Here is a 144179-nt window from a genome sequence, read left to right on the forward strand (position 1 = left end):
TGGTCTCAAGTGAGGGTTGCGGAAGGAGAGGATCTCCAACCAGCACCTCATCCCATCCCTCACTTCGTCATCCGGAATGGCCTGCTCTATTGTGCCGCCCAGCGGAGGGGGGAGGAGAAGCTTCTGCTCGTAGTGCCCCGCAGCAAGATAGGAACGGTGATGGAACTGGCACACGCTCACCCGATGGCGGGTCATCTTGGGGCCCAGAACACCATCCAGCGGATCCGGGACCGTTTCCATTGGCCGGGCCTGGACGCCGATGTGAAACGGTTCTGCCAAGCCTGCCCGATCTGCCAGAGGACCTCACCACACACACCTCCCCCCAGCCCGCTGATTCCATTACCCATCATCGAGGTGCCCTTCGAGCGCATCGGGATGGATCTCGTTGGGCCGCTGCCGAAGTCCGCCCGGGGGCATGAACACATCCTGGTCATCGTCGACTATGCCACCCGCTACCCCGAAGCTATCCCTCTCCGCAAAGCCACCGCAAAGGCCATCGCCCAGGAGCTCTTCCTCCTATGTAGCCGGGTCGGCATACCGACAGAGATACTGACCGACCAAGGGACGCCCTTCATGTCCCGGCTAATGGCTGACCTCTGTCGACTCATGAAAGTGAAACAACTCCGGACGTCCGTCTACCACCCCCAGACCGACGGCCTCGTCGAGAGGTTTAATCAAACCTTGAAGCAGATGTTGCGACGGGTGGCGGCCGAGGACCGACGAGACTGGGACCAGCTGATACCTTACGTCCTCTTCGGCATCCGGGAGGTCCCCCAGGCATCCACGGGCTTCACCCCGTTCGAGCTTCTGTTTGGCCGCCAACCCCGAGGGCTTCTCGACGTGGCTAAAGAGGCCTGGGAGCAACAACCAGTCAACCTCAGGACGACGGTTGAACACGTCCGCCAGATGCGGGAGCGAGTCGACAGGGTCATGCCACTAGTCCGGGAGCACCTGACCAAGGCCCAGCAAGCCCAGCAGCGCCACTTCGATCGGGCCGCCCAACCACGGGAGTTCCAGCCAGGAGACCACGTAATGGTCCTGGTCCCCACCTCAGCCTGTAAATTCCTGGCAAGATGGCAAGGCCCGTACACGGTACTGGAGAGAGTAGGGCCCGTCACCTACAGGGTCAGACAACCTGGACGGCGTCGACCCGAACAATTATACCACGTCAACCTCTTGAAACGCTGGGTGGGGACCGGACCCCAACTTGCGGCCCTCACCGCCTCTACTCCCGTGGTTGTAGATGTCAATCCACACCTCTCCGCGGCCCAGAAGGCGGAGCTGCAACACCTAGTCGGTCAGTTCTCCGATGTGTTCTCCCCCCGGCCCGGAAGGACCAAGGTCGTCGAGCACGATGTGAGGACACCACCTGGAGTCATCGTCCGGCAGCGGCCCTATCGAGTCCCGGAGGCTCGGCGACACGCCATCGAGGAGGAGGTGCAGGAGATGTTGAGGTTAGGTGTGATCGAACCATCTCGGAGTCCCTGGTCAAGCCCCATCGTCATGGTCCCGAAGCCCGACGGCACCCTCCGGTTTTGCAACGACTTCCGCCGCCTAAATGAGGTCTCCGAGTTCGACGGCTACCCCATGCCCCGTGTGGATGAGCTGCTCGACCGCCTGGGAAGGGCCCGGTTCATCTCTACACTAGACCTCACGAAAGGATATTGGCAGGTCCCCCTGGCTAAGGAAGCCAAAGCAAAAACCGCCTTCTCTACCCCCAGTGGCCACTGGCAATACCGGGTCCTTCCCTTCGGCCTACACGGGGCCCCTGCCACCTTCCAGCGCATGATGGACATCCTGCTGCGGCCCCATATGTCCTACGCCGCAGCCTATCTGGACGATGTGGTAGTCCACTCGGAGACCTGGGGAGAGCATTTAGAGCGGCTCCGGAGGGTGCTGTTGGAGCTGCGCCGGGCGGGACTAACCGCCAACCCCCGCAAGTGTCACCTAGCGCTGTCAGAAGCCAAGTACCTGGGTTTCCAGGTCGGTCGCGGCCTCATTAGGCCGCAGGAGAAGAAAGTGGAGGCCATCCTGTCCGCACCGAAGCCCTCAACGAAAACCCAGGTACGAGCCTTTTTGGGGCTGGCGGGATATTACCGGTGTTTCATACCTAACTTCTCCTCCTTAGCATCTCCCCTGACAGACCTGACCAGGAAGGGGCAGCCCGAGAAGATTCCCTGGAGCCCGGAGGCGGAGAAGGCGTTCCAGCAGGTGAAGATGGCCCTCACCTCCGAACCAGTCCTGCACGCCCCCGACTTCAGCTGCCCCTTCCTGCTGCAGACGGACGCATCAGACACCGGGTTGGGAGCCGTCCTCTCCCAGGTCCACGACGGTGAGGAACACCCGGTGATCTACATCAGCCGAAAGCTGTCCCCCGCTGAGACGCGGTACGCGGCCGTCGAGAAGGAGGCGTTGGCCATCAAGTGGGCAGTCCTGGAGCTGCGGTATTACCTCCTCGGCCGCCGGTTCACCCTCCTCACGGATCACGCCCCATTACAGTGGATGGCACGGGCTAAGGACACAAATGCCAGGGTGACCCGGTGGTTCCTAGCGCTCCAGGACTTCCACTTCACCATACAACATCGGGCGGGGACGTTCAACGCCAACGCCGACGGCCTTTCCAGGATGTGGGCAGCTTTCGCAGGTCTGTCAGGCTCCACTCCCCACCCCTACCCTCTCTCCCCATTCTCCCGCAGACACAGGACGACGCTTAGGGGGGGGGAGTGTGACAAGTGTCCCGAGTCCTCATCAGCGTCGCCCTGGCAACCGACACGCCGCACCTGTCCCCGCTCATCAGCCACTGAGCAAGCCCAGCTGCGGCTCATCAAGCGGGCTATAAAGATGCGGCAGAGGAGGAAGAAGGAGGGCAACGTCTCCATGCCAGGAAGTGACTCTTTGTTCTTTTCCCCGCAGAAAGCAGCCCTTAAGCCGCAGCCCCGTCGAACCACGGTGACACCGGCACAGCACAGGCACGCGCACAAGAGGGATACAAGGACCCGGACACGAAGACCCGCACTTTCGACACTTCCTCACTGGCACTCTCAATAAAATCCACCCTTCGGGGATATTTTTCACTCACTCGCTCGTCGTGTGCTTCTTTGTCTCGTGACAATATATATATATATATATATATATATATATATATATATATATATATATATATATATTAAGGGTGTAACAGTACGCAAATATCACGGTTCGGTACGTACATCGGTTTTAAAGTCACGGTTCGGTTCATTTTCGGTCCAGTAAGGGAAAGAAATGCTAACATTAAACTGCAGGTTTAATGTTTATTACTATAAACTTTTTTTTAACAATTTGTTTACACTTTTTTAAATACTTTTTAATAAAAAATATATAAAATATAAAAAGAAAAAAAAATACTGCTGCAAAGTTCTCCACTAAATAAAATACTCTCAGTCTCAAACCAATATCATATAATAAAATATAATGAAAAATATAAATAAATAACTACGATTACAGTGCAGCATTACCAATCACAGCTTGTAGGCCTGCTCATATTTAAAATATATATATATAACTTTTCCAAAGTGTAAAGTGCAGCATCAACAGTTTCAGTTTTTAGACCTGCTCAGATTTCGTTATTGCGTTGGACCATTCAGAATTAAGAGCAATGGTCTGTTTAAATGCCGACGGGAGCTGCGTTTGAATTACAATCGTTTTTTTTTCCTAGTTGTAGTGATGTTCACACTCGTGTGATGCCTTTTGAAAACCTTAGGCCGGTGACACACTGGAATATTGCACCTGTCAAACAGTCTATTTTGCCGTCAATACTGTTGACGGTGTCCTTTATCAGTAGGCTTTTTATTTATGCTCAACATGAAGTATAGATATTGTTGTCATGAAGACAAGATCCTGTCGGCAGCCTCCCTCTATGTCACCTACAGTAGCAGCAGCGCGCCAGTGCCGCGTCAGGCACAGTTCTGGTGTGTTAAGACACAGAAAATGCGAAGCAGCCGTCACACAACTGACACGCAGCAGAAACGCCACGCTCACGTCACGCAGCCAGTGTGTCACTGGCCTTAGAGTCAGCTGCAGGGCGGGATTTGCGCTGAACGCGGAAACTTCCGCCACTTAATATGTTTGTTTGGAAACACGAAAATGTACATATGTTCCGGGAGTGAAAGTTGTGACATTTGCCAAGTATGATAACCCATACTCAGAATTGGTGCTCTGCATTTAACCCATCCAAGTGCACACACACAGCAGTGAGAAGTGAACACACTTCCAGAGCAGTAGGCAGCTATATATCCAGCACCCGGGGAGCAACTGGGGGTTCAGTGCCTTGTTCAAGAGTACTTCAGACATGGGTATTGAGGGTAGAAGAGAGGACTGTTCATTGCCTCCCCCATCTACAACTCCTGCCTGCACCAAGACTCAAACCTGCAACCTTCGGGTTACAGAGTCCAACTCTCTAACCATTAGGCCACAGCTGCCCCCATTGTAAAACTAAGTACAAACAGCGATAGTTTCTATTTACGCTATGTTGTTAAACTAAGTACAAATAGCGATAATTTCTATTTACACTATGTACAAATAGCAGTATTTTCTGCTATTTATACTAATTATTGCAAATAGTATTGGAGAGGTTACTTATTGGAGAAATGAGGTGTCTAAGTCACAACATCTAGTTACTGGGGTGCCTCAGGGCTCTGTTCTTGGACCACTTCTCTTCTCTGTCTACATGACATCATTAGGTTCTGTCATTCAGAAACATTACTTTTAATATCACTGCTATGCTGATGACACTCAACTCTCTACAGTACCTCTAATTCCATCCTGATGATCCAACGATACTTGGTCGCATATCAGCATGTCAACAGACATTACCTTCAAATCACCTTGCTAAAACTGTCCGGTCCTGCAAATTTGCTTTATACGTTAGGAAGATCAGGCCCTTTCTTACGGAACATGCACACACAAAATCACTGTCATTGACTTTTTTATTAAATGTTCGTGTACAAAAGGCTAAGATTTAATGACGCTGGTGCCCTCTGCTGGACATTTAATTTGTTAAACTTTAGGATATACATATTGTTTCTGAATCACCTGACTATCATTCTTGTAATTTCATTGGTTTAGATCAGCGCTAAATCTCACGGCAGTTTTGTAGAGATCTCCGTGCTGATCGGGTCCGATTTGTAGTTCTTTTTGTTCATACTGTGTGTGTACATCTTAAAAGTAAGTACTTATATACTTTTTCATGTATATATTGGTAGATTTAGTTGCTGCTATGCTATATTGCTATTCTAAAAGTTTGTTTATTCCTCTGAGGTAATCAATGCCCACATAAGCTTGATCGCACATTCATATCAGCATAAAAAGTGCTAAATTAGACTTTAAATGTTACTTCTTGAATATTATGTAATGTAATATTATGTGAGTCTATTTGAAATGAATATGTGCATAAACCTGAGGTAAATGTACAGCTGCTGGACTTGTATAAATATGTCCTTATCTTTATGCTATTGAATTACTTTATTTTGTTCAGTATTGTTTCTACCTCATTGTATCTACTGTATATTCATTATTGTTATTATTATTCATTTATAGAACCACACCCATACTGATGTATGAAGCAAAAGAAAAAGTAAAGAAACTTTATTGTGGACATGGACCAAGTGATTTATTGTTCTGTCTGAACAATCTGTAGCGGTTGTCACCTAGTATAAGATCCGCACCTAAACAACTTTCATACAAAATTTGGTCCTTCGAGCCGTATTAAGCAGCTACTACAGCATCACCATGTCCAGAATAGAAAGACAGGCTACCTCAGATTTACCAGCAGTTCGACCACGTCGACAAGTCATCCCTCCAAGATACTTAGATGACTTCTATGTTGATTACACAATGCCATGTCAGCTACTTCATTCTGATGAACAGCCTGCAAATGGTGCAACTGGACCTGAACCAGGTAAAAAGCCTGCCTTTAAAGAGTTCCCATGTACTGAAAGCGGACCAGAACCAACGAAAAGTATGAGCACTGGATCAAATGAAAGAAGCTCATTTGTGGAGACATATCAGGGTTTGCCGCAGTCACTGCCACAGCCAAAGCCCGTACTCGGACTTCTCCAAGGCGAATAATTGATGCAGATCATAAAGTTCTCTCCTCAAGTCCATATACAGCAGCCACTGAGGACAGGCCAGTTCTGTTTAGAGATCAAGACGATCTTCCTCAGCCCATGAGGGCACTGCCTGTAGAACCACGAAGAGAGCCCTTGCATTCTCATTCAGTCAGTCACAAAGAGATTGATTAACTCACTGACAGCTTAGGAGAACTGAGGCTACCAGACTCTGCAAATCTGCTAACTTCAAGTCATCCTTTCTCTCCTTATGAACCAGCTCAAGCCCAGCACAAGTTAGCTAATCAGGAAGATGCTACATATCCTCATCTTGGTATTAGGCATGTAGACAGACAAAGTGGTTATTACAACATAGACCACAGAGGCCATAACTATCTGTCCACTGACCAAAGAGAGCACAGCCAATCTCCCTCAGCTGTTCAGTTTATGCCTCATGACTACAGCCAAGAGACAGCAGCTACTTATGGGACTTATAAAGATCATAGTCTGAACAGCAGACCTGTCAGCTATTTCCCTTCCACCGAACCACGTGGTTATCAGCAACCTCATCATGGTTATTCAGTTACAAGTCCAGTCTACCAAGATCAGAGACTTATGTCAAGAGAAACATTAGCTCACCATGCACGCTATGAGAGACACTCAGACTGCTATGGTCGATCAGCTGCTACTCCTGCAGACAAATCAAGATTCTTGACCCCACAACAGTACGCAGATTATGCTCAGTCTGAAACATATCATCCATACCACCCAGTGCGTCCTCCTTCTCCAACATATCCTCATGTAGAGCCCACCTACAGAGGTCCCATTCCCACCATTCCTAATTTTAGCAGTGAGGATCCCAGAGAGTTTGCACAACTCAAAATTGACTGGAGAATTTGCTACCTGTTGAGGCTACAGAACGTTTTAAGTACCAAATACTCGTTGATCATCTGAAACAGGAGAATGCTTTGCTCATTGCAGACTCATATGTCAACAGCAGGTACCCATAGACCAACACTATGAGGTCTCTAACTGCACTTTATGGTCAACCACATCAACTCGCAGTACAAAGAATTGAAGAATTGATGGATGCCCAAAAATCAGGAGTGGCGACATTAAATCCTTTAAAATGTTTGCCCTCAAAGTGCGTGCATTAGTTGGAATGCTGGACCAACTTGGAGCTAAAGGATGGACAGAACTCAAATGTGGGTCTCATGTTTCACGTCTTCTTGCCAAACTGCCTCATGATCTTAAAGCAAATTTCAGAAAGTTTGTTAATCCCATTCAAATCCCAGTTCCAACACTGCTAGAATTTAGCGACTGGCTTGAATACAAGATCAGAATACAAGAGGATGAGACACAGTATGCTAGTAATGTAAGCAGAGTCTACTCTCAGCCACAAAGAGACCAGCAAAGGAACTTCAAACCAGTTCAATGATTTGCTACTGTCTTACATTGTGGCAAGCAGAGTAAACTGGCAAGTGCTACAGCAGTCAAGAAGGAGAAACCAACGAAGTACTGCCCCTTTTGCAACACTGTGCAGCATTACTTCAACCAGTGCGCTAATTTCAAACTGCTAAATCAAGATCAAGTGGAATCCTGGCTGAAGTCAAATCAGAAGTGCTTTAAGTGTGGCCGTGATCACCAGATCTCACAATGTAATCTTAAAGCCAAATGCAAAAAATGTGGAAAGAGACATTTAGAAATACTGCATGACTTCAATGCCAAAGTTAAACATGAAACACAAGCTTCAGCAGAAAACAGTTGTCTTGTGAACTCAGAAGTAGAGACTTTGTATCTGGACAGACCAACTGCAAACAGTAAAGTTCTTTTGAAGGTCAGCCGAGTGATCTTGAGAAATGGTGAGAAGGAACTTGACACATACGCCATACTGGATGACGGTTCAGAGAGGACGATGTTACTGCATGAAGCAGCACAGCAACTTGATCTTCAAGGACTACCTGAAGATATAGCCCTCCGTACTGTGTGACAAGACATACGGATCGTTCATGGGGCGGCTGTTGCATTCTCAGTAGCCTCTGTATTTCAGCCAAACAAATCCTTTACCATTGAAAGAGCTTTCACAGCCAAAGAACTGAACCTTGCAAAACATACTTACCCTGTTAAGTTGCTGCAAAAGAAATACAGACATCTACGAGGTCTGCCTATTCCCCAACTGCAGCAGGCTCAACCACTCTTACTCATTGGCTCAGATTACCCACATTTAATCACAGCCACAGAGCCAGTACGTCTCGGACCTCCTGGTGGTCCTGCCGCTGTGAAAACCAGACTTGGGTTGACTCTGCAGGGCCCCTCAAAATTCCTTTCCAGTCAGCTCTCACCACAGCAGTGTTTATTAACCTTTATTAACTTTGTCATCAGAAGCTGAACTGTTCAACAATGTACAGAAATTGTGGCAAATGGACACACTTCCGTACAGGAGTGAGAAATTGATCACAAGATCAAGGCAAGACACAGAAGCAGTGCAAATTCTGGAGGAGAAAACAATCAGGCTGGCAGTCAGAGCCATTCAAAGGTATGCAACACCCCTCCTCTGGAAAAGAAATGTTCCACCTTTACAATCAGCTAAAGAAGCAGTAACAGCCCACTTAAGGAACACAGAAAAACGCCTTTTGCAGAACACAGATCTTGCATCAGTGTACATTAATGAAGTGCAAAAACTTGAAAATGCTGGTTACATCTCGAAACTGACACCAGAGGAGGCAGAGAAAAGCCATCAAACATGGTACATACCACATCACATTGTTCAACACAATGAAAAACACCGAATTGCCTTCAACTGCTCATTTAGGCACAAGGGAACAAGCTTAAATGACCACCTCCTGCCTGGCCCTACACTAGGACCAACCCTCTTAGGAGTCCTTCTGCACTTCAGAGAAAATGCTGTCGCTATCAGCAGCGATATAAAAGGAATGTTCCACCAGGTGGGTCTGCTGAATGAGGACAAACCCTTTCTCCGTTTCCTTTGGAGAAACTTGGAACAGGGAAGAGCGCCCACTGTTTATGAGTGGCAGGTATTGCCTTTTGGAACAGTCTGTAGCCCCTGTTGTGCAACATTTGCTTTGCAGAAACATGTGTATGACCACAGCAAACCAGACGAGGATGTGCATGCTTCAGTAGAGCACAACTTTTATGTTGACAACTGGCTGCAAAGTTTTCCATCAGCTGATGAAGCACAGACTTTTGTAACCAAGATGCATAAACTCCTTTCAGAGGGTGGCTTTGAATTGAGACAGTATGCAACCAACACTCCATCAGTAATCGCTAATTTCCCGGATGAGCTGAAATCTGCAAACAGTCACCTTTGGTTCACTCAAAGTGGAGCAGACCCACAGGAAATGACTCTGGGCCTACGCTGGCAGTGCTCTTTGGATGTTCTTGGTTACAGATACAAAAAACAGGAAAATTCTCCACCAACATTGAGGAACATCTACAAAACCCTTGCAAGCCAATATGACCCATTAGGCTTTTTCATTCCATTCACAACAAGATCCAAAATTATCATTCAACGTTTGTGGGACAAGAAAGACTTCAGGCCTGGTTGACCTGGCAAAGTGAGCTGTCACAACTACCACACGTCACATTCCCAAGATGTTACACCAAACCAAATACTGATCTGTCAGTTAGCAGTCACACTCTTCATGTATTCTGTGATGCATCTGAACGTGCTTACGGATCCGTTGCATATATCAGTACAAGTGATAAACATGGCGAAACTCAGGTTTCATTTGTTGCTGCAAGATCCAGAGTAGCACCAAAACGACAACAATCTATACCCCGACTCGAACTCTGTGCTGCCCTGACTGGCGCTCAGCTGGCTGTCACTCTGAGAAAAGAACTGACCATCAAAATTGATCGAGAATTATACTGGACTGACTCCACAACTGTATTGACTTGGCTTCAGTCGGACTCATGCAACTACAAGGTGTTTGTCGGAACGCGGGTGGCTGAGATACAGGATCTTACAGACCCAAAAGCCTGGTGCTATATCAATTCAGAGCTGAATCCAGCTGACGACATTACCAGAGGCCTCACTCTCTCTAAACTTACAACACAAAGCCGCTGGAATCAAGGTCCACAGTTCTTAACTCAGCCAGTTAGTATTTGGCCCAAACAGCCACTTGAGGCTGTAGGTGATGATATTCAAGAACACCACAGTTCTACTTTCTGTGGAGCGCTATCCTCCAGCCAAACTGATATTCCAGATATCTCTCAATACAATTCACTTCAAGATCTGATTAAGGCTACTGCTATTTACCTTCATGGGGCGGCAGACGAAAGTGAACTCTCTGCTGATGACTACACACAAGCTGAACAGGAACTTCTGAGACGTGCTCAAAGTGAAAGCTTCCCAGAAGAAACAGCCCAATTTCAGTTAGGTAAACCTATATCTCACTCTAGTCATCTTCTTACTCTAGCCCCAGAATATGATCACAAAGCCAGATTAGTCAGAGTAGGTGGACGCCTCCGCATATGTAAGCACTTGGATGCAACACTCTCCACCCCATTGTCTTAGATCCTGCTCACCCTCTTGTAAAGCTTCTGATACAACATTACGACAACCTCCTGTCTCATTCAGGACCCGAGCGTGTGTTCGCAGAACTGAGACGGAAATATTGGATCATAAGAGGCAGAGAGGCAGTTAAAAAACACCAACGCAGCTGCTTTGAATGTAAGAAATGGCGAGGGGAAGCCAGAAATCCCCATGATGGCAGATCTTCCCCAGTCTAATCTTAGACTGTTTTGTCCAGCTTTCTATTCGACAGGTGTTGATTGTTTTGGTCCATTCCAGGTTAAGTTCGGACGCAGATGTGAAAAACGTTGGGGAATACTGTACAAGTGCCTTACTACCAAAGCTGTTCATATTGAACTTCTATCGAGCATTGACACAGACTCCTTTCTTATGTCGTTAAGAAGGTTCATAGCTCACAGAGGGAAACCATATGAAGTGCTTTCTGACCATGGTACAAACTTCAAGGGAGGTAGCACAGAACTCCAGAATGCCTTCAGTAGACTTCACCCAGCCTTGAAAGAACATCTGGCTTCTCAGCAGATCCATTTCCGTCTAAACCCACCAAATGCACCGCATTTTGGAGGATCATGGGAGAGAGAGGTTAGGTCTATCAAGACTGCACTGCGCACCTCCCTTGGTTCTCAATCCATGCCAGAGGAAGTACTAATCACTGTACTTGTGGAAGTGGAGGGCATATTAAACTCCAGGCCGTTGGGATATGTTTCCTCAGATATAGCAGATATAGACCCTGTGACACCTAATTCCTTCCTTATGGGACGTCCAACCTCTGCATTACCACAAGTTGTCTATCCGGAATCAGAAATGCTCAGTCGTAGGAGATGGCGTCACAGCCAGATTCTAATTGAAAACTTCTGGAAATGTTTCATACGGCATTACCTCCCAGACATGCAACGAAGACAAAAATGGCAAAGAGAATCAGAAAACCTTCAAGCTGGTGAAGTCGTGATGATTGTGGATCAACAAGCACCAAGAGCCCTGTGGCAAATAGGTACAGTAGCCAAAGTCATTCCTGGACAAGATGGACGAGTTCGCACAGCTGTAGTGAATGTCAAAGACAAAACTTACACAAGACCTGTGGCTCGTCTGATTAAACTGCCCTACCTGATGACACCAACAAAGATTAATGAGCCTTTTCTTCATTTACAAATTCGTTAAACAAATTTGGGGGCGGCTGTACAAAAGGCTAAGATTTAATGATGCTGGTGCCCTCTGCTGGACATTTAATTTGATACACTTTAGGATATACATATTGTTTCTGAATCACCTGACTATCATTCTTGTAATTTCATTGGTTTAGATCGGCGCTAAATCTCACGGCAGTTTTGTAGAGATCTCCGTGCTGATCGGGTCCGATTTGTAGTTTTTGTTCATACTGTGTGCGTACATCTTAAAAGTAATTACTTATATAATCTTTCATGTATATATTGGTAGATTTAGTTGCTGCTATGTAATATTGCTATTCTAAAAGTTTGTTTATTCCTCTGAGGTAATCAATGCCCACATAAGCTTGATCGCACATTCATATCAGCATAAAAAGTGCTGAATTAGACTTTAAATGTTACTTCTTGAATATTATGTAATGTAATATTATGTGAGTCTATTTGAAGTGAATATGTGCATAAACCTGAGGTAAATGTACAGCTGCTGGACTTGTATAAATATGTCCTTATCTTTATGCTATTGAATTACTTTATTTTGTTCAGTATTGTTTCTACCTCATTGTATCTACTGTATATTCATTATTGTTATTATTATTCATTTATAGAACCACACCCATACTGATGTATGAAGCAAAAGAAAAAGTAAAGAACTTTATTGTGGACATGGACCAAGTGATTTATTGTTCTGCCTGAACAACCTGTAGCGGTTGTCACCTAGTATAAGATCCGCACCTAAACAACTTTCATACAGTTTCCTCCTGGTGGAATAGCCTGCCCAACTCAATCTGAGTCATTAGCCATCTTCAATTAATGAGTAAAAACACATCTGTTCCATCTTTATTTGACCCTCTAACTCTAGTGCTTTCTTTTCTATTTTAATTCTACTTTATTTATTTTATTTTTTTATTTTAAAAAAACTAGCTTTCTATTTTGTTCATTCTATCTTCTTGTGTGTTTATACAGTATACAGTAGAAGTTAGTTCTGATTGCTTCTATTGTCCTCATTTGTTGCTTTGGATAAAAGCGTATATAAATAGTGGCAAATAACTGCACCTCAGTATTGTAGTAGCTGCAATAGTATTATTGCATTAAACAGTATGAAATAATAACATGCAATTTATCATTTTTATTAATATTATTAATGGATGCTGCCATATTGGGATAATAAAACCCTCCCTACATCCACCCAAACCCTACTCGATACTTTTTATTATTATTATTATTATTATTTCCTTATTTTTCAGGAAAATAAATGCATTTTCAATGTGATAAGAGATGTGAAAAAAGAAAAGAACAAATTTGCCTATAGGCGGATTCGAACTCGGGTAAATTGCGTCATAAGAAACACATTAAGCGCTTCATCATCTATGCTACTGTAGCCATCGATTGCTGGCCATCTTTTGTAATGTTGTCCAGTCCAATCACACGTTGGTGGGTGGAGTTAATACTAATTGCCTCTGCCAACAAATAGACACTATTAAAATATATTTCTTTAAAGCTGAGCAATAGGAGTCAATCCAGTGAGCCATGTAACATATTTATATAATGTTTCATCTTTTATACATTGCCTCTGTAGAGTTTGTAGAGTTAGTGATGAGGTCTTGTAAAGCATCGTGATGTGTGTGGGTTGGTGGGTGGGTAGAAAGGGGCTGGGGACACATAAACACATCACACAAAAACATCCACACATACATTTTCATGTGTTAAGGGAATATAATGTGCTTCAAGACACTGATCTTCTGTTCCAGTGTGGAAATGCATAGGGAGAACACCAGAAATCACAAGATATCGTGAACTGCTTTCCACGAACAGCTCACATCAAAAGAAAAATCCATCATTTACACAATATCATGGTGCTGGAAAAAAAATGCTATTTTGTGATTTTAAATTACACAACATTGAAAAAAAAAAGTTTTTATTTACTTTTGCTTTTGTTTTATTTAAATTATTAAAAGTTTTTGATAAGGAAACTTTCCACAATTTTGGTGCTTTGTGGATTGCAATACATTTCAGTAGATGCATTTAAAGCTTTACATTTATTTTTATTTATCTAAAAGTTTTTAAATCATAAACATAAGTTATTTGACTTAGAAGGTTATTATTCTATATTTAATTTATATATTAAATGTCCTTTTTCAAATTAAGCAGTAAATCCTATCATCAGACCTTCCTCTGGCAGTCCATTGTTGCTAAGCAACTAAATGGAAACGTACAGTAGAAATAGGACAGTTTGAGATTATAACACAGACCGGAAAAGCACACATACTGCAGGTGATGGATATGACAGAAAAAAAAAAACTATTTACTCGCTGCATCATTACCAAGCACACTCAATGTTTCACTCCTTTTAAAACTCATATTTCTTATGGTATGAGAAGGATGCTTCAGTAAATTATGTCCACACTTCACAAAAATCTCCAAATGCAAACAACCATGTTTATAAAGACCTCCTTGCCTCTCTATAACCCATGTGTCATCGCGGTTTAGTTGTCATGCCAACAAGTAATGAAATGCAAATGGCTTAGACCACTGCAGTTTTGTTCTGCATTTTATATAATAGCAATCATGAGACTGATAAGTAGCTTATCAGTGCTGCAGATTCCTGAGTGGCATAATGGTACTCAGAATAAATTAATTAATTTATTAGCAGTCCTCATTCTTCGGCCATGAGATGATTTTTGACAGCAGTGAATTGGTTATGTCTTTGCAGTCATCAAACAGTCCCTAAGAGAGAAACATGACATGTACTGCTGGTTAATGAGGTCTATAAAGGTGATGGCTGCAGGGTTGCCAGGCTTTCAGAACAAAACCTGCCCATTTTGCTACTCAAACCTATCCTGGACCATGAAAATAGAGACTCCAGCCACCACAGTCCCAATGTTTACCGGGAGCCAGAGCGCCTGACATCTTGGCAAATTTAAAAGTGCTGACTAATGCTGAACGTAAATACAGTAAGCTTGTTATTGTCATGTATTCACACCGGCGCTAATGATTTTCGACTTCTCCAGTCGGACATCGACCATCAGCTAGCCACCTCACGTCACAGAGGTCAGTTGATTCTCAGCACATAGAGACTCTTTCACGTAGATATCACACCATAGAGACTGTGTCTGTTCCCCGAACTAGAAAATACAAAAAACGTCCAAACCAATTTAAGAGTAACAATTTAATTGAGGTTCAACAAATAAAAAAACAGATGCAATACAGATAAACAAATGATAAAGCTTGGCTTATTAAATATCAGGTCCCTTTCTACAAAAGCACTTTTTGTAAATAATATGATCACTGATCATAATCTAGATGTGCTCTGTTAAGGGCTGCTTCTCAAAACTAGTCCAATCGTGTTTCCAGGAGGTTCCTTAATAAAAATTGCTTCCCAGGTTAAGTTTTTGTCAGGGTTGCCTTGGTAAAATTTGCATTTTAGGGGCTAAATATCACGTTATTATATTATATATATAAATATATTATATATATATATATATATATATATATATATATATATATATATATATATATATATATATACAGTATAAATAACCCGTAGTCTGCGGGTTGTTTTTCATGTCCGCAGTTTGAAGCAACCCCAATACCAATAACGCGATATTTAGCGCCCAAAATGCAAATTTAACCAAGAAAACCCTTCCAAAAAACTTATACTTTAACCCAGGGGAAGCAATTTTTATCAGGGAACCTCCTGGAAACGCACTTGGGCTAGTTTTGGACTAGTTTTGAGAAGCAACTGGACAGGATTTGTTGTGAAAACCTGGCAACCCTAAAGAGAGCAGCCCGGAAAATGAAGAGCAGCTGGAGGAAAACAAGACTAGAGGTATTTCGTATCGCTTGGTGGGAAAGTAACCTATCCTACAGAAAAGCATTAAAAACTGCTAGATCTGATTACTTTTCGTCTCTTTTAGAAGAAAACAAACATAACCCCAGGTATTTATTCATTACAGTGGCTAAATTAATGAAAAATAAAGCATCAACAAGTGTTGACATTGCCCAACATCACAGCAGTAATGACTTTATGAACTACTTTACTTCTAAAATCGATACTATTAGAGATAAAATTGTAACCTCATTGTCATTATTAATTCCTCATTGTCATTGGGATATGTACCCAAAACCTTCAAACTGGCTGTTATTAAGCCTCTCATCAAAAAAAACACAGCTTTACCCAAAAGAACTAGTTAATTATAGACCAATCTCGAATCTCCCTTTCCAGTCCAAGATACTAGAAAACGTAGTATCCTCACAATAATATTCCTTCTTAGAGAAAAATGGTATCTGTGAGGATTTCCAGTCAGGATTTAGACTGTATCATAGTACTGAGACTGCTCTCCTTAGAGTTACAAATGATCTGCTCTTATCATCTGATCGTGGGTGTATCTCTCTATAAGTTTTATTGGATCTTAGTGCTGCGTTTGACACAATTGACCACAACATTCTTTTGCATAGACTTGAACACTTTGTTGGCATCAGTGGATGTGCATTAGCATGGTTTAAATCGTACTTATATGACCGCCATCAGTTCGTAGCAGTGAATGAAGAGGTATCATATCGATCACAAGTGCAGTATGGAGTACCTCAAGGCTCAGTACTAGGGCCATTGCTCTTCACACTTTACATGTTACCCTTGGGAGATATCATCAGGAAACACAGTGTTAGCTTTTACTGTTATGCTGATGATACTCAGCTCTATATTTCTTTGTGGCCTGGCGAAACATACCAAATTGAAAAACTAATGGAATGCATAGTCTATATAAAAAAACTGGATGGTGAGTAATTTTCTTACTGCTAAATTCTGAAAAAAACAGAGGTGTTAATTATAGGACCTAAAAACTCTGCATGTAATAACCTAGAACACTGTCTAAGACTTGATGCCTGCTCTGTCAATTCTTTGTCATCTGTTATGAACCTAGGTGTGCTATTTGATAGAAATCTTTCCTTAGAAAGCCACGTTTCTAGCATTTGTAAAACTGCATTTTTTCCATCTCAAAATATATCTAAATTACTGCCTATGCTCTCAATGTCAAATGCAGAAATGTTAATCCATGCATTTAAAACCTCAAGGTTAGATTATTGTAATGCTTTATTGGGTGGTTGTTCTGCACAGTTGGTAAAAAAAACTCCAGGTTGCCCAAAATGCAGCTGCCAGAGTTCTTACTAGAACCAGGAAGTATGACCATATTAGACCTGTTCTGTCCACACTGCACTGGCTCCCTATTAAACACTGTGTAGATTTTAAAATCTTGCTTATTACTTATAAAGCCCTTAATGGTTTAGCACCTAAGTACTTGAATGAGTAGACTGCTTTAAAAGTAGACTGCTTTAAACCGGAAACATAATAGTCAATACTTAACAGGAGGGGCTTTCTGGTGGTGAGGATGAGGAGCTAAAGGCTCAGATGGGACCAAATCTACCCACTTATGAATACTAACTGTTGTGTATTGGCTTCTGTGCCTATCTTTTGGACATTAAGCTTTGAGGATACCTCAGGAGCAACCAAAAAATGCTTCTCCCATGACACCAAGCAAACATCAGTGAACTTAGCAGTGCCAAAGTCAACTGTGTTGTTGCTTAACATCACCTGAGTCTGGGGCAAAAAGTGGCATTTGAACAAACAAAAAGATCACAGCCAATGGCCAACTAGCACACACTGTCCTTATGTGTTTGCGTGAGAGGAGATGACTTTCTACAGCAGCAGGTGGCAGTGTACTGCAGCATTAGCATTTAATGCTCAACAAATAGATAAAATAGAAATAGAATAGAGAGTGCTAGAGTTAGAGGGTCAGGTTACCCTATTTAAAATGTAATATTGTAACTATTGCAATTACTTTACTAAAGTAACTGATTATATTTAATCACTTTTTGATTAGGCCTACTTTTCTACATTTCTAATAATTTTTTTTTTTTCAAACATGTAAAGCAGCAGGGTTAACCTTACAGTAGATCTCCACATTAATTACTGTCAGACTTTCAAAATCACTCATCACTTCAATCAAGAGTATAATTATTTCATTTTAAAGCAGAGCCAACATAGAATCAGACTTTAACACCGCCTTTTACTTTGAGACCGTTTTGAGGTTAAATACAGATTTAAAAACATAACAAGGTATAGTTTAATAGCAATGATTTTGAAATCAAATCTTTGCATAGCTATTAACAGGAAACACTGGAATCTACAATGCTTCCGTAGAAACAGTTAATCTTAAAAAATAAAATAAAAAGCAAATACACAAACCCCAATAGGAAACAAAACAGTTATAGTGTAAAGTATCCTGACAGTGTAAAGTATCCAACAGTTAGTGAAATACTGGAAACAATTCAATCAAATGTGTATGTGTTTACAAATATTCAGATATAGCCACCCTTTGTAAGCATTTACATTTTTATAATTGAATTACACAATCGGACTACACTGGTCAGACTCGGTAATGTGTGCAGCAGTTGAACAAGTATTGCAGGAGACTCAGTGTATTTAGTAGACTACTGTATTCTCTAGCCTAGGTTTGGGGAGTAATACACGTTAGATAACCTTTTTAACCGAGCCAAATGACTGAGTCAGAATAAGAACCGGTTCTCTGCGCCTAAGCCTATTAAAAAAAAAAAGAGAGACCTGGTGAAGTGATTTATTGTGGTTAGATGGGGAATCCCTGCAGTGTGTGTGAGACTGACAGTGGATCAGGACTGTAAACCCACAGTCAGCTCAGAAGAAGAGTATTATTCACATGGAGCAAAAGATTTGTCCAGGAGAGATTCATTTCAGTGCGTGATGGGGAATGGGCTCTGCTCCGAGAAAGCAGGTTCTCCCAGGTAACATTATATTCACTTTATCGGCTTTATGTTTCTAAGAAACCAGAGGTACCGGCAAGGACAATAACACTTCCAAGCCATTAATATGAATATGAATATAAATATGACTATGAACTAAATTTCGTCTAGACTACTGTGAAATGTAGTCAGACTGTCTCTCTGTCGTGCTGTGTCGGATTAATTAGGTTAATCTATTATGTTTCTCTTCTGACGTAAACTTCCCTGTAATCCAATTGAAAGAAGAGTGCGCTTCAGTGTTATTAGAGAAAACAATTTCTGTCCAACTATTAATATTTTTGTATCCAAAATAAAAGTTTTTGTTTACATACTATATGTGTGTATACTGTTTACATTTATTATGTATATGTAAGTACATACACATACAAACAGTATATATTTCAAAATATTTACATGTATATGTGGCGAGTGGGGCGGGGCCGAGAGGCGTGGGAACGAGGAGTGAGGCCAGGTGTAGTGATTGGGGATGAGCTACACCTGAGCCCCACCCCTCGTTCCCACGCCTCTCGGCCCCGCCCCACTCGCCACAGTATATATTTATTTTCATATAATGTATATTATATATAAATATATTTAAAATAACAACTTAAATTATTTTTCTTAAATATATACATGTATGTGTGTGGATTTATATATACATAATAAATATACACATATTATGCGACCAATTTTTTTTTTTTTTTTGGATGTGATTAATCGTTTGGCAACACTTATATATACTGTATATATGTATAAATATATATATATATATATATATATATATATATATATATATATATATATATATATATATATATATATATATATATATATATATATATATTATTGAGAGAGAGAGACAGAATTAATAATAATAATAGGGAGAGAGAGCGAGAGAGAGAATTAAATATATGTATACTAATATTATTGTATAATTATTATATGCTATAAAAATATTTTACATGTATGCCATACTGTTATTTACATGTTTTTTTGTTGTTGTTTTTTTACATTTCAACAGTAGTGGAGCCGTCTCTTAGCACTGATTCATCTTCATCATCAACACCACCTTCATCGTGTAATAACTCTGCTGTGCCGCTGATCATCATAACAGCTCCGTCTCGAGAAAACCTCTTAGAGATGCCCACGGGTCTGAAGATAGCAGATGCGAATAAAGAGCAGCGGCCCATGGGAGGTCCGGTGTTTGTTGGTCGGGGCCGTTTTGTCACGGGCTCAGCCTGATTTACACAGGTATGAAATAAAAATGTTATTAATGTAGTCATGGGGGTAAATGTTACAGAGTTAAACTTAAAACTTTTTTTTTTTTTTTTTTACATCACTAGCTATGTAAAAATAACAAGTAGACTACCACATGACAGGACAACGCTGTTTGTACAAACCCGATAACATGTCAAATGTTGAAAGTGAGACATTTTGAAATGTCATGCCAAATATTGGCTCATTTTGGATTTCATTAGAGCTACACATTCCAAAAAAGTTTGGACAGGTAGCAATAAGAGGCCGGAAAAGTTAAATGTACATATAAGGAACAGCTTGAGAACCATTTTGCAACTTATTAGGTCGATTGGCAACATGATTGGGTATAAAAAGAGCCTCTCAGAGTGGCAGTGTCTCTCAGAAGTCAAGATGGGCAGAGGATCACCAATTCCCCCAATGCTTTGGAGAAAAATAAGTGGAAAAAGTGGAAAATGGTTCTGTGGTCAGACTAATCAAAATGTTAAGTTCTTTTTGGAAAACTGGGACGCCAAGTCATCCGGACTAAAGAGGACAAGGACAACCCAAGTTGTTATCAACGCTCAGTTCAGAAGCCTGCATCTCTGATGGTATGGGGTCACATGAGTGTGTGGCATGGGCAGCTTACACATCTGGAAAGACACTATCAATGTTGAAAGGTATATCCAAGTTCTAGAACAACATATGCTCCCATCCAGACGTCGTCTCTTTCAGGGAAATATGGCAATGGGACAATGGCAGACCACATACTGCATCAATTTCAACATCATGGTTGCGTAAAAGAAGGATCCGGGTAGAAAACATTTGGCCCATCATAAAGAGGAAGATGCAACAAAGAAGACCTAAGACAGTTGGGCAACTAGAGGCCTGTATTAGACAAGAATGGGACAACATTCCTATTCCTAAACTTGAGCAACTTGTCTCCTCAGTCCCCAGAACGTTTGCAGACTGTTATAAAAAGAAGAGTGGATGCCACACAGTGGTAAACATGGCTTTGTCTAAACTTTTTGAGATGTGTAATTTAAAATCAACTTATTTTTTCCTTAAAATTATAAATTGTCTCAGTTTAAACATTTGATATGCCATCTATGTTGTATTCTGAATAAAATATTGAAATTTGAAACTTCCACATCATTGCATTATGTTTTTATTCACAATTTGTAAAGTGTCCCAACTTTCTTGGAATTGGGTTTATATTATAAATAAGCATATAAATAATTATTTAAAACACATCTGCTATGCTCCACCCGTTTTATACTCTTTAACTATTAATCTAGTATTTAAATAATAAAAGGACACAATGAACTGGATCGGAGAGGGAACGTATGGAATCATTTGTGAGTCTCATAGAATAACGGATAATGGTCAAATACATTACATATTTATTCAGATATCATGTGTCATTATATCAATAATCTGTCATCCACAAATACCATTATTATTAAACAGTTGTGCTGCCTTGACAACCCACTGAAAAAAAAAAAAAAACTATTGACACCATCACAGAATTTGTAATGGATTTACTAGTTATAATGGCACTTGTATTGGTTTTAATAGAAACTGTAATAGACTCTGAAAGTGAAATTGACATTCAATTGACTCTGTGGGTTACTACTGGTAATTGGTTGCCTGTTATTTGTAGCTTGTTATAGCCACTGAATCATAATGGAAAAGCATTAGAAAATACAGAAAAGCATTTTTAAATGGTTTTAATGGTTAAAAGTTGATGGTTTGTAATGGTGTTTGTAGTGGAAACCATTCAAAATTTCTTCAATGGTTTCTATTGTTTTTTTTTTGTTTGTTTGTTTTTTTGGAAGGGATTTCTTGATTAATTTCTTGATTTGTTATTTACAGACCAAGCATGTGATACAAGGACAAATTAAATTGTTGCCCTGAAGAATGTGCGAAAGTTGGACAGTTGGATCTTAAAATGGAAAATGTTTGACGCTCTTTTCCACCAGTGGGAGTTGCTATTCACTGACAAGTTTGCTTTCTTCATGTCCGCTAAAAATGAAGTTGCATCCGTCTGTCTAAATAGGGAAAAGAAGAAACTGAGGTTTACAAGCACAGCTCTTACTAGCTGGTCTCCATTACACACACAAACTTCAGTGGTTCTTATATGTACTCAAGTAGTTCAGGTTTATTTGTATAGCAGCTTTTGACAATAACACAGCTTCAAAGAAGCTTTACAGAGTGGATTACTACTTGATATATCTCATTACTGTAATATAAAATAACACATTTCTAGGAATGAGATTAGAGGTTTAAGTATTTTTATCAGGGAGCTGCAGTAGTCTTATAATCCCTCAGCGAGCAGGCCAGAGGTGACTGTTGCAAGAAATGAAAAACTGTACACTATATTGTTCAGGTTGTAAAAATTAAACTGTCTGGGTTTACAGATTAGGTAGACATTGGTAGAGTTTGGGAATGGTATCAGTTTACCTTCACATGGTTAAAAGAGGTGTGCAGAAAAGTAATCATTTAGCTACAGCAGTCACGTGGCACAGGTTGTGATTGTAGACCTCAACATTGAGTGAGGGAAGTGAAACTGACCAAGCGTGCTATCAACAAGCCGGAATGTTGCAGCTGTAGTGATTATGATGGATTAATTCATGATAGAGGATTGCATAAATACGGCAAAGAGAGGCCATTCAAGGCTTTTAAGTTATTTCTTAAAGATTGATACCCAATCTGAGAGATAGCCAGTGAAGAGAAAATAAAATTACATTATATTTTAGCACCTCATGTGATTCCAAGTTTCTTGATAATCTTCCTCGGGAGAAGAAAATAAAATAAAAAAGCTGAGGACCTAATACTGATCCTTGTGGCACTCCATACTTAACCTGTGCTTGGTCGACAATTCTTCGTTAGCTAAAACATGCTGCTAGTGATCAGATAGGTAGGCTCTGTGCCAGCATAATTCTCAAGACAAAATGTTGTGGTCTATGTGTTAAAGGCAGTAGGCTACTAAAAGGGAGATGCAGCTTTGGTCAGATGATAAGAGCAAGTAATTTGCAGAAAAGTGCAGTCACTGTCCTGAAGGCCTGAATCCTGCCTAAAAGGCTTCACTGAAACTGTTTTGCTGCAAAGATAAACAGTTAAGTGTCACTCCACTATTTTTCCTAGTATTTTCAGTTAAATTTGAATATTTTATATTATATATATTCTCCAGGATCAAGCTCTGTTGGTAAAGGCTTTGTTCACTGCCGACTGGAAACTCTTTGGGGTTGGAAAGTGATTAGTTAATAACAATGAGAAGAGGGTTTAATATGCAAGTGTAAATGAATACATAGCCAGTCAGGATTAAAGGCAAGATTTTAAATATATTATATAAACTATAATGATTTGGAATAATGAACACAAGTCATATGGGTTTCTTTTATGGTGTTTTTGTTGGAGCTTGACAATCCCAGATAATATAACCAACTGAGTATCTGTATAAACAGAAACCTTGAATGCTATTTATTTTGTGTATCTGTTTAGGGATACCAATCAGCAGTCTGAGGGAAATTAACTTATTGCTCAGATTGAGACACGCAGTCGCCATTCTCTTATGTCATAAATCAGAATAGATTGTTATTCTGTTATTGGTTGGTAAAGACACTGAGAAAAAAAAAAAAAGAAAAAAAAGAAGAAGAAAAAAAAAAGAAAAGAACATGCTGTGTTTTAGTTCTGCAGTAAATTCAGTATTTTTCCAACACTTTGGTATGTGTCTTTGGTATCAGCACCTGCGTCATGCATTTAAAGTGAGATCAGTACTGCCTCATTTCCTGTCCGTCATTTCATTGAAAATATACTTGAACTCCCCCTACATAATTTTTCAGATCAACAACAAATTGTGGTTTGACTATCTTCAGACTATTTTTGTAAAAACATTTTGATAGGTTAAACTGTTTATATATAATGCATTTAATTAAATGTCAATGATATATTACTATTATTTGTGTTACTTTTAATATTATTATTTTCTTTTTTTTCTGTGTTTTTCCACAGGTGAAGTGTATAGTTCTTCAGCTGCTTAAAGGTCTGGAATATTTACATCACAACTTCATTCTTAACAGGTTTGAGTGTGTTCTTTCAGGCTTGTTCTGTTCATTAAAACGTTTCCATGTCTTCAACTTGCACAAAAGGGTCATTCCTTGTCAACTCAACCAAAGGGTCCCAGGCTCAAATTTTAGATTTGACAAATGTTTTTACAGAAGAAAGATAGACCTGTATAGTGATGAAATCTAAAATATTAAATACGATGGATGTATATTTACGGTGTAATCCACAATTTTTTAGAGTGGGCTCAAAAAAACATTAATGATAATGTTACTTTTACTCAGATATTAATTAGTAGGTCTGTATAGACATTTTGTATTTTTTTGTTTTTGCAATATGTGCCAGTGGTGACCATTCAAAAATAGAGAAACTTTTCATGTTTTCTGTCCATAGTTTGTTATACCTGTAATTCTAGAAATATTAAAGATATTGCATTATGATTTTATATTTTATCTCTAAATAAACTTTTTTTTGGAGTCATAATTTTCAAGGCCCTGCATCCATCAGTCCCAGGATCTCAATGAAGCTCTGTGTCTAGATTGTTGAATATTACATACTTTCAGTGGCTGAAAAAAGCAAATGTTGTTTACTGTGTTTACTGCTGATGCTTATTGTATTTACATTGGTATGTCTGAAGAATAAGTGTCACACACATTTCTAGCTTTCTTCAGAAAACGTATTAGCAAAATCAAAAATATGAGTCAGGGGAATTTTTTAAATGTGGTAGATTTGACAGAATGACCCAAACTAATTTTTCTTCTCATGTTTATGAGACCAATAATTAAATATAAATAATGTTGAACTTCTGATAATTAGATTTCTTAATTCTCATATTGATATTTATCAAAGAAATCAATAATTATCCTTTCATAATTTAAAACATAGGTGATTATTATGAAATCATGCAAATAGTAAGTATTTGCAGGGAAAATGTGATTTAATAAATAATTGCACAATGTGACAAAATTGAATTCTTTTGAAATCAGGCTTCATTTTCTAATATTTCTTTCTTGATTTTGGATTAAAACATGATTTATACATGTCCCTGATCGTTTTCTAAGATTCACCCACCTGTTCTGAATAAGAAACACAATAATCTGTTGTGTGTGGACGTCTGTCTGGTGGTTTTTCCACAGCTGACTTCGGTCTGGTGTGTTTACGGTATCCCGTCACAGCCCATGACTCCTCCAGTAGTCACACTGTGGTAAGCAGATGAACTTCATGCTGATTAGCCTCTCTATCATCCTGCTAATCCTTCAAATCCCTCTTTCCATCACTGACAATGTTTTCTTCACAGGTATCGAGCTCCAGAGCTCCTCCTAGGGACCAAGACGCAGACCACTGCCCTGGACATGCGGTGAGAACTGGACAAACAGCGCTAGAATAAAGTCTGCAATCAGACTGACTTTTTAGATGTTACTCAAGACAGAGAGGGAAGGGAGAGACCTAAGACATACACTACCTGTCAAAAGATTTACGACAGTAAAACTTGTAATGTTATTTTAAAGAATCTCTTCTGTTCACTAAAATCAGTAATATTGTGAAATGTTTACTATTTAAATAACTGCTAATTTAATTTTTTCCTGTGATTTCATGGATTATTTGTCACACTTCATCAAACTAATTGCATACAAATTGCAGTTTTTAAATGATCATTTCATTTCTTAAGGGAAGGAAATTTTTCCAAACCTACCTGAACCTACTTTAAAAACCAATTGGCCCCTCCTGTTAAATCATTAAAGAGCTGTGATTAACCACATTATTTTAGAAAGCAGAGTTTAATTTCACTAGCCACTCGCAGACCTGAATACTGTTGGACCTGTCTCGATGGAAGCATGAATCCTGCTCTCTATCAGGACATCCTGAAGAAGAATGGACAGCTGTCAGTTTGTGACCTCAAGCTCAACCGCACTTGGGTTATGCAGCAGGATAGTGATCCTAAACACACCAACAAGTCCACCTCTGAATGACTGGAAAACAAAAGTAAAAGTCCCGACTTAAATCCAATTGAGATGTGGTGGCATGACCTTAAATAGTCCATTCATGCCGGAAAACCTTCCAATGTGTCTAAATTAAAACAAATCTGCAAAGAAGAGTGGGCCAATATTCCTCTACAGCGATGTGAAAGACTCATTGCCAAACGCTTGATTGTAGTTGATTCTGCAAAGGGTGGCACAACCAGTTATTAGATTTATGGGGCAATTACTTTTTCATGTAGTGCCAGGCAGGTTTGGACAGCTTTTTTTTACCTTAATAAATTAAACAAAAATATCTTTGTGTAATATTAAAATTAGTTTCATCTTAATCTGTTAAAAAAATAAAACTGGAAGGGGCAAAAACTTCTTCATGACACTGTATACATACTGTATATACACACAACATCCGGAAAGTATTCACAGCGCTTCACTTTTCCACGTTTTATGTTACAGCTCTATTCCAAAATGGATTCAATTAAACATGTTCCTCAAAATTTTTAAATCAATACATAATGACAATGTCAAGTCAAGTCAAGTCACCTTTATTTATCTAGCACTTTAAACAAAATACATTGCGTCAAAGCAACTGAACAACATTCATTATGAAAACAGTGTGTCAGTAATGCAAAATGATAGTTAAAGGCAGTTCATCATTGAATTCAGTTATGTCATCCCTGTTCAGTTAAATAGTGTCTGTGCATTTATTTGCAATCAAGTCAACGATATCGCTGTAGATGAAGTGTCCCCAACCAAAGTCCTTTCAGGCAAGCCGTGCCACATCTTGGCCACGCCTCTGGGCAGCTATTTCAGAATAATAAGACCAGCTCCTTTTTAAATGAATGTGCAGAGAGTCAGAACTGCACTTTCACAGGCCACCGGGACATAGAAACAGCATGTATAGAAACAGCAGTGAAATATTATAAAAATCGCTGAAAAAATTTGATGACTTTGCCCCAAAATAAGGTTTAAAACGCCTTTTTCCCCACAGGTTATACCTTTACTACACATGCACAAGGGTTCCTCAACTGTGCGCATACGTCAGTGGAACCAGACGATAGGCTTAAATATTTCCCGACTTGACTGTTAAAAGCAGATGATTGGCTTTCCAGCGAGAGGGGCAGGACATGTGCACACAACCGCCATATTTGCCGTTACGGGTTTTCCTTATATATATGTATTGAGGATTGAGGAATTGACATGTCTCTTATAAACTGTCTCTGCCCCAACTAAGCAAGCCAGAGGCGACAGCGGCAAGGAACCGAAACTCCATCGGTGACAGAATGGAGAAAAAAACCTTGGGAGAAACCAGGCTCAGTTGGGGGCCAGTTCTCCTCTGACCAGACGAAACCAGTAGTTCAATTCCAGACTGCAGCAAAGTCAGATTGTGCAGAAGAATCATCTGTTTCCTGTGGTCTTGTCCTGGTGGTCCTCTGAGACAAGGTCTTTACAGGGGATCTGTATCTGGTCCTCTAGTTCTCCTGGTCTCCGCTGTCTTTCAGGGCAGTAGAGGTCCTTTCTAGGTGCTGATCCACCATCTGGTCTGGATACGTACTGGATCCGGGTGACTGCAGTGACCCTCTGATCTGGACACAGACTGGATCTGGTGGCCACGGTGACCTCGGAACAAGAGAGAAGCAGACAAATATTAGCGTAGATGCCATTCTTCTAATGATGTAGAAGGTACATGTTATCTGAAGTGTTTCCGGTTCCAGTTTACCTAATTAATGCAGCCTAAAAATCCTTTAACGAATTTGGATATTAAAAGCATATTAGTATGTTATGTGTATGCCAGGTTAAAAAGATGGGTCTTTAATCTAGATTTAAACTGCAAGAGTGTGTCTGCCTCCCGAACAATGTTAGGTAGGTTATTCCAGAGTTTAGGCGCCAAACAGGAAAAGTATCTGCCGCCTGCAGTTGATTTTGATATTCTAGGTATTATCAAATTGCCTGAGTTTTGAGAACGTAGCGGACGTAGAGGATTATAATGTAAAAGGAGCTCATTCAAATACTGAGGTGCTAAACCATTCAGGGCTTTATAAGTAATAAGCGAAATTTTTATTTGTTTGATAGGCAGCCAGTGCAGTGTTGACAATGTGAAAGAAGTTTGTTTGAAATCTTTGCAAATTTATTAAAAGTAAAATAATAATAATAATAATAATAATAATAAATAAATAAATAAATCACATGTAAATAAGTATTCACATCCTTTGCAATGACAGTCAAAACTGTGCTAGTGTGCATCTTTTTTACACTGATCATCCTTGAGCAGTTTCTCCAGCATGACTGGAGTCCACCTGTGGTACATTCAGTGGATTGGACATGATTAGGAAAGGCACACATCTGTAAATATAAGGTCCCACAGTTAGCAGTCCATGTCAGAGCACAAGCCAAGCCATGAAGTCCAAGGAGCTGTCTGTAGACCTCCGAGACAGGATTGTATCGAGGCACTGATCTGGGGAAGAGTGCAGAAAAACATTACTTCATTGAAGGCTCACGGAAGCATGTAGTCCCTGTTACCTTCAACGGAAGAAGTTTGAAACATCCAGCTCCATTATCATATATACAGATGGGAGAAACCTACAGAAGGACAAACATCACTGCAACCCTCCACTGATTAGGGTTGTTAAAAAAATAAAAATTTAGAATATACATCGAATTTAAAATATAAATCCACATTCAAATTTGATGTGTGCATCAAGCAGCTTTATCAGTGGCACACAAGATGCGATGACGATGCAAGTGTCATTGCATTTTAAGTCTTTTATTTTTACCTATCCATGTTGAACCCACTGAATGCAGCGCTGCTAAGTTATTTATTCTTTTTTGCATCAAATCTGAAACCAAGCTGTTCACACAGAATGCATATTTATCGCTTTTTCTAGAGGGACATCTATCGCACGAGAGCGGCATGTTCAGAAAGCCATGTCAAATTCTTGCCTTGAGACTTTATGGTGGTTTTCCCCATCCCAATGCATATCATGTTTTTAAATGGAAAAAAAAGTACTCTTTGTGATTGGTTTTCGGTCATTTGTATTAAACTATGTGTACACGATGCTGTTTTGTTTCTAATTATTTAAGCAACTGAATTATATATGGTTTATAAAACATTATTTTAAACACTATGCACTTTTTTCAAAGTGTGTTATTGTATTTCTTTGCAGAAACGTGCATTAGTAATTTGCTCTATGCGTCCTCTTGTGGCCTCGGGAGACAAGGGGCTGTTTTTCAGCGGCAGGGACTGAGGGACTCGTCAGAGTACAAGAAAAGCTCAATGCACCCAAATATTCAGATAGCCGTAATGAAAAGCATTAAGAGCATTCAGAAGCTGAGACTGGTTCACCTTCCATCAGGACAGTGACCCTAACTAGTGGTCAAAAGGGCTTATAGACCACTCTGTGAATGTCCTTGAGAGGCCCAGCCAGAGCCTGGGATTGAACAGTCAAATGTTTCTGGAGAAACCTGAAAATGTGCGTCTACCCCCATCAACCCTGACAGAGCTTGAGAGGCGAAGAATGACAGATAATTGTTAAATGATGATGATCAAAGCGTGTCGCATCATACCAAAAAGCTTGAGGCTGTAAATGGTGTCAAAGGTGTATCAACAAAGTATACATTTGTAAAAAATTTACGTTGTCATTGTGGGATATTGTTTGTAGAATTTTGAGGAAAACAATGAATGTAAATTCCTTTTGGAATAAGGCTGCAACGTAACAAAATGTGAATTGCTGTGAATACTTTATGGATGAGTGACATATCAAAGTTAGCAGAGGTTGAACTACAAAGAATCGAGTGTCTGTTGGTTTAAAGTCTGAAGTTGTAGATCCTCTGTAATGTTGTCTGTCTTTTGTTACGCATCAGTTTAGAGAGACATTGATATCACAGAAACATCTGTAGCAGAGTCCAGTGGTGTGTTGAGTTCTTCATGAACCTGTCTGTTCTCCTCATGCAGGGCTGTTGGCTGCATCTTTGCTGCGCTTCTTGCCCATAAACCTCTTCTGCCTGGAGCCTCAGGGATCCAGCAGGTGGATATGATCGTCCAGCTGTTGGGAACACCGAATGAGAGCATCTGGCCATTAATGATAACGTGTGTCTAACAGAGCCACAGCGAAAGATTGTTTAGATAGCTCCTACTTCAGGGAGAAGCCCTTGCGTAAGTGCTTCCTAGTTTTACACATTTCTCTATATCAGATGCTGTCTCAGGCCGAGTTTCTGACCGTGGCTCCCATGATTCACTCTGCAGCTTGTGAACCAGAGCTGATGCCCATGTTTCCTCACCACAGAAACAAACCAGGAGCTTCTGGGACAGAAAACCAAATGTCCTGCTGCCTGTTATTCTCCATTCTTATACTCGTAAGATATTGTACAAATCAAAGTTCAGTCTGACAGAGATGAGATACAGTGTAAATAATACAAACAAATCCTAGTCAGCGGAGCTATGAGCAGATGCTGCTGCTTGTTTTGTACAAATATATAAAAATAAAAAAAAGAGTCATTTATATAAAACATGTCACCTTTGATGTGTTGATTGTGGGCTTGATCTGCTTCATATTCTTGTTGATCTGTGAATCAGCCAGATTACTTGAAATATTAATGAGCTGTTGGCAGTTGTTTTCTGTCTTTGTCCAACAGAGAAGGTAATCAGAAGTTAAGCTCCTCCGGTTATAGATTTGATATTTACAGATATGATAAATGTGGTATTCAAGGACGTCAGGAAAATATGAGGCTCGTAACATTTCTGTGTTATTTGTGGGTTAAAGGGTCTTCATAGGAATGAGCTTGAAAAGCTGTCTGCTCTCCGGACTCTATTCTCAGATTAATGTAGTCCTCCTCTGAATGAGAAATGAGTAAATTAGTTTTCCTCGGCAGGGAACAGCTGATGACTGCTTTCAGACCCCTCCAAAAACATTCAGCTAAAGAAACAATGTCAATAAGATATTGAGCTGGGTCCTGTACCATGATGGTAGCTGAACAAATTCAGAGTTACAGGATTAGTTTTGAGTTGACAAAACCAAACCTCTCCAATCCGGCTTTGTTGGTACCATGATGCTGTTCATCAACTTTATTTGTCAACTCAGGCTTTGATCCTGAGTTTGTGGAGCGCGTGCACATGAATGTGTGACATCCCTGGTGAACAGCCAATCACGAGCCACGCAACACAAAGCAAGTTTGATTTACTTCTCGTGAGAGACCCAGCGAGATTCAAGACTAAAGGTTAAAGGTTTTGCTAAAGGTTAAGAGATTGAAGAACATGACACATTTAAATGTCATATGAAAAATGAAGGAGGACTAATAAAACAAATGATCTTGCTGCATCAGTGTAGTCACAAGTGGAACTCGTTAACTTAGTTTATACATTTGAAAATATATAGTGATAGAGACTTGAACATGTAAGTTCAGATTTGAATTTTTTAAAATAGTTCAATCTTTTGATACTACAGCTTATTTATATTACATGATCTGTATACATTAATATTTATTTAAAATAATTTATAATAACTTTTAAACTAAAATTGCTTGTGTGTAAGAGATAAATAATAATATGTATCACAATAATTATATAAATCATAAAATGACTCAGTTATTATCATTAAAGCCAGATAATTTTTGGCTATAAGTGAATTTTTTTAGTATAAGTGACCTTTAATTTGGAGCAAGATAAACTGGAGTGACTTTGTGTCAGACATGTGTCACTTCTCTCACATCTGATTGGTTCACCTTCAGTCTGAGATCTTGAATTCAGAACATAACCTGCCCTGGAGCAGGTTAGCCGTGCAGCGTAAGATACCATGGCAATGAACACCGATTAAAGCCAAGCTACTTTCATAGTAGCTAAAACCCAGGGTTGGCGGAGACTAAGCTGAAACATAGCTGGCTAGCCACCTAATCCAGCTTCATGGTACAGGCCCCTGGTATTGTGAGGCACACAAGATTCATATCTGGATAGGTACATAGTGTTTAATTCTTGCACATTTTCTGCACAGCATTATGCATTCAACTTCTCAAATGAATAGTCTGCTTTTTTCTGGAAACATACACAGCATGTTCATAGAAAATGATCCTTTGCTGTAATGTTACAGAGCTACTGTCAGAAGGCAGGTTTCTCCATTTTAAGCAGCGTGGATAGACTGAAGTAAATACACACAAACAATGCACAAACTTGTTTTTTTTTATCAGATCAGGTTAATGTTATCCTTCAAGATGAATGACAGCTGTAACACACTTCTGCTTGATCAGCTGATGGTGAGTCTGTCAGATACACTGCCAGGTCACATTTCAGCCCGGACTCTGAAAATACTGTAAAACATTACTGTCGGAATAGATGTAAAACAGACTTGGTTTCTGTTTAATTGTGAGGTTTAACGTGACCCGGCCGTGTCTTTGAGAGATTCACCCAGACAATGTTTAGACAGTAAAGTGCTGTAATAGTAAGCTGGACACAGAACATACTGATGAAGCTCAAACAGGTCGGCACTCAAAACCATCCAAAAACAGAATAAATTAACATAAATACCCATCGGCGAGAGCTGTAATGTTGGTAGACGGTTCAGAATAAAGGGCAGACGGACAAAATCTTTATAAAATGAATACTTCAACAAACTTGATTACGTAAACACCACTTCACAGCAAGCTCCATGCTCGGTCCCATCTGCTGACTGTGAGGGGTGTAGTGTTGGGCGGTTAGGTTCGTTTAGAGCTCAGAGTCCTGCCGTGGTGTGTTTAGCCCTCCTGTCCAAAATCCTCTGTGAACTTCTTCACCTTCAGCAGGTCTTCAGTGTTGACTGTGGGGCGTGTGGTCGCCAGAGAGCGCAGCATGTCAGACTTACACACACACACACACACACACACACGCAAATGCAATTTATAATCAAATGTAATACATGAATAAATCTCATTTATTTCTGTGATGTGCAGCTGTATTTTCAGCATCATTACTGCAGTCTTCAGTGTCACATGATCTTCAGAAATCATTCTAATACATTATTATTATTATTGATGCTCAGTTATTGTCAGTGTTAAAAAATAGTATTTGCTGCTTCACTTTTTTTGTGGAAGACATGATGCATTTGATTTCAGGATTCTTTGATAAATAGAAATTTCAATAGCACAACATTTAACTGAAATTAAAAAGAGGTGTTAGTTTTCTAACATTTGTCTTTCATTGATTCGTTCTAATTCATCTTCTTCATCTTTTAAATGTTCCTTTCTAAAATGTCCTACTGCATACAAACACTCAGAAAGATTCACACAGAGATCGGTCATGAGTCAGATTCACACACAGCATTTAAACACTGGGTTCACAAAAATCATTTCCTGTTTAGGAAAGTTTTTCAACATTGCATCAGCTACTGATGAACATGTTCATTTGTATTAGTATTATCATTTTTTGTCATCTGATCTCAATAATATTTGAGTCATCTCAAGATCTGCTTTCTTTCTTTTCTTTAGTTAGGTTTGAAATAAGTTAGAAGTGCTTTTGTTTCTTTCTCTTGGGTTGATATGTATTGGTTTTTTGTTAGTTACTTTTTCTGAGTTGTAAATATTTGTACATATGGCTTGTCTCTTTAATGATTTATGTTCTTATAAATATATTTTGGTAGTTACATGGATTATTTTCACTTTGTACAATAAATCACATTTGTTGGCAGTTTCTCTGCATCGTCTCTTTCTGCCTCCATCAGTTTTACAGATTTCTCCTTTTACCCCCAGACCATCTTAAGAGGGTCGTAACAGACACATGCGCACATTCATGGTCGTCTTTTGGTTGTGGTCACATGACATGCAGGTTAACAAATAAAGAACAATTCTGTATGTGGTTTATTTGAATTCGATTTAAAATAACTCCAAAAGCAGAATACCCTAACCCTAAAGTTTTCATTTAACATTTTTCTGATTGAATCAATTATTAGCTTAAACTTACAACCCCCCTGCAGTTTGGGAAACCTTGATGTTTAATGTTTAGTGCAAACAGAATATATTTTCTTTATTTTGGTACAAAATAATTTGGTACAAGATGACCCTATTTAAATCAATGTGAAGAACCAGACAGGACAAAAGTAATCTAAAAGTAGCCTGAATATATTACCCAATGAGTAATTTAATGGATTATGTTACTAATTACAATTTCTGTCATGTTAATTGGAATCAGTAACAGATTACAATTTCTAATTACCAAGCTCTATATTTTTTAAATAGAAAACAGTTGTTTTATTTTAATGAGAACATTTTAATCTAGGCATCATGCGGTAAACAAATTAAAAGTGCATTCGCTGACTGTCTGATTTATATTGTCAGGTTGTTTTTATCAGCAGGCCAATAAACAATAAGACATGTTTATTCATTTTTGAAAAACATTCATAATCAGAGCAAGTTAAGTGAATATCGATGAGCAGAACTAGGTATTTTATTTTCTCAGTGGTTATATACTGTACGTGTAACCAGCAGATGATGCCAAGCAGACCAGACTGTGTAGTGATAGTCAAACTGACAGAGAGACGGTCAGGATCTCACCATGCACACGATGGGCTCCAGCAGCTTGTCCCCAGGGACATCCATCCAGGTCATCTCTATGGCTTCAGGGTCACCGGGGGAGCACGGGGTCAGGAGGTCATCCACCATCACAGAGCTGTTACTGCGAGACGGGCCTCGCACCTGACCAGCCGAGAGCACAACACACATTCAACTCTCTGTTCTAGATCTGTGACGACTGAAGGGGTCATATGATGCCAATTAAAGTCTTCCCAGAGTTACACGCTGTTACAGTCAAATGGTTTGTTCCTGAATGATTCGGTTTAAGCTCAATGACTCACTCATTAACAGGCACTTGTTGCCACCTACTGGTGGTTTTAATTTCACATTTTGACTATTTCTTTCATGTCTTAAATGATTACAAATATCAGTATTCAATATTTTATGTTAAAAGCAAAACATTATTTATGCATCTGTAACTTCTGAGATACATTAAACTGTGTGTAAATACATCTAAATATCACTTCAGATGCAGATTAAAGACATGCTTTCTTTTGTTGGAATTAAAGACACTAAGTACAGATAAAGTGCGTTGTTTTCTTTTATTCATTTATTTATTATTTTATTGTTTATAAATTTATTATTTATTAATTTATATTTATTTGCTCCTTTTTGTTTTTAATTTAATTGTACTTGTATTATTTATTTATTTTAATTCATACTTAAGTACAATAAATATCACATACTTTAAGACTTTTACTCAAGTAATATTCTAAACGGTGACTTCTACTAAAGTCATTTTCTGGCAAGTTATCTGTACTTTTACTTGAGTATGACTTTCAGGTACTTGATGCACCACTCTACATAAGATCGTAAAGTCAAAAAGACTAAAGTCTCAAACAGAAAGAGATATTCGGTGTCACTTTATTTTACAGTCCTGTTCCTCATGTACATACTATGTATTTATTATAGAAATTACAATAACTATGTAATAACTAGGTACTAACCCTGAACCTACCCCTAAACCTCACCCTACCCCACGTAGTTACCTTGTATTACCAGAACTTTCTTAGATAAATACACTGTAAGTACACAATAAGTACATGTTAGTACACGTACTGTAAAATAAAGTGCAACCAGATATTCTTTATAAAAGTTAAGACTCGTCCACACTTTCCTGAAACGTCATTGTGTGGGAAGATTTGCATAACAACGCTCAAATGTTTAAGACATATTAATAAACATTATTTATGCTTATTAGACGCTGTGTGTTTCCAAATATGGTAAAGGGCATAACATTTCAGTCACACGCTTGAGGTATTCGGCCAATCACAACGCACTGGATAGCTGGCCAATCAGAGCACACCTCGCTTTTCAGAGAGATGAGCTTTGTAAAGATTGACGCGTCTCAGAAAGACAGAGCTTAGAGAAGAAACAATAGTGTACAGTATGTGGAAAATAATGTGGTTTTAAAACCTTAAACAACATAAACCAAATAATCTTATTTTAAGCATTATACTATTATACTATAAATATTGTAAAAAGTAGATCCAGACATAAGTCATGTTAAGGCTCAGTTTCCTCCGGTACCTTTTTGAAGTGTGTAGCGGACTGCACTTTCCTCACAGGCTGCATGAGAGCGTCTCGCACGATGATGCTGATATCGGCTCCGGAGTATCCGTCTGTCTTGTGGGCCAGCTGACGCAGGTCTGCCTCGCTCAGGCTGTGAGGCGTGTTTCCCAGGTGTAAGCGAAACATGGCCGCTCTGGCCGGCTCCTCGGGGAGCGGGATGTAGATGCGCTTCTCAAACCTGCACGGCCAGCAGGAGGACTCCACAGATTACAGACTGGAGCTGAAACATGAGCACTTCTCTACTCTGAAAGCGTTTATCAGACTGACCTTCTGCGAATAGCAGCGTCGAGCACCCAAGGAATGTTAGTAGCACCGAGCACTAATACCCCATCGTTGTTATTCCCAACACCTGCGGAAGAGAGACGCCCACAGACCATCAGAAAGAAGAGCTTGTGAGGAAACCCTGCATCGCTCTGTATGGGGGTCCATTCATTTCTGATCACACTTCGTTTTCAGGTGTGCTACACACGTTACATGTGTTTACTATTATAATAACAATAAATGATTATTTATTACATGCAAGTAACCCTACTACTGACCACATAGGAAGTACATGTAGTTAAATAATATTACTCATATATTAATCTTAAATGTATTACACTGTAACCAGGACGCCTTAAAATGAAGTATAACCTTTGTTACGGCGTAATTATACATTTAAGAACTGAGTAATATTAATTAAATACATGTACTTACTCCTACAGTTAGTGATTGGTTTAGAGTTGATTAAATTATGCATAATTTACTGTTATTACTACAGTAAGTGCATGTGTAGCAAGGACACTGTAAAATAATGTTTCCTAATTTTTTTATCTTTTAAAATGTACTTAAAATGTTAATGTTTCGGTCTTTTTAACCATTTTCTTGTTGTAAATGAATGACTTCTAATGACATCAAGTGTTTCCCTTAAATGTATATAATAATTTAGGTTTTCAGACATATTTTATTAGGCAGAGAATTTCTTTTAACACTTTACAATAATGTGTTAACTAACATTAACTACCAATGAACAAGAAATGTGTTAAAGTATTGGTTGCACTTTATTTTACAGTACGTGTACTAACATGTACTTATAGTGTACTTGCAGTGTATTTATTTAAGAAAGTTCTGGTAATACAAGGTAACTACATGGGGTAGGGTGAGGTTTAGGGGTAGGTTCAGGGTTAGTACCTAGTTATTACATAGTTATTGTAATTACAATAATAAGTACATAGTACATGTACATGAGGAACAGGACTGTAAAATAAAGTGCTACCAAAGTATTTATGAAGTTACAGTAAATACATTTCTACATTTTTCCCATTAGACAACCCTAATCTAAGCGTTTTGACTTCAAACTGAATTGTAATGTAAATAAGTTAAGGCTCATGTGTGAAAGGAGAGATAAGCATCATGTATTGAGCAGGATGTGGTTTATCAGAAAGTGTTTCTCACCCTGCATCTGGACCAGGAACTCGGTCTTGATCCTGCGGGCGGCTTCGCTCTCGTTCTCGTTTCTGGATCCACACAGAGAGTCCACCTCGTCTATGAAGATGATGGAGGGCTTGTGCTGGCGAGCCAGATCGAACAGATTCTTCACCAGTCTGAGGACAGTTCAAACACAACCCATCACCTCATGCAGACTGACAGCCACACAGTGAGCACACACTCACTTCTCACTCTCGCCCAGCCACTTCGACACCAGGTCTGAGGACGACACGGAGAAGAAGGTGGAGTTATTGGCCTCGGTGGCCACAGCTTTGGCCAGATAAGACTTTCCTGTGCCGGGGGGCCCGAACAGAAGGATGCCCCTCCATGGAGTCCGCTTGCCTGCATCACAGCACAAACACACACTGCAGTCTCTCAAAGTGTATATCACTAAAATAAAGAGCTAAACATGTGGACATCAAGGGCGATATTTGTACATATTCTTTTAATAAATAACAGATTACTACAAATCTCTCGGTCATCATTTGGTATAAGAACGTGCACTTCCATTCAAAAGCTCGGGGTCAAGGAGATTTGTTCTGTTTCTGACAGGAAAGAAGTGTCTTATTTCATTTTCAATGTAATTTAATAAACAACTTCTTTAAAAGCAATTTATTGCTGTGATCGAAGCTGAATTTTCAGGATCATTACTCAGTGTCACATGATCCTTCAGAAATCATTTTAATATACATGTAATAATTATTATATTATATCACATCAGGATTTGTCAATGAATAGAATAAAAAAAGCATTTATTTATTTACTTAAATACAGTGTTTATTTATGTATCTGTGTATATGTATGCATGTATATACATTTTTTTAATACTGCCACTTAATTAACTTTAATTTCTTTCAAGTAAAAAAAAAAAAAACTTACTGACCCCAATCTTTTGAACAATAGTGTGTTAACTAGGGATGTTGCTGAATATCTTATATATATATATATATATATATATATATATATATATATATATATATATATATATATATAAATATGATTCTAATGACTAATATAATTAATATTTGGCAGATAACACAAGCTAGGGGATAGCAAAACATGAATCATATCTGACTAACATTAATCTCTAGTAAGTGTGAGCTGACGGAGTATGAATGGTGATAATGGACCTCAGACTGACCTGTGAACAGGTGAGGGAATTTGATGGGCAGAATGACCGCCTCTTTCAGGGCTTCTTTTGCCCCCTCCAGTCCGGCCACATCACTCCACCTCACATTGGGCTTCTCCATCACAATCGCCCCTGAAATCATCAACCAACACCTCCTCAGCACGACCGACAGCAGCTGGGTAATCCCTCGCTTTAACACAGTGAAGCACTGAAGACACAGACTCACCCATCAGATGCTCCTGGAGCTTCTTTTTTTCAGGATTTTCTCCCTCACTATCACTGTCACTCCTGCACACACACACACACACACACACACACACACACACACACACACAGTTTATCTCTGTGAGCCATCAACACCCCACAGCAGAACAGACACGAGCTGATAGAGTACTTGTCATTGCTCTGTGCTTCCTTCACTGGTTTCTTGCCCTGTTTGTCCTTGTTCTTCAGGTAGTCCTTGAGTTTCTCGGCTCTGTCCAGATACTGCACACACTTCCCACGGATGCTTTCCTTCGCCTTGTCACTGTGCGCTTCATCTGAGAAACCAAAGGATCAAAGGTGTGTCTTCAAATCTGTCATAATATTTATTTTTTACATCTACACGACTTACATGTAATACTGTAAAGCTACTTTGACACAATCGGTATTTTTAAAAGCGCTATATAAATAAGTAAAGGTGAAAAACTTTCATAAAACAAATAAATCCCCATAAACACATAGTTTATGACTTTTGGATAAAGTCTGCAGTGGATTTCAATGCAAAGCCAGTTCTTCTGAAAAACACTTATTTTTCAAATCTCTTGTTATTTGCTATTCAACACTGCAAGGCCTCGGTGACATCAGCCAAAAAAAAAAAAAAAAAATGAAAAATTCAAAAGACAAACTTTTTGTCCAATGAACTTTGTAGAATAAGAATTTCAGAAAGTAAACAGGGTTCATTTTGAGCTCATTTGGAGCAGAGGAAGTCCACTCACATTTGATGGCGTGCAGGAAGTACTCCACAGCGTGCTGGTAGAGTCTCAGCGCCTCCTCGTAGTTCTTGGCCTTGTCCTCCTCTGTGGCTTTAGTGACCAGCTCAATCGCTTTCTGAACATGACAGTTACTCTATGAACTGACAGACTACTATAGGGTTTAATAAGTGCTCATTCCATGTCAACTCAACATAGAGGTCTGTGGATCAATATTATTTAGAAAATCTATTATTATTATTTAATTTTTTTTATGTGTCAAATTTTCCATGAAGAGTGTTTAAAATGACATTGTCCAGCTAATATTTCAAGCAAAAGTCAAGATCTAAAAAGACCTCTGGAAAGGTTGCAGCTTCATTCTGTAAAGAAATATTGTAAGTTTATTAAAATAAAATTGTTGTGTCTACAGCCCACAAACAAACAATCATTTTTTGAATATATTGTTATATTATCTTTTTGGTTATTGAATGCCCTGAATAGCTGTGATATGTAAAGAGGCATAAGTCATTAAATATAAACTGGTTGAAAACCATATGGTATCGGTGTTGATCTTTTCCAAAAACACAACGGTCTACAGGTGTAGCTCAATAAATTAGGATGTCGAGGAAGAGTTCATGTCAGTAACTCAACTCAAACTGTGAAACTCGTGTATTAAATAAATCCAATGCACACAGACTGAAGTAGTTCAAGTCTTTGGTACTTTTAATTGTGATGATTTTGGCTCACATTTAACAAAAACCCACCAATTCACTATCTCAACTAATTAGAATATTACCAATAAACCAATAAAAAAAAAATAAAAAAAACATTTAGTGAATTGTTGGTACTTAGTAGGGGCTCTTTTTGCTTTAATTACTGCCTCAATTCAGCGTGACGTTGTCTGTGGTTCAGTAAATCTCGACACGTCTGTGTGTTGTGGCTCTTGATGTCTTGACCCCAGCCTTAGTCCATTCCTTGTGAAGTTCACTCAATTTCTTGAATTGATTTTGCTTGACAATCCTCATAAGACTGCAATTCTCTTGATTGGTTGTGCATCTTTTTCTTCCACACTTTTTCCTTCCATTCAATTTTCTGTTAACATGCTTGGATACAGCACTCTGTGAACAGCCAGCTTCTTTGTCAATGAATGTTTGTGGCTTACCCTCCTTGTAAAGGTGTCAATGATTGTCTTCTGGACAACTGTCAGATCAGTCTTCCCCATGATTGTGTAGCCTACTGAACCAAACTGAGAGACCATTTTAAAGGCTCAGGAAACCTTTGCAGGTGTTATGAGTTAATTAGCTGATTGGTGTGTGACCATATTCTGATTTGTTGAGATAGTGAATCGATGGGTTTTTGTTAAATGAGAGCCAAAATCATCACAATTAAAAGAATCAAAACTTTTACTACTTCAGTCTGTGTGCACTGAATTTATTTAATACACGAGTTTCACAATTTTTAGTTGAATTAATGAAATAAATGAACTTTTCCTCTACATGAATTTATTGAGAAACACCTGTAGAGTACACATTTTATTGAAATTAGAGATGTACATCGAACAAAAATGTACAAATCTTACATTTTTAGAGTTCAAAAAGATGTTAAAGCCCATGTAAGGGTATTCATTTTAAGGATGAAAAGGTGTTTTGATTGAGGGAAACAAGATAAATTGCTAGTTTAAATATTATTTGTTTATCAGATGTTCCTCTTTGGATGCCAAAAGAAAATGGTGCAATTGAATTTTTTTTTTTTTTCTGTAGCTACACAGACAGGCTCATCTGCCATTAGGGAACGTATCCTTAATGCTATAAATTAAATACTTATTTAAGAATTTCACTTATTGCCTTGGAAATAAATGCATCTTGAAAACAACAACAATAATAATAATAATAATAAATGTTTAATGGGTGCTGAAGGTCTTATGCTTAATAAAACAGGTAAAAAAAAAATATTTTTAACCCCCTGGAGAAAAGAATGAATTACTCAGTAAACACTGCTCAATATGTGTCAGGTCCAAAATATTTGGCTCAACTTAAATTGTATTATCTTTGTATATTCAAATTATTATTAAACTTAGTCACGGTCTGTCAGACTCCTGCCAAAAGCTTAGCTACGGATATATAGTGAATTCCAAATAAATATAATTTAACTTATTTTTATTCAGCAACTGTGTGTACATTTGATTCACTGTCATGAAATTGTAGCCTGCCAGATAAACAGGCCTGCAAGTAACAAATAAATCCACAGCAGCTTTTTTAAAAATGACACGACATAACACATTTCGACTGACGTCTCTGAGAAATTGTCGTTTAGTCCTGATATCTTCTCTCAAATGAACATGAAACTGAAGTGAGGTTTGTTTACATGGATGCTTGTCAAAGACAGACCTCTCTACTGATTTCTATCAGGTTTATAATGATAAACAAACGCATTTGACGAGTGTGAATTCTGAACGATGAGTCATTACAGTTAATTTGTTTAGTTAGTGTCTAGTTATAACATGGTTAAATAAGGATAATGCGCTAAAGCTAATGTAAACTCACCTGCAGTGTTGACGTTGTCATTTCATCTCACGCTCGAGCAGTTTCACTGCAGTGCTCTATTAATAGTTTTTACAATAAACTCAAATTGTATGTTAAAAACAAGAACAACAAAATAAATAAATTTAAGGGAGGTTGATGTAATGTGACAGATGAGTGAACCCAGAAACGGAAGTTGTCACCCTCCTTCCCATACTGTCCTCCGGAAACATAAGCTCAAGGCATTAGTTCCATAGTAACACTCGTTTACATGTTTTTATTTATATATGACATTTACATAAAAAAAACAATGCATAGCTTCAGGTTACAGGCTTTGAAGAGTTATAATACAGGTACAAACAAACAAGCATTTGTTTTTGTTTTTTTTTTTGCATTTGATTGTGTGCTGCAAGCTGCCACAAGTGAACTTTGGTTCAAACATTTTCTTGTTTAAAATAAAGAAAAAAACAAACTATTAACTAGAAATGCTGAACAAATAATGAAACCGAGGCATGCATCTAGAGGTTTATAAAGTACATTCAGAGTCTGAAGGCTCCGAACATCTCACCTGTGCAATCTGTAAACATGGCCAAGTGTTTAATAGTGCTGTCAAACCATTAATCACTTCCTATATAAAACCTTCTGTTGACATATGTGTGTGTTGTGTATATTATGTATATATAAATATAAATACCCACACATACAGCATATATTTAGAAAATATTTACATGTATTTATATATAAATATAAGATATAAACATAACACTTTCCTGAAATGTATACACATGCATGTGTGTCTATTTATATATACACATTACAAATATACACAGTACACACACACACACACACACACACACACACACATGTAATATGTAAACACAAATGTTTATTTTGGATGTGATTAATCTCGATTAATCGTCTGACAGCACTGACACAGTTTCATAGTTAAGACATAATGCATAATGCAGTGGGTCCTCAAGAAGCGCTCTGATGTCACAACATAAATGGATATAATATCCAAAACTATGACTGATCACCAAACTCTCAAAGAACAACCAACAAATACTGCCGAAAGCACACACCGGTCATTTAAATGGACACTTCAGAAGAAACAAGGAACGCTTCCATACGAGTAAAAACATGTTTTCCTCTGATTTGAAATATTTATGTTATTAGTATGTACAATAGACTATAAAAGTTTAAGAGCACTTAAAGCATCAAAGAGGTTGTACGTGTGGTCCTTGTGCAGATACATTAGTTTTTTTGCGTTTCACTTGTGGAGTGAGCATTAAACTAAAATAAAGACATATTATAAAAATATTGCTTCTTTTAAAGGGATACTCCACCCCAAAATGAAAATGTTATCATTAATCATTTACCCCCATGTCATTCCAAACCCGTAAAAGCTTTGTTCGTCTTCAGAACACAACTAAAGATATTTTGGATGAAAACCGGGAGGCTTGTGACTGTCCCATGGACTGCCAAGTAAATAACATGGTCGAGGTCCAGAACTATATCGTCAGAATAATCTGCCATCAGTGTTTCACCTCATCCATGAGCACTGCTGACACAGAAGAGCGTGGGCAGTTTGAGTCATGTGGAGAGACTAGAGATGTTCCGATACCCTTTTTCTCTTCCCGATACCGATTCCGATACCTGGGCTCAGGGTATCGGCCGATACCGAGTACTGATCCGATACCTGGGTGTATATCTGTATATACAGCTGTATATACTACTAGCCCTGTGTAAATTGCTAGAATTTTTTTATGGTGTGCTTCAGACAGATCCCTCAATAAAACATGAACAAATACATGGTGAACTACTGTATTTATTACAGTATTTTTATTATCTAACATGAATTTGACAGTATTATTTATTTTCTTATGCAAAAAAGAACTTCAAATGCAGCCAAAAATCTAACACCGCAAACTAAAAAAGGTATTTAAGTTTTACAATATAACTGTATAAAAAAACTGCAACAAATAAGTCTAGGAATATAAAAAAAGATCTATTAATCAGATAATCTCTAACAAGTAAAAAACAAGTAAAAAACAAGCAACCATCTAGGCATAATTATTATTATTATAGAGACGTATTATTATTACTGTAGGCTACAACAGTAGCTTTATATATTGTCAATTTACTCATGTAAACCAAACATTTATTTTAATGGGCTGCCATGAAGATCTTTGAGTGTCTGTGTTTATGATATGACAGTATTCTCAAATGAAACGGTAAATTCTCATGAAGTGACGGTTTATGCGTTCGTGTCCTCATGACACACAGCAGAGACTACAAAACAGCGAGCTCTCGCGCATCTGTGCCAGTCACCCACAGAGATGTAGATTTTGCGGGAGTAATATTTAAATAGTATTTTGCAGTTTAATATTCACAGACACTAGTATATATTCGGCTACTGTCTGGAGCCCTGCGTTTTGACTTACACGGAAGCGACTGAACGCAGTTGCCGGTACTGAATATACTCGAGAGTCTGTAACTACCGGTACTACAGAGACATACTGCTAACCACTGATCTATAATATAGTAGCGGCTTCACTGTCTTTTGGCAGTTTAGAATGTGATGAGTGATCCAGTCATATGTAGATAAGGGCTGCTAACGCGTTTTCATTTCTTCTTCGCTGCTCTAAACAGGGGTTGCTTGTGGCAACACAGCACAACTTCCTGTGTTTTCAATGCATTTTGAGCAGCGAAGAAGAACCGTGCAGCGGTTAGGCAAAGCTTGCGGTCATAACTAGGTCTTTTTTAAGAAAATGGTATCGGATCGGTATATGGGTTCATGTACTCGCCGATGCCGATGCCAGAATTTGTTGTGGTATCGGAGATATTTCCGATACTAGTATCGGAATCGGAACAACTCTAGGAGAGACACAGAGGAGATTAACAAAGGAATCGTTAAATAAAGTCGTTATTTTTTGTTTTCTTCTTGACGCTTCATAACATTACAGTTGAACTCCTGATGGCAGATGGACTGTTCTGACGATGTTTTTGATATTTTTCTGGACCTTGACAGTATAACTTCTACACTTCAGTCTATGGGACAGTCACACGCCTCCCGGTTTTCATCCAAAATATCTTCAGTTGTGTTCTGAAGACGAACAAAGCTTTTACTGGTTTGGAACGACATGGAGGTCAGTGATTAATGACACCATTTTAATTTTGGGGTGGAGTATCCCTTTAAGCTTGTTCTAATAAATCTATGAGGGAATGTCTTCAGTACTGAAAAGCTCCTAGACTACAGCACCTGTGACTGAAGAGGTTAATAATACAGGAGATCATGTGCTCAAACTCAAGTTTGCATTACATGCATTATATAAAAAGATAAAATATTAATAAAGAATATATACTGATATTATATTGATAAACATAAAACATACACACCATGACAAACCATTTATCAGTGCTAAAAACGTGATAAATCTCTGACTTCTCCAGTCTTGTCTGATAACTGGATTAGGATTATTAAAAGCCATTTTATAAAGATTGTACTCACAAAAGCAAAGTTCTTCAGAGCTAAACCGAGTTAGAAAATATATATTGTCTATAGACGTTTCCCCATGATCTATTTAATAATAGAAAGGTTTCATTAATTTCCTTCACATTTCCAAATCTGCTGATATTTCCAGGTTTTTCTGGCAGAGGGAAGCCTGTAATGAGGATTAAACACTCATCTAACGAGCATTAATGTACTACAGAAGGGGAAAGAATAAATAAATAAATCAAGGCCTGGAGCAGGTTTGGTCATTAATAATGAAGAAGTATTTCTTATGACATGTAGAGAACAGATAAACTAATAAAACATTCCTATACTTTATATCTCTTTCAAAATATTAGTTAAACTGAATCAAAGCTATTCAACACCTTCTAGAGTTTTAACTTTAAGGAGGTTATTTTGGTCAGTCGTGAGGGAATGTATTTAAAGCTTCATTTTCTCCATATATATATATATATATATATATATATGCATTCAAATGACATATTAATTCAGATTATAACACACAGATGTAACAGTCTTCGCCATGCGATACATATATAAACATAAATACAGGCGAGTTAGGTGAATAACAAACAACACAGATAATACAAGAATAATAAGTTCATTTTGGTTACTCTGCAAAGCTTTACGGTGACCTTAAGCCTGAAAATGAGTGTAAAAGCTTGTTGGCTCTAGATGAGAAGGCACATCTGGTGTTCCTGATCAGAGGAAACTGGGAGAGTTTTGTGCTTTAGAAAGCCACACAATCACACAACTAATGTCTTGGCTAGAAGAGAAGTAAACTATGAAAACGCTGCTTGAGTAAAATACTAGCCGTCAATAAATCAAAGAAATAGATGAACCTCGATGGTTTCCTGCTGATTCTAGGTGAGCAGTCCCAGACGAGCCAGTTTGGCTGAGAGAAACGAGTGGAGCACAAAGACCACAGGCTTCGGCCCCGAGTGGAGCTCAAACACCTGCAAGAGAGACCCAACAAAAACTCATTATTATCAAAACTATTCACCTTTTTACCAAAGAGCCTTTTGGGTTTTACATTATGGGAGGCACTTCTGATTTTGGGCAAGTTCCACTCAAAAAGACTGCAACCATTAATTTAAAAAAGATTATCAGAAGTCATGTTTTGTATATTAATGTGACATGATCTATATCTATAGAATAGCTCTTTTCAGTCCGCTGCATTATTTTCATGTGTCCTTTGTATTCTGATGTAAGTAAATGAAAAAAAAAAAAAAAAAACATACTGTGCATTTGTGGTCTCTGCTCACCCAATTGAATTTACGATATAAACCATGAATAATTGCTGGGAACGCACTAAGAATCTTTTATTTCTCTCCCCAAATCCTCACATCTCTCTCCAAATTTGCTTTCGCACGGATGCTGAAAAATGTAATTGTTATAAAATGTGGACATATATTACTATACAGCCGGTTTCACACTGGGAGTGTGAGGGGTGTGTGAGCGTAACTACAGCTTCACTGCAGCTGCACCACAGTATTCACACTGGGAGCGTTTGCCCACCTAAACGAACTAGGTTACTAACATAACCTCGGTTCCCTGACATACGGGAACGAGTACTGCGTCGAAGACGCATATGGGGAAAAACTCATTTTTTCTCCTGAACTGAAGCCTTATTCAATCACGCAGTGAAACTGCACAGCCATTGGATCGTGCAGTGTTATTAAAACAAACCAATGGCTTGGCAGCGGTGCTGCACGAACCTATGGCAGCGAAGCCCGCCAAAGCCCGCCGAAATGGGCGGAGAATCTGGCTATATATTGCCCGCTTCGCCACAGGAATTCAGGTTACTTCGAATGAAGCGACGACTGAGTTGTGCAGCCTTTTTAGCATGGCAAGGAACGCAGTACTCGTTCCCGTATTTCAGGGAACCGAGGTTACGTTAGTAACAGAGTACGTTCCCTTTCAATACTTCACTCGTACTGAATCGAAGACGCATATGGGAACCCAGTTCAATCACGCCATGCTAAGAAGGGAGGACGACCAATGCAATCATACCTGATCTGCGAAACCAAGATATGACAATAGCAACTAGGAGCAGAATAATCTCAATGAGGTTACGTCTGGCCTAGCCTGATCATCCCGTGTTCATCCCGAGTGCATACGAGTAGAGTTTGAGTCTTGGGCAAAGAATGGCCAAGAGCATGCAAATGAGGAACAAAAAAGGTGACCTTCACACAGGAAGTACCCTAGCATGAAGCGCCGGGACGTCTAGATTATAAAATCTAGCAAAGGTGGACGGCGAGTTTCAACCAGCCGCCGCACAAATTTCTGCCATAGTCACACCACTCCACCTTGAAAGCCTTTGCTTTGAGACCAGTAACCCTTTGGTGCGGTTTCTAAAGCATATGAAGAGCTGCTCTGATCGCCTTATTGGCGCAGAACGCTCTATGTAGACTTTTAGAGCCCTCACTGGGCAGAGCAGATTCAGCCCTGGCTCATCCTCTGTGTTTTGTAATGCAGAGAGAGTGACCACTTGTGCTCTAAAAGGTGTGGAGAGCACCTTTGGCACATAGCCATGCCTTGGTTTCAGGACGACCCTCGAGTCGTTAGGCCCGAATTCTAAGCAATTAGGGCTTGCATGCAAATCGCCCACATGCTTAACAGACGCTAGTGCCAACAGCAGAGCAGTTTTTAGCGACAGGGCCTGAAGGCCTATAGACTGTAGCGGTTCAAAGGGGGCCCCCTTTAGGGCTCTCAGTACCGTGGGCAGGTCCTATGAAGGGACGGTGGGAGGGCAAGGTGGATGAAGCCTTCTGGCACCTCTCATAAATTGGACGACTAAGTCGTTTCTGCCCACCGACTGGCCTGCTATAAGGGCGTGTGATGCCGCTATAGTTGCTACGTAGACCTTGAGCGTGGAGGGGGATCGTCCCTTCTCCAAGAGCTCTTTCAAAAATGACAATATCACTGATACGTCACAGGAGGTCGGGTTTTCACCATGGTCTGAGCACCATGTGGAGAACACAGACCATTTGGTGGCATAGAGGCATCGTGTAGACGGAGCTCCAGCCTGTGAAACCCTTGTTGGACGCATCTGTGGAGATCACTTTCCTTCTGCAAACTATACCAAGTGGAGCACCCCGTTCCAACCATTGCATGTTCCTCCAAGGGGTCAGGGCCGAAATACAGTCCTGACTCACCTTGATATTCAGGCGTCCGTGACACCATGCATGAGGTAGAACACGCGGTTTCAGCCAATATTGGAGGGGGCGCATACATAGCAGCCCGAGCTCCAGCACCGGCGATGCTGCTGCCATAAGAAGCACCTATTTTGAAAGAGGCCGCAAGTCGCTGTAGAGCCACAGCGCGCTCCTTCACCATTGTTGCCCTCATAGTCACTGAGTCTAACACTGTTCCCAGAAACGATATCCCTTGGCTGGGGGACAGCGAGCTCTTGGCAAAATTCACCCTGAGCCCCAGGCATTCCAGATGGCTGGGGAGCACAGTTCTGTAACCCAATGCCTCCCCCTCTGACTGAGCTAGAACTAGCCAGTCGTCGAGGTAATTGAGAATGCTGATTCCCTTCTGCCTGAGAGGGGAGAGAGCCGCATCCATGCACTTTGTAAACGTGCGAGGCGCCAGAGACAGCCCAAAGGGGAGGACCTTGTATTGGTAAGCCACGCCCTCTAAGGCAAATCTCAAGAACGGCCTGTGACGGGGGGGCTTATCTGGATGTGAAAGTAAGCGTCTTTCAGATCCAGCGAAAAGAACCCATCCCCTGAGCGTATTTGTGAGAGGATTTGTTTCAACGTGATCTTTCTGAAGTGCCGTCTCATGAGGGCACGGTTCAGATGTCTTAAATCGAGGATGGGGCACAGCCCGCCATCCTTTTAGGGAACTAGGAAGTAACGGCTGTAAAACCCTGAGTCGCGGCGTGCTGGGGGAACGATTTCTATAGCTCCCTTCACCAGCAGATTTTCCACTTCAGCACGAAGAACGTGAGCGTTCTCGTTGTGCACCGAAGTGGTGACCATCCCACGAAAGGGTGGTGGTCGTCGTGAGAACTGAAGGGAATAGTCGTGTTTTATTATTCCCATGACCCAATCTGATACCCCGGGAATGGCTTGCCATTGTGAGGCCCGGATGGACAGAGGTTGTATTAACTCGAGTCTTTGTCCGCTGTGAGTGTTATGTGATGAAAACTGCTCTTTTTGTGAAGGAGTGTGTTTTTTATTTTTTGCACTATAACAGCGTTTTGCTGTCTGGGCACTGAAAAGGGCCCATTGTTTGCAGCAAGAACAACTTCGTCGACATCTGGAGATGGACGGTAGAACACACGGGGCAGTTTGGGGAGTGGTCCGGCCGTGGCGAGACAGTTCTAGCAGTTCCTCCTCAGTCCCTCCAAACAAAACCAGATCACTCGTGGCAGCTGAGGGACACTGGTCTGGCTGTACAAAGAGGACTGGGGAATCCCCTCTGGGCGGAGAAAACGAGGCATGCGGGGGCTGAGACGGCGTGAGCTTGTTCTCATCCTGCTGCTTTAATCCTCTGACCCGCCTTTTCTTCCTCGCCGGCTTGCGGGAGGAAGAAAACGGGAGGGCACGAGGAGCGAGATCGCTCTCTGAAAAGAAAGCGATTCGCGAGCGCAGAGGCGATATTCATGTTCTCGCAATGAGAACATAAATTCCCCGCGAGTGCTGTGTCACCGTGGGGTTTCCCCAAGTACAAGACACACTCGCTGTGCCCATCATCAGCGTGCAGAGGGGCTCTGCACGAGCTGCAAGGACGAGACGGCATTTGCAACAACGCCGTAGAAAGGCTCTTTTAAATCTCTCTCTCTCTCTCGCTCTCGCCGGATGGCTGCAGGGAAGCGATGAATCTGCAGCGGGGACCGGCAGTCACGTTCCAGTGAGAGGCGTGTCAACAGTGAGCAGTTCAGCGGAGATCAGCGAAGCGATGTGACGTCGTCGTGGAGGAGAAGAAATCTGAATTCCTGTGGCGAAGCGGGCAATATATAGCCAGATTCTCCGCCCATTTCGGCGGGCTTTGGCGGACTTCGCTGCCATAGGTTCGTGCAGCACCGCTGCCAAGTCATTGGTTTGTCTTAATAACACTGCACGATCCAATGGCTGTTGATTGAATAAGGCTTCAGTTCAGGAGAAAAAAGGAGTTTTTCCCATATGCGTCTTCGACGCAGTACGAGTGAAGTACTGAAAGAGAACTACAGGTTTCTTTACAAAGACAACTATACATTAGTTTTTAGAGGTTGGTCCGTTATAAACTTGGATGTTTTGAAGTCTTGAAAGTTTGTTTAAACGGGGATTCGAGTTTAAATGGTAAACAACAAAAACTGCTCCTATAATGTCTTTTCATTCACACACAAATATAGAACGTGCTGTTTATAGGTTATTTTACTTTAATAATACATACTTTTACCCATAGGCGCTTACCCAGATATGCACTATTAACCAACTTCTAGCTCAGTGTGTGTCCATAATCTCCATGTCTATTTCCTATAGACGCTGTCAATGTGCTTTATGTGAATTACTTGTAATTAAGCTCCGTTTTTGTAACTGATCTGGAGAAATGTGAATTATCAGTTGGATTTTAACTATTCATTAGGCTAAGAATGTCAACATGTATTTATGTAGAGCTAAATAAAAAAGTAGGATATGCTAGCTAATATTGTAAATCTTAATCTTTTTCTTGGAAGCAGTCAATATGATTTATACGATTGTTTTGTGTCTGTATTTGTCTTGTGTCCTTCGTTGTAATTTGTGCTTCGTTGTCCGTTTTCGTAACTAAAGACCGGGAGCATTATAATTATTAATTCTATTTTAGCTCATTGTTAAGAATATTATGTTTAAGTCATTATTTGTTATAGATATAAAAAAGAAAAATAATAAAAGATGGGTTTCTAACCGAGGTGAACACGCTGATCTATTATAATATTTTAATTAAGCCGAATGTTGAAGATGTCAGTATGTTCCATGTGCATTTATTGTGTTTATAGCTCTGTTTTTGTAACGGTGGAACTGAAAATAAATAAAAATGCGTAAGTTTGTCACGTCATTCAAAAGTGAACACGTATATTTTACAGAATACAATATTTACTGAATATGAATAATGAATTTCTTATGTATATACTCCATTGTAACTTAAGATCCTCCTGAGTAAGATGAATTGTTTGTTGTGAGTTTAAGAAAATGTTTCAAGTGTTCTGCTTATGGCAATTAAAAATTAAAAACAGGTTGAAATGGGTAGCCTAAATCTTCTATTTAAGAAATGGGTCTTTAATTGGACTTCAGCAATACTTCCGCACTATTAAAGCAGACTTGAAAAATAACAGTTCAGTATACTAAAAGTACAATTGCAGGGCATTTTATTAAGTACATACTAGGGCTGGGCGATATGGAGCAAAAAATATATCTCGATATATTTTGCTATATCTCGATATACGATATATATCTCGATATCTTTACAGGAAAAATAACCCCCAAAAAACTACTGCAAAAACAAATATGGCAAATATTACATGTTAAGGGGCCTATGAAACATTTTATTTTTTTCTTCACCATATGTTTTATTGTTACCTAATTCTGTGTGCATAAATGCATAAAAACAACTTAATTAGTTAAAAACAATTCTTAAAATAGGCTTATGTGAAATGTTTTTTTCCCTTCAGAAATTCTGTGTATTTACATTTTACTGATTATCAAATGAAGGCATAAAACATTCATTTAATTTATCTTTTAATTATTTAAAGGGGATTTACTATTAAAAATAAAACATGGGAGAAATGTTGTGTGATTATTCCTTATAAAATTATGTTCATTTCATTTTAATAGTAGTAGTAGTGGGCTATCTACATTCTGCTGTACAATAGTAATAGATTTCTGTCAAATACTTTTATTTTGACGGGTTTACCTTTACAGTTCTGTGTATGTGATACCACAGTCTATGATGTGATATGAGCTAGTCTTACTCAAATCAAACGGTCAGATGCTCATGAAGTGACTCTCAGTGCAGTTCTGGAGATGTTCCTCATGTGTTCACGTCTTTATTTAGAGAGAGGAAAGACAATGTAATCAGCGCGAGCGTTATGCGAGCTTCCGTGTTTAATGAATGAAGACTCGCTTCTGCTCCATTCGTTGACACAGACACGCAGAACATGCAGGATTCATATTTAAATAGACTTTTCCGGGTTAATATTTGCAGATATTAGTCCATTTCGCGATTTGATGTAAGTGCAAAAAAAAATTTGACCAATTCCGTGACATTCCGCGTTAAACTGTAAATTCCATTTTTATGACTGGATTCCGCGATTCCGTCCGCGTTTCATTGGGCCCTACAGTAGACATCTGCCTGCCGTTCGCCCTACGCCTTAAAACTGAAGTATCTCCATATAATTTTTTTTTTTGACTAGTTCTCTACACGCGAGGTGAGAGGGGACAAAAGCAAGGAGGCGGGGGGCGAGCGAGCGGGGGCGAGCACAGCACAGGGAAGGCAAACAAGCAAAGTGGCAGAATCAGAATATAAACAATATATCGATATATACGATATGTCAAAATCCATATCGTGTTTAAAAAATATCTCGATATATTTTAAATATCGAGATATCGCCCACCCCTAGTACATACATATGAAAATGTATTTGTAGTAAATGTAGCATGAAATAAATGTATTTCAAATAGAAGTATATTCGTTTTTCACTAGGGCATTTACAGTGTAAATGGAAATTACTCCCATAAGTGTCATAAGGCGTAGGAAAAAGGTGGATCCTACAAATTTTGACCAGTGATTACATAACATTTCTAGTCACTCTAGATTACATACATTTTTAGAGACTACACGGACAAAAAAAAAAAGAAGCTATAAACCGATAATAAAATAATGATAAAATGATAAAATAACAGAATTATGGAGGCGTTAATGAGTGAAAGTGTTATAACATCAGGACCAACAGATTTCCATTCATTGAGGCCTGCAGAACTGTATGTTTAGGTCATCCCATCATCACGTGTCTCATACCATCTCTCCCTCTGGAGCACCAAAGTCCAGGTAGAGGTTCCTGACTCCATCGTCTGCAGACATCTTGAGCCGCTCGTATGGGAAGTGGAAGAGCACGGATTCGGCAGATTCCCGCTTCACAGTGAACCCTCTGTCATAGTGCAGGATCAGACGCACATCCTGTCTGTTCAACACACAGCCTGAGGAGCGCAGACACACAGACGTCAACCAACAGAAGCTGAATTCAACTCATCTTATGTTTTCTTTGCTGGCTGGAACTCAGGAAGGAAAGCACTCAATATTTCCAACATTTCCTACTGCCAGCTATTGTTACACTCCACACAGGGGAAAATCAATTTTTCAGTCCAGCTTTTTTTTCCCCACAGTCGCACCTATGGTAAGCTTTACAAATGTAATGGATACAGGCCATTCTCATCCCAAGGCGTCATATACTGACATTTTTAACATTTCGTCAACATCCTACGCACATGGCACCCTATAGCGTCAATATTAGACATAGATAAATATGGGCCACAAGGCCCCTAGCGGTCTAACCCCAACCTTAACCCATAATCTGCGTCTAATATTGACGCTAGAGGGGTGCCATGTGCATAGGATGTTGACGTAATATCAAAAGTGTCAGTATATGAGGCCTTGGGATGAGAACGCGTTAAATGGATATTAATCTTACAAGAACTGGAATAAAGTGTAATGTTACAAAGCATTCTAGCTGATGTTTATCTTATCTTAAAGGGTTAGTTCACCCAAAAATGAAAATTCAGTCATTAATTGACATGAGAGCTCTCTGACACTCCATAGAGAGCAAGGATCCTTACACGATCAACACACAGAAACAGATCAAGGAGATCCTTAAAATAATCCATGTGACATCAGTGGTTCAATATGATATAGGGTGACACGGAGGAGACAACCTTTTTTATTTTTTGAATAAAATTGTTATTTTAGTTTTCTTTGTGCACAAAAAGTATTCTCGTAAAATTACGGCTGAACCACTAATGTCACATTAATTATTTTAACGATCTCCTCGTTATGTTTCGGTACGTTGTTCATGTAAGGATCTCTGCTGTCTATGGGTCAAAGAGCTCTCAGATTTCATCAGAAATAACTTAATTTGTGTCTGAAGATGAACATAGGTCTTACAGGTTTGGAACGAGATGAGGTTGAGCAATTAAATGACATCATTTTCATTTTTGGATGAACTAACCCTTTACAGAAATTGACAAATTACACAGCAGCGAGATTTAAAGGTGCCATAAAATGGACTTTTATAAGGAGTGGCCGCAGTGTGTGAAAACAACCAGCCTATAATGGTAAAAATCCACTCACTTATTGTGTCACCAAATAAAATCATAAACCGTTTCTCCACACAAGCGGTTTCAGAAGACATAGTCGGTGAAAGTCCCGCCCATTTGTGTTGCTCTCTGCTCTATTAGCATATACACAGCCCTAAGTGAGAAGCAGTGGTCCATCATTACTGTTCTCTTGCTGTAGCTGCTGGATAGACCACTGGCCATTAATAGGCCACTGAGGATACGGTGGTTAACTTTCATTTTTGAAGGAAATGTCTCAAAAAAAAAAAAAAAGTCCTATTAATTTGTGCTACCATTTTAAATTTCATAAACGAGGGTCAGTTCAGTGCTGGAGTGTGCAAAGACTGCTTCTGAAAGAGGGATCGAAACCAACGCTTTGAGCGCAAACATCCTGACTACAGGCAAAGTAAGCATCACGCATCCTATTTTGTCTTCCAAAAGAGCCTCCTGGCTCTCTGTAAGGCTAATGTTGCTAAAGCTACCATTGTTTCTGCCTGTTTTCACTAATGCTGCATTCGCATGCTACCGTGATTGTGAATAGGAGTGCGGTAGTTAAAAATTGCTCTTGGAAGCGATGTGAAGTCAGTAACACGGTCACCACTAGTTAAACACTAATACCAGTTGCCCACAAGAGTGAGCTCTTGAAGCTCCACCAGAGTTACCAGATTTTCACAACAAAACCCGCCCAATCACTACTCAAAACTAGCCCAATCAAGGTTTGAGGGAGATCCCCTGGTAAAAATCACATTCTTTCACACGGTTTCAGTAGGATACCCCTGGTGAAATTTGCATAAATATCTGTGGGGTATTTAGAGATAAAACTTCACATACACACTCTGGGAACATCAGAAAACAATTAAAAATATTGTATCAATGCATTCTATGGTACCTTTAATAAAACAGACTCATTTTATTGCAGTTAGCTTGATATGGTGCTTTTCAGTCTTTAGTTACCATCAACTATTAAGAAACATTGCAAAATATTATGTTACATTACTAAGATTTAATCATCACCACTTATAGGTTTTGTACATGTTCATTTGTGTACGAGGGCTGACATTGCGAGGCAGCGTAGTCATGGGTCAAAACACCGCTCTTCTGTTCCGATCAAAATATTAAACAGGTTCTCCCCACTCAGTTATGCACCCACTGAGAAACCTGATGAAAGTGCTCTAGTTATTGGTGATTCTATTTTACAGAACGTGAATATAGAGACACCAGCCACCATAGTCAAATGTTTACTCGGAGCCAGAGCGCCTGACATCTTGGCAAATTTAAAAGTACTGGCTAATGCTAAACGTAAATACAGTAAGATTGTTATTCATGCCGGCGCTAATGATGTTCGACTTCGCCAGTCGGAGATCAGTAGAAATAACATTAAAGAGGTGTGTGAACTTGCAAGCACGATGTCAGACTGTAATATGCTCTGGTCCCATCCCTGCTTACCGTGGTGATGAGATGAATAGCAGATTGTCATCACTCAGTGGCTGGATGTCTAAGTGGTGCCCACAGAATAACATAGGTTTCATAGACAATTGGACGAGCTTTTGGGGCAGACCTGACCTGTTGAGAAGAGATGGTCTTCATCCCTCCTGGGGTGGCACCGCTCTTCTCTCTAGAAATATGGCAAATAGTCTTAGTGATTATACTTGACTAACTGGGGCCCAGGTCAGGAAGCAGACAGACTGGCTAAATCGAGCGTCTGCTAGCTGCCTCCCGTCACAGAGGTCAGTTAATTCTCAGCACATAGAGACTCTTTCACCTATATATCACACTATAGAGGCTATGTCTGTCCCCCGAACTAGAAAATTCAAAAATGTCCAAACAAAGTTAAGATGAACAATTTAATTGAGGTTCAACAAATAAAAAACAGATGCAATACGGATAAACAAATGATAAAGCTTGGCTTATTGAATATCAGATCCCTTTCTACGAAAACCCTTTTTGTAAATAATATGATCACTGATCATAATCTAGATGTGCTCTGTTTGACAGAAACCTTGCTAAAACCTTATGATTACATTATTTTAAATGAGTCCACCCCCCAAGATTACTGTTATAAACACGAGCCTCATCTAAAAGGCAAAGGGGGAGGTGTTGCCTCAATTTATAACAACGTTTTCAGGATTTCTCAGAGGGCAGGCTTCAAGTATAACTCGTTTGAAGTAATGGCGCTTCATATAACATTATCCATAGAAACAAATGTTAATGATAAATCCCCTGTTATGTTTTTACTGGCTACTGTATACAGGCCACCAGGGCACCATACAGACTTTATTAAAGAGTTTGGTGATTTTACATATGAGTTAGTTCTGGCTGCAGATAAAGTTTTAATTGTTGGTGACTTTAATATCCATGTTGAAAATGAAAAGATGCATTGCTATTAGCATTTATAGACATTCTGAACTCTATTGGCAGTCCCTCCAGAAAAATGCAGATTTTGTTTTGTGATTGTTGCAGGGAAAAATCCTTGATTTTGCGCACGTTTTCTTTAAAAATGCGATGGAATATGCGGGATATTTTTGCAATTTTATGTGAAAAACTGCGGTTTGATGAAAAAGAGAAAAAAATTTGATTCCCAACACCTTTTTCTCACTAGGCTACTATCTTAATGTTAAGACTAATTTCTTATTACTTCCTATGATAAGCGAGCATACTAAATCACAGAATATTTAAGTTGCAATCTCTTACTGCAATGTAAATTATTTTACATACCACTAATATAATTACAGAAGTTTTTGGTACTGTTCTGTAACAAAAAAGTGCAATCTTACAACTGTAAAGTTGCATCAACTTCTGAATGAAACTACAACAGTGTTAGTAGCCTAGTGAGAAGGGGGTGTTGGGGGAATCACCTTTTTTCCTCTATTTCATCAAACCGCAGTTTTCGCAAGTCCTCGTAATATAATTTGGCTCCACTGTCATGTAACAAATCGGGAAACTGCTTCGCGCGTTCTTTTGCGCATATTTTGGTTGACAAATAAGAATGATTTGCGCGCTTCAAGTTTCACCGCGGGGTTTGCAGATGATGTTCATGTCACGTAATTACGTCACTTCATAAGGTTCCCATGGCAATAGGGGGAAAATGGCGCTTTTTACTTGTGTGAAGTAAACACAACATTTTTCAACTTTCTGCTAATATATATGTGAGTTTTTGCAATGAAAATACAGGGATTATGAAATCAGGCTAGCCCCGCATATTTTGCTTTCTGAAATCGGCAATTTATGCTGCAAAAGAGTGGCGTATTTGAAAAAATGCAATCCCCGCATAAATGTGCGGCCTTTGGCTGATTATGCATTAAATCAGGTGATCACATAATCACGTTTTTCTGGAGGGACTGTATTGGGGTTAGACAACATGTTTCAGGACCTACTCATTGTCAAAATCATACTCTAGATTTAATACTGTCACATGGAATTGATATTGATAGTGTTGAAATTACGCAGCCAAGTGATAATATCTCAGATCACTATTTGGTTTTGTGCAAACTTCATATAGCCAAAATTGTAAATTCTACTTCTTGTTAAAAGTATGGAAGAACCATAACTTCCACAAAAGACTGTTTTTTTTTTAAGTTATCTTCCTGATGTATCCAAATCCTTAGCATATCCAAAACCTCAGAATAACTTGATGTAACAAAAACTATGGACTCTCTCTTTTCTAGCACTTTAAATACAGTTGTCTTTACGCTTAAGGAAGGTTAAGGAAACCAGTATGACACCATGGTATAATGAGCATACGCGCACACTAAAGAGAGCAGCCCGAAAAATGGAGCGCAGCTGGAGGAAAACAAAACTACAGGTATTTCCTATTGCTTGGCGGGAAAGTAACCTATCCTACAGAAAAGAATTAAAAACTGCTAGATCTGATTACTTTTCTTCTCTTTTAGAAGAAAACAAACATAACACCAGATATTTATTCAATACAGTGGCTAAATTAACGAAAAATAAAGCATCAACAAGTGTTGACATTTCCCAACATCACAGCAGTTATGACTTTATGAACTACTTCTAAAATGGATACTATTAGAGATAAAATTTTAACCATTCAGCTGTCAACTACAGTATTGCATCAGACAGTGCTCTTTAGACCCCCTGAGGAACAGTTCCACCCATTCTCTACTATAGGAGAGGAAGAATGTACCAGCAACATGTATGTTAGACCCTATACCATCTAAGCTCCTAAAAGAGGTGCTTCCAGAAGTCATAGATCCTCTTCTGACTTTTATTAATTCCTCATTGTCATTAGGATATGTCCATAAAACCTTCAAACTGGCTGTTATTAAGCCTCTCATCAAAAAACCACAACTTGACCCCAAAGAACTAGATAATTGTAGACAAATCTCGAATCTCCCTTTTCTGTCCAATATTATATCCAATTATATTCCTTCTTAGAGAAAAATGGTATATGTGAGGATTTCCAGTCAGGATTTAGACCGTATCATTTAGTACTGAGACTGCTCTCTTTAGTTACAAATGACCTGCTCTTATCATCTGATCGTGGTTGTATCTCTCTATTAGTTCTTTAGTTATGGGATTTTAGTGCTGCGTTTGACACAATTGACCACCACATTCTTTTGAATAGACTAGAACACTTTGTTGGCATTAATGGAAGTGCATTAGCATGGTTTAAATTGTGCTTATATGATCGCCATCAGTTCGTAGAGGTGAATGAAGATGTATCATATCGAACACAAGTGCAGTATGGAGTACCTCAAGGCTCAGTACTAGGGCCGCTACTCTTCACGCTTATATGTTACCCTTGGGAGATATCATCAGGAAACATGGTGTTAGCTTTCACTATTATGCTGATGATACTCAGCTCTATATTTCTTCGCAGCCTGGTGAAACACACCAATTTGAAAAACTAATGAAATGCATAGTCAATATAAAAAACTGAATGACGAATAATTTCTTACTGCTAAATTCTGAAAAAACAAGACTTCATGGTTGCTCTGTCAATTCTTCGTCATCAGTTAGGAACCTAGGTGTGCTATTTGATCACAATCTTTCCTTAGAAAGCCACATTTCTAGCATTTGTAAAACTGCATTTTTCCATCTCAAAAATATATCTAAATTACGGCCTATGCTCTCAATGTCAAATGCAGAAATGTTAATCCATGCATTTATGACCTCAAGGTTAAGATTATTGTAATGCTTCATTGGGTGGTTGTTCTGCACGCTTAGTAAACAAACTACAGCTAGTCCAAAATGCAGCAGCAAGAGTTCTTACTAGAACCAGGAAGTATGACCATATTTGCCTGGTCCTGTCCACACTGCACTGGCTCCCTATCAAACATTGTACAGATTTTAAAATTTTGCGTATTACTTCTAAAGCCCTGAATGGTTTGGCACCTCAGTATTTGAATGAGCTCCTTTTACATTATAATCCTCTACGTCCGCTACGTTCTCAAAACTCAGGCAATTTGATAATACCTAGAATATCAAAATCAACTGCAGGCGGCAGATACTTTTCCTATTTGGCGCCTAAACTCTGGAATAACCTACCTAACATTGTTCGGGAGGCAGACACACTCTTGCAGTTTAAATCTAGATTAAAGACCCATCTCTTTAACCTGGCTTACACATAACATACTAATATGCTTTTAATATCCAAATCCGTTAAAGGATTTTTAGGCTGCATTAATTAGGTAAACCGGAACCGGGAACACTTCCCATAACACCCGATGTACTTGCTACATCATTAGAAGAATGGCATCTACGCTAATATTAGTCTGTTTCTCTCTTATTCCGAGGTCACCATAGCAACCAGATCCAGTCTGTAACCAGTTCAGAGGGTCACTGCAGTCACCCGGATCCAGTACGTATCCAGACCAGATGGTAGATCAGCACCTGGAAAGGACCTCTACTGCCCTGAAAGACAGCGGAGACCAGGACAACTAAAGCCCCAGATACAGATCCCCCGTAAAGACCTTGTCTCAGAGGACCACCAGGACAAGACCACAGGAAAAAGATGATTCTTCTGCACAATCTGTCTTTGCTGCAGCCTGGAATTGAACTACTGGTTTCGTCTGGTCAGAGGAGCACTGGCACCCCAACTGAACCTGCTTTCTCCCAAGGTTTTTTTCTCCATTCGGTCAGCGATGGAGTTTCGGTTCCTTGCTGCTGTTGCCTCTGGCTTGCTTAGTTGGGGTCACTTCATCTACAGCGATATCGTTGACTTGATTGCAATTAAATGGACATACACTATTTAAACTGAACAGAGATGACATCACTGAATTCAATGATGAACTGCCTTTAACTATCATTTTGCATTATTGACACACTGTTTTTTTTCATAATGAATGTTGTTCAGTTGCTTTGACGCAATGTATTTTGTTTAAAGCGATATATAAATAAAGGTTACTTGACTTGACAGTTTACCCACAGTAGTAATTAAAGGAATATTCCAGGTTCAACAAGTTCAACTTGAACTCGTGCACTCGTTGCCTTGACTAGTATTTGTGAGCATAATGTTGATTGCCACAAACATTTATTTTGCCTTGTCCCTCCTTTTTTTTAAAGAAAAAATAAAAAGTCTAGCTATTTCCACAGTAGCTACGATGCATAAAAAATGCTTTTTAACATAAAAAAGAAAAATTATTAACTATTTCTGTGGAAAGCTGTAGAATATTTTTCTTGGTTGCATCACAAATATATAATAAAAATGCTTAACATATACTGAACCTAGAATTTTCCTTTAAATCTATTTTAAGTTAAGAAATAGCATCTCGGAGTAGCTTGCGTTCATTTATATTTATATATATATATATATATATATATATATATATATATATATATATATATATGTTCTGTATTTCATTGAAAGCTTGCAGGGTCGGATTTAAGCAGACTAAATTATTGCAGAAGTCCTGCATGTGTGACCAGAGATAAAAAATAAATAAAAAAAATACGAGGTATAAACATGAAAAACATGTATTGTTCACAATAAGATAAATGCATTTAGAAAAAAGATAGGACTTTAAAACTACTCAAGCACACAGGACTATAGATTGACTTTACGGCCACGTCTGCCAATGTTTTTAAGACAGGTGTATTAATGCGAAGGGTAGATTATTTTCTTCATATATTCACACACACCTATGGAAACCTCTTTGATGAGCTCAGCAGCCAGGTGTCCGCCCTGCACCAGCACACGTGTCCATGTGGACAGATCCCAGTGTGTCTCCACACGAAACACATGAGACTCGATGCCTCGGCCGGTGCCTGTTCGTGTGGCGAACACCAGATCTCCACCCAGAGCCGGAGAGCTGCGGACGCTGCCCGAGTGGACCAGCCTGCAGACAGAGACCAACACAGAGTTCATCCAGCTGTGACTCTGACAGCACATGAGGCTTTGCTAGAGTAAGGACTGACCGTGTAGCGAGCAGCGGGTGCGTCAGGAGAGGAGAGGTCCAGCTCTCATGTGTCCAGGGCACTGACTGGAACAGCAGGAGGTCTTTCTCTGTGAGCGCCATGACCACTCGTCTGTACTGATGCCGCCCACCGTCCAGCTCCAGCTGCACACAGACACCGCAGCCAGACGATACACTTACAATGCCAAAGGACAAATATCTCTCAACTAATGCTGTAAACTATCTATATTATAAAACAGCTCTCTGCGAACAGTGTATGAAGTAACTACCGGTAGTCACATGTAACTAAAATAAATGCAATTGTAATCTTTTACAGTTACTGAGAAAAATGTATAATTAAATTGCAGTTGCTCATGAAAATGTTAATTACAAAGAAGGTTACATCTGAATATTTTCACACATACACAGATTTAATTAGTTTCTTTCATAAATAACATTGACTGCTTTAAAATATGAGACACTTTTGTTTCAGGAGTTTAGGACACAGAATAGGACACATACTTATTCTATAACTGTTTTATATTTCAATTTGTGTTTATGTGCATGCTTTATTTATTTTTTTAAGATCAATTGTTTTATTTTTTCCCCATTGTTTTGTTTGATGCCAGTGTTTCCGGTCATAGCTATGCAAAGATTTGATTTCAAAAAAGGTATTATAGCTTTTAAACTATATCTTATGGTTTATTTTTTTTTTTTACTTCAGAGCGTTTTCAAAGTAAAAGGCGGTGCTAAAGTCTGATTCTGTGATGGCTGTGCTTTAAAATGTTTTTATTATGATCTTAATTCGAGTGATTTTGAAAGTCTTGCTTCACGTTTCAAAATGATTAACAGTTGAAAACATTAAAGACATTAAAGAAGTATTGCTATTTGCCTACTGTAGTGTAAAGCAAATATCAAACACCTATGAAATACTCCTTTTCATTTATTTTGCATTGCAACTATTTTACAATATATGGCTATTACCATCATTGGGATATTATTGGAGTTCTTTATAAAAGTGCAATACATCAAATAATTTAACTTTAAAATGTGCAAAAAATTCTTCATTTGTCTCTTTTTTTAAAATATGCAATAAACATATTGTGGACTTCATATTGTGACATTATCGTATCGGGAGATATTGAAATGAATGGATAATAATAGAAAAGGTTAACATTATATAACAGTGAGAATAATATAATAATTAAGACATCACTAACAGGTAAAAAATATAATTGTAGCACATACATTTATCGAAACACTGCAAACTAAAGTTTTTTTTTTTTTTTTTTCATTTATTTAAATTTCATTATAAAATTTACTAAAAAATCTGAAAGCTGAGACTTTGTTTACATAAAGTGCAAAGCTTTACAGATAAGACTTGAAGTTTTATTCACACATCAACAAAACACAGCATAGAATAAAAGACTGATTCCTATCAGTTCATTACAATGAAGATTGATTTAAGTTGGGAAATCAACACTTTCAACCCTAGTGTTAAGTGACAATATTGCATTTCACTGCATTTTATGTGTGTTTATATACAGAATATATTTTATGTATTTCTTTTATAATATAAAGAATATTTAATAGAAACTATAAGAATATATAAAGAGACTGAATGCTGGTATGATTTACTTTGAATTAGCCTATAATATAGTTTTGATTTATTTTTTATGTGATTTCAATTTTTCCTTTCTCTCTGAAGTGTTTCAAGCTCTTGGTGAATGAAGAAGATCTGTGAAGTTGCAAAGACTAAAGTCTCAAATCCAAAGATAGAGAAAATCTTAATCAAAGTTAACACTCTGCCACGCCAAAACAGCTCATTCAAACACGCCCCCACATCTATATGTCACTACGTGGAAATATTTCCGTAATGCCGCCCTAATGTTCACACAAAGAAAGAAGTTGTGGTTTCAGTAACACAGAAAGTGTTGAAGCAGTCATGTCAGGGAGATGTGTGTCTATCTAGAAGAAAGCTAAAGCCCTTCATTTGACCTTCTGAAAGTAGATGCATTTAGCAATCTTTAAGATAGTTTAAGATTGAATGAGCTTTCTTAACCGTCCGTGTCTTGTGTTCTGCAAACACATATGAGCTTCATCACTGTGTCTGTCACACGACTCAGTACCTCTTTCAGTCTTGAACTGATGGTAAAACTAAGGACATTATTATTTGTCTTTACATTTATTATGAAAGATGAAGCTCGCAATAATGGAAAGGGGCGTTACATTTCTGACGAGTGCTTGCAGTGTTTGGCCAATCACAATGCACTGGGTCAGTCGGCCAATCAGAGCAGACAGGAGTCAGGAGGGACTTTGTAGAAAACGACACGTTTAAGAGAGGCAAGGTATAGAGGGCCTAAAATAATGTACAGTATTTGAAAAAGTTTTTTTAACATTAGAGCATGTCAATATATACTGTTACACCAAATAATGATAGGGGTGTGACGGTTAGTATATAACCGTGAGACCGGCGGTTATAGTTGAACACCGTCATTAGAACTTTATAACCGCCAAAACCGTGTCACTAAAATATTTTTTACAAACATTTTTTATCAAAAATTATTTTCATTTTTTAGATAGGATCATCAGATGCGCAATATATCGGGAGACATGGTTTTTACCACTTAATGAAGTTTTGTAAATCGTCAGACATGATATTTACCACTTCATTAAATTTTGCTTTGTAGAAAACCTTTCTTAAAAACGAATTTCATTTTGAACAAATTTTATCTTAATTTTAATAGATGTTTCATCAACCAATTGCATGTATTTTAATAAATAAAAAGCAAATATAGCAGACAATGATAACCGTGACATGGAAGCACCAGCGCGCCGCGTTCACTTGCACTGCACTGTGAACTAGAGCACATCTCATCGTAAATGAAACTCAGCGTAGGCCTATGCCTCATACTCTAGCATTAAATATCTTTGCTGCATCCTTTCTAGAACAGACAATGGCTTTTTTTTTTTTTTTTTTTTTTGGCTCGCATCAGCAAAGCATAGACCGCAAAACAATCAGCGGATGGCGCGCAGGTGCGGCTTTGAATTTGCTCAAAAAACTTTGGCGCGGATGATGAGTTTTGTGACAGACCTCCTTAATAAACGGAGGTCTGAAATCTCTGCCCCTTTACCGATCAGAGCGCGCGCTGAAACGGAGTTAACCCGCTATCTCCAAGATCAACCAATTGACTCTACGGCAGATCCACTAGCATGGTGGCGAGACAATATGAAACACGCTATCCGCCGGTTATGTTATGAACCGTCACATTTGACTCACGTCATAACCGTCATCACCAATTCTGAAACCGGCACACCCCTAAATAATGATCTTTAAAAAAGCATCATATTACCCCTTTAACAGTTTACATCAGTTATTCTGCAGGTGTTAATAAGGGTCACAAAAAGGAACTTGTTTTATAAAATGACACTTTTACTTCATGCATGTTTTGAGAACTACATGTCATGATTGACCTCAGAGTGCAAATACCACTGTGTCTGTGTGTGTGTGTGTGTGTGTGTGTGTGTGTGTGTGTGAGAGAGAGAGAGATACCAGCTCTGCCAACCACCCGATGTGTTTGACTGTGCAGTGTGTGTTGCCGCTGGGGTTGCTCAAGAAAGAGTTGATGTGGTCCATCATCTGTGGCAATAGGGCAGCAATATTTGTGTGAATGGCTGTGAACCAGGAGTGAGTGGAGGCCCCATCTTTACACCGCAGCACCACAGTGTGCTGTCCGTCCGGAGAGTGAAGCTCCAGCAGCCTGAAACAAACACAACATCCATGAAAACATCCCCATCCCAGCGCTGCACTTAAATCTTACAAGTAGCACGCCACATAATCAGTATTTCTTCAAAGTAATTTGCGAAAGGTTGATGTTACTTCTTTAATTTAAAACAGAATACTAGCACTACTTTTTAAGTAATTGCATAAAGTAAAGCATTTCTGTTCATTTATGTCCAAGTTCTTTTTTAATTGGCAGGTACTTTCATTTAGTGCAGTCAAACGATAAATCGCATCCAAAATAACAGTTTTTGTTTACATAATATATGGGTATACTGCGTATATTTATTATGTATATATAAATACACACATTCATGTATATTTTTAAGAAAAATGTTAGGTTTATATATAAAATTTATTTTATATATAAACCTTTTTATCAAGATGGCGCCGCACATGGCTGCTTCAATGATTGGCTCTCCAGTGTTTGTACTGTTTTTGTTCGTTTTTCGTTTAACAAACACGATCAGTTTCACCAGGGATGAACTGCTGAGCATTCGGCAGAACACACCACAGGATATTTTTCTGGATTTCTATTATACAGACGTTTTACTGAACATTGTTATCGGAGGAGCTGATCAAACGCTTCAGGACGCGCAGACGGGGGAAGCGAGCGGGAGCGCTCGTCAGACTCAGGAAGCGCGGATTGCGCGGCCTAGCATCCATCTGGCAAATCTCCGCTCTCTACCCAACAAAACAGACGAACTCCTTCTGCTCTCTCGGACAAATAAGGATTTCTCTCACTCTGCTGCTCTGTGTTTCACCAAAACCTGGCTGAATGAAGCCATACCGGACAGCGCGCTCCATCTGCCGGGCTTTCAGCTGTTTAGAGCAGATCGCGAATCAGAATCAACAGGGAAATCGCGCGGTGGCGGGACATGCTTTTACATCAATGAACGGTGGTGTACAGATGTAACTGTGTTAAAGAAGATGTGCTGTCCTGATCTAGAAATGCAGTTTGTCAACTGCAAGCCGTTCTATTCGCCGCGGGAGTTTCACTCGTTCATTCTGGTTAGTGTTTACATCCATCCGCAAGCGCATGTGAGCTCAGCTTTACAGAAACTCGCTGATCAGATCACAGACACAGAACAACAACACCCGGACTCTGCTTTAATCATTCTTGGGGATTTTAATAAAGCCAATCTCTCCCGTGTACTGCCAAAATACAGACAGCATGTTACATGTCCCACCAGAGACAGTAATGTATTGGATCACTGCTACACCACAATAAAAGATGCATTTCACTCTGTTCCACGAGCAGCTTTGGGACGTTCTGATCACTGTCTGGTTCATCTTATACCGTCCTACAGGCAGAAACTAAAATCAGCTAAACCTGTAGTAAGGACTGTAAAAAGATGTACTAATGAAGCAGAGCAGGATTTACAATCTTGTTTTGACCTCACTGATTGGAGTGTTTTTGAAGCTGCTACCACCGATCTGGACGAACTCACAGAGACCGTAACATCCTATATTAGTTTCTGTGAGGATATATGCATTCCTACAAGGACTTATTTAACATTCAACAATGATAAGCCATGGTTTACAGTAAAACTCAGACATCTTCGTCAGGCCAAAGAGGATGCCTACAGAAATGGTGACAGGGTCTTGTTCAATCAGGCCAGGAACACACTGAACAAAGAGATTAGAGCGGCTAAAAAGACCTACACTAAAAAGTTGGAAAACCAGTTGACTTCCAACGACTCAACTTCAGTTTGGAGAGGACTGAGAGCCATCACGAACTACAAGACACCATCCCCTTGCACTGAGGCTAATCAACGATTAGCTAACGACCTGAATGAGTGTTATTTTATCGTATAGATTTTAAAATATTGCTTATTACTTATAAAGCCCTGAATGGTTTAGCACCTCAGTATTTGAATGAGCTCCTTTTACATCATAATCCTCTACGTCCGCTACATTCTCAAAACTCAGGCAATTTGATAATACCTAGAATATCAAAATCAACTGTGGGCAGCAGATCCTTTTCCTATTTGACGCCTAAACCCTGGAATAACCTACCTAACATTGTTCGGGAGGCAGACACACTCTTGCAGTTTAAATCTAGATTAAAGACCCATCTCTTTAACCTGGTTTACACATAATGTACTAATATGCTTTTAATATCCAAATCCGTTGAAGGATTTTTAGGCTGCATTAATTAGGTAAACCGGAACCGGAAACACTTCCCATAACACCCGATGTACTTGCTACATCATTAGAAGAATGGCATCTACGCTAATATTAGTCTGTTTCTCTCTTGTTCCGAGGTCACCGTAGCCACCAGATCCAGTCTGTATCCAGATCAGAGGGTCACTACAGTCACCCGGATCCAGTACGTATCCAGACCAGATGGTGGATCAGCACCTAGAAAGGACCTCTACTGCCCTGAAAGACAGCGGGGACCAGGACAACTAGAGCCCCAGATACAGATCCCCTGTAAAGACCTTGTCTCAGAGGACCACCAGGACAAGACCACAGGAAACAGATGATTCTTCTGCACAATCTGACTTTGCTGCAGCCTGGAATTGAACTGCTAGTTTCGTCTGGTCAGAGGAGAACTGGCCCCCCAACTGAGCCTGGTTTCTCCCAAGGTTTTTTTCTCCATTAGGTCACCGATGGAGTTTCGGTTCCTTGCCGCTGTCGCCTCTGGCTTGCTTAGTTGGGGTCACTTCATCTACAGCGATATCGTTTACTTGATTGCAAATAAATGCACAGACACTATTTAACTGAACAGAGATGATGACATCACTGAATTCAATGATGAACTGCCTTTAACTATCATTTTGCATTATTGACACACTGTTTTTTTCATAATGAATGTTGTTCAGTTGCTTTGACGCAATGTATTTTGTTTAAAGCAGTGCATAAATAAAGGTGATTGATTGATTGATTATTGCAGATTTGAAACCCCCAACACCCATTCTGACCATCTCCCTAAACAACCATTAACACATTCTGCAATCCCCCTCACCACACCTCCTGCTCTTCAAATCTGTGAAGATGATGTGCGCCAGGTTTTCAATAAGAACAAAAGAAGAAAAGCACCAGGCCCAGATGGTGTTACACCAGCCTGTCTGAAAATCTGTGCTGACCAGCTGGCCCCCATCCTTTCACAGATCTTCAACAGATCCCTGGAGTTGTGTGAAGTACCTTCCTGCTTCAAACACTCCACCATAATCCCCATTCCAAAGAAACCCAAGATAACAGGACTTAACGAATACAGACCTGTGGCTCTAACGTCTATCGTCATGAAGTCGTTTGAAAAACTGGTAAACAGGAAGTTTAACCTGCCACAGGAGCTGCTGAAACAGTTCTACTCAGCCGTCATTGAGTCTGCACTGTGTACTTCAATAACTGTCTGGTTTGGTTCAGCAACAAAATCAGACATCAGAAGACTACAGAGAACTGTTCGGACTGCCGAAAGGATTATTGGTGCTCCTCTGCCCACCCTTCAAGAACTGTATACATCCAGAGTGAGGAAAAGGGCTCAGAAAATCACTCTGGATCCCTCACATCCAAGTCACCCCATCTTTGAACTTTTGCCATCTGGTCGTCGCCTCAGAGCCGCAAACACCAGAACAGCAAGGCACAAGAACAGTTTCTTCCCCCAGGCAATCTACCTCATGAACAGTTAAATGTTCCCTACTTATGCTTATAAACGTGCAATATACTTATATTTATTTGTTAACCCTCCATCCTAGAACATTCCTGCATCTCAATCAATCCTATTCCATTATCATTTATAGCACAATTGTTTATAAACAATAATATTGTGTATAAATACACTTATTTATTTGCCAATTTGTAAATCTCTTTTTTTTCTGTGTTGTTGTCTCTGTTTACTGGAAGCTTATGTCACTAAAACAAATGCAATAAAGCTCTTTCTGATTCAGATTCTTAAATTATATTAATGTAAATGCATGCATGTAAATATTTGGGTGATGTTAGCGCAGTGGATAAGACACATGCCTTTGGTTTGAGAGACCTGGGTGAAAGTGAAAGTGAAGTGACATTCAGCCAAGTATGGTGACCCATACTCAGAATTTGTGCTCTGCATTTAACCCATCCAAACTATACACACACAGAGCAGTGAACACACACACACACACACACACAGTGAACACACACTCGGAGCAGTGGGCAGCCATTTATGCTGCGGCGCCCGGGGAGCAGTTGGGGGTTCGATGCCTTGCTCAAGGGCACCCAAGTCGTGGTATTGAAGGTGGAGAGAGAACTGTACATGCACTCCCCCCACCCACAATTCCGTCCGGCCCTAGACTAGAACTCACAACCCTTCGATTGGGAGTGCAACCCTCTAACCATTAAGCCACGACAGTTCGAATCCACTGTGAGACACCAATGTGTCCCTGAGCAAGACACTTAACCCTTAGTTGCTCCAGAGGTGTGCGGCCTCTGACATAGATAGCAATTGTAAGTCGCTTTGGATAAAAGCATCAGCTAAATGTAATGTAAATGTAAATATTTACAAAAATATATACATGAAAGAGTGTATTTATAATTAGATAATAAATATACATCATACACATACATATATTATGGAAAAAAAATTTTTATTTTGGATACGATTGATCAGGCTTAATCGTTTGACAGCACTACTGTCATTCATGTAATATCATGATTTCATTATGTTAGTTAATATATGCTAAATTAATAATTCACAGCAAGTGTTGATTTTAGGGAGCTTGACATGTTTCTATGAGATACAAATCCAAATGTTGCTTTTGTCTTCAAAGCAGAAAGATAGTCAACCTCATTAGCAAAATACAGTTTCTGGCTACTTCTGAGATCTCACACACAAACACACACGCACCTGTTTTCCAGGTCAGGCATGGTGAGGTTTCGGCTGATGAAGCTCATTTTGAGCGGGATGACCTTCCTGTCACGACTTACACTGCTCTTGGCCGACTCGTCGCTGCTGCTGAGGTTTGGGGACTGAAGACGCCCATCCCAAGGCAGATCGGCGCTCACAGTGGACTTCTTAAAGAGCGGAGACACCTCCCTGATGTACTTCACTGCACACAACACATACAGCCTAACTGAGTATTCAATATCAGAAACATAAAAATACAAAACATTACACATGAGGATCAGTGTGTGTGTGTTTGGCCAAAAGAGGCTAAGACTCTGAGCTTTAGGTCCAGTCTAATGTTTTGATGATGTTTCGCAGGACTGTGTGTGCTTGCAGGCAATGGACCGCTTAACACTGAACATGAAGATCCAAAACCAGTTTGAAGTCTAGGACCTAAATAAAACATTTGAATTCTTAAACCATATTTAGATGTTTCCTTTATACTGTCATGAACATCTGAAACATTTAGCCAAGTGTGTCCTCATCCTTACAAACAACAACGGCACACTGTTCCTTACTGATAACATGCTTGAGTAGAAACACACTTGGCTTGGCTGAGGAATTCAGTTTGGACAGATGAATGTAAATTGTGATTGCTTGGGTGCCAACAAGACAAAAATAAATAACTGCATTCAAGAGGAATACTAGGGATGCACTGAAGTGAAAACTCTTGGCTGAAGCCGAACAAAATGAAACACTGGACCGAAGGCCGAATACGGTCTTACACAGCAAATCAAGACTTCGCAGAGAGTGAGAGTGAGTGTGCTGCTTATATGTGCGTGTAAATGAGGTGCAGGTGTGGCAAGGAGATTGACTGAGGAATGATGTGCAGGTGTGGCAGGGTGATTGTGATGCAGAGACTCATGGGAAATGTAGTTAGGGTGTGGTGCAACAGATAAGAGGTGCTAGAGTCCGAGTGACATCTGGTGGTGAGTGTGGAATTGTCCTGACTGGAGTGCCCTCTACAAAAGTTCATGTAATGATCGTGACAGTTATAGATTTCAAATATTTTGCCCATCTCTATGTACGTCACTAGGAACACTTTGCATAATAATCTCCACCTACCGTCTTGGGAGAAACGGAACTCTGACCTGCCCCCCCCCCACACACAGACGCTCTGGTTGGTGTGATAGCATCATGTCGAGGAGTCAGTGTGTTTTTAATTGTAAAGGCAAGTTTGTTTTATTTTCACTGCCAAAGAATGAAAATCAGAAGAACCAATGGCTAAAATTCATTTTTACCACAATACCAGAGCAGTACAACAAATCCCTTCTGCTGTGTTCATAACATTTCACTGATGACTGCTTTTTTAATCTCAGAATCAGAATCAGAAAGAGCTTTATTGCCAAGTATGTTTGCGTATACAAGGAATTTGTTTTAGTGACATAAGCTTCCAGTACACAGAGACACCAACACACAGACAAAAAAAAAAAAAATGTAGTCAAATAAATAAGTGTATAAACAATTGTGCTATAAATGATAATGGGATAGGATTGAAAAAGATGCAGGGATGTACTAGGATGGAGGGGTAACAAATAAATATAAGGATGTTGCACTTTTGTTTGCATAAGCATAAGTGGGGAACATTTAACTGTTCATGAGGTAGATTGCCTGGGGGAAGAAACTGTTTTTGTGCCTTGCTGTTCTGGTATTTGCGGCTCTGAGACGCCGGCCAGATGGCAAAAGTTCAAAAATGGGGTGACTTGGATGTGAGGGATCCAGAGTGATTTTATGAGCCCTTTTCCTCACTCTGGATGTATACAGTTCTTGAAGGGTGGGCAGGGGACTACCAATAATCCTTTCAGCAGTCCGAACAGTTCTCTGTAGTCTTCTGATGTCCGATTTTGTTGCTGAGCCAAACCAGACAGTTATAGAAGTACACAGTACAGACTCAATGACGGCTGAGTAGAACTGTTTCAGCAGCTCCTGTGGCAAGTTAAACTTCCTCAGCTGGCGAAGGAAATACAACCTTTGTTGGGCCTTTTTTACAATTGAGTCAATGTGATTGTCCCACTTCAGGTCCTGAGAGATGGTGGTTCCCAGGAATCTGAATGACTCCACTGCAGTCACAGGGCTGTTCATGATGGTGAGTGGGGAAAGTGCAGGGGGGTTTCTCCTGAAGTCCACGATCATCTCCACTGTTTTGAGCGTGTTCAGCTCAAGGTTGTTAAGACTGCACCAGACAGCCAGCTGCTCAACCTCTTGTCTGTAAGCAGACTCATCACCGTCCTGGATGAGGCCGATGACTGTAGTGTCATCTGCAAACTTCAGGAGCTTGACAGAGGGGTCTTTAGAGGTGCAGTCGTTGGTGTACAGGGAGAAGAGCAGAGGGGAGAGAACACATCCCTGAGGGGCGCCAGTGTTGGTGGAGCAGCTGTTTGATGTGAATTTCCCCAGTCTCACTAACTGTTGCCTATCTGTCAGAAAGCTGGTGATCCACCGACAGATAGAGCTAGGAACAGAGAGCTGGGTCAGTTTGGTCTGGAGGGTTGTTGGGATGATGGTGTTGAAAGCCGAACTAAAGTCCACAAACAGGATCCTCACATAAGTCCCTGTTTTGTCCAGATGTTGCAGGATGAAGTGCAATCCTATGTTGATTGCATCATCCACGGACCTGTTTGCTCGGTAAGCAAACTGCAGGGGGTCCAGTAAGGGTCCAGTGATGTCCTTCAGATAACCCAGAACCAGTTTTTCAAACGACTTCATGACGACAGACGTTAGAGCCACAGGTCTGTAGTCGTTAAGTCCTGTTATCTTGGGTTTCTTTGGGATGGGGATGATGGTGGAGCGTTTGAAGCAGGAAGGTACTTCACACAGCTCCAGGGATCTGTTGAAGATCTGTGAAAAGATGGGGGCCAGCTGGTCAGGACAGATTTTCAGACAGGCTGGTGTAACACCATCTGGGCCTGGTGCTTTACTTCTTTTATTCTTCTTGAAGACCTGGCGCACATCATCTTCACAGATTTGAAGAGCAGTAGGTGTTAATGGTTGTGCAGGGAGACTGTCAGAATGGGTGTTGGGGGTTTCAAATCTGCAATAAAACTCATTCAGGTCGTTAGCAAGCCGTTGATTAGCCTCAGTGCAAGGGGATGGTGTCTTGTAGTTTGTGATGGCCCTCAGTCCTCTCCAAACTGAAGTTGAGTCGTTGGAAGAAAACTGGTCTTCCAACTTTTTAGCGTAGGTCTTTTTAGCCGCTCTGATCTCTTTGTTCAGTGTGTTCCTGGCCTGATTGTACAAGACCCTGTCCCCATTTCTGTAGGCATCCTCTTTGGCCTGACGAAGATGTCTGAGTTTTACTGTAAACCATGGCTTATCGTTGTTGAATGTTAAATAAGTCCTGGTAGGAATGCAAACATCCTCGCAGAAACTAATATAGGATGTTACACTCTCTGTGAGTTCGTCCAGATCGGTGGTAGCAGCTTCAAAAACACTCCAATCAGTGAGGTCAAAACAAGATTGTAAATCCTGCTCCGTTTCGCTGGTCCATCTCTTCACAGTCCTTACTACAGGTTTAGCAGATTTAAGTTTCTGTTTGTAGGATGGTATAAGATGAATCAGACAGTGATCAGAATTTCCCAAAGCTGCTCGTGGAACAGAGTGATATGCATCTTTTATTGTGGTGTAGCAGTGATCCAATATATTACTGTCTCTGGTGGGACATGTAACATGCTGTCTGTATTTTGGCAGTTGACGGGAGAGATTGGCTTTATTAAAGTTCCCCAGAATGATTAAAACAGAGTCCAGGGGGTTGTTGTTCTGTCTCTGTGATCTGATCAGCATGTTTCTGTAAAGCTGAGCTCACGTGCGCTTGCGGATGGATGTAAACACTAACCAGAATGAACGAGTGAAACTCCCGCGGCGAATAGAACGGCTCGCAGTTGACAAACTGCATTTCTAGATCAGGACAGCACATCTTCTTTAACACAGTTACATCTCTACACCACCGCTCATTGATGTAAAAGCATGTCCCGCCGCCGCGCGATTTCCCCGTGGATTATGATTCGCGATCCGCTCTGAACAGCTGAAAGCCCGGCAGATGGAGCGCGCTGTCCGGTATGGCGTCATTCAGCCAGGTTTCCGTGAAACACAGAGCAGCAGAGTGAGAGAAATCCTTATTTGTCCAAGAGAGCAGAAGGAGTTTGTCTGTTTTGTTAGGTAGAGAGCGGAGATTTGCCAGATGGATGCTAGGCAACGGCGTTCGAAATCCGCGCTTCCTGAGTCTGACGAGCGCTCCTGCTCGTTTCTCCCGTCTGCGCGTCCTGAAGCGTTTGATCAGCGCCGCCGCTCCTCCGATAACAACGTTCAGTAAAACGTCTGAATAATTTAAATCTGGTAAAAGATCTTGTGGTGTGTTCTGCCGAATGTTCAGCAGTTCATCCCTGGTGAAACTGATAGTGTTTGTTAAACAAAAAACAGGAAAAACAAACAAAAACAGTACAAACACTGGAGAGCCAAGCACTGAAGCAGCCATGCGCGGCGCCATCGAGTACTACATACATACTACATACTACATAATCTCGGTGAGTACAAGGCGGGATTTTCAAAGTGTTTGGCCATAAAAGAGGGTTCATTACAAACTTTATTTAGACCAACGAGCATCTCCGAATCACAACGCGAAGTATGATTATGAAGTTATGTGTTTGTTTTCTCCCGAGCGTCTTATCAGTATGTGTGCTGTCTGCAGCCTGTCTGCGCTGATCTTCATTTACAAACATATCATTAAAATGAAGTGTAACTCTGTGAATACTAAATGAAGAGACATGAGAGAGATATCTATAGAAAGCTTGACATGTCTACTTTAAAACTAAACAAGTGCTGCCGAAAACAAATATTCTGTGATAAAGTAATCCATATGAAAACAAGGCGATGTCTGTTTTTCACGTCTCCCTTCATTATATCTAATGTGACCACGCCCCCGCGCTGAACGCGCTATTCAGATTCAAACTGAAGCGTGCGGCTTGAATACACCCACACAGAAGAAAAAGCAGCGAGACTGTTCAAGTTGTTTATTTTACTGTTTGCTTCGTGATGAGAGGAATAAGACATAATTCACCCCAAACAGATGCTAACGCATAGTTTACCATGGAGGTGTGTGCGGAACAACCAATCAAACCTGACTATGTTAGTTGACCAATCAGAACACAGTATGCTACCGAAAAGTGGGGTTTAAGGAAACTGAATCTTTTGAACAGCTTTGCGCAAACCGTTTGGGGATCTCTGAGAATTGAGATAATTTTAAAATGATATTTTGACAAAATTACAATGTTTTTTAACCTTGGATTGATTTAAACCTAATGTACAGGACTTATAAACAGTGATAGGAAGCTTAGAATTTTCATCTTACTGGCTCTTTAATAAAGCTGTTGTAATTACTAGCATCATTAATTTTACAGAACAACAGTAAAATTACAATACTAACATTTATGAATGTTGGAGTTCTTGCTTTTTCTTCAGCTGAACACATGTGAGCTCATATAATGCAAGCGAACAGGAGACAATGTAGAACAACCACAGAGCATCATCACTCTGGAGCCTGCTGGTGTTGGGTGATAAACTCCATAGTCACACCATCCTGACATCAGCCTGTCAGATATCTGATACACAATATTATCAAGCTAACTTGTTTATTTATTAACTTCAATATTTTCATAGTAAGAGAGTGAAACAACTCCAGGGTAAGGATAAAAGTATCCTAATGTTAGTGTCATTTATTAACTAATAAGGCTATATCTTTGTAGACAAATAGCATACGGATGTTCTAAACTATTTTTAATAAGACTACATTAGAATTTGGAATGGAATACATACATACATACATATATATATATATATATATATATATATATATATATATACACATACAGTATTGTTCAAAATAATAGCAGTACAATGTGACTAACCAGAATAATCAAGGTTTTTCGTATATTTTTTTATTGCTACGTGGCAAACAAGTTACCAGTAGGTTCAGTAGATTCTCAGAAAACAAATGAGACCCAGCATTCATGATATGCACGCTCTTAAGGCTGTGCAATTGGGCAATTAGTTGAATTAGTTGAAAGGGGTGTGTTCAAAAAAATAGCAGTGTGGCATTCAATCACTGAGGTCATCAATTTTGTGAAGAAACAGGTGTGAATCAGGTGGCCCCTATTTAAGGATGAAGCCAACACTTGTTGAACATGCATTTGAAAGCTGAGGAAAATGGGTCGTTCAAGACATTGTTCAGAAGAACAGCGTACTTTGATTAAAAAGTTGATTAGAGAGGGGAAAACCTATAAAGAGGTGCAAAAAATGATAGGCTGTTCAGCTAAAATGATCTCCAATGCCTTAAAGGGGTCATGACATGGGTTTTTTTATTTTATTATTATGGTCCCTTAGGTGCAATTATAGTATTACTATAGTTAAAAAAAAAAAAAAAACTTTTAAAATGTAGTGAATTATGACATTTTCCCACCCTGTTTCTCATCCTTTGATTCAAACAGTCTGTTTTGGGTTGTTTCCCCTTTAAGAGTTCAGTGTTAACGCCCACTGTTATGATTGGCTAACGACATTTGACGGAACATTTGCGGATTGAGCGTAACTGTTTAGTAGCGAGTGATGCATTCGAAGCGATGGCTCTTGCAATGATAAAACCTTATATGTTTGAGCTGGAATCAGATGAGGAATCAGAGGAAAATGAACCATCACCACAACAACGAAGACTGGATCAGCCCGTGTCCACATGGAAAGTGAAACTATTTTGAATTAATAAAAAAATTGTAACCCGAGACACTTGAAAACGGTTTATTGTTGCATAATTATTCTATAGTTTAATATGCTAACAGTTCAACATTATTTACCTAATTTCAATGAAATGATAGGGTGTACTGCAGACAAAAATGCATGCACAGGCCATATTTGAAGATGCAGCATTGATAAGGCAACATTTTTAATCTTCTATTACATGTAGGCCTACTAGAAAGGCGACATATTTTCAAGATTCTCTTATACAAATAAACTGCATCCATTTTTCCCTGACGTCAGGATCTTTCGGCAGCGTATTCAAAGATGTTGTTTGTCCACAGCCAGGAACAGCACATCTGCGTGGCATTGTAATTTTCCTGTACACAGACCCACTCGCTGTCCGTCGACTGAACACTTGTGAGGCGCGCAGCGCGACAACGATCCGAAATGAGCGTAGTTGTCTTGTGCTGGAGGCGGTCATATGCAAATGGTTGGAACGTCACTTCGCACCGTGACGTCACTTCTTACCATGGATCCAGAACGAGCTGTATTTAGAGCTTGATTAAATAAATGGCTCGTTTATAATGGGGAGGACGTCTTAAGCTATGAAACTTGCAGGACGTTTTAATGGTACAAAGACCTCTTATATTCCAAAAGATCAAGGCAAATTTGGTTTCTCATTTCATGACCCCTTTAAAATGGAGAGCAAAACCAGAGAGACGTGGAAGAAAACGGAAGACAACCATCAAAATGGATAGAAGAATAACCAGAATGGCAAAGGCTCAGCCAATGATCACCTCCAGGATGATCAAAGACAGTCTGGAGTTACCTGTAAGTACTGTGACAGTTAGAAGACGTCTGTGTGAAGCTAATCTATTTTCAAGAATCCCCCGCAAAGTCCCTCTGTTAAAAAAAAAGGCATGTGCAGAAGAGGTTACAATTTGCCAAAGAACACATCAACTGGCCTAAAGAGAAATGGAGGAACATTTTGTGGACTGATGAGAGTAAAATTGTTCTTTTTGGGTCCAAGGGCCACAGGCAGTTTGTGAGACGACCCCCAAACTCTGAATTCAAGCCACAGTACACAGTGAAGACAGTGAAGCATGGAGGTGCAAGCATCATGATATGGGCATGTTTCTCCTACTATGGTGTTGGGCCTATTTATCGCATACCAGGGATCATGGATCAGTTTGCATATGTTAAAATACTTGAAGAGGTCATGTTGCCCTATGCTGAAGAGGACATGCCCTTGAAATGGTTGTTTCAACAAGACAATGACCCAAAACACACTAGTAAACGGGCAAAGTCTTGGTTCCAAACCAACAAAATTAATGTTATGGAGTGGCCAGCCCAATCTCCAGACCTTAATCCAATTGAGAACTTGTGGGGTGATATCAAAAATGCTGTTTCTGAAGCAAAACCAAGAAATGTGAATGAATTGTGGAATGTTGTTAAAGAATCATGGAGTGGAATAACAGCTGAGAGGTGCCACAAGTTGGTTGACTCCATGCCACACAGATGTCAAGCAGTTTTAAAAAACTGTGGTCATACAACTAAATATTAGTTTAGTGATTCACAGGATTGCTAAATCCCAGAGAAAAAAAAAATGTTTGTACAAAATAGTTTTGAGTTTGTACAGTCAAAGGTAGACACTGCTATTTTTTTGAACACACCCCTTTCAACTAATTGCCCAATTGCACAGCCTTAAGAGCGTGCATATCATGAATGCTGGGTCTTGTTTGTTTTCTGACAATCTACTGAACCTACTGGTAACTTGTTTGCCACGTAGCAATAAAAAATATACTAAAAACCTTGATTATTCTGGTTAGTCACATTGTACTGCTATTATTTTGAACAATACTGTACACACACACACACACACACACACACTAAGCATGGCACCTTACATCAGCTTACTTCATGGAAACTGAACTTCTCATAAATGTTATGTCTGTTCTGCAAGCTGATAATTATTATGGCTGGACGAATTGCTTTCTATTTCACTCTCAGAAGAATAGTGGTCTGTAGAAGCATCCTGTTCTTATCTCAGCTTCACCGTTCACGGCTGATTTAATCACTCATTGCTGCTGCTCACAACACCTTGAGAAGCTACACTCATCTGACATGCATCTGATAATAATCATTCACCAGAAGCTGAACTGACTGGTTTATAATGCACATCTCTGAGCAGGTCTAGAATTTGCTGTACTGTTATTGTGCCACATCATGGGATTATTTCTGAGCCATTTAATGATCTCATTAGATCCACCAGGACCATCAAACAGCTTCAGCTCTCGTTTTAATTAGGCCGGTGCCACAGAGGATAATGTATGTTTGAGCAGAGCCCATCCCATGAGACACTGCTCCACATATCTGACTGTCAGCCTGCAGATCTCTGATCATGATGCAGTGCTGCAGAACACCACCACTGACAACACGGGCCGCCGTCAGCAGACACTATCAGTATATAATGGGGCCTGTAAGTATTTTGTCCTGAATAATAGTATAATTTCCAGCGCCTCCCATCTAATAGTTTCAAAGATGGATTGTGATATTTAATGTGGCCTGATCACTGTAGCCTCCTCAGCTCAAGCAGCACATGAACTGATCAGCTCAATCTTTATTACTAGTTGCAAAAGAGAATAAACATCAATGAACATCAGAAAAAAGTTTGAATGAAACAGCTGTCATATAACAGTGAAATTTATCATGTTTCGTGTAATCACTCAATCAGTCAAAAAAAGTTCAGAAGTGATGACTCAGGAAAACCATTCAATGACCACAGATTAGATCAGAGTAGGCTTCGGTTTCACTTTTAAATTAATTTGTTTTGGTTTGACATTTATATTAAGCCTAAATACTACTTTAGAGGATTTGTTGTGGAAAGAATGGATCTAAAATAGCCTGTGTTTGTAATGTTTGTAAGCATTTTGCTGTATTTACCAGTATTTTAGCCAAATAAAATGTGGCCAATTTAGCCTAATAATAAAATGACATACAGCCTACTACCTACTGTTTTCCCTCTCAAAACACTTATAGGAGTAGTGCTTTTTGTTTTGTTGTTTGTTAGTTTTTAAATTCATGCTGCAAACATTTAATATCTTGAATGCCTAATTTAATGTCTGGTCAAAATCTAGAAGAGATGGTGCTGTAAGCGCAAGTACCAGATCAAGACTCTCTTTGTGATTGTTTTGAGTAATGAAAATATTGTACTTTATTATTATTATTATTATTATTATTATTATTATTATCAAAACCGTTACAGTATTAATACAGTGGATGAACTTCTGTTTACTAACATGAATGCAGTCTTAACGAAACAATAATTAAAGCACATTAGAAAACATATTCAGTCTCTTCGTAGTGCCAGACTAAAAGTTATGAACGTTGTGTCAATATCCATAATAAAAACGCTGTTTAGTGGAACTTAAGTGATAAGTTCAGCGCTCCGTGCGGGCCTGAACAATCCCCGCGGCTCGAGTGATCGGCTTACCCTCCAGCGTCACCTCCTTCCCGGCCTTCTTCAGCGCCTGCACCGCCGCGTCGTGCGTGGCATCGCGGAGGTCGCTGCCGTTGACGGAAATGATCGCGTCGCCGACCCGCAGGGCTCGACTCTGGTCCGCAGCTAAACCGGGGAAGATCTTCGATATGAGGATGGGCATACGGTTCTCCCGTCCCCCTTTAATACTGATCCCCAGTCCGCCGGACTCCTGCTTGACTATCCGAACCCTCCGAACCCCCTCCGGCCCCGCCGGGTCACAATAACCGCTGGACTCTGAGTCGGACCCGTTGACCCGACCCGGACTGTCGTGTTGCCCGCGGCTCTGATAAACATCTCGGTTCTGTTCGTTGCCATTAGACACGCCGTTCCTTATCTGAGAGCCGTGCTCGGAGTGTCCCGCGGGCCCGCCCGGTTCGCCCTCCGCCGTCAGGGTGAGTGTGTCCCGCGTGAGCTCCGCGGTGACCCGGACCCAGCGGTCGCTCAGCAGCAGGTCCAGATGACCCTGTTTCTCCGCGCGGGTCCACACGGCCATGATCAAACTTTAACTCATCATAAAGTTTACCCTCGCTCGACACACCCACTCACACGCGCAGTTCCCCGAGGAAGGAACAGGAACCGATTGTGTGTCTGTTGAAGAAGTTAAAGTTAAAGTTAAAAAGTTAAATCATCGGTGTATTTCTGAAGCGGCTTGAATCTGTGATCACTGCACGATTAAAAAATAAAAAAATAAATAAATAAAAACTATACAATTAAAAACACCCTTCTTGTATGTACTTAATTATTCATGAGATGGGCGGTGGATTAAAATTATTTTTCTTCCCTCCCACAGAAAAAAGGCCAACAAGACACCCTGTGCTGTGATTTCACTACAGTTAACTTTACCCTGGTGAAATCACTGCAACGGACTTTATTTATTTTGTGCATTTTCCTTTTGCTGAGAATATTTTTTTATTGTTATTCCCCACCATTCATTGTTAATTAATTAGATACAAATATAATGTCTTTTGTAAAAGGACACCACACTGAATGATAACACACTAGTTTTCAATAAAAACGAAAACATTAGATAGATAGATAGATAGATAGATAGATAGATAGATAGATAGATAGATAGATAGATAGATAGATAGATAGATAGACGGACGGACGGACGGACGGACGGACGGACGGACGGACAGACAGACAGATAGATAGATACATATTTAATTAGCAAAATCTTATATTTATTTATACCGGAACGGCCACAAACTTTGTGCAATCCAAGCACACATCTCTCAGGTTGCAGCCTGGGGTGGGGAAACTCTTCCTGCACAGAGTGTCTGGAGAGAGAGCACAAAGTCCTACAGACAAACAAACAAACTTTTAGCATTTTCTAAAGTCATTTAACTTTTGTAAAATCCAGCACTCCAGTTGACTGTAAGGGATAATGCATGCATGGCTGGCTGTGCCTTTAACGATTTTAAGCCAAGAGCCACCCAACGTTTAATGCACAGCCATGTGTCACCTTGCTTATACCTTGCTCATTTGCCAGCATCTAAAAGCTAAAGCTGTGAATGTTGTTTCACAGCCCAAATTTGTAAATGCTAGGTTTACTGGTTTAAATTTTATTATGGATATTGATTTATCCATATGTCTTTAAACACACACACACATATAATTTGAATAAATTATATTTTTTCATTTGCCAGCATCTAAAAGCTAAAGCTGTGAATGTTGTTTCACAGCCCAAATTTGTCCGGAAGGGTAAAAATTATGGTTATTTTCATCAGTTACAGAAAATAACTGCGCTGAAAAATTCCTCAACTATGAAATTAATTCATTTTCAGCTGTGCAGCTCAACAGACAACAGTGGCTCTATTCAGCTCAATTTAGTTCAGTGCTGATTTAATTTAGTTCATTAACAGTGTGAATGTCATCAGTTATTGAAAAAAACTATTCTACTGTAAAGCCTCTCTATAAAGATTCAGTTCAGTTTAATAACAGTGCAAAGTTAATCAAAAAAAAGAAACAAGATCAATTTGAGTACAATGTACATTATGCAAATGTCTTGTAAATGTATATGTCACCTCTGTGTAAATAAGCATAATGTCAGATGCAACTTCTGTTTATTTATTTATTTATTTTGATGTTGGAAGAATATTATTGGTAAATTCAAAGTTTTGACTTTGTAACAAATGTAGTTCCAAAGCTAATTTCTGGCCAGGTTGGTGTGGAATGTGGCTGTAGACACACAGCATATATTTAATCACAAGACTTCACTCTTGTGACTCTTCACACTGCTGTGAAATCCCACAGTGTACACCGGAACGTGTGCCATCTTTTTGTATGGTATTTTCATCTGTTAAAGGGACAAAATAAAGCAGAATAATTTCTGGAGTTTATGACATTACTTTTACTGCTGAAATGGCAGTGTCATAAAAATTATTTAGAAAAAGAAGCCCTAAGCACTGGTCCTCAGATGGTAAGAGAGCAGATGGGTAATAATAGAAGAATGCAGCCAACCATATAATTAATGCATAGCAAAATAAATAAACGGATTTACTTTTGGAGGTGATACAGTAGGTTTTCTCATATCATCTGATACTGACGTCTGTGAGGCTGTGATTCCGGTCCAGCTCTACTGTACTTTGGAGTAAATCCATCTGTTACTTGCTAGAAGCAAAATGCAGATGCCAACATGGAAAAGCTGTGTGATAAGTCATGATATGTGAATGAGTTACTGACTGACAATGTAAATGTTATTTGTTCTGTTTTTACAGCTGCATTGAAGCTAGATTTAATTGTCCAGTGTTTTTGTAATTTAAAACTATTGTTAAATGTTTTGGAGATGAAGTATTCCTAATCTGAATCTGTAATCTTCACTCTTGAGACTAATATAAAAATTATAACTAAACTTTGTTTGGTGTACTGCTTGTGCACAATGCACATTTCTTTCTTAATATTAAACCTAACGTGTTTTAATGCCACTATTGATGTTGTTTGTGTGATCTTTGAATAATATAGGTCTTTACTTGCAAGATATTTATGTTTACTTGCTATAGTTCCACTTTAGCACAATCAAATATACTTCAGTATATCTTAAGTTCAGCGATTCGGCACTATTTCTTCATAATTAAAATGCATTAAGCACAAACCTAGTTGTTTAGTTTAGCAGACTTTAAGTATACCAGTTTAGTATAGCAATAGTACAACTGCATTGTTTCTGGAGTTTGTGTCTTTCTCACTGTAGTTCAACAGAAAAGACGATATCATGTTATTAATTTAGCATATATTGAACCTATGTTCATGGTCATAAACTAATGTAAATGTTGATTTTAAAAACTATTTTGTAGTGAGAACTACCTCGCAATATTTGACTGGCTGAGGCTGTAAAGTAGTATCTTTATGAAGCCAAATATTGAACATTGATAAGTGTCAGTGTTCTATAGTGTGAAAAAACTTACTACAATCGACTGCTAAGTTATGCATGAGTTTAAATGAAATAAACATTTAGTACCTTTGCACTACAAAAGCTACAGACAGACATAAAAGAGGAAAAAACACATTGTTCGATTTGCTCATCTGATCATCACTATCAATGCTAATATTCCTCACTGCAGGAAATATTTCTGAAAATGAAGAGGAGGCATGTGGAAGACCATGAAAACAGTGGAAACTTCACCCGACAACAGCAGCATATCTACAAAACAAAGATGAACAAAACAGAAATTTACACTGTTTTCTTTGGCTTGTTGGACTGAGCATGTGACCCATACGGATATTCATATCTTGCCTTTCTTCAGATTGTTATAAAGCTCTTTGTTCTTCATGTATTTCTCCATTTCAGCCTTGACGAGTATCCACTGAACATAATAACTTCATCCACAGTCAAGGCAAGACTGTCCACTGGATGACTGAACTCCTCTTGTGTGCGAGGAAGACAAAGAAGACAACTCAGATCGTTGTTTACAATAATGTAGGCCACTTATGGTCACTATAGGGGAAGTTTTGTCAAACACTTCCCGTTCATTTTAAAAAATGAAGGAAACTGTTGTCTATAGTAATTGTGACAAATGCTACCCACTATTGTTACAATCTGTACTGGGAGGAGTGCCGAACTAGGAGACGTGGAGTACATAAAATTCCTTGGACAGGGGAATTAGATCCAACAAGTAGAACCGACAAAGGAAAACTGAACAAACAGGAACTTAAACAAGGATAATTACTAAACATAGGTATCAGGAATCATAATCAAACTAAACGAGGATGTTACGAGTGGGGCGGGGCCGAGAGACATGGGAACAGGAGCGAGGCCGGTGGAGTGATTGGAGATGAGCGACACCTGCTCGACCCACCGGTCTCAAGTCCCACAGAGGAGATGGAGGGATATAAAACCCAGGCCTGGGCTTTAGTTTGTGTTTGCGTTTTATTTGTGCGTGTCAGTCATCCGTGAGGGGCTGATGCACTGTTTTATGTTTATTTTGAGCATTAAAGTTTCATTTTGATTGTTCGCCGGTTCCCGCCTCATTCTTCCCATAGTTATGGAGTTTTTATCATTACAGTGGTGCCGAAACCCGGGAGAAGGAGGGACGCGCTGCTGAAGATCCCGCCATGTGTGCCGACATGGACGCTCAAGGCGGTGGGCTGGGGTCAGTTGCCGGGGATGGGCGAGCTCACTGCTGGCCGCCCGTGATATGGAGGGGCTGCTGCCGTCCGTGAGGGAGTGGAGGAGTCGGCGCCATTCGCCAGGGTGCCAGAGCCTGCTGCCATCTGTCTGAATGGGGAGGAGCAGGGAAGGGGGGGACACCTGCCGGAGTGTCGTGCCATCTGCCGAGTGCCGTCCAGTGTCATCGCCAGGCACCGCAGAGGAGATCACCCAGCTGGTGGAGGGCCAAGCGGCAGTGCGTCTGGGAACCAGAATTTTTTTTTCTCCTCTCTCCCCTCTCTCGTCTCTGTTGCTCCTCCTTCCATCTCCTTTTCTCTCGCCTCGTCTGTCCTACCCCCAGGTCACTGTGAGCAGTCACAGGGGGGAGGGTAGAGCACAGTCTTGGGAGTACCCCCCGGCCTGCGAGGGGCGATGGGGGTATGTGACGAGTGGGGTGGGGCCGAGAGCCATGGGAACAGGAGCGAGTTGCGCTGTTTTGTGTTTATTTTGTCATTAAAAATTTTTTTCATTGTCCGTCGGTTCCCGCCTCCTTATTCCCGTCGATCATGAAGTTTGTACATTGCTACAGAGGACATAACCAAATAAGGAAAAACAGGAACAGAAAGAGGCAAAACATGAGAGTCCAGAATCATGACATTTCGCGCCCCGCTAAGGTGGATGGATACCCGGGAGGGGGCGGGGAGACAGAGTCCAGGGAGGAAACAGGAGGGGCTTGGAGCAGGAGGAGTCCAGCTGTACCCAGGCCACAGCCATGATGTTGACCCACGGTGGAACCAACGGAGGGAGGTGCCATGGAGGAGGAATGGCCTCAGACTCTGGGGGACTGACTAATGGTGGCGGAGCAGGTGTTGGAGGAGCCCGAGAAAAAGATGGAGAGAGCAGATGAGAATCTCGAGGTCCTAGGTGGAGCAGGTGGCGCTGACGGCCGCCGCAAAGACGTGGATTTGGGAGACCACAGTGCAGCCAGAGTGACCGAGGACTGAGGTGGAGCCGTGGGGAGGAAGAAGCCTGACAGAGCTGGAGAGACGAGGCGAAACCAAAGGAGTGGAGTCCCGAAGTGCAGGATGGTCAATGCCAGACCAAGGCAGAGCCAGAGGGATGAGCAAGCCTGGTGGAGCTAGTGGACTGCAGGGACACGTAGGAGAGGAGGGAGCTAGGAGCCATGGTGGAGCCGATGGGTCAACGGGCAGAGGCGGAGTTCATGGCTTATAAACTGGAAGCTTGAAATGGAGTCAAGGGAAACTCCACCCATAGCAACACTGGAGGATAGCAGTCCTGCAGAGCTCACACGGCATAGATGGTGGGCTGGGGGCGAGCAAAGGGGCTGCCAGATGACAAAAATGGAGAGAATACACAATGGTAACTGTATTTGATTGATTTTTCTTTCACAATCTGTGCCGGGGAGGAGCAAGGAACGAAGAGACGTGGAGTACATATTATGTAATCTTTAGTCTTTAATCCTTGGAAAGACAGGACACAACATCCAATTAATAAAACCAACAAAGGAAGACTGAACAAACAGGAAGTTAAATACAAGTCAGGAATCATATACAAACTACACAAGGACATGACCAAATATAGAAAAACAGGGACAGAAACAGGGGCAAAACACTACACAGAACAGGAACAGAATCCTGAAAACTATATTGCCTTTGTAAGTGAGGCGAAATATCAACACCACTGACCAGTGTTGGGGGTAATGCATTACAAGTAACCCGAGTTATATAATCAGATTACTTTTTTTACTGTTTTACTGTTTTATTTAGAAGGAAATATCTGAGTTACTTTTTCAAACAAGTAACACTAGTTACTTTGTTTCCAATGACTTGACTGACATCTCTCCTGTCCTTATCTCTCTATCAAACATTGTAAAGATAAAAAAAAATTGCTTATTACGTATAAAGCCCTGAATGGTTTAGCATCTGAATGAGCTCCTGTTACATTATAATCCTTCATGTCCGCTGCGTTCTCAAAACTCAATTTGATAATACCTAGAATATCAAAATCAACTGTGGGCGGCAGATCTTTTCCTATTTGGTGCCTAAACTCTGGAATAACCTACCTAACATTGTTCGGGAGGCAGACACACTCTTGCAGTTTAAATCTAGATTAAAGACCCATCTCTTTAACCTGGTTTACACATAACGCACTAATATGCTTTTAATATCCAAATCCGTTAAAGGATTTTTAGGCTGCATTAATTAGGTAAACAGGAACCCGGAAACACTTCCCATAACACCCGATGTACTTGCTACATCATTAGAAGAATGGCATCTATGCTAATATTAGTCTGTTTTTCTCTTATTCCGAGGTCACCGTAGCCACCAGATCCAGTCTGTATCCAGATCAGAGGGTCACTGCAGTCACCCGGATCCAGTACGTATCCAGACCAGATGGTGGATCAGCCCCTAGAAAGGACCTCTACAGCCCTGAAAGACAGTGGAGACCAGGACAACTAGAGCCCAGATACAGATCCCCTATAAAGACCTTGTCTCAGATGACCACCAGGACAAGACTACAGGAAACAGATGATTCTTCTGCAAAATCTGAATTTGCTGCAGCCTGGAATTGAACTGCTGGTTTCATCTGGTCAGAGGAGAACTGGCCCCCCAACTGAGCCTGGTTTCTCCCAAGGTTTTTTCTCCATTCTGTCACCGATGGCGTTTTAGTTCCTTGCCGCTGTCGCCTCTGGCTTGCTTAGTTGGGGTCACTTCATCTATAGCGATATTGTTCACTTGATTGCAGATGAATGCACAGACACTATTTCAACTGAACAGAGATAACATCACTGAATTCAATGATGAACTGCCTTTAACTGTCATTTTGCATTATTGACACACTGTTTTCCTGATAAATGTTGTTCAGATGCTTTGACGCAGTGTATTTTGTTTAAAGCGATATATAAATAAAGGTGACTTGACTTATGTAACAAAGATGCACAAGCAAAGATGACACATTTGTTACATTTTTGTTATTGCTGAATGGTGTTGAATTTTCTTCTCCTGCGTAATATTCTTCATGTGATTTGTTTGAGCTGCACCCTCTACTGTACAGATGTGAATTTACATTTCCTTCAGCTGGAGGCATATTCTTTTCATAGTTATTTGTTGTGAAAGGACTTTTTCATTTGTAAAATAAGTTTTTACATTTAAAAACAAACAAGCAAGCCCAGTCTAGATTTAAATGGTTCATATGTTGCTACATGCACTTTTACAAGTTGTTTAAACTGAAATGTGTGTTGGCAGTGTGTACAAAACCCCCCTTAAATAATAAAAATCCACCCAGTGTTTTTTTAATCAACTAAAATCTTTACCCCTTTCTCAAATCAAGCCAATCTTAGATGCCTGTTTGTGTCTTGGTGCGGCCCCCAAAGCAGAGAAAAAGCTGGTCAGATTGCCTGAATGGCTGTGACTGCTCAATGTATATCCTCAAAGCCCTCACTGGGCAGAGTAAATCCTGCTCTCGCTCACCTGACAAAGGAGGCAGAGCCGAGAGGGAAATTACCTGTGCTCGGAATGGCGTCAAGAGCACTTTAGGGACTCAAGGCAAGCAGGGCTTACCGAGACGGCCTGCAGGTAACCAACACGCTTGACCGATGCTAGAGCAAGTAGCAGAACGGTTTTGAGCGTTAGGGGCTGAAGGTCAGCTGACGGCAGCGCCTCAAAGATGGGTTTTTTGAGTGCTCCAAAGACCGTGTGGAGGTCCCAAGTGGGAATGGTTAGAGGACACGGGGGCTTTAACCACCTAGAACCTCGCACAATGAGGCTGTTTAGACCCACAAATTGGCCAGCGGTAGGAGCATGAAATGCTGCGATGGCTGCTAGATACACCTTGAGCGTGGTAGGTGTAAGACCCTTGTCCAGATGCTCCTGGGGAAATGACAGTATCGGAGATACGTCACATTCAACAGGGTCTTCGTTTCATGCTGAGCACCAGTCAACAAAGACTGACCATTTCTGAGCATAGAGGCCCAAGTTGTGGGCCAGTTGTGGGCCAGCGCATCTATGTCCTTCGAAAAATAGCTTGGGCAATGAGAGTTGCTTTCTGAGGCGAAGAGGTCGACCTCTGCCTTCCTGAAAATCTACCAGATTTTGAGAACTGTCTGGGGATGGAGCATCCACTCGTCCGAGGGGACATTGTGTCACATGGCCTGGACGACTTCTCTGCTGCAGGGAAATCTTCCAATCTTCCGTTTCAGACACCGTGAGTCAAGGAGTCATCAAGTGGCTCATCCTCCGATCTGCCGGAAGAGACGAGGTCGCCTGCTTTAGCCGAGGGACGCTGCTCTGGACATGAAAAGAGATCAGGGGAAAGCTCTCTCATTGGAGAGGGTGAAAATGCACTCACCATGGCCGTCATCGTCATGCAGAGGGGCTCGTAGCATGAGTGAAGTATCGAAAGGGAACTGGACATAGACTCTGTGATCAGAATCTCAATCTGTTCAACATCTGCTCCTCATATAATATGTAAATAGTACTTACTCCACAGAGATAATGGCAGCATAAAATTTGAATATAAAATCTGGCTTTTGGGTAACTTGTTTTAAACTAAACTGATTTTCTTTCAAAGTTAAACGAACCTGGCAAACTTTGGAAAATCCAGTTAATTTTTTCTTCCTCAAAAGCGCTCACTGTATCAACAGCTGGACTGATAGAGCTCACTAGATCAAGTTTTATATGTAATGTGCATCAAAAAGTCAGTGAGCGGACTGTCAGCTGTACATGGTATAAGTGAAAAAAAACTTAATGCAGGTTGTCGGGGCTTGTGGGGTTGTGAATGTGTTTGTGTGTGTATGTTTGGATGGTTTGACAGCTCACCGCGTCTGCCTGTTTGATTTGAATTTTCCTGCCCTCCTTGTTTCTCCGTTGTTAACCTTAATAGAGCATCACAGTCCCACCCACAGCCCGAGAGAGCATTGGTGCCGGAAGTAAATTTCCAATTCATTTCTCCCATTGACTTTCGGAAAAATCTGTATCTAAAGAGTTTTAGAGCATGTGCGAGGATAACCAGCTACGGCTGAACTCATAAGCATATAACATAAAATTTAGAGTGAAAAAATTAAGAGAATATCCAAAAAAAGTCAAAGGTACAAGACTGTGTACATATTTTCATTTCAAGCGCAGGAACTACTCATCCCATAAACCACCACGCCTCACTGAATTTGACTTCTTGAGCGACTTCCAAATCTGACGACGGCCGCTCGCACGCAACTTTTTCCTCCGTTGATTTCATTTTATATAGTGAATGTGCAGTAATAGCAGTTCTTTCAGTATTAATCGTGTAAATAAATAGTGTTTTATATAGGTATTGTGTATTGATTTTGCTGTTTTGCTCTGCCTTTTGTTCTCACGAATGCAGTACTCCTAGAAGATTCCAGCTCCCATTCCTCCGGTCTCGGCTGTCGAACAAGCTAAAAATGTGGAACGATACTCATCTGCCTTGTCTCATCTGCTTTCAATAAAGCTCAGTGTAACCCGCGACTGAATCCAGCCCCGTTTCTCCTGACAGAACAGTCTGACCAATTATGGATTCAGCGGGATCTGATCCACCTCGCCCGGCTCTCATAAAGCAGGGAGTTTTGTTGGGTCAGCTTCCCATCCAGCTCAACACCATTGCACAGGATGTGGACGCTCCCAGTGCCTGAGTCTCCGAACTCCTCCCTGAGTGCAGTACACCTGCAAAGCGTTAGCTTGTCATTAGCGTTTTCTTTTCTCCTCTCCTCTCTCTTTCTCCAGTTTTTCACAAGTTCATCAAACAACTGCAGTAAGACTATTTCATCAAGCATGGTGAGTAATGGCTTCTCCTGCTATCGTTATTTGCACCTCTTGCCACATGTACAGTTTATCTATCTCTGTCGCTGATGAGGGATTGTGAAAAAAGCAGGGAATAGTTAGGCTGACAGAGAAGATTTCAGAATTAGATACACGCATCCAAACTTTAATTGAGGAGAGTAAGAATGTTAGGGGCTCTAGATACTAGAGGTGGGAATCTTAAGGCACTTAACGATTCGATCCGATTCCGATTCTGGGAGGAACGATCCGATTCCCAAAACGATTCTTAATTAATTATCCTGCTGTGCAAAAAATACTCTAAACTTTTTATTTTAACCAAAATTGGAGTTACTATGCTTTTTGTATATAGTTAGAATATCTGTTTGACAGTATTGCCAAATTAAAAATGATTATCAATATTTATTTTTCAATACTTTTAATTTATTAACAGTTATTTTCAGGATTAACAAACTCTGAATGAATGGTAAGCCATACAATTGCAATGAACAATCATTAAGAATAAACAGTTCTCAATTTGTATGACAGGGAGAATTAGGGATTCTAAGATGTGATCTTTACACTCACTGTAGAGTGCGGGGACAGCCGTCTCACTAAAATAACGAGGCGGGGGCAAAGTGTATCGTGGCTCAAGTACCTGTAACGTCGTGCGAAATCCTTGGTTTTCCACAACGGAGTACGGGCGCAGATCTTTGGCAATAAAACCCGCCACTGATTGGGTAATTCGTTTTGCCTTTTCAGAATTCGGTGGAAGCTTTGCTACTTGATCCAGGGTCCTTTGAATGTAACCGGGAGTGTTCGTGATTGGAAGAGAATGCTGTTTCTCCAGCTCTGAGTGGAACACACAGTATGGCTTTTATCAACGACACCTTCGGTGTCTTCAGAAAATCCAAAATGTTGCCACACATCCGATTTTAAATGAGATGGTGCAGGTCGTAGTTTGTCCATTTTATCTTAAACGAAGCTAATTCACCAGCATATGAACGGTCGTCCATCACCGTCTTTTTTGTTTGGTCACATGAGTCTTGACAGCTCTCGCATTTGAATTGAACACAGAATCGATTCTGAATTTTTGAGAATCGATTCTGGATCGTTAGATAACGAATCGCGATGCATCGATGCATCGAGCTTTTCTCCCACCACTACTAGATACGGCTTTGGATGCGTCTAGCTCAGGGATTCCTGTACATTGTCTGGTTCCAGCAGAGCCCCTGCAGCAGGGCAACTGGGTGACGGTGAGGCAGTGTAGTCGTGGGTCAAAACACCGCTCTTCTGTTCCGATCAAAACATTAAACAGGTTCTCCCCACTCAGTGATGCACCCACTGAGAAACCTGATGAAAGTGCTCTAGTTATTGGGGATTCTATTGTACAGAACGTGAATATAGAGACACCAGTCACCATAGTCAAATGTTTACCGGGAGCCAGAGCGCCTGACATCTTGGCAAATTTAAAAGTGCTGGCAAATCCTAAACGTAAATACAGTAAGATTGTTATTCATGCTGGCACTAATGATGTTCGACTTCGCCAGTCGGAGATCACTAAAAATAACATTAAAGAGGTCTGTGAACTTGCAAGCACGATGTCAGACACTGTAATATGCTCTGGTCCCTCCCTGCTTACCGTGGTGATGAGATGCATCAATCAATCTATCACCTTTATATAGCGCTTTAAACAAAATACATTGCGTCAAAGCACTGAACAACATTCATTTGGAAAACAGTGTCTCAATAATGCAAAATGATAGTTAAAGGCAGTTCATCATTGAATTCAGTTATGTCATCTCTTTTCAGTTTAAATAGTTTCTGTGCATTTATTTGCAATCAAGTCAATGATATCGCTGTAGATGAAGTGTCCCCAACTAAGCATGCCAGAGGCGACAGCGGCAAGGAACCAAAACTCCATCGGTGACAGAATGGAGGTTAATGCCAGGTTAAAGAGATGGGTCTTTAATCTAGATTTAAACTGCAAGAGTGTGTCTGCCTCCCGAACAATGTTAGGTAGTTTATTCAAGAGTTTAGGCGCCAAATAGGAAAAGGATCTGCCACCCGCAGTTGATTTTGATATTCTAGGTATTATCAAATTGCCTGAGTTTTGAGAACGTAGCAGACATAGAGGAGTATAATGTAAAAGGAGGTAGTGGGGCGGCTGTGGCTCAGTGGTTCACGTAGGTTGTCTACAAACCGGAAGGTTGGTGGTTCAATCCCCGGCTCCACCTGACCAAGTGTCGAGGTGTCCTTGAGCAAGACACCTAACCCCAGCTGCTCCCGACGAGCTGGATGGCGCCTTGCATGGCTGACACCGCAGTCGGTGTGAATGTGAGGCAAATTGTAAAGCGCTTTGGATGGCCATGTGGTCTGTTGAAAGCGCTATATAAATGCAGTCCATTTACCATTTACCATCATTCAGGGCTTTATAAGTAATAAGCAATATTTTTAAATCTATACGATGTTTGATAGGGCTAATATGGTCATACTTCCTGGTTCTAGTAAGAACTCTTGCTGCTGCATTTTGGACTAGCTGTAGTTTGTTTACTAAACGTGCAGAACAACCACCCAATAAAGCATTACAATAATCTAACCTTGAAGTCATAAATGCATGGATTAACATTTCTGCATTTGACATTGAGAGCATAGGCCGTAATTTAGATATTTTTTTTAGATGGAAAAATGCAGTTTTACAAATGCTAGAAACGTGGCTTTCTAAGGAAAGATTGGCATCAAATAGCACACCTAGGTTCCTAACTGATAACGAAGAATTGACAGAGCAACCATCAAGTCTTAGACAGTGTTCTAGGTTATTACAAGCAGAGTTTTTAGGTCCTATAATTAACACCTCTGTTTTTTCTGAATTTGATGCATAGCAGATTGTCATCACTCAATGGCTGGATGTCTAAGTGGTGCCCACAGAATAACATAGGTTTCATAGACAATTGGACGAGCTTTTGGGGCAGACCTGACCTGTTTAAAAGAGATGGTCTTCATCCCTCCTGGGGTGGCGCCACTCTTCTCTCTAGAAATATGGCAAATAGTCTTAACGTTTATACTTGACTAACTGGGGCCCAGGTCAGGAATCAGACAGACTGGCTAAACCGACCGTCTGCTAGCTGCCTCCCGTCACAGAGGTCAGTTAATTCTCAGCACATAGAGACTCTTTCACCTAGATATCACACTATAGAGACTATGTCTGTTCCCCGAATTAGAAAATACAAAAAACGTCCAAACCAAGTTAAGGTTATCAATTTAATTGAGGTTCAACAAATAAAAAACAAATGCAATATGGATAAACCAATGATAAAGCTTGGCTTATTGAATATCCATTTCTACGAAAACCCTTTTTGTAAATAATATGATCACTGATCATAATAAAGATGTGCTCTGTTTGACAGAAATCTGGCTAAAACCTGATGATTACATTATTTTAAATGAGTCCACCCCCCAAGATTACTGTAATAAACACGAGCCATGTCTAAAAGGCAAAGGGGGAGGAGTTGCTTCAATTTGTGCATGGCATTGAAATGTTTGGTAAGAGCTCAGTTGGCCCTCTCACCCGTTCCCGTTATTTGTAATTAATTTATGGTTTTGGTTTGTGTATCTTAAAGGTTATCAACCTATTCTGTTCCAACCCAATCTATCAAACCATCTTTAAGAAAATAAAAGAAAAGAAAGTGAACAGTTTTGAGTTGTCCTTTGCGTTCATCGGAGATAAAGCCGTTTTCAAGTTTGGGCAAAGCTGTGGTCCGTCATCAAACACACAGAACTTGACAATAACAACGTTTTAAGGATTTCTCAAAGGGCAGGCTTCAAGTATAACTCGTTTGAAGTAATGTTGCTACATATAACATTATCCAGAGAAACAAATGTTAATGATAAATCCCCTGTTATGTTTGTAATGGCTACTGTATACAGGCCACCAGGCCACCATACAGACTTTATTAAAGAGTTTGGTGATTTTACATCCGAGTTAGTTCTGGCTGCAGATAAATTTTTAATAGTTGGTGATTTTAATATCCATGCTGATAATGAAAAAAGATGCATTGGGATCAGCATTTATAGACATTCTGAACTCTATTGTGGTTAGACAACACGTTTCAGGACCTACTCATTGTCGAAATCATACTCTAGATTTAATACTGTCACATGGAATTGATGTTGATAGTGTTGAAATTATGCAGCCAAGTGATGATATCTCAGATCATTATTTAGTTTTGTGCAAACTTCACATAGCCAAAATTGTAAATTCTACTTCTTGTTAAACTTAAAAAAAAATATTGTTGAACGAATGTAATTAAATTAAGGAAAGGTTTTCCACGAAATTGAATTACATTGTTCCAACAAGATCTAATTTGTTTGATATGATTTGTTGTAATCTTGTTGTATGAACTTGAATTCATTTAGTCAAGACTTCTAAAAAAATATGTGTTATTCCTACTAGATAAAGTTTTGCCATCCCTAATAGAGAAAATCTTTTCAGGTTAACTAGGTCTAATTTTGCCATGCCAACTCTAAAAAATAATGCCCTGTTAACTACATTTAATTGTGTCATGTCTCATATATCTAACAAAGCCATGTCAACAATATACATTTTTGTCCTGCCTACTAGATAAAATTGCCAACATTATGTGAAGTGACATTCAGCCAAGTATGGTGACCCATACTCAGAATTTGTGCTCTGCATTTAACCCATCCGAAATGCACACACACAGAGCAGTGAACACACACACACACACTGTGAGCACACACCTGGAGCAGTGGGCAGCCATTTATGCTGCGGCGCCCGGGGAGCAGTTGGGGGTTCGAAGCCTTGCTCAAGGGCACCCAAGTCGTGGTATTGAAGGTGGAGAGAGAGCTGTACATGCACTCCCCCCCACCCACAATTCCGTCCGGCCCGAGACTTGAACTCACAACTTTTCGATTGCCAGTCCGACTCTCTAACCATTGGGCCGCAACTTCCCTATTTTTATAATTTTAGCTAACTTGGCAGGTCCTCAACCCAACCACAAGCTCCACACTTCACCACAATGTGCAAATCATGATGGGAAGTGTAAAACTTATTTTGAGGTACTTGATTGAAACATGTTCTTTCAAAATGAAAACTTTATGTTAAACCAACGAGTGACAGTTTTAATCAGTTTAACATGACACAATCATGTTGAACTGAAAAATAGCCAAAATGGCATTAATTCAACATGAATTGTTCAGGTAAAGTGAACAAAACTGAAAAATCATTTTTTTGAGTGTACAAGTATCGTAGAACCATCACTTCTACCACAAAAGACTGCTTTTTAAGTTATCTTCCTAATGTATCCGAATTCCTTAGCATATCCAAAACTAGAGGTATTTCATATTGTTTTCCAGGAAAGTAATATATCCTACAGAAAAGCATTCAAAACTGCTAGATCCGATTACTTTTCTTCTCTTTCAGAAGAAAACAAACAAAACTGAAGTTAGAGGGTCAAAGACACTAGAAAAGGTGGTACCCTCACAATTATATTCCTTCTTAGAGAAAAATGGTATATGTGAGGATTTAGACCGTATGATAGTACTGAGGCTGCTCTCCTTAGAGTTACAAATGACCTGCTCTTATCGTCTGATCATCTGTGGTTGTATCTCTCTATTAGTTCTATTGGATCTCAATGCTGCGTTTGACACAATTGACCACAACATTCTTTTGCATAGACTTGAACACTTTGTTGCCATTAATGGAAGTGCATTAGCATGGTTTAAATCGTACTTTTATGACCGCCATCAATTCGTAGCAGTGAATGAAGAGGTATCATATCAATCACAGGTGCAGTATGGAGTACCTCAAGGTTCAGTACTAGGGCCGCTACTCTTCACGCTTTATATGTTACCCTTTGGGAGAAATCATCAGGAAACATAGTGTTAGCTTTCACTGTTATGCTGATGATACTCAGCTCTATATTTCTTTGCGACCCGGTGAATCACACCAGTTTGAAAAACTAATGGAATGCATAGTTTGCAATCAACTGGATTACAAGTAATTTCTTACTGCTAAATTCTGAAAAAGCAGAGGTGTTAATTATAGGACCTAAAAACTAGAACACTGTATAAGACTTGATGGCTGCTCTGTCAATTCTTCATCATCAGTTAGGAACCTAGGTGTGCTTTTTGATCGCAATCTTTCCTTAGAAAGCTACATTTCTAGCACTTGTAAAACTGAATTTTTTTCATGTCAAAAATATATATAATTTACTGCCTATGCTTTCAATGTCAAATGCAGAAATTTTAATCCATGCATTTATGACCACAAGGTTAGATTATTGTAATGCTTTAGTGGGTGGTTGTTCTGCACGCTTAGTTAACAAACTACAGCTAGTCCAAAATGCAGCAGGAATTATGACCATATTAGCCCGGTCCTGTCAACACTGCACTGGCTCCCTATCAAACATCGTATAGATTTTAAAATATTGCTTATTACTTATAAAGCCCTGATTGGTTTAGCACCACATTATTTGAATGAGCTCCTGTTACATTATAATCCACTACATCCGCTAGGTTCTCAAAACTCAGGCAATTTGATAATACCTAGAATATCAAAATCAACTGCGGGTGGCAGATTTTGTTCAGGAGGCAGACACACTCTTGCAGTTTAAATCTAAATTAAAGACCCATCTCTTTAACCTGGCTTACACATAACATACTAATATACTTTTAATATCCAAATCCATTAGAGGACTTTTAGGCTGCATTAATTAGGTAAACTGGAACTGGGAACACTTCCCATAACACCTGATGTACTTGCTACATCATACACCAGATCCAATGTGTATCCAGATCAAAGGGTCACTGCAGTCACCCGGATCCAGTACGTATACAGACCAGATGGTGGATCGGCACCTAGAAAGGACCTCCAGGACAAGACCACAAGAAACAGATGATTCTTCTGCACAATCTCACTTTGCTGCAGCCTGGAATTGAACTGCTGGTTTCGTCTGGTCAGAGGACAACTGGCCCCCCAACTGAGCCTGGTTTCTCCCAAGGTTTTTTTCTCCATTCTGTCACCGATGGAGTTTTGGTTCGTTGCCGCTGTCGCCTCTGGCTTGCTTAGTTGGGTTCACTTCATCTACAGCGATATCGCTGACTTGATTGCAAATAAATGCACAGACACTTTTTAAACTGAACAGAGACAACCTCATTAAAGGGGTACGACGTATAAAAGGGGTACCAAGATCAGTTGGGTAAACTTCATGCAGTCAACGAGCACTTAACGAACTACATCCATTCTCTTCCATCAACCATGCCTAGAATGGTGAGTTTCACACTACCCAACAAGTTTGATGGTTCTTTTGATCAATGTAGAGGCTTTGTTGGACAAGTAAAGATTTATTTAGACAACTAAGAAGACAAATTTAATTCTGACGATAAGAAATGTGCTGTCATGATGTCATTATTGTCTGGAAAGGCGATCAGTCAAACTTCCTTCAAACTTACCCTTACCTTAAAAGCTGAAGAACTGTCCATGTCGTCAACAGCAATGATCAACTCTGGAGATGCATTTCCCTGTTAACTGTCACCTGTCCCCTCTGTGGGATACCTACATTTGCTTCACTATATTACGATTAAATCTAATCTAATCTTGACAAACTATATAGTGGTGCAAAGGTCCCAGATTCCCAAATATATATTTTACCAATGTTTTTTGTTAAAAATTTAGTAGGAAAAGTAATAGATTAATTTATGACAAGAGTGCACCCTCAAACATCATAACAGGAGTTTTGACCTTTGTTAAAAAAAAAAGACTTATCCGTTGCCTTTTTCTCCATCACATTTTAAAAATAATCAGAAATTATGTATCATCTGAAAACTTAAAATCTCAAAATTCGTCCTTTAAAACCCATTTTAAAATCAGACATTGCATTAACATGAAAATGGTTCATCATTATCATGTTACAAAATGTTTTCATTGATGAATGATAGGATTTCCATGGCTGTCCGTTCATGACCCAGTCATTCCTGGCATCAGGGTGAGTTGACCAAGTGGTCTGCCTTTTGTGAGAGTCACGGTTTCTCTTCAGTTCCTCAACCATGTTATAGTGCTAGTATTGAAAGTCCCATCAGTACCCAGGCAGTCAATATTCCCCCCTGTTATGATGACCTAGCAGAGGTCTTTAGTAAAACTAAGGCCGCACAACTACCCTCTCACCATCCCTGGGACTGTAGTATTGATTTACTCCCCAATGCCATGCCTCCCAAGAGCGTATTTATCCGCTATCTAGAACTGGAACCCAAGCCATGGAGGATTACATTGAAGAGGCCTTGAGTTCTGAATTCATTCGACCTTCCACTTCCCCAGCTGAAGCTGGGTTCTTCTTTGTGGAGAAAAAGGATGGAGGACTCAGGCCCTGTATTGATTATAGAGGACTGAACAATGTCACAGTAAAATTCTGCTACCCCCTGCCACTGGTTCCCTCAGCCCTGGAACAGCTCCGTGAAGCAAGGATATACACCAAACTCGATCTAAAGAGTGCATATAACTTAATTCGAATTAAGGAAGGCGATGAATGGAAGATTGCCTTCCTCACCACTAGGCGGCACAACGAGTATCAGGCCATGCCTTATGGACTTGCCAATGCACCAGCTGTTTTACAGTCATTCATAAATTAGATCTTCCATGACTTGCTGAATCAGAATTTAATTGCCTAAATTGATGACATTCTCATATACTCCAATTCTGAAGCAGAACATATTAATAGGGCTGGGTACCGAACTTCGATGCCTTTATGGTATTGAACAGACTTTGAGTATCGAAAGATTATTTATCTTTCTGTGCCAAATTTCGGTTCCAAAAGCCAAGCAGCGTTTTTTTGTTGTTGTTTTTTTTTTTTGCCAAGTGGCTGTGTCTGTGTGAGCTTGTAGCATACAAGCATACATGATATTAAGTGTCTAATAAACGCAGACATGCTCATTGCATGACTCTGATATTCTTGTAAAGATTATAAGTTATTAGTATGATCGCCTGTTTCGCGTCTGAAGTAATAAGGATAAACAAAAAAATAAAAATAAAGTACGTCTGTGTTTGCGCGGGTTTCGAAAACGCACTAAAAGACGAGGCGCCGCAAGACGACAGTCACAAACCACCAAGCTACCGATCTACAACGAATCAACTCCAGATCTCTAGATTCAAGACAGGACTCTTGGCTTCACATCGTGCAGCTGCTGAATCAAGGAAATGTGACCATGTTAACTTTTGACCTGTATTTATCTATTATGAAAATAAACCATAGCAGAATGATGACTACATTTTATGTTTCATGATGTTAAAGAACATTTCATGACTTCTCAGACAACTGTACATTTGTGGCCACTGTGGGTTAATTATAAACTAAAGAAAATGGACCATGTTTTTACTATGGTAAATATGAGTTAACGATAGTGTTTATAATTAACCCACTGTAGCCACAAATGTAAAGTTCATGAAATGTTCTTTAATCCATTTTTTTTTAATTCCTTTGCATTTTAGTTGGTTCAATATTAGCCTGTACACAATATAATTTGTTTATTTATTTATTTATAATATGTTAATGTTGTGTCAAAAAGGTTTCTCTTTTTTTTGTTAATTTTGGCCAAGTTAGGGTTGATACTGATCCTGAGTGTCTGCTGGCGCACCCCTATCCAAAAAACACAACCAGTTGTATTAATAATGTTATCCTGAGTGTGAAGTGTTACCACAATTAGTTTTAATTAAGGTGAAAAATAAAAGTTTTGTGTTTAATGTATTTGTGTTGATGTTGAAATGGATTTTAAAACATATGGTATCGAAATGAGTATTGTTAGGAACCAGTATCGAAACTGAGGTATCGAAATTGGCACCCAATCAAAAGATTTTGAACAATACCCAGGCCTACATATTAACCACGTCAAGACCATACTCACTCGGCTCCTGAAGAGTCAATTGTATGTAAAGGCAGATAAATTTGAGTTTCACGTCAAGCAGACATCATTCCTGGGTTATCACATTGGTCATCAGAGTGTCAAGATGGATGAAGCCAAGCTCAAGGCAGTGATAGAATGGCCCCAACCATCCACCGTTAAGGAACTTCAAAGATTTCTGGGGTTTGCTAACTTCTACATGCATTGTTGCATCACATTTGACATTGCTCCTCAAGGGAAAACCTTCTAAACTCAAGTGGAGTGAGAAGGCCACTCAAGCATTCAACACTTTGAAGGCTAAGTTTACCACAACTCCAATCCTCAAACACCCTGACCTCAATATGCCATTCATTGTTGAAGTAGATGCCTCTGACTCGGGAATTGGAGCCGTACTCTCCCAACACCATGGTCAATCTGGAAAACTGTATCCTTGTGCATTCTTTTCAAGTAAGTTAACAGCAGCTGCACGTAACTATGATGTGAGGAATAAGGAACTCCTGTTTATGAATGACGCTATAGAGCAATGGAGACATTGGCTCGAGGGAGCAGTCCACCCATTCCAGGTGATCACTGATCATCAAAATCTTGAATAGATTAAAGGTGCAAAATGACTCAACCCACACCAAGCTCGCTGGTCCCTCTTCTTCACCCTCTTTCAATTTGCAGCGACTTATCATCCAGGGAGTATGATCTTCCCTTCGACAAACATACCACAGAATGCATTCTTCTCCCCGTCTGTAATCATGGCCTCAATTACCTGGGATATTATGGAGCAGATACATTGAGAACAGCTCCAAGAACCAGCTCCTACCAACTGCCCCCCTAATAAACATTACGTTCCACAAAGTCTGCGTCATAGGGTAACTCAGTGGGTCCACACCTCTGTCAGCTCTGGCCACCCAGGATTCTCCCACACTCTGCACCTGTTACACAACTCGTTTTGGTGGCCTTCAATGTCCAAGAATGTCACTAATTATGTCAAAGCCTGTCAGGTCTGTGCTCAATCCAAGACCTCCAAGGAGTTACCATCCAGACTCCTGCAACCTCTACCCATTCCACAATGCCCTTGGTCTCATCTCTCCATAGACTTTGTTACTGACTTACCTCTGTCAAATGGTTTCACCACAATCCTAGTTATCATAGATCGATTCTCTAAGTCATGCCGGTTGATTCCATTGAAAGGACTCCCCACAGCCATGGAAACCGCACAGGCAATATTCCACCATGTCTTCAGGAACTATAGAATCCCGGAAGATATTATCAGTGACAGAGGCACTCAGTTCATGTCCCAAATCTGGAGAGCATTGAGAATCAGAATCAGAATCAGAATGAGCTTTATTGCCAGGTGTGTTCACACATAAAAGGAATTTGTTTTCTTGACAGAAGCTCTGCAGTGCAACATTTACATTTAGCTGACGCTTTTATCCAAAGCAACTTACAATTGCTATATATGTCAGAGGTCGCACGCCTCTGGAGCAACTAGGGGTTAAGTGTATTGCTCAGGGACACATTGGTGTCTTACAGTGGATTCAAACCCGGGTCTCTCACACCAAAGGCACATGTCTTATCATCTGCGCTAACACCACCCCATAAAAAAATCCACAGCGGAGCGCACAGTGGGAATCTACATTCTCACATTCCGTGACAGGTCAGATGACATCAGGATTGTTCTGGAAGGCCAGAACATCTTGCAAGGCTTGGACAGAACATCTTGCAAGGCTTGTACAGATCTAGCAAGGGTCCAACATAATGACAGTGACAGAACAACAAACACAAGTTGGAATAAAAAATATTTTGCTCACTCTGTATAAGTACAGTTCTTGAATAGAGGGGAGGGTTGTACCAATGATTCGCTCAGCAGTCCGGACTACCCTCTGTAGTCTTCTGAGGTCAGATTTAGAAGCTGAGCTGAACCAGACAGTTACTGAAGTGCAGAGGATGGATTCGATGATGGTGGAGTAGAACTGTTTCAGCAGCTCCTGTGGTAGGTTAAACTTCCTCAGCTGGCGAAGGAAGTACAACCTCTGCTGGGCCTTTTTCACAATGGAGTCAATGTGAATGTTCCACTTCAGGTCCTGAGAGATAGTGGTGCCCAGGCTCTGGAATGGCTCCACTTCAGTCACAGTGCTGTTCATGATGGTGAGTGGGGGGAGTGAAGGGGGGTTTCTCCTGAAGTCCACGATCATCTCCACTGTTTTGAGGGTGTTAACTCCAGGTTGTTGAGAGTGCACCAGACAGCCAGCTCTTTAACCTCCTGTCTGTAAGCAGACTCGTCACCGTCCTGAATGAGGCCGATGAGTGTGGTGTCGTCTGCAAACTTCAGGAGCTTGACAGAGGGGTCCTTAGATGTGCAATCATTGCTGTACAGGGAGAAGAGCAGTGGGGAGAGAACACAGCCCTGGGGAGCTCCGCTGCTGATTGTACGGGTGCTGAATGTGTATTTTACCAGCCTCATTAGCTGCTGCCTGTCTGTCAGGAAGCTGTTGATCCACTGACAGACAGAGGTGGGCACGGAAAGCTGAGTTAGTTTGGGCAGGAGGAGGTTTAGGATGATCGTGTTAAAGGCCGAGCTGAAGTCCACAAACAGGATCCTCACATAATTCCCCGGTCTGTCTAGGTGTTGCAGAACATAATGCAGCCCAATGTTTACTGCATCATCCACAGACCTGTTTGCTCTGTAGGCAAACTGAAGAGGATCCAGCAAGGGTCCAGTGATGTCCTTCAGGTGGGCCAGCACCAGTTTTTCAAATGACTTAATGACCACAGACGTTAGAGCCACAGGCCTGTAGTCATTTAGACCTGTAATTTTGGATTTCTTTGGGTTTGGGATGATGGTGGAGCATTTAAAAAAAGCATGAAGGGACTTCGCACAACTCCAGCGATCTGTTGAAGATCTTTGTGAAGATGGGTGTACAGGATGGGTTGCAGGAGTTGTGAATGGTGTGAATGGTTGTGTGGGGAGACGTTCAGTGCAGGTGATGGGTGTTCTTTCAAACCTGCAGTAAAACTTGTTCAGATTGTCTGCCAGTCGTTGATCCTCAACAGTGCTGGGGGTGGTGTCTTGTAGTTGGTGATTGTAATAATATAAAACTTCCTAATCATCGGGAAGAAGGAGGCGGGAACCGGCAGACAATGAAACAGAAACTTTAATAATCCAAAAAAAACACAAAACAGTGCATCAGCCCCTCACGGACAACTGATGAGCACAAATAAAAACCAAAACATAAAATAAAGCCCAGGCCGGGTCCTCTCTTTCTCTCTCTCTCTGAGTCGTGCTCTGGCTTATATCCGGTCTCTCCACGGCAATTACTGAAATCAAACACGTGTTCTTTATTTGCACTTGACCTACTTACGCCTCGCTCTGCTCCATCGTCTCTCTACAAACCTTCTATAATAACCTGCCAGCCCCAGGAACCGTCTAACTTCCTTTTTGGTCTTGGGTCATGGACAAGTCGCAACCACTGCCGTCTTGTGAATTTGGGGACGCACCTGTCCATGACCCAAGTGGAGATCCGGATATCTTAATTCCACCCGCCCAATTGCACACTTCTTCAGATTAGCCGTGAGCCCCGCCCTCCTCAGTGTCTTCAGGACTGCTCGCAAATGCTGCATATGTCGCTGCCAATCCCCACTGTAGATGTAATCCACACAGAACCGTACTGAGCCGTCCGTTTTAGGAACTAACCCTATCGGGCTCGCCCAGTCACTGTTGGACTCTTCTATTACTCCCATTTCTCACATAATTTCTATATCTCCTTGAACTATTTTTTTCTTATGTTCTGGTAATCCATACGGCCGACTGCGAACCAGCACGCCTGGCTCAATCTCAACCTGGTGCTGAATGAGATTCATTCGGCCAGACAGGGGCGAGAACACATCAGCAAAATCTGCTTGTATTGACTATGTCAGTGAGCTGCGAGGGCGAGAGGTGGTCTCTTCCAGGGGCCAGAGCAAGAGATTGAGACTTTGAACTCACTTCTGGACCAAGATACTCCTCCCCACTCACTACCGTCGCCAGCATCACTGATTCTGCCTCAGACCATTTTTTAAGCAGGTTGAGGTGATATATTTGATGTGCCCCGCCCCTATCCGTTCGAGCTACCTGATAGTTGAGACCTCGAAGGGTCCTTGCCACTTCGCGAGTGTAACGATACAATCTCCATACTCATCGGGAAGAAGGAGGCGGGAACCGGCGCACAATCAAAACATAATTTTAATATTCAAAATAAACACAAAACAGCGCGTCAGCCCCTCACGGCGACTGACGCGCACAAATAAAAGCAAACACATAAAATAACGTCCCAGGCCTGGTCCTCTCTCGTCCTTCACGGTCGTCACTCCAGTTTTATATCCTTCCATCTCCTACATGGGACTCGATACTGGCGGTGGGGCGCAGGTGTAGCTCATCTCCAATCACTACACCTGGCCTCACTCCTCGTTCCCACGCCTCTCGGCCCCGCCCCACTCGTCACAGCGAGTAATTTGGTACTAGACATAGGGAGTAATACAAGCACTTTATCTCCCGGTGCGAACTGACGTAGTCTAGCCCCCGACTTTGTTTGTCCAGAGCCTGTAACAAATTCTCCATTGACAGCCGCCCCAATGTGTGGAGGTTTCTTCTCAGGTCCATGACATATTGAATTTCATTTTTGCTAGCCCCGCGGGGCTGACGTCCATAGAGAAGCTCGAAGGGGGAAAACCCCGTGGAGGCTTGCGGGACCTCCCGCACAGCGAACAAGAGGGGTTCTAGCCACTTATCCCAATTTTTGGCGTCCTCATGTACGAACTTACGAATCATGGATTTTAACGTGCGGTTAAATCGTTCGACCAGCCCGTCTGTTTGTGGGTGATACACGCTTGTTCAAATCGATTTAATCCCCAATAACTTGTAGAGCTCGCGAATAGTACGTGACATAAACGCCATGCTCTGATTGGTGAGGATTTCCTTTCTGAATCCCCACCCGGGGGATAAATTGAACTTTTAGCGGAAATAGTGCGGAGAGGCACTGCTTCAGGATATCGCGTTGCATAGTCCACCAGAACTAATGCAAAGCGATGTCCTCGCGCTGACCGCTCTAATGGCCCGATGAGGTCCATACCAATTCATTCGAAGGGGACCTGCATTAAAGGTAAGGGGCACAATGGTGCTTTTCGGGTGGCCGGTGGATTCACCAACTAACATTCACGACAAGACGCGCACCATCTGCGCACATTCTCGTGAATGCCCGGCCAAAAGAAACGGGCCATGAGACGGTTTAGTGTAGCCGTTTGCCCTAAATGCCCGGCCATTGAATTACAATGAGCCGCCAGGAAAAGCATTTCCCGACGGCTTCTAGGTATCAGTAACTGGGTTGTATCTTGATTTGTCTGGGCGTCTTGGGTCACCCGATACAACTTATCTTTTAAAATTGAAAAATAAGGATAGGAGAGAGGTTGATCAGGATGAAGAAGCTGCCCGTCGATAGAACGAACCTGATCAAATACATTTTTCAGCGTTTCATCCCGGGACTGTTCCAGGGGAAAATCATGGTGCTCAGGAAGGATGTTCTGCTCCACAGCACTCTGTTCCCCTGAAACAGGCTCCGGAGGTTCATGGGCCAGTCCCCGGGGGGCCATCCTCGAGCCTCTGCTGATTTCTCAAAGAGATCCAGGAAGGCCTCCGGATCGTCCTGAGGCTCCATTTTGTTGAGCGGCAGAGGAGATGTGCTGTCCTTGGACAAGGGAATGGCCTGAACCTCCCAGTCTACCCAGCTCCGGAACAGCTCGCGGTCTTCATGCTGGGCTCGGAGCATGAAAACAGCGCATCAGCTCCTCACAGACGACTGATGCGCACAAATAAAAACCAAAACATAAAATAAAGCCCAGGCCTGGTCCTCTCTCTCTCTCTCTCTCTCTGAGTTGAGCTCCCGCTTATATCCTGTCTCTCCACACCAATTACTGAAATCAAACACACGTGTTCGTTATTTGCACTTGACCTACTTACACCTCGCTCTGCTCCATCGTCTCTCTCCCGTTACAGACTCTGCCAAACCACGCCCCCCTCGCCACAGTGATCTTCTTTAGACTTTTATACACTGATGCAGAGTCGTTCGAAGTAAACTGAGTCCTTATTTTTCCAGAATAATTCCTCTTTGCCACTTTGATCTCCTTTTCCAGTGTGTATTTAGCCTATTTATACAAGACATTGTCCCCCTTCATGTAAGCATCTTCTTTGGCCTGACGGAGCTGTCTGAGTTTTGCAGCGAACCACCGTTTGTCATTGTTATAATTTAGTTGAGTCCTGGTAGGAATGCATATATCCTCACAGAAACTGATAAATGATGTTGCGGTCTCTGTGAGTTCATCCAGATCGGTGGCAGCAGCTTCAAAAATACTCCAGTCAGTGAGGTCAAAACAAGATTGTAAATCCTGCTCTGCTTCATTAGTCCATCTTTTTACAGTCCTTAATACAGGTTTAGCTGATTTTAGTTTCTGCCTGTAGGTCGGTATAAGATGAACCAGAAGGCGATCAGAATGTCCCAAAGCTGCTCGTGGAACAAAGTGATATGCATCCTTTATTGTGGTGTAACAGTGATCCAATATATGGGTATCTAATATAGTAATATATAGTAATATTTATATATATATATATATATATATATATATATATATATATATATATATGGCAGTTCATGGGAGAGATTGGCTTTATTAAAGTCCCCAAGAATGATTAAAATGGAGTCCGGGTCTTGTTGTTCTGTCTCTGTGATCTGATCAGCGAGTTTCTGTAAAGCCAGACTTACATGCGCTTGTGGAGGAATGTTAACACTCACCAGAACGAAAGAGTGAAACTCCCGCGACGAGTAGAACAGCTTGCAGTTAATGAAGAGTGTTTTGAGATTTGAGCAGCACATCTTCTTTAACACAGTTACATCTGTACACCACCATTCATTGACGTAAAAGCATGTCCTGCCGCCGCGCGATTTCCTCGTTGATTCTGCTTCGTGGTCCGCTCTGAATAGCTGAAAGTCCGGCAGATGGAATGCACTATCCGGTATGGCATCATTCAGCCAAGTTTCCGTGAAACACAGAGCAGCAGAGTGTGATGAATCCTTATTTGTCTGAGAGAGCAGAAGCAGTTCGTCCGTTTTGTTGGATAGAGAGCGGAGATTTGCCAGATGGATGTTGGCACAGGCGTTTGAAATCCGCGTTTTCTGAGTCTCACGAGCGCACCAGCTCTTTTTCCCCATCTGTGCGTCTTCTTGAAGCATGTGATCAGCACAGCCACTCTGCCGACAAGAATGTCCAGCAAAACATCAGAATAGTCGAAAATCTGTGATATATCGGGAGATGTGTGTTGCAGAATGTTCAGCAATTCTTCCCTGGTGAAATTGATTGCAGGAATATAACCAAAGACAGGACAAACTAACAAAAACACAAAAACAACTGCAGAGCACGTCAAAGAGGCAGCCACCCTGTATCGTCGCCAAACAGCAAATTTACATTGATGTCAGTCTAGCATAAGGTTATCACCCCCAAGCTAATGGTCAGGCGGAACGATTAAATCAAGAACTAGGCAGCCTATTGCAGCAGAGAACAACATTTATGGTCGGAATTCCTCCCAAGGGCAGAATACACACAGAACTGACTCACTCATCAACAGGTTTGACTCCTTTCCAATGTGTCCTCGGATATCAGCCCCCTATGTTCCCGTGGTCTGGCGAGCCATCATCAGTCCCCGCTGTGGATGAATGGATTCGGCGTAGTGAGAGGGTGTGTGATAGTGCTCATATCCGCCTTCAACGAGCTGTAAGAGTATAGGAACTCCAGGCCAACAAGCGACATCGGCCACACCCTCCCTACCAACCAGGACAGCGGGTCTGGCTCTCTACATGGGAGCCCAATCATGAGACTCAAGACCCACCACCACCACTGGACGTTGATGGAGCACCAGCCTACAAGGTCAATTAATTACTGGACTATTGAAGAAGAGGGGGGTCAACTCCAATATTTGGTGGACAGGGAAGGGCTATGGAGCTGAGGAGAGGTCATGGGTAGCCGCCAGCGACATTCTGGATCCCTCTCTCACAGAGGACTTTCATCGAGCCAGACCTGATCGACCAGTGCCACGACCACAAGGACGTCTGCGCCGAGTGCCAGAAGGCACTCATGGGGGGTGGGGGGTTCTGTAATGCCACACCAGCAGAGGGAGCCCTCACCTGAGTACTGACTGTTCACCGCTCCCTCTGCTTCTACATTCATTTCCTGTTTGAGACTATTTAACATAAGTTAGCGTGTTCCTTCATAGCTCAGGGATTCCTGTACATTGTTCGGTTCCAGCAGAGCCCCTGCAGCAGGGCAACTGTGTGTACATTATATATGGACCAGAATGAACTCAAAAGGACTTATAAATGAATCATTCCATTGCTTAACTCCATATTCATTTATGTGTAACCCACACATTTGACTATCATGTATAATCACTTATTGTGTATGTCTTTTGATAACTATAGGATACATAGTCATGTCTAGTATTGATATAATCAAATTTTTTTATCTTTTGCATAGACTTGAACACTTTGTTGGCATCAGTGGAAGTGCATTAGCATGGTTTAAATCGTACTTATATGACCGCCATCAGTTCGTAGCAGTGAATGAAGATGTATCATATCGATCACAAGTGCAGTATGGAGTACCTCAAGGCTCAGTACTAGGGCCGCTACTCTTCACGCTTTATATGTTACCCTTGGGAGATATCATCAGGAAACATGGTGTTAGCTTTCACTGTTATGCTGATGATACGCAGCTCTATATTTCCTCGCAGCCCGGTGAAACACACCAATTTGAAAAACTAATGGAATGCATAGTCGATATAAAAAATTGGATGACGAGTAATTTCTTACTGCTAAATTCAGAAAAAACAGAGGTGTTAATCATAGGGCCTAAAAACTCTGCTTGTAATAACCTAGAACACTGTCTAAGACTTGATGGTTGCTCTGTCAATTCTTCGTCATCAGTTAGGAACCTAGGTGTGCTACTTGATCGCAATCTTTCCTTAGAAAGCCACGTTTCTAGCATTTGTAAAACTGCATTTTTCCATCTCAAAAATATATCTAAATTATGGCCTATGCTCTCAATGTCAAATGCAGAAATGTTAATCCATGCATTTATGACTTCAAGGTTAGACTATTGTAATGCTTTATTGGGTGGTTGTTCTGCACGCTTGGTAAACAAACTACAGCTAGTCCAAAATGCAGCAGCAAGAGTTCTTACTAGAACCAGGAAGTATGACCATATTAGCCCGGTCCTGTCCACACTGCACTGGCTCCCTATCAAACATCGTATAGATTTAAAAATATTGCTTATTACTTATAAAGCCCTGAATGGTTTAGCACCTCAGTATTTGAATGAGCTCCTTTTACATTATACTCCTCTACGTCCGCTACGTTCTCAAAACTCAGGCAATATGATAATACCTAGAATATCAAAATCAACTGCGGGCGGCAGATCCTTTTCCTATTTGGCGCCTAAACTCTGGAATAACCTACCTAACATTGTTCGGGAGGCAGACACACTCTTGCAGTTTAAATCTAGATTAAAGACCCATCTCTTTAACCTGGCATACACATAACATACTAATATGCTTTTAATATCCAAATCCGTTAAAGGATTTTTAGGCTGCATTAATTAGGTAAACCGGAACCGGAAACACTTCACATAACACCGTACTTTCTACATCATTAGAAGAATGGCATCTGCACTAATATTTGTCTGTTTCTCACTTGTTCCGAGGTCACCGTGGCCATCAGATCCAGTCTGTATCCAGATCAGAGGGTCACTGCAGTCACCCGGATCCAGTACGTATCCAGACCAGATGGTGGATCAGCACCTAGAAAGGACCTCTACTGCCCTGAAAGACAGCGGAGACCAGGACAACTAGAGCCCCAGATACAGATCCCCTGTAAAGACCTTGTCTCAGAGGACCACCAGGACAAGACCACAGGAAACAGATGATTCTTCTGCACAATCTGACTTTGCTGCAGTCTGGAATTGAACTACTGGTTTCGTCTGGTCAGAGGAGAACTGGCCCCCCAACTGAGCCTGGTTTCTCCCAAGGTTTTTTTCTCCATTCTGTCACCGATGGAGTTTCGGTTCCTTGCCGCTGTCGCCTCTGGCTTGCTTAGTTGGGGTCACTTCATCTACAGCGATATCATTGACTTGATTGCAAATAAAAACAGACACTATTTCAACTGAACAGGGATGACATAACTGAATTCAATGATGAACTGCCTTTAACTATCATTTTGCATTATTGAGACACTGTTTTCCAAATGAATGTTGTTCAGTTGCTTTGACGCAATGTATTTTGTTTAAAGCGCTATATAAATAAAGGTGACTTTGACTTTGACTTTGACTTTGACTCCCTGTTTGTGTATGATTCTGCCTGTTTGCTCTTTCTTGCCTCTTGGATTGCCCCATTTGATTTACTGCCTGATTAGACTGATGTCTGTGTATAACCTGTTCGCCTGCCTACTCATCTCTGCCTTTTGGATTTCCCCTGTGCATGTTGAAAGATCGGAGTGCCATTGCGGTACTGACTCAATGCCTGGTTTCACAACTCTGTGTGTAAGATCTTTCCTTAATAAACTTCTGCAAATGGATTCTAATACTGCCTCAGACTGCTCATTACAATTATAATTGAAAATACATGTAATGTGTAACAAAGACACCTTCAAATAAAGTGTTACTAACCACAGTTACAGTAACTTTTCTTAAACCACATCTTACTTTATTTAGGTCCATTAGATTCTTAAGTCTGACCTTGATAGATGTGTGGTGATCCAATGCCCGTCAGTGTGTGTGATGATCGAAGTCTCTCTCCTGTGAGCAGCAGGGATTCTTACATCACTTCCTCATTGAGCTCATCCAGGTAGTGTTTTTATAGAAAGAGTGATCTCTCTTCAGAGGTGTAGGAGAGCTCTCCACCCGCCTGATATACATGCTGTCTGGAGAGTCTTCATCCTTAACCAGCAATACAGAGGCAATCATTTCAATTATAAACACAACAAGGAGATCTACCAAACCAAGTTGTAAAACTAAAAAAAAAAAAGAAAAAAAAAAAGGTCACAGTTAATTTTAAGGTCCAATTCTCACTATTAAAGTAAACTCTGCCAGTAAACTCTACCTTTGCTGCTTATTAAAAGTTAGTTAAGTTTAGGTAGTGGGTAGGATTATGGATGTAGAATATTGTCATGCAGAATAATTATTTTTTTATATGTGCTTTAGTTTGATACTTTTATAAAGTACTAATAAATATCCAATATGTTAATAATAGGCAACGTAAGGCAAGGCAAGTTTATTTATATAGCCAATTTCATACCCAATGGTAATTCAAAGTGCCTTACTTAAAAGGAAGTAAAATAATCATTAAAAATTATAATTACAACAATAAAAACAAGGAATTTAAAAACTTTTACAATTATTCGACAATTGATTTAAAACAGATAAGAATAGAAAATTATTATACATAAAATACAGTGAAATCAGCTCGGACATAGCACAGTGCTCGTTCAGTGGCTTAGTGGGCATGCTAATAAGCAACTAGTTAATTGTGAGAATTGGTCTCTAGACTAAAGTGTTTCCATAAAATATATATTTATTTTTATATACTCATCTCCTCCATTTCTGCTAGTGTTGGAGCTTTCAGAAGAACATGTATGCAAGACGGTGGGCTCAATTGACTGGTCAATGCAGGAAGTGGATTAGATGTCACATTGGCAAGTGTGTGCCAGACATGGTAATGAGCCAAACACTGAAGAGTGACAACTCCTGTAACACTCCTGTAAATAATCTAACACAGAAAAAGAGAGCTACAGAAGTAATGGAGGAGCAATACTGTTTTTAACACTGTGGTTAAACGTACATCTCTTTGAACTGAATGGATCCACAGGTCTGAGTTTGTGATCTTGTCTGATCTTGGCCAGGACTCGATCATTGGAGTCAAGTCAAGTCAAGTAAAGTCACCTATATTTATATAGCGCTTTAAACCAATAAGTAAAAAAAAAATACATTGCATCAAAGAAACTGAACAACATTAATTAGGAAAACAGGGTGTCAATAATGGAAAATGACAGGTAAAGGCAGATTATTGTAATGCTTTATTGGATGGTTGTTCTGCACGCTATAGTTACTATAAACTATAGTTAGTCCAAAATGCAGCAGCAAGAGTTCTTACTAGAACCAGGAAGTATAATCATATTAGCTGGGTCTTATCAACACTGCACTGGCCCCCTATCAAACATCGTATAGATTTTAAAATATTACTTATTACTTATAAAGCCCTGAATGGATTAGCACCTCATTGTTTGAATGAGCTCTTGTTACATTATAATCTTCCAGGTCCGCTGCATTCTCAAAACTCAGGTAATTTGATAATACCTAGAATATCAAAATCAACTGTGGGCAGCAGATCCTTTTCCTATTTGGTGCCCAAACTCTGGAATAACCTACCTAACATTGTTCGTGAGACAGACACACTCTTGCAGTTTAAATCTAGATTGAAGACCCATCTCTTTAACCTGGCTTACACATAACACACTAATGTGCTTCTAATATCCAAATCCGTTAAAGGATTTTTAGGCTGCATCAATTAGGTAAACTGGAACAGGGAACACTTCCCATAACACCTAATGTACTTGCTACATCATTAGAAGAATGGCATCTACGTTAATATTAGTCTGTTTTTCTATTATTCCTGGAATTAATAGCCTGGAATTGAACTGCTGGTTTCATCTGGTCAAAGGAGAACTGGCCCCCAACTGAGGCTGGTTTCTCCCAAGGTTTTTTCTCCATTCTGTGACCGATGGAGTTTTGGTTCCTTGCCCCTGTCGCTTTTGGCTTGTTTAGTTGGGGTCACTTCATCTACAGCGATATTGTTGACTTAAATGCAAATGATTGCACAGACACTATTTAAACTGAACTGAGATAATGACATCACTGAATTCAATGATGAACTATAGGGGTGTAACGATTCACTCATTTTCTCGATGCATCGATTACAAACCCTGTCGATTCATATGCATCGATCTTGAAACATGATTTTTGAATCGTGAATCGCCGATCTTGGACAGTAATTGATTCAAAATGCTAAGAATCAAATTAATCATGATTTCTATAGCGATTCAATGCTTTCAAAATGTATACACATTAAATTACTACACGCACGAATTAATGGAGACCTTGAAAAGTGTTCGTGAATCGTGTCTCTTATCTGTCCTTCACGCGCTCCACTGTTTACCGCCTGAGACTGTCACAGGATTGCGCTCGCGCTCCGTTCGTCTCTGACGCAGCCGACGTGTGATCTATAGGACTCGTGGCCAGTAATGCTAACGTGAAGTAGTTTTACTTTTCTGTAGTTTGACAATGGCTCTCTGCATCTTACCGACAGAGTTACCAGAGCCGTCGACGCACAGATACATTGAATGATAAATGTTTTTAAACAATGCGGATGAACCGAAAATACGAAGAAAACTTTTAAAATTAACCACAGCATTAACAACGACCTTGAAATAAGAGTGCAAGATTTATCTGATAATCAGATGCATGAAAGTAGCGTTTGTTTCATTAGCAAATAGACATTTGGCGCGTTTTCTCTCAGAATCATTCGCTGATGGAGAGGAAAAGTTAAATAGAGATTAAGACGTTTTCACACTGAAAGAGAAGCGATCTCGCTCTCATAGACATGCCAGGCTATATCTGCAGCTAAACTGAATAAAAGCAGAATGTACTGATGAAAAAAAAAAAAAAAAACACAAACTATTTATGAATGATGCAGTGCTAATTGACATTTATTACAGTACAGAAACTATAACGTATATTTTCTACCTTATTCTGTGCAGACAATTTAAATAATTGCTAATTAAATGTAGCCTAGTATATAAAACAATCATAAAATTGCCATTAGGAAAAAAATATTGATTACAAATGATTGATTATTGTCCAGCAGTGTATTTGATTTAATTAAAAGTAATTAAAAAAGAAGATAATTCCTTGTAAAAATAATAATAATAATAATAATAATAATAAATAATAATAATAATAATTATTATTATTATTATTATTATTAATATTATTGTGCTGCCCCTTGTGGGAAGAGTTGTTTTTGTTTCGAGTTTCGTGCATTTTGTCCACGTATAGATTCCGTAGTTAAGTGATTCTCCTAACAGTCCCACAGCAAGTCGATCTCCAGTGTGTTAAAGTCTGTGAATCATTAATTTGGTTCTCAAAAAGATCTGTCTGTAAGTATTTATTTGATAATGATTTTAGCTTCCTTTAGATATTGAATTTTGTAATTTTAACATGTTTTCATTTCATAATTCGTAAGGAATATTTGGCGCTAGTATTGTTAGCTTTCCTTTGGCATTTTCCATGTATATTGGTTTCATGGTAATCGCTCACTAAAATTGGTTTACTGGTCCCGACTTCTTGAGGAGAAGTGATGGAGAGTGTCCTGCGGAATTAAACAGCCATCAACTTGTTGAACCAGCCACAGACTCTGAAGTCCGCCCACAAGTCTCAACATTTGCAACCATGACTGTGACAAAATCGCTTGGCTCACACAGGTTTGAGCGTTTCTCCAGTTGGAAACGTCTTACACAAGCTATCGCCAAACTCATTCGAAAGGCGAGATCTATTTCAAAAGCTCCCGAGTCAGATGAATCTAAAATGGACGCTCTAACACAAGCAAAGTTGGTTATTGTACAAACTGTTCAAGGCGAGATATTTGAAAAGGAAATAAAATCTTTGAACAAAGGAGAGGTCATATCAAAACACAGTCCACTGAAGAATCTGAATGTGTTTTTGGATAAAGAAGGACTGATGCGAGTAGGAGGATGTGTGACCTCTGCTGAAATAACTCAAGAACAAAGCCAACCCATTGTCATTCCTAAGAAGCATCACATTGCTATCTTGCTTGTCCAGTTCTATCACGAACAGGTTGTGCACCAAGGTAGACACATCACTGAAGGAGCCATCAGGTCTGCTGGACTGTGGATCCTTGGAGGAAAAAGGTTGGTGACAAATCTTATCACCAAATGCACAACCTGCCGCAGGTTAAGGGGAAATTCCAGCCGATCGTCTCATCCAAACTCCTCCTTTCACAAATGTCGGAATGGATGTGTTTGGACCATGGAACATCTGCATCCGCAAGACAAGAGGTGGAGTGTCAGAGAACAAACGCTGAGCAGTAATGTTTACCTGTTTAGTTACTCGTGCAGTTCACATCGAGGTAGTTGAGTCTCTCTCAACTTCAAGTTTCATAAATGCTCTCAGAAGGTTCCAGGCCATAAGAGGCCCCACCAAATCTTTAGATCAGATTGTGGAACGAACTTCATTGGAGCGTGCAAAGAGCTTCAGATAAGTTCAGAAGATCCTGAGCTTCAATCCTACCTCAAAAATGAGACATGCACTTGGAAGTTTAACCCACCTCACTCCTCTCACATGGGAGGAGTGTGGGAAAGACTGATCAGAGTGGCCCGATGTATTCTGGATGCTATGTTGCTGAAAGTTCACTCTCCAAATCTGACTCATGAAGTACTTGTGACGCTCATGGCAGAGGTAACAGCCATAATGAATGGTCGTCCATTGATACCTGTGTCTTCCGATCCTCAACAACCCGACTTGCTGATGGCAGGGGCCCTTCTTACACAGAAAATCTGTCCCGTCTCTATTCCACCTGGAGACTTTGATCCTAAGGACTTGTACCGTAAGCAATGGAAAAAGGTGCAAAGTCTTGCCAACGCATTCTGGAAACGATGACGAGAAGAATAGCTAGCAATGCTTCAACCAAGAAGAAAATGGCAAGAAGATCATACAAACTTAACCATCGGTGATGTTGTTCTCCTAAAGGACACTCAGGTTAAAAGAAACGAATGGCCTACTGGACTTACACTTACCCTGGTCGAGATAAGAGAGTACGGAAAGTAGATGTACGAATAATTAAAGAAGGTACTGCTAAGGTGCACTCAAGACCTATTTCAGAAATTGTGTTGTTAGTTAAAGGTTAATAGTGTTATAGCAGTATACCAGGCGGGGAGTGTGCTGCCCCCTTGTGGGAAGAGTTGTTTGTGTTTCGAGTTTCGTGCATTTTGTCCACGTATAGATTCCGTAGTTCAGTGATTCTCCTAACAGTCTGTGACGGCTGGTGAAAAGACAGTCCGGAAACAAATGCGAGTTAACAGGATTTAATGAGATGCTGAGAATGATACAAAGACACACAAAGACGATGAGGTGATAACACTCCAGGGAGACGGTGGAAGGTGAGAAATCCAGCTGGTAGTGGAGTGTAGGTGAGGAGTCCGGGTCTTGACGGCATGAGGCAGCAGGAGAGAGTGGCACAGGAACTGCGGGGAACAGAGCCGAAGGTAAGTGTCCGTGGCTGAGTGATCGTGCGGAGAGTGGATGAGGTTCTAGGGAAAACACAGACATCCAAAACGCAAACTAACACAGAAGCCAGACGGGGGTAACACAACGACATGAAACAACGATCTCACAAACACAAGACGTGAGACAAGCCATTATATAGGAGATGAGTAATGAGTGGCAGCTGTTGCTGATACAATTAACAGAGACGCCCACAACTAATCAGTGCAGACGCAGAACACACAGAATTCACCACAAAGTGTAAACAACCCGAGATCACGGTTTACCAACCGTGACACAGTCCCACAGAAAGTCGATCTCCAGTGTGTTAAAGTCTGTAAATCATTAATTTGGTTCTCAAAAAGATCTGTCTGTAAGTATTTATTTGATAGTGATTTTAGCTTCCTTTAGATATTGAATTTTGTAATTTTAACATGTTTTCATTTCATAATTCGTAAGGAATATTTGGCGCTAGTATTGTTAGCTTTCCTTTGGCATTTTCCATGTATATTGGTTTCATGGTAATCGCTAACTAATGCAATAGTTTTTTTGTGAGTTTTAGTTATTCTAAGTTACTTATTTTATATTTGTATTGTGCATTCACACTATTGAGATTGTAATATGCATTTTCATTGTTTCTGTATGTTACAGTTTTACAGTCCTTCCAGTAAACACACACACTGAGCAAGAAGCCTCCTGGTTGTTAGCTATGTGTAAAGCTAGTTCACACACACTAGTAAAGGCAGAATAATAATTATTATTATATAGGATACATACATAAAATGATTGTATTTGACATTTCTATCACTTCTGAAACTATGGCTACGCTCCTGGTGTGACAAAATGTTAGCTTATACATAATACTCTTTAAGCTCGTTTTTAAAAACTTGGCTTTCATACATTTTTACGTATGCCATGTCGCATCATTAAACTAGCATTTAACAATGGAAAAAAAGTTTTTTTTTTTTCTAACCTATGGTTCTCTAACAATAAATGCTACTGTAATTTGCCCCCTGACTAAGCGTTTAAAGAATTTAGTAGAAGCAATTAAATAATCCCGTGAATGCACTTAAAGAATGCAGAATCGAATCGTTATAATCGAATTGAATCGAATTTAATTGTGAATCGAATCGAATTGAATCGTTCTAAATTTGCAAAAATCGTTCTTGAATCGAATCTAAAACCTATGAATCGTAATCGAATCAAATCGCTGCCTTGCCAAAGATTCACAGCCCTAATGATCTAACCTTGAGGTCATAAATGCATGGATTAACATTTCTGCATTTGACATTGACAGCATAGGCCATAATTTACATATTTCGGAGAATGAAAATGCAGTTTTACAAATGCTAGAAACGTGGCTTTCTAAGGAAAGATTGCTTTCAAATAGCACACCTAGTTTCCTAACTGAAGACAAAGAATTGACAGAGCAGCCATCAAGTCTTAGACAGTGTTCTAGGTTATTACATGCAAGTGTTGACATTTCCCAACACCACAACAGTAATGACTTTATGAACTACTTTACTTCTAAAATCGATACTATTAGAGATAAAATTGCAACCATTCAGCCGTCAGCTACCGTATCATATCAGACAGTGCACTATAGACCCCCTGAGGAACAGTTCCACTCATTCTCTACTATAGGAGAGGAAGAATTGTATAAACTTGTTAAATCATCTAAACCAACAACATGTATGTTAGACCCTATACCATCTAAGCTCCTAAAAGAGGTGCTTCCAGAAGTCATAGGTCCTCTTCTGACTATTATTAATTCCTCATTGTCATTAGGATATGTCCCCAAAACCTTCAAACTGGCTGTTATTAAGCCTCTCATAAAAAAGCCACAACTTGACCCCAGAGAACTTGTTAATTATAGACCAATCTCGAATCTCCCTTTTCTGTCCAAGATACTAGAAAAGGTGGTATCCTCACAATTATATTCCTTCTTAGAGAATAATGGTATATGTGAGGATTTCCAGTCAGGATTTAGACCGTATCATAGTACTGAGACTGCTCTCCTTAGAGTTACAAATGATCTGCTCTTATCATCTGATCGTGGGTGTATCTCTCTATTAGTTTTATTGGATCTTAGTGCTGCATTTGACACAATTGACCACAACATTCTTTTGCATAGACTTGAACACTTTGTTGGCATCAGTGGAAGTGCATTAGCATGGTTTAAATCGTACTTATATGACCGCCATCAGTTCGTAGCAGTGAATGAAGATGTATCATATCGATCACAAGTGCAGTATGGAGTACCTCAAGGCTCAGTACTAGGGCCGCTACTCTTCACACTTTATATGTTACCCTTGGGAGATATCATCAGGAAACATGGTGTTAGTTTTCACTGTTATGCTGATGATACGCAGCTCTATATTTCCTCGCAGCCTGGTGAAACACACCAATTTGAAAAACTAATGGAATGCATAGTCGATATAAAAAATTGGATGACGAGTAATTTCTTACTGCTAAATTCAGAAAAAACAGAGGTGTTAATCATAGGGCCTAAAAACTCTGCTTATAATAAACTAGAACACTGTCTAAGACTTGATGGTTGCTCTGTCAATTCTTCGTCAACAGTTAGGAACCTAGGTGTGCTACTTGATCGCAATCTTTCCTTAGAAAGGCACGTTTCTAGCATTTGTAAAACTGCATTTTTCCATCTCAAAAATATATCTAAATTACGGCCTATGCTCTCAATGTCAAATGCAGAAATGTTAATCCATGCATTTATGACTTCAAGGTTAGACTATTGTAATGCTTTATTGGGTGGTTGTTCTGCACGCTTGGTAAACAAACTACAGCTAGTCCAAAATGCAGCAGCAAGAGTTCTTACTAGAACCAGGAAGTATGACCATATTAGCCCGGTCCTGTCCACACTGCACTGGCTCCCTATCAAACATCGTATAGATTTTAAAATATTGCTTATTACTTATAAAGCCCTGAATGGTTTAGCACCTCAGTATTTGAATGAGCTCCTTTTACATTATACTCCTCTACGTCCGCTACGTTCTCAAAACTCAGGCAATTTGATAATACCTAGAATATCAAAATCAACTGCGGGCGGCAGATCCTTTTCCTATTTGGCGCCTAAACTCTGGAATAACCTACCTAACATTGTTCGGGAGGCAGACACACTCTTGCAGTTTAAATCTAGATTAAAGACCCATCTCTTTAACCTGGCATACACATAACATACTGATATGCTTTTAATATCCAAATCCGTTAAAGGATTTTTAGGCTGCATTAATTAGGTAAACCGGAACCGGAAACACTTCACATAACACCGTACTTTCTACATCATTAGAAGAATGGCATTTACGCTAATATTTGTCTGTTTCTCTCTTGTTCCGAGGTCACCGTGGCCATGAGATCCAGTCTGTGTCCAGATCAGAGGGTCACTGCAGTCACCCGGATCCAGTACGTATCCAGACCAGATGGTGGATCAGCACCTAGAAAGGACCTCTACTGCCCTGAAAGACAGCGGAGACCAGGACAACTAGAGCCCCAGATACAGATCCCCTGTAAAGACCTTGTCTCAGAGGAGCACCAGGACAAGACCACAGGAAACAGATGATTCTTCTGCACAATCTGACTTTGCTGCAGCCTGTAATTGAACTACTGGTTTTCGTCTGGTCAGAGGAGAACTGACCCCCCAACTGAGCCTGGTTTCTCCCAAGGTTTTTTTCTCCATTCTGTCACCGATGGAGTTTCGGTTCCTTGCCGCTGTCACCTCTGGCTTGCTTAGTTGGGGTCACTTCATCTACAGCGATATCATTGACTTGATTGCAAATAAAAACAGACACTATTTCAACTGAACAGAGATGACATAACTGAATTCAATGATGAACTGCCTTTAACTATCATTTTGCATTATTGAGACACTGTTTTCCAAATGAATGTTGTTCAGTTCTTTGACGCAATGTATTTTGTTTAAAGCACTATATAAATAAAGGTGATTGATTGATTGACATGCAGAGTTTTTACGTCCTATAATTTACACCTCTATTTTCTCAGAATTTAGCAGTAAGAAATTACTCGTCATCCATATTTTTATATTGACTATACGTTCCATTAGTTTTTCAAATTGGTGTGTTTCGTGGGGCAACAAAGAAATATAGAGCTGAGTATCATCAGCATAACAGTGAAAGCTAACACTGTGTTTCCTGATGATACCTCCCAAAGGTAACATGTAAAGCATGAAGAGTAACGGCCCTAGTACTGAGCCTTGAGGTACTCCATACTTCACTTGTGATCGATATGACACCTATTCATTCACTACTACAAATTTATGGCGGCCATATAAAAACAATTTAAACTATGCTAATGCATTTCCATTAATTCAAAAAAAGTGTTCTAGTCTATGCAAAATAATGTTTTGGTCAATAGTGTTGAACGCAGCACTAAGATCCAATAGCACTAGTAGAGAGATACAACCAAGAACAGATGATAAGAGGAGGTCATTTGTAACTCTAAGGAGAGCAGTCTCAGTACTATGATACAGTCTAAATCCTGACTGGAAATCCTCACATATCCCATTTTTTCTCTATGAAGGATCATAATTGTGAGTATACTACCTTTTCTAGTATCTTGGACAGAAAAGGGAGATTCGAGATTGGTCTATAATTAAGTCAAGTCAAGTCAAGTCACCTTTATTTATATAGTGCTTTCAACAAAATACATTGCGTCAAAGCAACTGAACAACATTCATTAGGAAAACAGTGTGACAATAATGCAAAATGATAGTTAAAGGCAGTTCATCATTGAATTCAGTGATGTCATCTCTGTTCAGTTAAATAGTCTCTGTGCATTTATTTGCAATCAAGTCAACGATATCGCTATAGATGAAGTGACCCCAACTAAGCAAGCCAGAGGCAACAGCAGCAAGGAATCGAAACTCCATCGGTGACAGAATGGAGAAAAAAACCTTGGGAGAAACCAGGCTCAGTTGGGGGGCCAGTTCTCCTCTGACCAGATGAAACCAGTAGTTCAATTCCAGGCTGCAGCAAAGTCATTACTGCTGTGATGTTGGGAAATGACTACACTTGCTGATGCTTTATTTTTCATTAATTTAGCCACTGTATTGAATAAATACCTGGGGTTATGTTTGTTTTCTTCTAAAAGAGAAGAAAAGTAATTGGATCTAGCAGTTTTTAATGCTTTTCTTTAGGATAGGTTACTTTCCCACCAAGCAATACGAAATACCTCTAGTTTTGTTTTCCTCCAGCTGCGGTCCATTTTTCGGTCTGCTCTCTTTAGGGTGTGAGTATGCTCATTATACCATGGTGTCAGACTGTTTTCCTTAACCTTCCTTAAGCGTAAAGGAGCAACTGTATTTAAAATGCTAGAAAAGAGAGTCCATGTTCAAGTTGTTCTAAGGTTTTGGATATGCTTACAATGCAGTCTTTTGTGGTAGAAGTGATGGTTCTACCATACAGACACAGTCTTTATAGTGTGATATCTAGGTCAAAGAGTCTCTATGTGCTGAGAATTAACTGACCTCTGTGACGGGAGGCAGCTAGCAGACGGTCGGTTTAGCCAGTCTGTCTGCTTCCTGACATGGGACCCAGTTAGTCAAGTATAAACTCTAAGACTATGTGCCATATTTCTAGAGAGAAGAGCGGCACCACCCCAGGAGGGATGAAGACCATCTCTTTTCAACAGGTCAGGTCTGCCCCAAAAGCTCGTCCAATTGTCTATGAAACCTATGTTATTCTGCGCACGCCTTGATTTTACTGAGTTAGATGTGTTCCTAGGTCAACATATTTTGTTGACCCTGGAACAACATTTTACTCCAAAAATATATTCTTGACCATATCCCTACACCTAAATCTAACCTTAACCATGAGTAATCCCTAAAATCAGAGGAAATGATAGATGAATGACACTGATGTACAAGCACCAAACAGTGATTTTAAACGTAAACTTCACAAAATCTATAAACTGGTTCTTTAAATCTGATTGGTTGATCACAATATTGTTCCAAGGACAACAAAGATGTTGTCCCAGGAACATGTCTCACTTGGTAAAATCAGGTTCTGCGTTATTTTGCGGACACCACTTAGACATCCAGCCATTGAGTGATGACAATTTGCTATGCATCTCATCACCATGTTAAGCAGGGAGGGGACCAGAGCATATTACAGTGTCTGACATCATGCTTGCAAGCTCACACACCTTTTTACTGTTATTTTTGGAGTGACTTACCACTTTTGATAAGTGACTCAGACAAAAAGTGGGAAACCAAAGATGCTAGCAGTACAGATATTACCTCAATTGAGCTAGCTGATATTTTCAATTGTTAAATTTAGCAATAATAAATTAAGAATTGTTCATTTAGGATACACTTTGTTAGTAGCTTGTACCTGTTATTGTTGATCAGTTAGTGTCAGTACACTTTGAGAAAAATGGAAAAGATACTAGTACTTTTCCAGGACATTATCCATCATCCATTGTTAACTCGAACAACTTGTTATGCTCTGTACTTGTACTTATCGTACATGTGTCGCAAGTGTCTGGGTTGTGTTCCCTGGGTGTCCACTAGGTGTCCTCCGTTCCGACGGTGTCTGTCATCTCATCACTTCCTGTTCCCTTATTTGGTCACCTTCCTCCTTGTTTTAGTTAATTGATTGTTCTCCACCTGTCTCCTGTTTCCCCATTATCCTTCTGTGTATTTATACCCGGTCTGTTTGAGTTCTTGTCATGGAATCCTGGTCGTATGGATGTTACTTTCCTGAGTCTGCTTTTACCGTGTGTTTTTGTTTGTGTTTATGTTCTGGATCTTCTGGTTTGGACCCGGCCTGGACTGTTTATTCTTTTGGATTGCCCCTCAAATAAACCTGTTTTACTGCATTTGGATCTCTCCCGTGCTTATTGTATCACCGTACGTGACAACATGTTGTTACATTGTACTTACATTTAAATTACATGCATTGAATCAAATCTGTAATTAAATATAATTATTTTTATAAAAACAGAAACGAAGATCCTGCTTCCTGTCGTGGTTGCAAATGACAAATTTTCATGGTTGCACTATAGTGAATATATTCATATTATGTATAGTACTTTGTCTGGTGTAACTGCACAGTAGTTATAAGATATTGTGAGGAACTAACTTGTTTAAGAGGGGGTCTTGATCTGATAAAGTCCAAGATCAGCTCATGAGTGTTTCGTTTCACACACGTGGGAATATTTCCATCTACCTGCAGAAGACAAAGAGACAAAGAGTCATGATATTATAGTTATTATCATACAATAGCTAATTACTGTCATGCTGCATCAGCTGAAACGTCTTTCCAAAGCCATAATCTTAGACATATAGTCGATTTAGCAGGTTAGAATGAGATTAAGTGGGGGATAAACCACTTAACATGTGCTTACTACAGCAACCTCAGTGCCTTCGGCATGACTGAGTGTAGTCAGAATGCACTCAACACAACTTTGGATAGTTTATATTTGCATGAGTGGATGTAACTATACAACCCTGTCTGTTTAGTTCTCATTGTTGGTCCTTAAAGTATCGTGACATTAAATTAAGTGAAGTTATGTATGTGTTTGTTCCACACAGTTCCACACAGATGATTAAAACCTCTCTTCTTTTGGATTCCAGTGTTGCACCCTCTCCTTACAGACATGCACTGTTACATATACTCTGCAAGAGCGGGATAAATCATACCATGTGACTGATAAGATCACATGCAGATTTATGAATTGGAAGGAGAAATCATATAACACCCTAAGCAAAGACCATATCTAATTAGATAGGAAAGGCTCGTGACTGAAAGACTGCTGTTTGGGATACAAGAGCCCGCTTCTACACAGATTTTGAGGAGTTTCACTATGAAATGACAAGGCTGTTTGATTGATCTGTTAAAGGAGAGCTGCATTCAAATTAGTGCGACTCTGCCAAGTAGGGCGTTCCGTGACTGAATATGCCATCCAATTTAAGACTCTAGCATTTTCTTGCAATTGGAAAGAAAGGGGAGTTGCAAACTATGTTTCGGAAGGAGCTTAACTTTGAAATCCATGTTGAGATTGCCACCCATGATCTACCCCAAGACCTTTATCAATCTGGCCTATCGAATCAAAAGCCACCTCTGCTTGTGTCAACTACACTTTGCTCCCCGTTCATCCTGGGGGATGGAGGAAACCCAGCCTTTTAAGGGACACCCAGCACCTCAGTCATGCCTGGCCCAACCTGAATTTGGGGTGACTTCGATAGTCTGCTCAAGAGAAACAACAATGTAGGGCTGAGCAAAAATCTAATGTGATTTTCATTTGCATCTTGTCAGTAAAGCCACTCCTGCTCCAGTACAGCCACTCCTGTGATAAGTAGGTATTCTCCTGCATGTGCATTCGGATCTGAGTATGTGAATGTAAATGTACCCTTTTGTGGTCCAGCGTCACACATATGAGTAAACCCTTTCAGCTACAGCCCTGTTAAGCATGTCTTTAAATGTTCTCCTGTGGTTCCTCCATCCTGATCTTCTTCAGTATCTGCAGGAAAATATCACACAATCATCAGAACAGAATCCTAAATTCTTGCACAAGCTATTATTGCGGTGATTCACATGATATAAAGGTATGGCTTTTCCCCCAAACTGCCAACTGGTGAAGAGCAAATACAGCCCTTCTGTCGATTCTAAAGCTTTAATTGGTTCTAGGAGTTCAAGGTCTCCAGAGGTGGACAGTAATGAGGTACTTTTACTTAAGTTTTGTACTAAAGTACACTTTTTCAGTATCTGTACTTTACTTGAGAAATGTTTTTTTTTTTTTCCTGGAAACTTAACGACTATAAACTTCACAACATTTGAAAGACAAATATATGGTACTTTTCACTCAAATAAATGTAAGGTTTTCAAAGTAGAAAGACGACGATACTATGAAGCAGCTTTTAAGAGTCAGTGGGTGATTTTTTTTTCTTCTCTAAAATGTGATTTTTGACAGCCTGTCATTAAACACGTTTCTTGGGTTATGTGAAATGATTTGCCAGCATTTTTTGAACAGTGACCAGTTGCAAATGGGATAATTATGATTGAATAAGTTAATATTCTGAAAATATGAGCGCCAACGAGTAATATGGCAAGCCATAGTTATCTTAAATTGCCCTCTCCTACAGAGCACCCTCCATTGCCGGCCCCCTGCTGTAATATCCTGGACATGGCATTACCCCCAAGTTCTCCGCACCCATTCTCTCCACCGATTTCACTCTAGGGCACTTCCCTGAACCTCCTTCACCACCTAAGTCTCCTGTGTCTCCGCTGGTTCCACCCAGCCTTGAATCTCCTGTGTCTTCGCTAGTTCCTTCCAGCCTTGAATCTCCTGCATCTCCATTGTTTCTGTCCATCCCTTCCTCATCTCCTGTCACCATCCCGATCCCCAGTTAAGCCCAAAATGGGCTCCCGATCCCCAGTTCAGCCCAGGATGGGCTCCCGATCTCCTGTTATGCCCTAGAAGAGACTCCCAATCTCCTGTTATGCCCAGAATATGCTCCAGTATCTGCTTCAGGCCTTGAGTACAGCCCCATATGTTTCCCCAAGTATTTTTTGGGGGATGGGCAGTAGAGATCCAGCCGTAGAGGGTGAGGTGGGGGTCGGGGCCATGTCTTCAGAGGCAGATCTTCCATGTCTTCCCAAGTCTCCAGATCTGCCAGGGCATCCCAAGTCTCAAGATCCGCCAGGGCCAGAACCCAGATCCAGGGTGCCCCCCACATCCCGGAACGAACCTTCCTGGAGGGGGGAGTAATGTCACAGTCATGGACTTCTATTCTTATGTTTCTTTTGAGTTTTTTTATTTGGTCATATTCCTTTTCTTGTTTAGTTAATTGATTACTCCCCACTTGTTTCTGTTCTTCTGATTACTTTCCTTTTGTTTATAAACCCTGTCTGTTTAGTTCTCGTTGTTGGTCCTTAAAGTATCGTGACATTAAATTAAGTGAAGTGATATATGTGTTTGTTCCACACAGTTCCACACAGATGATTAAAACCTCTCTTCTTTTGGATTCCAGTGTTGTACCCTCTCCTTACAGACATGCACGGTTACATATACTCTGCAAGAGTGGGAAAAACCATACCATGTGACTGATAAGATCACATGCAGATTTATGAATTGGGAGGAGAAATCATATAACACCCTAGGCAAAGACCATATCTAATTGGATAGGAAAGGCTCGTGAGTGAAAGACTGCTGTTTGGGATACAAGAGCACGCTTCTACACAGATTTTGAGGAGTTCCACTATGAAATGACAAGGCTGTTTGATTGATCTGTTAAAGAAGAGCTGCATTCAAATTAGTGTGACTCTGCCAAGTAGGCCGTTCCGTGACTGAATATGCCATCCAATTTAAGCATATTCTTGCAATTGGAAAGAAAGGGGAGCTGCAAACTATGTTTCGGAAGGAGCTTAACTTTGAAATCCATGTTGAGATTGCCACCCATGATCTACCCCAAGACCTTTATCAATCTGGCCTATCGAATCGAAAGCCACCTCTGCTTGTGTCAACTACACTTTGCTCCCCGCTTATCCTGGGGGATGGAGGAAACCCAGCCTTTTAAGGGACACCCAGCACCTCAGTCATGCCTGGCCCAACCTGAATTTGGGGTGACTTCGATAGTCTGCTCAAGAGACAACAATATAGGGCTGAGCAAAAATCTAATGTGATTTTCATTTGCATCTTGTCAGTAAAGCCACTCCTGCTCCAGTACAGCCACTCCTGTGATAAGTAGGTATTCTCCTGCATGTGCGTTCGGATCTGAGTATGTGAGCAGAATGGAGCAGCATTTACTACACAGAGCCGTAGTACATACAAGCTAGACAAAATCCCGGAGCGGCATTTCCATGTACTGGGAGAGGAGTGATTATCAAATGCTCAGAGCGCTGAGGGAAATTTTTTGCTGGTCATGTGCTTGAGATGCGAGATGACGAGATGCGCATGAAAATCGAATTAGATTTTTTGCCCAGCCCTACAACAAAGGCTTGTCCTGTGTAAGTCTTATTGTGTTGGGCAATCACTGTGATTTGGTTGTGTTTTTCCTCCTGGAGTCCCCACATCCTACCTTGTTCCAACTCCTCTGGCAAAATTTTTGGGATTTGCAGACCTGCTTATCATCCTCCAAAAAGGAACTTTCTCAACAGATTTTGTGATTGATGTGTAGTCATTTTGAAGGTTTGAAGCAGTGGATTGTGAAACTGAAGGGTGATATTTGGTGGATTGAGATTGGGCCTACAAGAGGTAGTGGAGCCATCTTCCTCTCGGCTCAAGGCTTTTTCAGCCACTACTACCAGGCCAACTCCAGGCTTTCAGTCACTACTACCATGCCGGCTTTTAGGCTCCAGCCACCACCATCTGGCTGGTTCCAGGCTTTCAGCTTTCAGGGTAAGCAGAACATGGCTCCTCCAAAGTTAAGGAACACAGTTTGGTGCTTGGCTCTCTAGTGTTTGTACTGTTTTTGTTCGTTTTTCCTGTTTTTTGTTTAACAAACACGATCAGTTTCACCAGGGATAAACTGCTCAACATTCATCAGAACACACCACAAGATTTTTTACGGGATTTAAATTATTCAGACGTTTTACTGAACGTTGTTATTGGAAGAGCGGCGGCGCTGATCAAATGCTTCAGGACGCGCAGACGGGGAAAGCGAGCGGGAGCGCTCGTCAGACTCAGGAAGTGCGGATTTCGAATGCCATTGCCTAGCATCCATCTGGCAAATCTCCGCTCTCTACCCAACAAAACAGATGAACTAGTTCTGTTCTCTCGGACAAATAAGGATTTCACACACTCTGCTGCTATGTGTTTCACGGAAACCTGGCTGAATGACGCCATACCGGACAGCACGCTCTATCTGCCGGGCTTTCAGCTGTTCAGAGCGGATCGCGAATCAGAATCAACGGGGAAATCGCGCGGCCGCGGGACATGCTTTTACATCAATGAACGGTGGTGTACAGATGTAAAGGTGTTAAAGAAGATGTGCTGTCCTGATCTAGAAATGCAGTTTGTCAACTGCAAGCCACTCTATTTCGCCGCGGGAGTTTCACTCGTTCATTCTGGTTTACTGTTTACATTCCTCCGCAAGCACAAGTAAGTCTGGCTTTACAGAAACTCACTGATCAGATCACAGAGACAGAACAACAACACCCAGACTCTGTTTTAATCATTCTTGGGGACTTTAATAAATCTTTCCCGTGAACTGCCAAAATACAGACAGCATGTTACATGTCCCACCAGAGACAGTAATATATTGGATCACTGTTACACCACAATAAAGGATGCATATCACTCTGTTCCACGAGCAGCTTTGGGACGTTCTGATCACTGTCTGGTTCGTCTTATATCGACCTACAAGCAGAAACTTAAATCTGCTAAACCTGTAGTAAGGACTGTGAAGAGATGGACCAGCGAAACAGAGCAGGATTTACAATCTTGTTTTTACATCACTGATTGGAATGTTTTTGAAGCTGCTACCACCGATCTGGACGAACTCACAGAGACCTTTAACATCGTATATTAGTTTCTGTGAGGATGTATGCACTCCTACCAGGACTTATTTAACATTCAACAATGATAAGCCATGGTTTCTTCGTCAGGCCAAAGAGGATGCCTACAGAAATGGGGACAGGGTCTTGTACAATCAGGCCAGGAACACAATGAACAAAGAGATCAGAGTGGCTAAAAAGACCTACGCTAAAAAGTTGGAAGACCAGATTGCTTCCAATGACTCAACTTCAGTTTGGAGAGGACTGAGGGCCATCACAAACTACAAGACACCATCCCCTTGCATTGGACTAATCAACGACTTGCTAACGACCTGAATGAGTTTTATTGAAGATTTGAAACCCCCAACACCCATTCTGACCATCTTCCTACACAACCATTAACACCTCCTGCAATCCCCCTCTCCATACCTCCTGCTCTTCAAATCTGTGAAGATGATGTGCGCCAGGTCTTCAAGAAGAACAAAAGAAGAAAAGCACCAGGCCCAGATGGCGTTACACCAGCCTGTCTGAAAATCTGTGCTGACCAGCTGGCACCCATATTTTCACAGATCTTCAACAGATCCCTGGAGTTGTGTGAAGTGCCTTCCTGCTTCAAACACTCCACCATAATCCCCATTCCAAAGAAACCCAAGATAACAGGACTTAACGACTACAGGCCTGTGGCTCTAATGTCTGTCGTCATGAAGTCGTTTGAAAAACTGGTTCTGGATTATCTGAAGGTCATCACTGGACCCTTACTGGACCCCCTGCAGTTTGCTTACCGAGCAAACAGGTCCGTGGATGATGCAATCAACATGGGATCGCACTTCATCCTGCAACATCTGGACAAAACAAGGACTTATGTGAGGATCCTGTTTGTGGACTTTAGTTCGGCTTTCAACACCATCATCCCAACAACCCTCCAGATCAAACTGACCCAGCTCTCTGTTCCTATCTCTATCAGTAAGTGGATCACCAGCTTTCTGACAGATAGGCAACAGTTAATGAGACTGGGGAAAACAGCTGCACCACCAACACTGGCGCCCCTCAGGGATGTGTTCTCTCCCCTCTGCTCTTCTCCTTGTACACCAACGACTGCACCTCTAAAGACCCCTCTGTCAAGCTCCTGAAGTTTGCAGATGACACTACAGTCATCGGCCTCATCCAGGACGGTGATGAGTTATGATTGCTTACAGACAAGAGGTTGAGCAGCTGGCTGTCTGGTGCAGTCTGGAGCTGAACAACCTGGAGCTGAACACGCTCAAAACAGTGGAGGTGATCATGGACTTTAGGAGAAACCCCCCTGCACTTTCCCCACTCACCATCATGAACAGCACTGTGACTGCAGTGGAGTCAATCAGATTCCTGGGACCCACCATCTTTCAGGACCTGAAGTGGGACAATCACATTGACTCCATTGTGAAAAAGGCCCAACAAAGGTTGTACTTCCTTCGCCAGCTGAGGAAGTTTAACCTGCCACAGGAGCTGCTGAAACAGTTCTACTCAGCCATTATTGAGTCTGCACTGTGTACTTCTATAACTGTCTGGTTTGGTTCAGCTACAAAATCAGACATCAGAAGACTACAGAGAACTGTTCGGATTGCCGAAAGGATTATTGGTGCTCCCCTGCCCACCCTTCAAGAACTGTATACATCCAGAGTGAGGAAAAGGGCTCATAAAATCACTCTGGATCCCTCACATCCAAGTCACCCCATTTTTGAACTTTTGCTATTTGGCCGGCGCCTCAGAGCCGCAAATACCAGAACAGTAAGGCACAAAAACAGTTTCTTCCCCCAGGCAATCTACCTCATGAACAGTTAAATGTTCCCCACTTATGCTTACGCAAACAAAAGTGCAATATCCTTATATTTATTTGTTACCCCTCCATCCTAGTACATCCCTGCATCTTATTCAATCCTATTCCATTATCATTTATAGCACAATTGTTTATACACTTATTTATTTGCCTACAATTGTTTTTTTGTTTTTGTTTTTTTGTCTGTGTGTTGGTGTCTCTGTGTACTGGAAGCTTATGTCACTAAAACAAATTCCTTGTATGCGCAAGCATACTTGGCAATAAAGCTCTTTCTCTTTCTGAAGAGGAATATGCAACCATTATTCAGGTAAATGAACTGTTACAACAGCAAAAAGATATGTTCATGGCTCTGTTACAGCAACAGCAGGAAATGTTCAAGGACTTTGTTAAAATTATTATGGACTCAGTGAACACCAGAATAGATAACGTTTCCAAAGAATTACAAGAGCTAAAAGCAAGTTTACAATATACACAGAAGGACGTATATGAACTTAAAGTCACTCAAGCTAAACAGTCTGGAAAAATCACAGAAACTGATATAGTAAAAATCTGTGAGACAAGAATATCTTGAAAGTCAATCAAGGAGAAATAATATTGTGATTGATAGAGTTTCTGAATCCACTGGCGAATCCTGGGCAGACTCTGAAGAAAAAGTGAAGGACATTTTTAGGCAAAAACTACAACTACAAAGAGATTTGGAGATGGAGCGTGCACACCGAATAGGAAAACCTGAAGCTGCTAGAAATAGACCAAGATCCATTGTTGTTAAATTTCTGAACTTCAAGGACAAAGCTGCTGTTATGCAAAGAGCAAAGAACCTCAAGGGCACAAAAATTTTCATTAATGACGATTACACTGATGCTGTGTGGTTAAAAAGAAAGGAATTGATGCCAAAGTTGAAAGAAGCACGTGACAAAGGATGCATTTCCTACCTCAGATACGATAAACTCATCATCCATTCTCGCACTAGCACCCCTGAGTAATCTCTGTGCAACTCTGAAGGTATGACAGCACATAAAATTCATGTACTCATTACCAAGAAAAGGTTTAAGACTAGCACATATTAAGGTCTCAGGAATAAAATCAATGAAGTTGCTGAACTGTTAAATGAGTATAAAATACACATTCTTGCTATCTCAGATACTTACTTGGACTCTTCCTTTGATGACACAGAACTGTTTATTGAAGGTTACAACATATACAGAAATGACAGAAATGGTTTTGTCAATAAAATGCAACGACACTGTGTGAGCGCCCCTTTGATCGTCAATGCAGTATCATGCATCGGGATCCCCCTCAAGGGGGCCCCTCTCAGTAGTCGCTGACAGCAGCCAGCCAACCACGTGATCTCACGTGATGGACTAATATCTGTAAATATTAAGCCGGAACAGTCTATTTAAATATGAATCCTGCATGTTCTGCGTGTGTCTGAATGGAGCAGAAGCGCAACTTCCTTTATTAACACACACTGAAGCGCACGTGACGCTCGCGGTAATTTCATCGTCTGCTGTATCACTAAATAAGACGAGAACACATGAACATCTCCAGAACTGCTCTGACAGTCACTTCATGAGCATTTGACTGTTTGATTTGAGTATAACTAGCGTCACATCACATACACAGAACTTGTACGTATTCAAAGAACAGTTCTTACCCACAACTATGTACACTGAGCTTTCCCAATGATCCGCTAAATTTCTTTTTCATTTTTCCCCTTTGTTTGCTAGAAGGACTCTATCATCCAACTCTAATGAATGACACTTGCACTTGCGGTTATAATACTCAGCCTGTTTTTTTCTGCTGCTGATGTGCATTTTGTTGTGCAAGCGTCATTGCCTCCCTCAAATCCTTTCCCAGAGACCTAACATATTTACTCACATCAACAGTCCCTCCATCCAAAATGACACTCTCAAACAAAACATCTACTGGCAATCTTGGGGTAAGACCAAACATCAAAAAGAAAGATGGGTAGCCAGTAGTCTCATGTCTGGTGCAATTGTAAGAAAAGGTCAGCCTGTTCAACATTTGAGGCCAATTAGCTTTAGACCTTGGAGGCAAGGACCTTATCATATCACCCAGGGTACGGTTAAACCTTTCAGTTCGACCGTTACCCATAGGGTGATTAGGGTGTAGTATGAGATTTGGAAACACCAGACAATTTCAACAATTCTGCAGTCAGAGAACTTTCAAAGTTTGCACCCTTGTCAGAGTGGATTCGTGCTGGGAACCCATATATACAAAAGAAATTGTTCCACAGAACACGGGCAACAGACTTTGCAGGTTGATTTGGGCAAGTGTACGCACATGCAAGTTTTGTGAAGTGGTCGGTTATCACCAACACATCTACTGACTTGTTATTAACATCCTCAGCCATCCAGAAATCGATACAAACTAACTCTAGTGGCGCTGTTGTAGTTATAGACACAAGTGGTGCTCTAGCCTCAGGCTCAGGAGTTTTACTCAACACGCATCTCTGCATTGTGACACGTACAGTTTTACGTCTTTCTCCATAGAGTTCCAGTAAAATCTCTGCCTCACCAGCCAAAGAGTGCGGTGCTGGCCCTGATGACCAGCGTCATCATGAACCCCTTTCAGGGCCAAACCTCTTAAAGCTGCTGGCACAACATACTGGTAGGATTTATTTTTGGTCGCAGGATTTTTAGATACACGGTAAAGTACACCTAACCTGATTACAAATTTGCCCCACTGTCTGAGTGTTCGTACAGTTTCTTTTGACTCGTTAACCTTTTCTCTCCTAGAAGGACGTCTAGCTCGCTCCACAAAGAACCTCATCCTACTAATCACTGGATCATAAGATTGCTTGTCGAGCAGCTCATCATGGGTAAGCTTACTCTGTGGGCACCGTGCCTCATCCTCCAACCCCTTTAAATGCTGAACATAAGCAACTGCTCTAGCTGCTGCACTTTCCTCCCAGTGACGATGAGAATGGAACACAGCTAACATCTCCTCACAGGACACGTTCCCTGTATTAAAACTCTGAACCAGGTTAGTTACTCTATGACACTTCTGAGACCCAGACATTTCTTCAACAACCTACACATTCGTATGTTCACAGGACAAATGAAACATATCCTGCACCCGCTCGATCCCCAGCATCTCCGCTTCATGCCTCAAGATGTCATAGGGTGTTCTGGTCAGCCTGTGTAGAATCCTGGAAGCAGCAAAAGGCTCTCTGCTCAACGCATCAGCTACAACGTTTTTCGATCCGGGTATGTATTGTATGTCAAATTCAAAAGGGGCCAACTTCACAACCCATCTCTGCTCACAGGCATCAAGCCTCGGTTTGGTCAAGATATACTTGAGCGGGTTGTTATCCGACCAAACCGTAAACCTGTGCCCACGAAGCCAATGACTGAATTTGTCGCAAATGGCCCATTTCATAGCTAAAAATTCGAGCCTATGAGCCGGATACTTCGACTGAGCGTGATTGAGTGATTTTGATGCAAATACGATTGGCCTCGCAACCGCATGACCCTCCTGAACTTGGGAGAGCATGGCTCCAAGTCCACTCGTAGAAGCATCAACTGACAGTATAAATGGTCTTGAAAAGTTGGGATGAGCAAGTAAGACCTGATTTACCAGCATAATCTTAAGATTCTTGAATGCTACTTTGCATTCATCTGTCCAATCAGCAGGAGTGAGCTTACGGTCAGCTCCTGTCCTTTTTACAACACCCCTCCCTTTCCTAGGTCTCTTCTGACCAGACATCAGCTGAAAGAGAGGCCTCGCAATCATAGAACAGTTTTCAATGAAATGTTGATAGTATATAATATCTATTTACAGATATTAGACACTCCTTCCTGAGAGATAATGTGTCCCAAAAATTTGACTGATCTACGCAAAAACCTACACTTGGAGGGTGAAAGTTTCAAGTTGTGATCTCGGAGACGTTGAAACACCAACTCCAGTCTCTGTAAACTTTCTTCCTCAGTCTTACCAAAAACTAACAGATCATCTAGGTAGCAGAGCAAACTCAGAAAATTTTGATCACCGAAAATGGTCAACATTATTCTCATAAACGTCGCAGGACTGTTGCAGAGGCCTTGCGGTAACCGGTTGTACTCGTGCAAACCAAGAGGGGAACTAAAAGCTGTAAATTTCTTATCTTCTTCATGCAGAGGAATGTTGTAGTACCCAGATGTTAAATCCATGGTACAAAACAAAGCATCCCCCCCCCCAATGCCGCTAGAACGTCCGCTTGGTGAGGGAGAGGATGTGCGTCCTTGCCACATACAGACAGAGAAACAATGGATAATAAATGTTTATTTTTGATGTATGCATTGCATTATATGCATTTAAAAATTAAAAAAAAAAAATCTAAAAAAGGAAACTTAGTTGTTCATTTTAAGAGACCCAGGAGTCTTTTTTTTTTCTTTCATAATTTATATTAATATGCAAAAACACATTTTATCCGATTACTCGATTAATTGATGGAATTTTTGGTAGAATACTCGATTACTAAAATATTCGATAGCTACAGCCCTTGATGAAAGTGGCATAGCAAATAGCATGCTATACTATTCCACCGTGATAATCTATTTACCAAATGGGGGTTATGAAAACTACACAATAAATTATGTGCATCAAACATTAGCTTGGGATGTTTTTAAGCATTGGTAGTGAAATAAGTAAAAAAAAAAATAAGTAAAAATACTGTTTGCTAACAGTTAAATGACAATTAACTAAAGATTAATTAACTATCAATTTACCATCTATTAATGATTGTTATTATAAAGTGTCTACCATCTAACTTAGTTAGCAACTATGGTTTTGGGAAACGCACCCCTGAGCTGTCAATAGTGACCTTTTTCAATATGTTAACAGTGAAATGGTAAAACAGTACTTCACAGGTAATTTCAGATTTTTTTTTTTAATTATTTTCCCAGCTACACCATCAACTTCATCCTCAACATCAACAGATGCATCACTTCTCAGTTCTCTCTAATTATAGCTGATATCCTGCACAGCCCAGAGTTTAAACTGATAAGTGTGTGCTGTCATATTATTAGAAAAAAAAAAAACAGTGCAAATCACTATTGAATTCCCACCAAACTATTTTTTCAAGCAGTATTTGCACTGTAAACCTTTTTTATTTATATAAAGCAGGGACCCTCAAATCTGGACCTCGAGATCCACTTTCCAGCGGAGTTTAGATTTAACCCTAATCAAACACACCTGAGCATGCTAATCAATGCCAATCAATGTCTTTGGGATCATTAGAAAATCACTGGCAGGTGACTTTGACCAGGGTTGGAGCTAAACTCTGCAGTGCATTGGACCTTCAGGGTAAGATTTGAGTAAGGGGGATATAAAGTGTGGGTGAACTTAAACTGTATGGCTATGCTGTGGTTCCTGTAGGCTTTGCGTGCGTGCGGGGGTCGGAGGGCCTCTATGTCCATTTTGCTTGCGGCCCCCAAATTCCTTCAAACGGCCCTGCTTTCAGGGATGTAGAGGTCCTTTCTAGGTGCTGATCCACCATCTGGTCTGGATACGTACTGGATCCGGGTGACTGCAGTGACACTCTGATCTGGATACAGACTGGATCTGGTGGCCACGGTGACCTCGGAATAAGAGAGATACAGACTAATATTAGCATAGATGCCATTCTTCTAATGATGTAGCAAGTACATCGAGTGTTATGGGAAGTGTTCCCGGTTCCGGTTTACCTAATTATTGCAGCCTAAAAATCCTTTAACGGATTTGGATATTAAAAGCATATTAGTATGTTATGGGTAAGCCAGGTTAAAGAGATGGGTCTTTAATCTAGATTTAAACTGCAAGAGTGTGTCTGCCTCCCGAGCAATGTTAGGTAGGTTATTTCAGAGTTTAGGCACCAAATAGGAAAAGGATCTGCTGCCCGCAGTTGATTTTGATATTCTATTATCAAAATACTCAAATTACCTGAGTTTTGAGAACGTAGCGGACTTAGAGGGTTATATTGTAAAAGGAGCTCATTCAAATACTGAGGTGCTAAACCACTCAGGGCTTTATAAGTAATAAGCAATATTTTAAAATCTATACGATGTTTGATAGGGAGCCAGTGCAGTGTTGACAGGACCAAGCTAGTATGGTAATACTTCCTGGTTCTAGTAAGAACTCATGCTGCTGCATTTTGGACTAGCTGTAGTTTGTTTACTAAGCGTGCAGAACAACCACCCAATAAAGCATTACAATAATCTAACCTTGAGGTCATAAATGCATGGATTAACGTTTATGCATTTGACATTGATAGGCCGTAATATAGATAGATTTTTGAGATGGAAAAATGCAGTTTTACAAATGCTACAAGCATGGCTTTCTAAGGAAAGATTGCGATCAAATAGCACACCTAGGTTCCTAACAGACGACGAAGAATTGACAGAGCAACCATCAAGTCTTAGACAGTGTTCTAGGTTATTACATGCAGAGTTTTTAGGTCCTATAATTAACACCTCTGTTTTTTCAGAATTTAGCAGTAAGAAATTACTTTTCATCCAGTTTTTTATATCGACTATGCATTCCATTAGTTTTTCAAATTGGTTTCACAAGGCCGCGAAGAAATATAGAGCTGAGTATTATCAGCATAACAGTGAATGCTAACACCATGTTTCCTGATGATATCTCCCAAGGGTAACATATAAAGCGTGAAGAGTAGCGGCCCTAGTACTGAGCCTTGAGGTACTCCATACTGCACTTGTGATCGATATGACACCTATGCATTCACTACTACGAATTTATGGCGGCCATATAAGTATGATTTAAACCATGCTAATGCACTTCCATTAATGCCAACAAAGTGTTCAAGTCTATGCAAAAGAATGTTGTGGTCAATTGTGCCTCCAGCTCTACCTCCCTCCCAGACGAGCTCAATCACTTTAAAATAATAAGTAGATCTCCCTCAAAGCTGAGCATCAACCCAGTGAACTGCCTCTCACACTCTCCAGATCAGATGTTTACTCCACTCTGCGTAAAGTGAATGGACGGAAAACAGCTGGCCCTGATGGAATACCTGGTTGTGTGCTTAAAGCCTGTGTGGGGCAGCTGACTGACTCTTCACGGACATTTCTAATCTGTCCCTGGCCTAAACAACTGTCCCCACTATCTTCAAAACCTCCACCATCATGCCTGTACCGAAGCACTCCACTGCCTTAGTCCCTAATGACTTCCGTCCTGTTGCACTCACCCCCATCATTGCCAAGTGCTTTGAGAAACTGGTTGCATCCCACTTAAAATCCTGTCTCCCTGCTACATTAGACCCATTCCAATTTGCCTATCGCCACAATAGGTCAACAGAAGATGCCATCTCAATGACACTTCACTCTGCCCTCACCCACCTGGACAGTCAGAACACACATGTGAGATTGCTGCTCATAGATTACAGTTCTGCATTTAATACTGTAATCCCCTCCAATCTCAGCCATCTTGGAATCAGCACGCCCATCTGCAACTGGATTCTAGATTTTCTGAACTTATCCTCAGTCTGTTAAGTTAAATAACCACTCCTCCTCCATCATCACCCTGAACACTGGAGTACAACAAGGCTGCGTACTTAGCCCTCTCCTGTACTCCCTATTCACCCATGACTATGTTCCTGTCACGGTTCATGAATTCACTCTCTCTCTCTCTCGTCTATCGTGTTGTTATGTGTGTGTCTATGGGTGTGGTCACTGATCAGCGATGATCAGCAGCGCCAGCTGGTTTCAATTGTTTGTGTCCTATATAAGTTCAGTAACTGGTGTTTCATGTTGTCAGATCGTTGTTTCTCCCCGGTGTGCTCCCGTACCTGTTTCCTGTGTCCTAGTTCCTGCCTGAGTCTTCCTGTGTCGTCGTCGTTCTTGGATTTTCACCTTTCACTGGATTACCGTTCACCTTCACGAGGATTGCACACTCACCGGGATTCGAGGGATCATCACCGAAGCAAGCACCATCATCGTTGCCCACCGAGGTCCCTGTGTCACCGTGCCATCAGCCTTGTGTCCGTCCCTGTGTTACACTGTGAAATGACTGTGATTTTCTGACCTTTTGAGCTTGGTCAATAAACACGCCTTGCGATTACATCCTGTCTCTGTGTTACGTAACAGAACGATCTGACCACATCATGGATGTAGCAGGCGCTTCCACGTGGAACGAGTTTGCAGCCCGAAGTATCGCTAGAATGGACACTCAGGAAGAGAACATCTCGATCACAGGAAGGGCGGTCCAAGCGCTTGTGACGCAGGTGTCCGAGCTCACCCAGCAGATTCAACAGCTACGAGTCTCCACTGCGCTACCCACACCGCCGAGTCCACCCTCCCCTCCAGAGCCGCAGCCGCGGCGAGAACCGAGACTGCCTACACTAGAGGGTTATTCAGGTGAACCAGAATTTTGCAGAGCATTTCTTACTCGCTGTTCTATGCACTTTGCTCTACAGCCTCAGACGTTCAAACAAGAGCGATCCAAGGTGGCATTCGTGCTAACGCTATTATCCGGGAGGGCGGCTCTCTGGGGAACGGTGGTGTGGGAGAACCAAGACCCATGCTGCGCCTCGTTCCAGGCACTCTCCAAGTAGATGAGGAAGGTTTTCGATCGGGCGGTGGTGGGTAGGGAGGCGGCCAGACTACTCGCCGATCTCCGCCAAGGTCATGGTTCGGTGTCAGAATATTCCATCCAGTTCCGCACCCTGGCTGCAGAGTGCCGATGGAACGAGGAGGCGCAGTGGGACAGATTCCTGCATGGGTTGGCTGACCGTATCCAGAGGGAGATCTACATGCTGGACCTTCCCACTAGTCTCAATGGACTTATTGATTTAGCACTTCGAGTGGATGCTCGCCTTAGCAAGATGGGCCGTTTCCAACAAGACCTTCCAGTTCGCGGCATGGCGACCAGACGTCCTGAAGTCCTGGATATGGTCAGTCCCTCTTACGATCCGGAGCCCATGCAGGTGGGGAGAGCTCGGCTTTCCCGGAAGGAGAAGGAACGGCGGAGATCCCAACGACTATGCCTGTACTGCGGGGGGGGGGGGGGGGGGGGCACTTCGTTCACTCGTGCCCGTTTAAAGGACCAAGCCCAGTAGTAACAATGAGGCTACTATCGGGTGGGATCTCCACCGGGAAGACCTCATCCTCACCATCATCAGCTGCTCTCCTTCCGGTAAGACTAAGGTGGGCAACCAACACTCATGACACCCGGGCTTTATTGGATTCAGGGGCGGAAGGTAATTTTACTGATGTTGAACTGATGAATACTTTGAACATCAAAAGTGTGCGAACCTTTGAGCTGCCTGCATGCTACTGAGCACCTCTCCAGACTGTTAGGATCAACCCAGTGGCCAGTGACACTGATGAAACCTCTTCGCCTTGAACTCCAACAATCTGTTAGGTTGCTATGAAATCGATCCCTGACATTGCTTTTTTTTAGATTTTTCTTCATTTCAAGTACTGCCTCATCCATTTTACGTCGCAGAGTGGTCCTTGACATGAGAGAGGCGTTAGGCTGAAGATCATGCAAGAAAGCTTGAAATGATGGCTTGGCCACCACACTAAAGGGTTGTAGACTCTGGGTCACAAAATTCAACACTGCATGATCAACATTCTTCTGTGTGACTAGTTTGGTTTCTCTCAACTTCAATTGTCTGGAGGTTGAAGGAGCCTCCTCACTCTCCATTTTTCTTTTCCTTGGTGCTGTTAGGGCAATATATCTCTGGATGTGGCTACCATGTTTTCTCTGCAAAAAGGAAACATTCAAAACATTAAGTTAAACCAGAGATCAGTCTCCTCTCTTTGATTAAATAAAATAAGCATTTCATGTGCTTTTAGCATGTCATAGATGTATGCTACAGTGTACATTCATTTTCAGAATAGGCTTAGTTAGATAACAGTCTTTGGAAGCTGAACTTTTGAAAATAACAATCACTGTTAATAAGGAGCACTCCACCAGTCAACTGTTTTAGCATCATACATGCACCAATGCTAAATGTTCATATAATGTAATCATTATGTTCCCAACTTGTAATAACTACTTTAATTAGCTCATTGTTTACTTTAAATTAAAATAAGATGTTAGCTAATAACAGCATGATTTTTATTATCTTAGAACTGTAAATTTCTGACATAAATAACTTGGACACAGTCACCTCTGATAACAGATCACTGTAAATTGTAATGTAGATATACTTTCTGTAAAGGTACTTTGAAACTATATGTATTGTGAAAAATGCTAATACAAATAAATGGAATTGAATACGCTGCATGTAAAACTATTCAAAATAGAATTTATATTCCAACATAACATGTTAACATCGAATTTCACAATATCAGAGCCCTCAGCTTGAAAAGTTTCAAAAACAAATACTATGAAATAAGGTGAAACAGCTAACTTAGCTGACGACGTATACAATGTCCATGGTGACGTGATGTCACATTTTATGTATTTTAACATACACACTGAAAAAATTGTGAAATGAAAATGGCTTACCTCTACGTGTTTCCTTAGATTGGAAGGAGAATTCTTGTATGACTAAATTGTACAGGGCCGAGGCAGGCAAAGAAGGCACTTAAAAATGAAGGACTCGTTCTTCTTTTCAATAACTTCAAAAAAAGTGCGCAAATAAGGCCATGGTTTGTTGTGGCATGTTAGAGTCAGTAACGTTAGTTTCTTCCATCATTTATCAAGACACTGGCGCTCAATGTTATGCCTGTTGCATTGATGTGATGTCACGTCACTCATGTTGAACCCTATATTCGCACTGTTGCCAAGGCACCGACAGGGGCAAGTAAAACAAGTTCAAAACTAAACGCGTGCTGTGATTGGTGGCTCGTTTGACCAGTTAAGTTTTTATCCACTCATAAATAAAAAGGCCAAGGTCTATCGCCACCGGTCAAAGCCTCCCGTATACGTTGTTGGTCAAAAAGTGTGGTTTTCAACTAAGAACATTCCTCTCCGCTCCATCTCTAAAAAGTTTGTTCCCAGATTTATTGGCCCCTTTTCTGTCACCAAGATCATTAGTCCGGTGGCAGTCTGCCTCAAACTTCCTCCCACGTACAGGAAAATTCATCCCGCCTTCCATGTATCTAAAATCAAGCCCGTGTTTTGGGCACCCATTAATCCACCTGTCCCGGTTCCTCCCCCACCGCGTCTCGTAGATGGGGAACCCACTTATTTGGTTAACCGTATTCTGGACTCGAGAAGGAGGGGACGCGGATTTCAGTACCTGGTGGACTGGGAGGGTTAAGGTCCGGAGGAGAGAAGTTGGGTTCCTGCTAGAGACATTCTGGATCACTCTCTGATCGATGATTACAATCGTCAGGTAAGACCGTCAGGGAACGCCAAGAGGCGTTCGTAGGGGAGGGGGTACTGTCACGGTTCATGAATTCACTCTCTCTCTCTCGTCTATCGTGTTGTTATGTGTGTGTCTATGGGCGTGGTCACTGATCAGCGATGATCAGCAGCGCCAGCTGGTTTCAATTGTTTGTGTCCTATATAAGTTCAGTAACTGGTGTTTCATGTTGTCAGATCGTTGTTTCTCCCTGGTATGCTCCCGTACCTGTTTCCTGTGTCCTAGTTCCTGCCTGAGTCTTCCTGTGTCGTCGTCGTTCTTGGATTTTCACCTTTCACTGGATTACCGTTCACCTTCACGAGGATTGCACACTCACCGGGATTCGAGGGATCATCACCGAAGCACCATCATCATTGCCCACCGAGGTCCCTGTGTCACCGTGCCATCAGCCTTGTGTCCGTCCCTGTGTTACCCTGTGAAATGACTGTGATTTTCTTACCTTTTGAGCTTGGTCAATAAACACGCCTTGCGATTACATCCTGTCTCTGTGTTACGTAACAGTTCCTGTTTATTGCTCCAACACCATAATCAAATTTGCAGATGACACCACGATGGTAGGTCTGATCAAGGATGACGATGAGTCAGCCTACAGGGATGAGGTGCAGCACCTGGCTGTGTCACCAACAAACTGGAACTAAACACCCAGAAGACAAAGGAGATCATTGTGGACTTCAGGCGGACTAGGAATCATGCACACACACACACCCATCTACATCAACGGAGCTGTAGTGGAGCATGTGTCTAGTTTCAAGTTCCTTGACATCCAC

At 40.7% G+C, this 144179-nt stretch overlaps 2 protein-coding genes, 1 long non-coding RNA gene and 1 pseudogene across 3 annotated transcripts; 2 read left to right on the forward strand and 2 right to left on the reverse strand.

Moving 5' to 3' along the window:
• Positions 1-18456: 18456 nt before the first annotated feature.
• Positions 18457-20991, forward strand: LOC128014439 (uncharacterized). The gene is made up of 2 exons (XR_008183543.1): positions 18457-18611; positions 19630-20991. It is a non-coding gene; the product is annotated as an uncharacterized LOC128014439 (long non-coding RNA).
• An 808-nt stretch (positions 20992-21799) lies between these two features.
• LOC128014078 (cyclin-dependent kinase 10-like) lies at positions 21800-30385 on the forward strand (annotated as a pseudogene).
• Positions 30386-31819: 1434 nt separating this feature from the next.
• On the reverse strand, positions 31820-42290 carry LOC128014365 (vacuolar protein sorting-associated protein 4A). The gene is made up of 11 exons (XM_052597934.1): positions 42070-42290; positions 39554-39665; positions 38971-39115; positions 38803-38864; positions 38589-38708; positions 37633-37789; positions 37415-37563; positions 36248-36329; positions 35939-36158; positions 34391-34531; positions 31820-32701 (listed from the first exon to the last, which is right to left on the reverse strand). The coding sequence occupies exons 1-11, from the start codon at positions 42088-42090 to the stop codon at positions 32600-32602; spliced, it is 1311 nt and encodes a 436-aa protein (XP_052453894.1). The 5' UTR covers positions 42091-42290; the 3' UTR covers positions 31820-32599.
• Positions 42291-42294: 4 nt separating this feature from the next.
• Positions 42295-81706, reverse strand: LOC128014363 (beta-2-syntrophin-like). The gene is made up of 7 exons (XM_052597932.1): positions 81078-81706; positions 70826-71027; positions 65767-65974; positions 62236-62378; positions 61960-62156; positions 53549-53727; positions 42295-46515 (listed from the first exon to the last, which is right to left on the reverse strand). The coding sequence occupies exons 1-7, from the start codon at positions 81616-81618 to the stop codon at positions 46423-46425; spliced, it is 1563 nt and encodes a 520-aa protein (XP_052453892.1). The 5' UTR covers positions 81619-81706; the 3' UTR covers positions 42295-46422.
• Positions 81707-144179: the final 62473 nt, after the last annotated feature.

This window comes from Carassius gibelio, chromosome B25, assembly GCF_023724105.1.
Source record: "Carassius gibelio isolate Cgi1373 ecotype wild population from Czech Republic chromosome B25, carGib1.2-hapl.c, whole genome shotgun sequence".
In the NCBI taxonomy this organism is placed as follows: Eukaryota; Metazoa; Chordata; class Actinopteri; order Cypriniformes; family Cyprinidae; genus Carassius; species Carassius gibelio.

Bases quoted from the DNA above. Each gene is read 5' to 3' on its own strand.
- LOC128014365 (XM_052597934.1), bottom strand. From the start codon at position 42,090: ATGACAACGTCAACACTGCAG. The intron at 37,564-37,632 runs GTGAGTGTGTGC...AACTGTCCTCAG, and splicing joins TGGCTGGGCGAGAGTGAGAA to ACTGGTGAAGAATCTGTTCG. The intron at 34,532-35,938 runs GTACCGGAGGAA...TCGGCTGGTCAG, and splicing joins CCGCTACACACTTCAAAAAG to GTGCGAGGCCCGTCTCGCAG.
- LOC128014363 (XM_052597932.1), bottom strand. From the start codon at position 81,618: ATGGCCGTGTGGACCCGCGCGGAGAAACAGGGTCATCTGGACCTGCTG. The intron at 53,728-61,959 runs GTGTGTGTGAAT...TGCGCTCCTCAG, and splicing joins CATCAAAGAGGTTTCCATAG to GCTGTGTGTTGAACAGACAG. The intron at 46,516-53,548 runs GTATGAGACACG...TCTCTCTTGCAG, and splicing joins GTGCTCCAGAGGGAGAGATG to GTGTTTGAGCTCCACTCGGG.